Here is a 144,179-nt window from a genome sequence, read left to right as displayed (position 1 = left end):
AAGAAGAATAAAAAAATAAAAGGCTGGAGAAAGGTTCAAATTTAAAGACCCCCTAGCTCCCTTTAATATCAAGGTATAATTTTCAAACTCGAAACCTAAGTAGGGGTCTATGGTCCAAGCAAGGCTGCTGAAGATAATTTTTATAGGCCAATTAGGGGGTCACAGTGGGCCCCTTAAGGTATATTGCGAAGATGAGAGGACAGAGCATTTGAAGCGAAACTGTGGTAGGCTTCAAGCATCACCGTGGACTGGAAGGAAGGCCACCAGACAAGCAAGTTCGCTGCAGGCGGGAGGGGTCCTGGGTTCGAATCCCAGAGACGGTCAAATTTTCAAAAAATTTTCTACCTCATTTTTTTTGTTTATTTTAAATTATCTTATTTTTTAATGTGTTTTTCAATATTCTGGAGGTTCCTGCATGCAGGAAATGTTTTTTTATTGGGAAAAAACTGGAAAAATGCAGGAAAATCAGTTTATTTGCTCTTTTTTGACTTCTATTGTAACATTTTGGATATTCCTGCATGCATAGGGTGTTTTCTGTGTGTGAAGTCCAACAAAGAAAGCGTAATGGAATAATAAAAAAAAAGAATAAAAAAATAAAATGTCTCGAGAAAGGTTCAAATTTCAAGACCCCCTAGCTCCCTTTAATATCAAGGTAAAATTTTCAAACTCGAACCCTAAGTAGGGGTCTATGGTCCAAACAAGGCTGCTGAAGATAATTTTTATAGGCCTATTAGGGGGGTCACAGTGGGCCCCTAAAGGTATATTGCGAAGATGAGAGGAGAGAGCATTTGAATCGAAACTGTGGAAGGCTTCACGTATCGCCGTGGGCAGGAAGGTTGGCCACCAGACAAGCAAGTTCGCTGCAGGAAAGAGGGGTCCTGGGTTCGAATCCCAGAGACGGTCAAATTTTCTAAAAAAAATTTATTTTTTTTAGTTTATTTTAAATTATATTATTTTTTTAATGTGTTTTTCAATATTCTGGAGGTTCCTGCACGAAGGTAAAAAAATTTTTTTATTGGGAAAAAACTGGAAAAATCCAGGGAAATCAGTTTATTTGCTCTTTTTCGACTTCTATTGTAACATTTTGGATATTCTAGCATGCATGGGGTGAAGTCGAGCAAAGAATGCGTAATGGAAAAATAAAAAAAAAAGAATCAAAAAATAAAATGGCTCGAGAATGGTTCAAATTTCAAGACCCCCTAGCTCCCTATAATATCAAGGTATAATTTTCAAACTCGAACCCTAAGTAGGGGTCTATGGTCCAAACAAGACTGCTGAAGATAATTTTTATAGTTCTATTAGGGGGGTCACAGTGGGCCCCTAAAGGTATATTGCGAAGATGAGAAGAGGGAGCTTTTGTAGCGAAACTGTGGAAGGCACCACCTATCACCGTGGACAGGAAGGTAGGCCAACAGACAAGCAAGTTCGCTGCAAGAGGGAGGGGTCCTGAGTTCGTGTCCCAGAGACGGTCCAATTTTCAAAATTTTTTTTTTATTATAAATTATTTTTTTAATGTGTTTTTTCAATATTCTGGAGTTTCCTGCACGAAGGAAAAAAATTTTTTTATTGGGCAAATGGGAAAAAACAGGACAAATCCATGAAAATCAGTTTATTTGCTCTTTTTCGACTTCTATTGTAACATTTTGCATATTCTAGATTGCTAGGGGTGTTTTCTGTGTGTGAAGTCCAGCAAAGAAAGCGTAATGGAAATAAAAAATAAATAAAAAAATAAAATGGCTCGAGAAAGCTTCAAATTTCAAGACCTCCTAGCTCCCCTTAATATCAAGCTATAATTTACAATCTCGAACCCTAAGTAGGGGTCTATGGTCCAAACAAGGCTGCTGAAGATAATTTTTATAGGCCAGATAGGGTGGTCACAGTGGGCCCCTAAAGGTATATTGCGAAGATGAGAGGAGAGAGCATTTGAAGCGAAACTGTGGAAGGCTTCACGTATCGCCGTGGGCAGGAAGGTTGGCCACCAGACAAGCAAGTTCACTGCAGGAGGGAGGGGTCCTGGGTTCCCCAAAAACGGTCAAATTTTCAAAAATTTTTTTTTTTTTAGTTTATTTTAAATTATATTAATTTTTAATGTGTTTTTTAATATTCTGGAGGTTCCTGCACGAAGGAAAAAAATTTTTTTATTGGGAAAAAAACTGGAAAAATCCAGGAAAATCAGTTTTATTTGCTCTTTTTCGACTTCTATTGTAGCATTTTGGATATTCTAGCATGCATGGGGTGAAGTCCAGCAAAGAATGCGTATTGGAAAAAATAAAAAAAAGAATAAAAAATAAAATGGCTCGAGAAAGCTTCCCAAAGACGGTCAAATTTTCAAAAAAAATTTTTTTTTTTTTTTTTTTTAGTTTATTTTAAATTATATTATTTTTTTTAATGTGTTTTTTAATATTCTGGAGGTTCCTGTACGAAGGAAAAAAAATTTTTTATTGGGAAAATGGGAAAAAACTGGAAAAATCCAGGAAAATCAGTTTATTTGCTCTTTTTCGACTTTTATTGTAGCATTTTGGATATTCCAGCATGCATAGGGTGTTTTTTGTGTGTGAAGTCCAGCAAAGAAAGCGTAATGGAAGAATAAAAAAAAAAAGAATAAAAAAATAAAATGGCTCGAGAAAGGTTCAAATTTCAAGACCCCCTAGCTCCCTTAAATATCAAGGTGTAATTTTCAAACTCGAACCCTAAGTAGGGGTCTATGGTCCAAACAGTGGGCCCCTGAAGGTATATTGCGAAGATGAGAGGAGAGAGCTTTTAAGCAAAACCTGTTTGAAGGCTTCACGTATCACCGTGGACAGGAAGGAAGGCGTCCAGACAAGCAAGTTTGCTGCAGGAGGGAAGGGTCCTGGGTTCGAGTCCCAGTGACGGTCAAATTTTCAAAAAATTTTCTTCATTTTTTTTTGTTTATTTTAAATTATATAATTTTTTTATGTGTTTTTCGATCTTCTGCAGGTTTCGGCATGTAGGAAAAAAAATTTTTTATTGGGAAAAAACTGGAAAAATCCTGGAAAATCAGTTTACTTGCTCTTTTTCGACTTATATTGTAACATTTTGGATATTCCTGCATGCATAGGGTGTTTTCTGTGTGTGAAGTCCAACAAAGAAAGCGTATTGGAATAATAAAAAAAAAGAATAAAAAAATAAAATGTCTCGAGAAGGGTTCAAATTTCAAGACCCCCTAGCTCCCTTTAATATCAAGATATAATTTTCAAACTCGAACACTAAGTAGGGGTCTATGGTCCAAACAAGGCTGCTGAAGATAATTTTTAAAAGCCAATTAGGGGGGTCCCAGTGGGACCCTAAAGGTATATTGCGAAGATGAGAAGACAGAGCTTTTGAAGCGAAACTGTGGTAAGCTTCACGCATTCCCGTGGACTGGAAGGTAGGCCACCAGACAAGCAAGTTCGCTGCAGTAGGGAGGTGTCTCGGGTTGGAATACCAGGGACGGTCAAATCTTCAAAAAAAAATTTTTTTTTTAGTTTATTTTAAATTATATTATTTTTTTAATGTGTTTTTCAATATTCTGGAGGTTCCTGCACGAAGGAAAAAAAAGTTTTATTGGGAAAATGGGAAAAAACTGGAAAAATCAAGGAAAATCAGATTATTTGCTCTTTTTCGACTTCTATTGTAACATTTTGGATATTCTAGCATGCATGGGGTGTTTTCTGTGTTTGAAGTCCAGCAAAGAAAGCGTAATGGAATAATAAAAAAGAAGAACTAAAAAATAAAATGGCTCGAGAAAGGTTCAAATTTCAAGACCCCCTAGCTCCCTTTAATATCAAGCTATAATTTTCAAACTCGAACCCTAAGTAGGGGTCTATGGTCCAAACAAGGCTGCTGAAGATAATTTTTATAGTTCTATTAGGGGGGTCACAGTGGGCCCCTAAAGGTATATTGCGAAGATGAGAAGAGGGAGCTTTTGTAGCGAAACTGTGGAAGGCACCACGTATCACCGTGGACAGGAAGGTAGGCCAACAGACAAGCAAGTTCACTGCAGGAGGGAGGGGTCCTGGGTTCGAATCCCAGAAACGATCAAGTTTTCAAAAAAATTTTTTTTTTTTTTTTTTTTTTTTTAGTTTATTTTAAATTATATTATTTTTTTAATGTGTTTTTCAATATTCTGGAGGTTCCTGCACGAAGGAAAATTTTTTTTTTATTGGGAAAATGGGAAAAAACTGGAAAAATCCAGGAAAATCAGTTTACTTGCTCTTTTTCGACTTCTATTGAAACATTTTGGATATTCTAGCATGCATGGGGTGTTTTCTTTGTGTGAAGTCCAACAAAGAAAGCGTATTGGAATAATAAAAAAAAAGAATAAAAAAATAAAATGGCTCGAGAAAGGTTCAAATTTCAAGACCCCCTAGCTCCCTTTAATATCAAGCTATAATTTTCAAACTCGAACCCTAAGTAGGGGTCTATGGTCCAAACAAGGCTGCTGAAGATAATTTTTATAGTTCTATTAGGGGGGTCACAGTGGGCCCCTAAAGGTATATTGCGAAGATGAGAAGAGGGAGCTTTTGTAGCGAAACTGTGGAAGGCACCACGTATCACCGTGGACAGGAAGGTAGGCCAACAGACAAGCAAATTCACTGCAGGAGGGAGGGGTCCTGGGTTCGAATCCCAAAGACGGTCAAATTTTCAAAACATTTTTTTTTTTTTAGTTTATTTTAAATTATATTATTTTTTTAATGTGTTTTTTAATATTCTGGAGGTTCCTGTACGAAGGAAAAAAAAATTTTTATTGGGAAAAAACTGGAAAAATCCAGGAAAATCAGTTTATTTGCTCTTTTTCGACTTCTATTGTAGCAGTTTGGATATTCCAGCATGCATAGGGTGTTTTCTGTGTGTGAAGTCCAGCAAAGAAAGCGTAATGGAAGAATAAAAAAAAAAGAATAAAAAAATAAAATGGCTCGAGAAAGGTTCAAATTTCAAGACCCCCTAGCTCCCTTAAATATCAAGGTGCAATTTTCAAACTCGAACCCTAAGTAGGGGTCTATGGTCCAAACAGTGGGCCCCTGAAGGTATATTGCGAAGATGAGAGGAGAGAGCTTTTAAGCAAAACTGTGGAAGGCTTCACGTATCACCGTGGACAGGAAGGAAGGCGTCCAGACAAGCAAGTTTGCTGCAGGAGGGAAGGGTCCTGGGTTCGAATCCCAGTGACGGTCAAATTTTCAAAAAATTTTCTTCATTTTTTTTTTGTTTATTTTAAATTATATAATTTTTTTATGTGTTTTTCGATCTTCTGCAGGTTTCGGCATGTAGGAAAAAAAAATTTTTATTGGGAAAAAACTGGAAAAATCCTGGAAAATCTGTTTACTTGCTCTTTTCCGACTTCTATTGTAACATTTTGGATATTCCTGCATGCATAGGGTGTTTTCTGTGTGTGAAGTCCAACAAAGAAAGCGAAATGGAATAATAAAAAAAAAGAATAAAAAAATAAAATGTCTCGAGAAGGGTTCAAATTTTAAGACCCCTAGCTCCCTTTAATATCAAGGTATAATTTTACAACTCGAACACTAAGTAGGGGTCTATGGTCCAAACAAGGCTGCTGAAGATAATTTTTATAGGCCAATTAGGGGGGTCCCAGTGGGACCCTAAAGGTATATTGCGAAGATGAGAAGACAGAGCTTTTGAAGCGAAATTGTGGTAGGCTTCACGCATCACCGTGGACTGGAAGGTAGGGCACCAGACAAGCAAGTTCGCTGCAGGAAGGAGGTTTCCCGGGATGGAATCCCAGAGACGGTCAAATTTTCAAAAAATTTTCTTTTTTTTTTTGTCTATTTTAAAATATATAATTTTTTTTATGTGTTTTTCGATATTCTGGAGGTTCCTGCATGTAGGAAAAATAATTTTTTATTGGGAAAATGGGAAAAAACTGGAAAAATCCAGAAAAATCAGTTCATTTGCTCTTTTTCGACTTCTATTGAAACATTTTGGATATTCTAGCATGCATGGGGTGTTTTCTTTGTGTGAAGTCCAACAAAGAAAGCGTATTGGAATAATAAAAAAAAAGAATAAAAAAATAAAATGGCTCGAGAAAGGTTCAAATTTGAAGACCCCCTAGCTCCCTTTAATATCAAGCTATAATTTTCAAACTCGAACCCTAAGTAGGGGTCTATGGTCCAAACAATTCTGCTGAAGATAATTTTTATAGTTCTATTAGGGGGGTCACAGTGGGCCCCTAAATGTATATTGCGAAGATGAGAAGAGGGAGCTTTTGTAGAGAAACTGTGGAAGGCACCACGTATCACCGTGGACAGGAAGGTAGGCCAACAGACAAGCAAGTTCACTGCAGGAGGGAGGGGTCCTGGGTTCGAATCCCAAAGACGGTCAAATTTTCAAAAAAAAATTTTTTTTTTTTTAGTTTATTTTAAATTATATTATTTTTTTAATGTGTTTTTTAATATTCTGGAGGTTCCTGCACGAAGGAAAAAAAAATTTTTTATTGGGAAAAAACTGGAAAAATCCAGGAAAATCAGTTTATTTGCTCTTTTTCGACTTCTATTGTAGCATTTTGGATATTCTAGCATGCATGGGGTGAAGTCCAGCAAAGAATGCGTAATGGAAAAATAAAAAAAAGAATAAAAAAATAAAATGGCTCGAGAAAGCTCCCAAAGACGGTCAAATTTTCAAAAAAAATTTTTTTTTATTTTTTTAGTTTATTTTAAATTATATTATTTTTTAATGTGTTTTTTAATATTCTGGAGGTTCCTGTACGAAGGAAAAAAAATTTTTATTGGGAAAATGGGAAAAAACTGGAAAAATCCAGGAAAATCAGTTTATTTGCTCTTTTTCGACTTCTATTGTAGCATTTTGGATATTCCAGCATGCATAGGGTGTTTTCTGTGTGTAAAGTGCAGCAAAGAAAGCGTAATGGAAGAATAAAAAAATAAAATGGCTCGAGAAAGGTTCAAATTTCAAGACCCCCAAGCTCACTTTAATATCAAGGTATAACTTTCAAACTCGAATCCTAAGTAGGGGTCTATGGTCCAAACAAGGCTGCTGAAGATAATTTTTATAGGCCATTTAGGGGGTCACAGTGGGCCCCTAAAGGTATATTGCGAAGATGAGAGGAGAGAGCATTTGAATCGAAACTGTGGAAGGCTTCACGTATCACCGTGGACAGGAAGGTAGGCCACCAGACTAGCAAGTTCGCTGCAGGAGGGAGGGGTCCTGGGTTCGAATCCAAGAGACGGTCAAATTTTCAAAAAATTTTCTTCCTTTTTTTTAAATTTGTTTTAAATTATATTATTTTTTAATGTGTTTTTCAATATTGCGGAGGTTCCTGCACGAAGGAAAAAAAATTTTTTTCTTGGGAAAACTGGAAAAATCCAGGAAAATCAGTTTAATTGCTCTTTTTCGACTTCTATTGTAACATTTTGGATATTCTAGCATGCATGGGGTGTTTTCTGTGTGTGAAGTCCAGCAAAGAAAGCGTAATGGAATAATAAAAAAGAAGAATAAAAAAATAAAAGGCTGGAGAAAGGTTCAAATTTAAAGACCCCCTAGCTCCCTTTAATATCAAGGTATAATTTTCAAACTCGAAACCTAAGTAGGGGTCTATGGTCCAAGCAAGGCTGCTGAAGATAATTTTTATAGGCCAATTAGGGGGTCACAGTGGGCCCCTTAAGGTATATTGCGAAGATGAGAGGACAGAGCATTTGAAGCGAAACTGTGGTAGGCTTCAAGCATCACCGTGGACTGGAAGGAAGGCCACCAGACAAGCAAGTTCGCTGCAGGAGGGAGGGGTCCTGGGTTCGAATCCCAGAGACGGTCAAATTTTCAAAAAATTTTCTACCTCATTTTTTTTGTTTATTTTAAATTATCTTATTTTTTAATGTGTTTTTCAATATTCTGGAGGTTCCTGCATGCAGGAAATGTTTTTTTATTGGGAAAAAACTGGAAAAATGCAGGAAAATCAGTTTATTTGCTCTTTTTTGACTTCTATTGTAACATTTTGGATATTCCTGCATGCATAGGGTGTTTTCTGTGTGTGAAGTCCAACAAAGAAAGCGTAATGGAATAATAAAAAAAAAGAATAAAAAAATAAAATGTCTCGAGAAAGGTTCAAATTTCAAGACCCCCTAGCTCCCTTTAATATCAAGGTAAAATTTTCAAACTCGAACCCTAAGTAGGGGTCTATGGTCCAAACAAGGCTGCTGAAGATAATTTTTATAGGCCTATTAGGGGGGTCACAGTGGGCCCCTAAAGGTATATTGCGAAGATGAGAGGAGAGAGCATTTGAATCGAAACTGTGGAAGGCTTCACGTATCGCCGTGGGCAGGAAGGTTGGCCACCAGACAAGCAAGTTCGCTGCAGGAAAGAGGGGTCCTGGGTTCGAATCCCAGAGACGGTCAAATTTTCTAAAAAAAATTTATTTTTTTTAGTTTATTTTAAATTATATTATTTTTTTAATGTGTTTTTCAATATTCTGGAGGTTCCTGCACGAAGGTAAAAAAATTTTTTATTGGGAAAAAACTGGAAAAATCCAGGAAAATCAGTTTATTTGCTCTTTTTCGACTTCTATTGTAACATTTTGGATATTCTAGCATGCATGGGGTGAAGTCGAGCAAAGAATGCGTAATGGAAAAATAAAAAAAAAAGAATCAAAAAATAAAATGGCTCGAGAATGGTTCAAATTTCAAGACCCCCTAGCTCCCTATAATATCAAGGTATAATTTTCAAACTCGAACCCTAAGTAGGGGTCTATGGTCCAAACAAGACTGCTGAAGATAATTTTTATAGTTCTATTAGGGGGGTCACAGTGGGCCCCTAAAGGTATATTGCGAAGATGAGAAGAGGGAGCTTTTGTAGCGAAACTGTGGAAGGCACCATCTATCACCGTGGACAGGAAGGTAGGCCAACAGACAAGCAAGTTCGCTGCAAGAGGGAGGGGTCCTGAGTTCGTGTCCCAGAGACGGTCCAATTTTCAAATTTTTTTTTTTATTATAAATTATTTTTTTAATGTGTTTTTCAATATTCTGGAGTTTCCTGCACGAAGGAAAAAAATTTTTTTATTGGGCAAATGGGAAAAAACAGGACAAATCCATGAAAATCAGTTTATTTGCTCTTTTTCGACTTCTATTGTAACATTTTGCATATTCTAGATTGCTAGGGGTTTTTTTCTGTGTGTGAAGTCCAGCAAAGAAAGCGTAATGGAAATAAAAAATAAATAAAAAAATAAAATGGCTCGAGAAAGCTTCAAATTTCAAGACCTCCTAACTCCCCTTAATATCAAGCTATAATTTACAATCTCGAACCCTAAGTAGGGGTCTATGGTCCAAACAAGGCTGCTGAAGATAATTTTTATAGGCCAGATAGGGTGGTCACAGTGGGCCCCTAAAGGTATATTGCGAAGATGAGAGGAGAGAGCATTTGAAGCGAAACTGTGGAAGGCTTCACGTATCGCCGTGGGCAGGAAGGTTGGCCACCAGACAAGCAAGTTCACTGCAGGAGGGAGGGGTCCTGGGTTCGAATCCCAAAAACGGTCAAATTTTCAAAAATTTTTTTTTTTTTTAGTTTATTTTAAATTATATTAATTTTTTAATGTGTTTTTTAATATTCTGGAGGTTCCTGCACGAAGGAAAAAAAATTTTTTTATTGGGAAAAAACTGGAAAAATCCAGGAAAATCAGTTTATTTGCTCTTTTTCGACTTCTATTGTAGCATTTTGGATATTCTAGCATGCATGGGGTGAAGTCCAGCAAAGAATGCGTATTGGAAAAATAAAAAAAAGAATAAAAAAATAAAATGGCTCGAGAAAGCTCCCAAAGACGGTCAAATTTTCAAAAAAATTTTTTTTTTATTTTTTTAGTTTATTTTAAATTATATTATTTTTTAATGTGTTTTTTAATATTCTGGAGGTTCCTGTACGAAGGAAAAAAAATTTTTATTGGGAAAATGGGAAAAAACTGGAAAAATCCAGGAAAATCAGTTTATTTGCTCTTTTTCGACTTCTATTGTAGCATTTTGGATATTCCAGCATGCATAGGGTGTTTTCTGTGTGTAAAGTCCAGCAAAGAAAGCGTAATGGAAGAATAAAAAAATAAAATGGCTCGAGAAAGGTTCAAATTTCAAGACCCCCAAGCTCACTTTAATATCAAGGTATAACTTTCAAACTCGAATCCTAAGTAGGGGTCTATGGTCCAAACAAGGCTGCTGAAGATAATTTTTATAGGCCATTTAGGGGGTCACAGTGGGCCCCTAAAGGTATATTGCGAAGATGAGAGGAGAGAGCATTTGAATCGAAACTGTGGAAGGCTTCACGTATCACCGTGGACAGGAAGGTAGGCCACCAGACTAGCAAGTTCGCTGCAGGAGGGAGGGGTCCTGGGTTCGAATCCCAAAGACGGTCAAATTTTCAAAAAAAATTTTTTTTTTTTTAGTTTATTTTAAATTATATTATTTTTTTAATGTGTTTTTTAATATTCTGGAGGTTCCTGCACGAAGGAAAAAAAAATTTTTTATTGGGAAAAAACTGGAAAAATCCAGGAAAATCAGTTTATTTGCTCTTTTTCGACTTCTATTGTAGCATTTTGGATATTCTAGCATGCATGGGGTGAAGTCCAGCAAAGAATGCGTATTGGAAAAATAAAAAAAAGAATAAAAAAATAAAATGGCTCGAGAAAGCTCCCAAAGACGGTCAAATTTTCAAAAAAAATTTTTTTTTATTTTTTTAGTTTATTTTAAATTATATTATTTTTTAATGTGTTTTTTAATATTCTGGAGGTTCCTGTACGAAGGAAAAAAAATTTTTATTGGGAAAATGGGAAAAAACTGGAAAAATCCAGGAAAATCAGTTTATTTGCTCTTTTTCGACTTCTATTGTAGCATTTTGGATATTCCAGCATGCATAGGGTGTTTTCTGTGTGTAAAGTCCAGCAAAGAAAGCGTAATGGAAGAATAAAAAAATAAAATGGCTCGAGAAAGGTTCAAATTTCAAGACCCCCAAGCTCACTTTAATATCAAGGTATAACTTTCAAACTCGAATCCTAAGTAGGGGTCTATGGTCCAAACAAGGCTGCTGAAGATAATTTTTATAGGCCATTTAGGGGGTCACAGTGGGCCCCTAAAGGTATATTGCGAAGATGAGAGGAGAGAGCATTTGAATCGAAACTGTGGAAGGCTTCACGTATCACCGTGGACAGGAAGGTAGGCCACCAGACTAGCAAGTTCGCTGCAGGAGGGAGGGGTCCTGGGTTCGAATCCAAGAGACGGTCAAATTTTCAAAAAATTTTCTTCCTTTTTTTTAAATTTGTTTTAAATTATATTATTTTTTAATGTGTTTTTCAATACTGCGGAGGTTCCTGCACGAAGGAAAAAAAATTTTTTTCTTGGGAAAACTGGAAAAATCCAGGAAAATCAGTTTAATTGCTCTTTTTCGACTTCTATTGTAACATTTTGGATATTCTAGCATGCATGGGGTGTTTTCTGTGTGTGAAGTCCAGCAAAGAAAGCGTAATGGAATAATAAAAAAGAAGAATAAAAAAATAAAAGGCTGGAGAAAGGTTCAAATTTAAAGACCCCCTAGCTCCCTTTAATATCAAGGTATAATTTTCAAACTCGAAACCTAAGTAGGGGTCTATGGTCCAAGCAAGGCTGCTGAAGATAATTTTTATAGGCCAATTAGGGGGTCACAGTGGGCCCCTTAAGGTATATTGCGAAGATGAGAGGACAGAGCATTTGAAGCGAAACTGTGGTAGGCTTCAAGCATCACCGTGGACTGGAAGGAAGGCCACCAGACAAGCAAGTTCGCTGCAGGCGGGAGGGGTCCTGGGTTCGAATCCCAGAGACGGTCAAATTTTCAAAAAATTTTCTACCTCATTTTTTTTGTTTATTTTAAATTATCTTATTTTTTAATGTGTTTTTCAATATTCTGGAGGTTCCTGCATGCAGGAAATGTTTTTTTATTGGGAAAAAACTGGAAAAATGCAGGAAAATCAGTTTATTTGCTCTTTTTTGACTTCTATTGTAACATTTTGGATATTCCTGCATGCATAGGGTGTTTTCTGTGTGTGAAGTCCAACAAAGAAAGCGTAATGGAATAATAAAAAAAAAGAATAAAAAAATAAAATGTCTCGAGAAAGGTTCAAATTTCAAGACCCCCTAGCTCCCTTTAATATCAAGGTAAAATTTTCAAACTCGAACCCTAAGTAGGGGTCTATGGTCCAAACAAGGCTGCTGAAGATAATTTTTATAGGCCTATTAGGGGGGTCACAGTGGGCCCCTAAAGGTATATTGCGAAGATGAGAGGAGAGAGCATTTGAATCGAAACTGTGGAAGGCTTCACGTATCGCCGTGGGCAGGAAGGTTGGCCACCAGACAAGCAAGTTCGCTGCAGGAAAGAGGGGTCCTGGGTTCGAATCCCAGAGACGGTCAAATTTTCTAAAAAAAATTTATTTTTTTTAGTTTATTTTAAATTATATTATTTTTTTAATGTGTTTTTCAATATTCTGGAGGTTCCTGCACGAAGGTAAAAAAATTTTTTTATTGGGAAAAAACTGGAAAAATCCAGGGAAATCAGTTTATTTGCTCTTTTTCGACTTCTATTGTAACATTTTGGATATTCTAGCATGCATGGGGTGAAGTCGAGCAAAGAATGCGTAATGGAAAAATAAAAAAAAAAGAATCAAAAAATAAAATGGCTCGAGAATGGTTCAAATTTCAAGACCCCCTAGCTCCCTATAATATCAAGGTATAATTTTCAAACTCGAACCCTAAGTAGGGGTCTATGGTCCAAACAAGACTGCTGAAGATAATTTTTATAGTTCTATTAGGGGGGTCACAGTGGGCCCCTAAAGGTATATTGCGAAGATGAGAAGAGGGAGCTTTTGTAGCGAAACTGTGGAAGGCACCACCTATCACCGTGGACAGGAAGGTAGGCCAACAGACAAGCAAGTTCGCTGCAAGAGGGAGGGGTCCTGAGTTCGTGTCCCAGAGACGGTCCAATTTTCAAAATTTTTTTTTTATTATAAATTATTTTTTTAATGTGTTTTTTCAATATTCTGGAGTTTCCTGCACGAAGGAAAAAAATTTTTTTATTGGGCAAATGGGAAAAAACAGGACAAATCCATGAAAATCAGTTTATTTGCTCTTTTTCGACTTCTATTGTAATATTTTGCATATTCTAGATTGCTAGGGGTGTTTTCTGTGTGTGAAGTCCAGCAAAGAAAGCGTAATGGAAATAAAAAATAAATAAAAAAATAAAATGGCTCGAGAAAGCTTCAAATTTCAAGACCTCCTAGCTCCCCTTAATATCAAGCTATAATTTACAATCTCGAACCCTAAGTAGGGGTCTATGGTCCAAACAAGGCTGCTGAAGATAATTTTTATAGGCCAGATAGGGTGGTCACAGTGGGCCCCTAAAGGTATATTGCGAAGATGAGAGGAGAGAGCATTTGAAGCGAAACTGTGGAAGGCTTCACGTATCGCCGTGGGCAGGAAGGTTGGCCACCAGACAAGCAAGTTCACTGCAGGAGGGAGGGGTCCTGGGTTCGAATCCCAAAAACGGTCAAATTTTCAAAAATTTTTTTTTTTTTAGTTTATTTTAAATTATATTAATTTTTAATGTGTTTTTTAATATTCTGGAGGTTCCTGCACGAAGGAAAAAAAATTTTTTTATTGGGAAAAAACTGGAAAAATCCAGGAAAATCAGTTTATTTGCTCTTTTTCGACTTCTATTGTAGCATTTTGGATATTCTAGCATGCATGGGGTGAAGTCCAGCAAAGAATGCGTATTGGAAAAATAAAAAAAAGAATAAAAAAATAAAATGGCTCGAGAAAGCTTCCCAAAGACGGTCAAATTTTCAAAAAAAATTTTTTTTTTTTTTTTTTTAGTTTATTTTAAATTATATTATTTTTTTAATGTGTTTTTTAATATTCTGGAGGTTCCTGTACGAAGGAAAAAAAATTTTTTATTGGGAAAATGGGAAAAAACTGGAAAAATCCAGGAAAATCAGTTTATTTGCTCTTTTTCGACTTTTATTGTAGCATTTTGGATATTCCAGCATGCATAGGGTGTTTTTTGTGTGTGAAGTCCAGCAAAGAAAGCGTAATGGAAGAATAAAAAAAAAAAGAATAAAAAAATAAAATGGCTCGAGAAAGGTTCAAATTTCAAGACCCCCTAGCTCCCTTAAATATCAAGGTGTAATTTTCAAACTCGAACCCTAAGTAGGGGTCTATGGTCCAAACAGTGGGCCCCTGAAGGTATATTGCGAAGATGAGGAGAGAGCTTTTAAGCAAAACCTGTTTGAAGGCTTCACGTATCACCGTGGACAGGAAGGAAGGCGTCCAGACAAGCAAGTTTGCTGCAGGAGGGAAGGGTCCTGGGTTCGAGTCCCAGTGACGGTCAAATTTTCAAAAAATTTTCTTCATTTTTTTTTGTTTATTTTAAATTATATAATTTTTTTATGTGTTTTTCGATCTTCTGCAGGTTTCGGCATGTAGGAAAAAAAATTTTTTATTGGGAAAAAACTGGAAAAATCCTGGAAAATCAGTTTACTTGCTCTTTTTCGACTTATATTGTAACATTTTGGATATTCCTGCATGCATAGGGTGTTTTCTGTGTGTGAAGTCCAACAAAGAAAGCGTATTGGAATAATAAAAAAAAAGAATAAAAAAATAAAATGTCTCGAGAAGGGTTCAAATTTCAAGACCCCCTAGCTCCCTTTAATATCAAGATATAATTTTCAAACTCGAACACTAAGTAGGGGTCTATGGTCCAAACAAGGCTGCTGAAGATAATTTTTAAAAGCCAATTAGGGGGGTCCCAGTGGGACCCTAAAGGTATATTGCGAAGATGAGAAGACAGAGCTTTTGAAGCGAAACTGTGGTAAGCTTCACGCATTCCCGTGGACTGGAAGGTAGGCCACCAGACAAGCAAGTTCGCTGCAGTAGGGAGGTGTCTCGGGTTGGAATACCAGGGACGGTCAAATCTTCAAAAAAAAATTTTTTTTTTAGTTTATTTTAAATTATATTATTTTTTTAATGTGTTTTTCAATATTCTGGAGGTTCCTGCACGAAGGAAAAAAAAGTTTTATTGGGAAAATGGGAAAAAACTGGAAAAATCAAGGAAAATCAGATTATTTGCTCTTTTTCGACTTCTATTGTAACATTTTGGATATTCTAGCATGCATGGGGTGTTTTCTGTGTTTGAAGTCCAGCAAAGAAAGCGTAATGGAATAATAAAAAAGAAGAACTAAAAAATAAAATGGCTCGAGAAAGGTTCAAATTTCACGACCCCCTAGCTCCCTATAATATCAAGGTATAATTTTCAAACTCAGACCTTAAGAATGAGTCTATGGTTTAAACAAGGCTGCTGAAGATAATTTTTTTAGGCCAATTAAGGGGGATCACAGTGGGCCCCTAAACGTATATTGCGAAGATGAGAGGAGAGAGGCTTAGAAGCGAAACTGTGGTAAGTTTCGCGTATAACCGTGAACTAGAAGGAAAGCCACCTGACAAGCAAGTTTGCTGCCGGAGGGAGGGGTCCTGGGTTCGAATACCGGAGACGGACCAATTGTCAAAAAATTTTCTTCATTTTTTTTGTTTATTTCAAATTATATTATTTTTTAATGTGTTTTTCGATATTCTGGAGGTTCCTGCATGTTGGAAAAAAAATTTTTTAGTGGGAAAATGGGAAAAAACTGGAAAAATCCTGAAAAATTAGTTTCTTTGCTCTTTTTCGACATCTATTGTAACAATTTGGATATTCTAGCATGCATGGGGTGTTTTCTGTGTGTGAAGTCCAGCAAAGAAAGCGTAATGGAAAAAAAAAAAGAATAAAAAAATAAAACGGCTCGAGAAAGGCTCAAATTTCAAGACCCCCTAGATCCCTTTAATATAAAGGTATAATTTTCAAACTCGAACCCTAAGTTTGGGTATACGGTCCAAACAATTCTGCTGAGGATAATTTTTATAGGCCAATTAGGGGGATCACAGAGGGCCTCTAAAGGTATATTGCGAAGATGAGAGGAGAGAGGTTTTGAAGCGAAACTTGTGTAAGTTTCACGTATAACCGTAGACTGGAAGGTAGGCCACCAGACAAGCAAGTTCGCTGCAGGAGGGAGGGGTCCTGGGTTCAAATCCCAGGATCCCTCAAATCCCAGACTCTTTTTTTTCTCGTTTATTTTAAATTATATTATTTTTTTGATGTGTTTTTAGATATTCTGGAGGTTTCTGCTTGTAGGAAAAAAAAATTTTTATTGGGAGGAAACTGGAAAAATCCAGGGCAGCATGAGGAAAACAACTCAACTCAACTCAGCAGCAAGAGGTAAGCAACTCAACTAAGCTTGGCAGCAGGAGAAAAACATCTCAACTCAGCAAAAGGAGAAAAACTACTCAACTCAACTCAGCAACAGAAGAAAACAACTCAACTCAACTTTGGAACAGGATGAAAGCAACTCAACTGAGCAACAGGAGAGAATCTTCCCAACTCAACTCAGCAGCAGGAGGTTAACAACGAAACTCAACTTAGAAGCAGGAGGCAAACAATTCAACTGAACTTGGCAGCAGGTGAGAAACAACTCAACTCAACTTAGAAGCAGGAAGCAAACAACTCAACTCAACTTGGCAGCTGGATGAAAACAACTCAACTCAACTCGGCAACAGGAGGCAAACAACTCAACTAAACTTGGCAGCAGGAGAGACACAACTCAACTCAACACAACTCAGCAGCTGGAGGCAAACAACTCCACTCGACTTGATAGCAGGAGAAAGGAACTCAACTCAGCAACAGGAGTCAAACAACTCAACTCAGCAGCAGGCTAAAACAACTCAACTCAGCAACAGGAGGCAAACAATTCAACTCAGCAGCAGGAGAGAAACAACTCAACTCAACTCAGCAGGAGGAGGAAAACAACTCAACTAAACTTTGCAGCGGGAGAGAAAAAACTCAACTCATCTTAGAAGCTGGAAGCAAACAACTCAACTCATCTTGGCAGCATGATGAAAACAACTCAACTCAACTCAGCAACAGGAGGCAAACAACTCAACTTAACTTGACAGCAGGAGAAAAACAACTCAACTCAGCAAAAGGAAAAAACAACTCAACTCATTTCAGAAACAGAAGGAAAAAAACTCAACTCAACTTTGCAACAGGACGAAAGCAACTCAACTGAGCAACAGGAGAGAATCATCTCAACTCAACTCAGCAGCAGGAGGCAAACAACTTAACTCATATTGGAAGTAGGAGAGAGAGAACACAACTCAGCACAGCAAATGGAGGCAAACAACTCAACTCGGCAGCAGTAGAGAAACAACTCAACTCAACTTAGAAGCTGGAAGTAAACAACACAACTCAACAGCAACAGGAGGCAAACAACTCAACTCAGCAGCAGGGGAAAAACAACTCAACTCAGCTAAAGGAGACAATAAACTCAACTCAAATTGGCAGCGGTATGAAAAGAACTCATCTCAGCAACAGGAGGCAAACAACTCAACTCAGCTGCAGATGAGAAACAACTCAACTCAGCAACTGGAGGCAAAAAACTCAACTAAACTTGGCAGCAGAGGAGAGACAACTCAACTCATCTCAGCAACAGGAGGCACACAACTCAACTCAGCAGCAGGTGAAAAATAACTCAACTCAACTCCGCAACAGGAGGCAAATAATTCAACTTAACTCAGCATCAAGAGGGAAACAACTCAACTTAACTTTACAGAAGGAGAGAGACAACTTAACTCAACTCAGTAACAGGAGGCAAACAACTCAACTCAACTTGACAGCAGGAGAAAATCAGCTCAACTCAGCAAAAGGAGAAAAAAACTCTACTCAACTCAGAAACAAGAGGAACTTTTCAGCAGGACTTTTCAGCAGGATGAAAACAACGCAACTGAGCAACAGGAGGCAAACAACTCAACTCAACTTGGCAGCAGGAGAAAAACAACTCAACTCAACTTGGGACAATTATACAATCAACCCGACTCAACTAGGGAGCAGGAGAGAAACAACTCAACTTATCAGCAGGATGAAAACAACTCATCTCAGCAACAGGAGGCAAACATCTCAACTCAGCAGCAGGAGTTAAGCAATTCAACTCAACTAGGCATCAGGAGAAAAACAACTCAATTCAACTTGGGACAATTATAGAAACAACTCGACTCAACAAGGGAGCAGGAGAGAAACAACTAAACTCAACTTGGCAGCAGGATAAAAACAACTGAACTCAGCAACAGGATTCATACAACTCAACGCAGCCGCAGGAGAAAAACAACTCAACTCAGCAACAGATGGCAAACAACTTATCTCAACTTTGCAGCAGGATGAAAACAACTTATCTCAGCAATAGGAGTTAAACAACTCAACTCATATTGGCAGCGGGAGAGGAACAACTCAACTTAACTTAGAAGCAGGAGGCAAACAAATCAACTAATATTGGCAGCAGGAGAGAAACAACTCGACTCAACTTTGAAGCAGGAGGCAAACAACTCAACTGAGCTTGGGAGTATGATGAAAACAACTCAACTCAACTCAGCAACATGAGGCAAACAACTAAACTCAGCAGTAGGAGTGAAACAACTCATCTCAATTCTGCAAAAGGAGGCAAACAACTCAACTAAACTTGGCAGCAGGATGAAAACAACTCAACTCAACTCAGCAACAGGAGGCATACAACTCAACTAAACTGCAGCAGGAGAGAGACAACTTAATTCAGCAACAGGAGGCAAACAACTCAACTCAACTTGGCAGCAGGAAAAAAACAACTCACCTCAGAAACAAGAGAAAAACAACTTAACTCAGCAACAGGAGGAAAACAACTAATCTCAACTTTGCAGCAGGAGGAAAGCAACTCAACTCAGCCGCTGGGGAGAATCATCTCAACTAAACTTAGCAGCAGAAGGCAAATAACTCAACTCAGCAGCAGGAAAGGAACAACTCAACTCAACTTAGCAACAGGAGGCAAACAACTCAACTAAACTTGGCAGCAGGATGAAAACAACTCATCCTTTTTCCCAATAAAAAAATTCCTACATGCAGGAACCTCCAGAGTGGCGAAAAACACATAAAAAAATTAATATAATTTAAAATAAATGAAAAAAAGAAAATTTTTTGAAAATTTGACCGTTCCTGGGATTTGAACCCAGGACTCATCCCTCCTGCAGCGAACTTGCTTGTCTGGTGGCCTACCTTCCAGTCCACGGTGATACGTGAAGCCTACCACAGTTTCGCTTCTAAAGCTCTCCCCTCTCATCTCCGCAATATACCTTCAGGGGTCCACTGTGACCACCCTAATTAGCCTATAAAAATTATCTTCAACAGCCTTGCTTGGACCATAGACCCCTACTTAGGGTCCGAGTTTGAAAATTATATCTTTATATTAGAAGGAGCTAGTGGGTCTTGAAATTTGAGCCTTTCTCGAGCCATTTTATTTTTTTATTCTTTTTTTTATTATTCCATTACGCTTTCTTTGCAGGACTTCAAACTCAGAAAACACCCCAAGCATGCTAGAATATCCGAAATGTAGCAAAAGAAGACGAAAAAGAGCAAATAAACTGATTTTTCCAGTTTTTTCCCATTTTCCCAATAAAAAATTTTTTTACTATATGCAGGAACCTCCAGAATATCGAAAAACACATACAAAAATAATATAATTTTAAAAAAAAAAGAGAACTTTTTCAAAATTTGACCGTCCCTTTGATTCGAACCAAGAACCCATCCCACCTGCTGCGAACTTGCTTGTCTGGTGGCCTACCTTCCAGTCCACGGTGATACGTGAAGCGTACCACAGTTTCGCTTCTAAAGCTCTCTCCTCTCATCTTCGCAATATAACTTAAGGGGTCCACTGTGAGACCCCTAATTGGCCTATAAAAATTATCTTTAGCAGATTTGCTTGGACCATAGAACCCTACTTAGGGTCCGAGTTTGAAAATTATACCTTGATATTAAAGGGAGCTAGGGGGTCTTGAAATTTGAACCTTTCTCGAGCTATTTTATATTTTTATTATTATTTTTTTAATTCTTCCATTACGCTTTCTTTGCTGGACTTCACACGCAGAAAACACCCCATGCATGCTAGAATATCAAAAATGTTAAAAAAGAAGTCGAAAAAGAGCAAATAAACTGATTTTCCTGGATTTTTCCATTTTTTTCCCATTTTCCCAATGAAAGTTTTTTTTTCCTACATGCAGGAACCACCAGAATATCGAAAAACACATAAAAAATAATGTAATTTAAAATAAACAAAAAGAATGGAAAATTTTTAGAAAATTTGACCGTTTCTGGGATTCGAACCCAGTCCCCATCCCTACTGCAGTGAACTTTCTTGTCTGGGTGCCTAGCAACTGATGGCAAACAACCCAACTCAACTTGGCAGCAGGAGGCAAACAACTCAACTCATCAGCAGTTGAGTAACAACTCAACTCAACAGCAGGAGAGAAACAACTCACCTCAACAGCAGGAGAGAAACAACTCAACTCAACAGCAGGAGAGGAACAACTCAAGTCAATTCAGCAACGGGAGGCAAGCAGTTACACTTAACTTTTCTGGAGCGATGAAACAACTCAACTCAGCAGCAGGAGAGAAACAACTCTTCTCAACTCAGCAACAAAAGGCAAACAACTCCACTCAACTTTGCAGCATAATGAAAACAACTCATCTCAGTAACAGGAGGCAAACAACTCAACTCATATTGGCAGCAGGAGAGGAACAACTGAACTTAACTTAGAAGCAGAAGGCAAACAAATCAATTAATACTGGCAGCAGGAGAGAAACAACTCGGCTCAACTTAGAAGCAGGAGGCAAAAAACTCAACTGGACTTGGGAGCATTATGAAAACAACTCAACTCAGCAACATGAGGCAAACAACTGAACTCAGCAGTAGGAGAGAAACAACTCATCTCAATTCAGCAAAAGGAGGCAAACAACTCAACTAAACTTGGCAGCAAGAGAGAGACAGCTCAACTCATCTCAGCAGCTGGAGGCAAGCAACTCAACTCAAACTGGCAGCAGGAAAAAAACAACTCACTTTATAAACAAGAGAAAAACAACTCAACTCAGCAACAGGAGGCATACATCTCAACTAAACTGCAGCAGGAGAGAGACAACTTAACTCAATTCAGCAACAGGAGGCAAACAACTCAACTCAACTTGGCTGCAGGAAAAAAACAACTCACCTTATAAACAAGAGAAAAACAACTCAACTCAGCAACAGGAGGAAAACAACTCATCTAAACCTTGCAGCAGGATGAACTTAACTCAACTCAGCAGCAGGAGAGAATCATCTCAACTTAACTCAGCAGCAGAAGGCAAACAACTCAACTCAGCAGCAGGAAAGAAACAACTCCACTCAACTTAGCAACAGGAGGCAAACAACTCAACCAAACTTGGCAGCAGGATGAAAACAACTCATCCTTTTTCCCAAAATAAAAAATTCCTACATGCAGGAACCTCCAGAGTGGCGAAAAGCACATAAAAAAATTAATATAATTTAAAATAAATGAAGAAAAGAAAATTTTTTGAAAATTTGACCGTCCCTGGGATTTGAACAGAGGACCCATCCCTCCTGCAGCGAACTTGCTTGTCTGGTGGCCTACCTTCCAGTCCACGGTGATACGTGAAGCGTACCACAGTTTCGCTTCTAAAGCTCTCTCCTCTCATCTTCGCAATATAACTTAAGGGGTCCACTGTGAGACCCCTAATTGGCCTATAAAAAATATCTTTAGCAGATTTGCTTGGACCATAGAACCCTACTTAGGGTCCGAGTTTGAAAATTATACCTTGATATTAAAGGGAGCTAGGGGGTCTTGAAATTTGAACCTTTCTCGAGCTATTTTATATTTTTATTATTTTTTTTTAATTCTTCCATTACGCTTTCTTTGCTGGACTTCACACGCAGAAAACACCCCATGCAAGCTAGAATATCAAAAATGTTAAAAAAAGAAGTCGAAAACGAGCAAATAAACTGTATTTCCTGGATTTTTCCAGTTTTTTCCCATTTTCCCAATGAAAGTTTTTTTTTCCTACATGCAGGAACCACCAGAATATCGAAAAACACATAAAAAATAATGTAATTTAAAATAAACAAAAAGAATGGAAAATTTTTAGAAAATTTGACCGTTTCTGGGATTCGAACCCAGTCCCGCAGGAGGCAAACAACTCAACTCAGCAGCAGTTGAGTAACAACTCAACTCAACAGCAGGAGAGAAACAACTCACCTCAACAGCAGGAGAGAAACAACTCAACTCAACAGCAGGAGAGGAACAACTCAAGTCAATTCAGCAACGGGAGGCAAGCAGTTACACTTAACTTTTCTGGAGCGGTGAAACAACTCAACTCAGCAGGAGAGAAACAACTCTTCTCAACTCAGCAACAAAAGGCAAACAACTACACTCAACTTTGCAGCATAATGAAAACAACTCATCTCAGTAACAGGAGGCAAACAACTCAACTCATATTGGCAGCAGGAGAGGAACAACTGAACTTAACTTAGAAGCAGAAGGCAAACAAATCAACTAATACTGGCAGCAGGAGAGAAACAACTCGGCTCAACTTAGAAGCAGGAGGCAAAAAACTCAACTGGACTTGGGAGCATTATGAAAACAACTCAACTCAGCAACATGAGGCAAACAACTAAACTCAGCAGTAGGAGAGAAACAACTCATCTCAATTCAGCAAAAGGAGGCAAACAACTCAACTAAACTTGGCAGCAAGAGAGAGACAGCTCAACTCATCTCAGCAGCTGGAGGCAAGCAACTCAACTCAAACTAGCAGCAGGAAAAAAACAACTCACCTTATAAACAAGAGAAAAACAACTCAACTCAGCAACAGGAGGCATACATCTCAACTAAACTGCAGCAGGAGAGAGACAACTTAACTCAATTCAGCAACAGGAGGCAAACAACTCAACTCAACTTGGCTGCAGGAAAAAAACAACTCACCTTATAAACAAGAGAAAAACAACTCAACTCAGCAACAGGAGGAAAACAACTCATCTAAACCTTGCAGCAGGATGAACTTAACTCAACTCAGCAGCAGGAGAGAATCATCTCAACTTAACTCAGCAGCAGAAGGCAAACAACTCAACTCAGCAGCAGGAAAGAAACAACTCCACTCAACTTAGCAACAGGAGGCAAACAACTCAACCAAACTTGGCAGCAGGATGAAAACAACTCATCCTTTTTCCCAAAATAAAAAATTCCTACATGCAGGAACCTCCAGAGTGGCGAAAAGCACATAAAAAAATTTATATAATTTAAAATAAATGAAGAAAAGAAAATTTTTTGAAAATTTGACCGTCCCTGGGATTTGAACAGAGGACCCATCCCTCCTGCAGCGAACTTGCTTGTCTGGTGGCCTACCTTCCAGTCCACGGTGATACGTGAAGCCTACCACAGTTTCGCTTCTGAAGCTCTCTCCTCTCATCTTCGCAATATAACTTAAGGGGTCCGCTGTGACCACCCTAATTAACCTATAAAATTTATCTTCAGCAGCCTTGCTTGGACCATAGTCCCCTACTTAAGGTCCGAGTTTGAAAATTATACCTTGATATTAAAGGGAGCTAGGGGGTCTTGAAATTTGAACCTTTCTCGAGCCATTTTATATTTTTATTATTTTTTTTTAATTCTTCCATTACGCTTTCTTTGCTGGACTTCACACGCAGAAAACACCCCATGCATGCTAGAATATCAAAAATGTTAAAAAAGAAGTCGAAAACGAGCAAATAAACTGTATTTCCTGGATTTTTCCAGTTTTTTCCCATTTTCCCAATGAAAGTTTTTTTTCCTACATGCAGGAACCACCAGAATATCGAAAAACACATAAAAAAATAATGTAATTTAAAATAAACAAAAAGAATGGAAAATTTTTAGAAAATTTGACCGTTTCTGGGATTCGAACCCAGTCCCCATCCCTACTGCAGTGAACTTGCTTGTCTGGGTGCCTAGCAACTGATGGCAAACAACCCAACTCAACTTGGCAGCAGGAGGCAAACAACTCAACTCAGCAGCAGTTGAGTAACAACTCAACTCAACAGCAGGAGAGAAACAACTCACCTCAATAGCAGGAGAGAAACAACTCAACTCAACAGCAGGAGAGGAACAACTCAAGTCAATTCAGCAACGGGAGGCAAGCAGTTACACTTAACTTTTCTGGAGCGGTGAAACAACTCAACTCAGCAGCAGGAGAGAAACAACTCTTCTCAACTCAGCAACAAAAGGCAAACAACTCCACTCAACTTTGCAGCATAATGAAAACAACTCATCTCAGTAACAGGAGGCAAACAACTCAACTCATATTGGCAGCAGGAGAGGAACAACTGAACTTAACTTAGAAGCAGAAGGCAAACAAATCAATTAATACTGGCAGCAGGAGAGAAACAACTCGGCTCAACTTAGAAGCAGGAGGCAAAAAACTCAACTGGACTTGGGAGCATTATGAAAACAACTCAACTCAGCAACATGAGGCAAACAACTAAACTCAGCAGTAGGAGAGAAACAACTCATCTCAATTCAGCAAAAGGAGGCAAACAACTCAACTAAACTTGGCAGCAAGAGAGAGACAGCTCAACTCATCTCTGCAGCTGGAGGCAAGCAACTCAACTCAAACTGGCAGCAGGAAAAAAACAACTCACTTTATAAACAAGAGAAAAACAACTCAACTCAGCAACAGGAGGCATACATCTCAACTAAACTGCAGCAGGAGAGAGACAACTTAACTCAATTCAGCAACAGGAGGCAAACAACTCAACTCAACTTGGCTGCAGGAAAAAAACAACTCACCTTATAAACAAGAGAAAAACAACTCAACTCAGCAACAGGAGGAAAACAACTCATCTAAACCTTGCAGCAGGATGAACTTAACTCAACTCAGCAGCAGGAGAGAATCATCTCAACTTAACTCAGCAGCAGAAGGCAAACAACTCAACTCAGCAGCAGGAAAGAAACAACTCCACTCAACTTAGCAACAGGAGGCAAACAACTCAACCAAACTTGGCAGCAGGATGAAAACAACTCATCCTTTTTCCCAAAATAAAAAATTCCTACATGCAGGAACCTCCAGAGTGGCGAAAAGCACATAAAAAAATTTATATAATTTAAAATAAATGAAGAAAAGAAAATTTTTTGAAAATTTGACCGTCCCTGGGATTTGAACAGAGGACCCATCCCTCCTGCAGCGAACTTGCTTGTCTGGTGGCCTACCTTCCAGTCCACGGTGATACGTGAAGCCTACCACAGTTTCGCTTCTGAAGCTCTCTCCTCTCATCTTCGCAATATAACTTAAGGGGTCCGCTGTGACCACCCTAATTAACCTATAAAATTTATCTTCAGCAGCCTTGCTTGGACCATAGTCCCCTACTTAGGGTCCGAGTTTGAAAATTATACCTTGATATTAAAGGGAGCTAGGGGGTCTTGAAATTTGAACCTTTCTCGAGCCATTTTATATTTTTATTATTTTTTTTTAATTCTTCCATTACGCTTTCTTTGCTGGACTTCACACGCAGAAAACACCCCATGCATGCTAGAATATCAAAAATGTTAAAAAAGAAGTCGAAAACGAGCAAATAAACTGTATTTCCTGGATTTTTCCAGTTTTTTCCCATTTTCCCAATGAAAGTTTTTTTCCTACATGCAGGAACCACCAGAATATCGAAAAACACATAAAAAAATAATGTAATTTAAAATAAACAAAAAGAATGGAAAATTTTTAGAAAATTTGACCGTTTCTGGGATTCGAACCCAGTCCCCATCCCTACTGCAGTGAACTTGCTTGTCTGGGTGCCTAGCAACTGATGGCAAACAACCCAACTCAACTTGGCAGCAGGAGGCAAACAACTCAACTCAGCAGCAGTTGAGTAACAACTCAACTTAACAGCAGGAGAGAAACAACTCACCTCAACAGCAGGAGAGAAACAACTCAACTCAACAGCAGGAGAGGAACAACTCAAGTCAATTCAGCAACGGGAGGCAAGCAGTTACACTTAACTTTTCTGGAGCGGTGAAACAACTCAACTCAGCAGCAGGAGAGAAACAACTCTTCTCAACTCAGCAACAAAAGGCAAACAACTCCACTCAACTTTGCAGCATAATGAAAACAACTCATCTCAGTAACAGGAGGCAAACAACTCAACTCATATTGGCAGCAGGAGAGGAACAACTGAACTTAACTTAGAAGCAGAAGGCAAACAAATCAACTAATACTGGCAGCAGGAGAGAAACAACTCGGCTCAACTTAGAAGCAGGAGGCAAAAAACTCAACTGGACTTGGGAGCATTATGAAAACAACTCAACTCAGCAACATGAGGCAAACAACTAAACTCAGCAGTAGGAGAGAAACAACTCATCTCAATTCAGCAAAAGGAGGCAAACAACTCAACTAAACTTGGCAGCAAGAGAGAGACAGCTCAACTCATCTCAGCAGCTGGAGGCAAGCAACTCAACTCAAACTGGCAGCAGGAAAAAAACAACTCACCTTATAAACAAGAGAAAAACAACTCAACTCAGCAACAGGAGGCATACATCTCAACTAAACTGCAGCAGGAGAGAGACAACTTAACTCAATTCAGCAACAGGAGGCAAACAACTCAACTCAACTTGGCTGCAGGAAAAAAACAACTCACCTTATAAACAAGAGAAAAACAACTCAACTCAGCAACAGGAGGAAAACAACTCATCTAAACCTTGCAGCAGGATGAACTTAACTCAACTCAGCAGCAGGAGAGAATCATCTCAACTTAACTCAGCAGCAGAAGGCAAACAACTCAACTCAGCAGCAGGAAAGAAACAACTCCACTCAACTTAGCAACAGGAGGCAAACAACTCAACCAAACTTGGCAGCAGGATGAAAACAACTCATCCTTTTTCCCAAAATAAAAAATTCCTACATGCAGGAACCTCCAGAGTGGCGAAAAGCTCATAAAAAAATTAATATAATTTAAAATAAATGAAGAAAAGAAAATTTTTTGAAAATTTGACCGTCCCTGGGATTTGAACAGAGGACCCATCCCTCCTGCAGCGAACTTGCTTGTCTGGTGGCCTACCTTCCAGTCCACGGTGATACGTGAAGCCTACCACAGTTTCGCTTCTGAAGCTCTCTCCTCTCATCTTCGCAATATAACTTAAGGGGTCCGCTGTGACCACCCTAATTAACCTATAAAATTTATCTTCAGCAGCCTTGCTTGGACCATAGTCCCCTACTTAGGGTCCGAGTTTGAAAATTATACCTTGATATTAAAGGGAGCTAGGGGGTCTTGAAATTTGAACCTTTCTCGAGCCATTTTATATTTTTATTATTTTTTTTTAATTCTTCCATTACGCTTTCTTTGCTGGACTTCACACGCAGAAAACACCCCATGCATGCTAGAATATCAAAAATGTTAAAAAAGAAGTCGAAAACGAGCAAATAAACTGTATTTCCTGGATTTTTCCAGTTTTTTCCCATTTTCCCAATGAAAGTTTTTTTTCCTACATGCAGGAACCACCAGAATATCGAAAAACACATAAAAAAATAATGTAATTTAAAATAAACAAAAAGAATGGAAAATTTTTAGAAAATTTGACCGTTTCTGGGATTCGAACCCAGTCCCCATCCCTACTGCAGTGAACTTGCTTGTCTGGGTGCCTAGCAACTGATGGCAAACAACCCAACTCAACTTGGCAGCAGGAGGCAAACAACTCAACTCAGCAGCAGTTGAGTAACAACTCAACTTAACAGCAGGAGAGAAACAACTCACCTCAACAGCAGGAGAGAAACAACTCAACTCAACAGCAGGAGAGGAACAACTCAAGGCAATTCAGCAACGGGAGGCAAGCAGTTACACTTAACTTTTCTGGAGCGGTGAAACAACTCAACTCAGCAGCAGGAGAGAAACAACTCTTCTCAACTTAGCAACAAAAGGCAAACAACTCCACTCAACTTTGCAGCATAATGAAAACAACTCATCTCAGTAACAGGAGGCAAACAACTCAACTCATATTGGCAGCAGGAGAGGAACAACTGAACTTAACTTAGAAGCAGAAGGCAAACAAATCAACTAATACTGGCAGCAGGAGAGAAACAACTCGGCTCAACTTAGAAGCAGGAGGCAAAAAACTCAACTGGACTTGGGAGCATTATGAAAACAACTCAACTCAGCAACATGAGGCAAACAACTAAACTAAGCAGTAGGAGAGAAACAACTCATCTCAATTCAGCAAAAGGAGGCAAACAACTCAACTAAACTTGGCAGCAAGAGAGAGACAGCTCAACTCATCTCAGCAGCTGGAGGCAAGCAACTCAACTCAAACTGGCAGCAGGAAAATAACAACTCACCTTATAAACAAGAGAAAAACAACTCAACTCAGCAACAGGAGGCATACATCTCAACTAAACTGCAGCAGGAGAGAGACAACTTAACTCAATTCAGCAACAGGAGGCAAACAACTCAACTCAACTTGGCTGCAGGAAAAAAACAACTCACCTTATAAACAAGAGAAAAACAACTGAACTCAGCAACAGGAGGAAAACAACTCATCTAAACCTTGCAGCAGGATGAACTTAACTCAACTCAGCAGCAGGAGAGAATCATCTCAACTTAACTCAGCAGCAGAAGGCAAACAACTCAACTCAGCAGCAGGAAAGAAACAACTCCACTCAACTTAGCAACAGGAGGCAAACAACTCAACCAAACTTGGCAGCAGGATGAAAACAACTCATCCTTTTTCCCAAAATAAAAAATTCCTACATGCAGGAACCTCCAGAGTGGCGAAAAGCACATAAAAAAATTAATATAATTTAAAATAAATGAAGAAAAGAAAATTTTTTGAAAATTTGACCGTCCCTGGGATTTGAACAGAGGACCCATCCCTCCTGCAGCGAACTTGCTTGTCTGGTGGCCTACCTTCCAGTCCACGGTGATACGTGAAGCCTACCACAGTTTCGCTTCTGAAGCTCTCTCCTCTCATCTTCGCAATATAACTTAAGGGGTCCGCTGTGACCACCCTAATTAACCTATAAAATTTATCTTCAGCAGCCTTGCTTGGACCATAGTCCCCTACTTAAGGTCCGAGTTTGAAAATTATACCTTGATATTAAAGGGAGCTAGGGGGTCTTGAAATTTGAACCTTTCTCGAGCCATTTTATATTTTTATTATTTTTTTTTAATTCTTCCATTACGCTTTCTTTGCTGGACTTCACACGCAGAAAACACCCCATGCATGCTAGAATATCAAAAATGTTAAAAAAGAAGTCGAAAACGAGCAAATAAACTGTATTTCCTGGATTTTTCCAGTTTTTTCCCATTTTCCCAATGAAAGTTTTTTTTCCTACATGCAGGAACCACCAGAATATCGAAAAACACATAAAAAAATAATGTAATTTAAAATAAACAAAAAGAATGGAAAATTTTTAGAAAATTTGACCGTTTCTGGGATTCGAACCCAGTCCCCATCCCTACTGCAGTGAACTTGCTTGTCTGGGTGCCTAGCAACTGATGGCAAACAACCCAACTCAACTTGGCAGCAGGAGGCAAACAACTCAACTCAGCAGCAGTTGAGTAACAACTCAACTCAACAGCAGGAGAGAAACAACTCACCTCAACAGCAGGAGAGAAACAACTAAACTCAACAGCAGGAGAGGAACAACTCAAGTCAATTCAGCAACGGGAGGCAAGCAGTTACACTTAACTTTTCTGGAGCGGTGAAACAACTCAACTCAGCAGCAGGAGAGAAACAACTCTTCTCAACTCAGCAACAAAAGGCAAACAACTCCACTCAACTTTGCAGCATAATGAAAACAACTCATCTCAGTAACAGGAGGCAAACAACTCAACTCATATTGGCAGCAGGAGAGGAACAACTGAACTTAACTTAGAAGCAGAAGGCAAACAAATCAACTAATACTGGCAGCAGGAGAGAAACAACTCGGCTCAACTTAGAAGCAGGAGGCAAAAAACTCAACTGGACTTGGGAGCATTATGAAAACAACTCAACTCAGCAACATGAGGCAAACAACTAAACTCAGCAGTAGGAGAGAAACAACTCATCTCAATTCAGCAAAAGGAGGCAAACAACTCAACTAAACTTGGCAGCAAGAGAGAGACAGCTCAACTCATCTCAGCAGCTGGAGGCAAGCAACTCAACTCAAACTGGCAGCAGGAAAAAAACAACTCACCTTATAAACAAGAGAAAAACAACTCAACTCAGCAACAGGAGGCATACATCTCAACTAAACTGCAGCAGGAGAGAGACAACTTAACTCAATTCAGCAACAGGAGGCAAACAACTCAACTCAACTTGGCTGCAGGAAAAAAACAACTCACCTTATAAACAAGAGAAAAACAACTCAACTCAGCAACAGGAGGAAAACAACTCATCTAAACCTTGCAGCAGGATGAACTTAACTCAACTCAGCAGCAGGAGAGAATCATCTCAACTTAACTCAGCAGCAGAAGGCAAACAACTCAACTCAGCAGCAGGAAAGAAACAACTCCACTCAACTTAGCAACAGGAGGCAAACAACTCAACCAAACTTGGCAGCAGGATGAAAACAACTCATCCTTTTTCCCAAAATAAAAAATTCCTACATGCAGGAACCTCCAGAGTGGCGAAAAGCACATAAAAAAATTAATATAATTTAAAATAAATGAAGAAAAGAAAATTTTTTGAAAATTTGACCGTCCCTGGGATTTGAACAGAGGACCCATCCCTCCTGCAGCGAACTTGCTTGTCTGGTGGCCTACCTTCCAGTCCACGGTGATACGTGAAGCCTACCACAGTTTCGCTTCTGAAGCTCTCTCCTCTCATCTTCGCAATATAACTTAAGGGGTCCGCTGTGACCACCCTAATTAACCTATAAAATTTATCTTCAGCAGCCTTGCTTGGACCATAGTCCCCTACTTAGGGTCCGAGTTTGAAAATTATACCTTGATATTAAAGGGAGCTAGGGGGTCTTGAAATTTGAACCTTTCTCGAGCCATTTTATATTTTTATTATTTTTTTTTAATTCTTCCATTACGCTTTCTTTGCTGGACTTCACACGCAGAAAACACCCCATGCATGCTAGAATATCAAAAATGTTAAAAAAGAAGTCGAAAACGAGCAAATAAACTGTATTTCCTGGATTTTTCCAGTTTTTTCCCATTTTCCCAATGAAAGTTTTTTTTCCTACATGCAGGAACCACCAGAATATCGAAAAACACATAAAAAATAATGTAATTTAAAATAAACAAAAAGAATGGAAAATTTTTAGAAAATTTGACCGTTTCTGGGATTCGAACCCAGTCCCCATCCCTACTGCAGTGAACTTGCTTGTCTGGGTGCCTAGCAACTGATGGCAAACAACCCAACTCAACTTGGCAGCAGGAGGCAAACAACTCAACTCAACAGCAGGATAGAAACAACTCATCTCAACAGCAGGAGAGAAACAACTCAACTCAACAGCAGGAGAGAAACAACTCAAGTCAATTCAGCAACGGGAGGCAAGCAGCTCAACTTAACTTTTCAGGAGCGGTGAAACAACTCAACTCAGCAGCAGGAGAGAAACAACTCTTCTCAACTCAGCAACAAAAGGCAAACAACTCCACTCAACTTTGCAGCATAATGAAAACAACTCATCTCAGCAACAGGAGGCAAACAACTCAACTCATATTGGCAGCAGGAGAGAAACAACTCGGCTCAACTTAGAAGCAGGAGGCAAACAACTCAACTCAACTTGGCTGCAGGAAAAAACAACTCACCTTATAAACAAGAGAAAAACAACTCAACTCAGCAACAGGAGGAAAACAAGTCATCTAAACCTTGCAGCAGGATGAACTTAACTCAACTCAGCAGCAGGAGAGAATCATCTCAACTTAACTCAGCAGCAGAAGGCAAACAACTCAACTCAACTTAGCAACAGGAGGCAAACAACTCAACCAAACTTGGCAATAGGATGAAAACAACTCATCCTTTTTCCCAAAATAAAAAATTCCTACATGCAGGAACCTCCAGAGTGGCGAAAAGCACATAAAAAAATTAATATAATTTAAAATAAATGAAGAAATGAAAATTTTTTGAAAATTTGACCGTCCCTGGGATTTGAACCCAGGACCCATCCCTCCTGCAGCGAACTTGCTTGTCTGGTGGCCTACCTTCCAGTCCACGGTGATACGTGAAGCCTACCACAGTTTCGCTTCTGAAGCTCTCTCCTCTCATCTCCGCAATATACCTTCAGGGGTCCACTGTGACCACCCTAATTAACCTATAAAATTTATCTTCAGCAGCGTTGCTTGGACCATAGACCCCTACTTAGGGTCCGAGTTTGAAAATTATATCTTGATATTAGAAGGAGTTAGGGGGTCTTGAAATTTGAGCCTTTCTCGAGCCATTTTATTTTTTTATTCTATTTTTTATTATTCCATTACGCTTTCTTTGCTGGACTTCACACTCAGAAAACACCCCAAGCATGCTAGAATATCCGTTATGTTACAAAAGAAGTCGAAAAAGAGCAAATAAACTGATTTTTCCAGTTTTTTCCCATTTTCCCAATAAAATTTTTTTTTCTACATGCAGGAACCTCCAGAATATCGAAAAACACATAAAAAATAATATAATTTTAAAAAAGGAGAACTTTTTGAAAATTTGACCGTCCCTGTGATTCGAACCAAGAACCCTTCCCTCCTGCAGTGAACTTGCTTGTCTGGTGGCCTAAATTCCAGTCCACGATGATACGTAAAGCCTACCACAGTTTCACTTCTAAAGCTCTCTCCTCTCATCTCCGCAATATACCTTCAGGGGTCCACTATGACCACTTTTTTTAGCCTATAAAAATTATCTTCAGCAGTCTTGCTTGGACCATAGTCCCCTACTTAAGGTCCGAGTTTGAAAATTATATCTTGATATTAGAGGGAGTTAGGGGGTCTTGAAATTTGAGCTTTTCTCGAGCCATTTTATTTTTTTATTATTTTTTTTATTGTTCCATTACGCTTTCTTTGCTGGACTTCACACTCAGAAAACACCCCAAGCATGCTAGAATATCCGAAATGTAACAAAAGAAGTCGAAAAAGAGCAAATAAACTGATTTTTCCAGTTTTTTCCCATTTTCCCAATAAAAATTTTTTTTACTACATGCAGGAACCTCCAGAATATCGAAAAACACGTAAAAAATAATATAATTTTAAAAAAAGAGAACTTTTTCAAAATGTGACCGTCCCTGTGATTCGAACCAAGAACCCATCCCTCCTGCTGCGAACTTGCTTGTCTGGTGGCCTACCTTCCAGTCCACGGTGATACGTGAAGCGTACCACAGTTTCGCTTCTAAAGCTCTCTCCTCTCATCTTCGCAATATAACTTAAGGGGTCCACTGTGACACCCCTAATTGGCCCATAAAAATGATCTTCAGCAGATTTGCTTGGACCATAGAACCCTACTTAGGGTCCGAGTTTGAAAATTATACCTTGATATTAAAGGGAGCTAGGGGGTCTTGAAATTTGAACCTTTCTCGAGCCATTTTATATTTTTATTATTTTTTTTAATTCTTCCATTACGCTTTCTTTGCTGGTCTTCACACGCAGAAAACACCCCATGCATGTTAGAATATCCAAAATGTTAAAAAAGAAGTCGAAAAAGAGCAAATAAACTGATTTTCCTGGATTTTTCCAGTTTTTTCCCATTTTCCCAATGAAAGTTTTTTTTCCTACGTGCTAGGAACCACCAGAATATCGAAAAACACATAAAAAAATAATGTAATTTAAAATAAACAAAAAGAATGGAAAATTTTTAGAAAATTTCACCGTTTCTGGGATTCCAACCCAGTCCCCATCCCTACTGCAGCGAACTTGCTTGTCTGGCTGCCTAGCAACTGATGGCAAACAACAAAACTCAACTTGGCAGCAGGAGGCAAACATCTCAAATAAACAGCAGGAGAGAAACAACTCAACTCAAAAGCAGGAGAGAAACAACTCAACTCAACAGCAGGAGAGAAACAACTCAAGTCAATTCAGCAACGGGAGGCTAGCAGCTCAACTTAACTTTTCAGGAGCGGTGAAACAACTCAATTCGGCAGCAGGAGAGAAACAACTCATCTCAACTCAGCAACAAATTTCAAACAACTTCACTCAACTTTGCAGCATAATGAAAACAACTCATCTCAGAAACAGGAGGCAAACAACTCAACTCATATTGGCAGCAGGAGAGGAACAACTGAACTTAACCAAGAAGCAGAAGGCTAACAAATCAACTAATATTGGCAGCAGCAGAGAAACAGCTCGGCTCAACTTAGAAGCAGGAGGCAAAAAACTCAACTGAACTTGGGAGCATTTTGAAAACAACTCAACTCAGCAACATGAGGCAAACAACTAATCACAGCAGTAGGAGTGAAACAACTCATCTCAATTCAGCAAAAGGAGGCAAACAACTCAACTCAACTTGGCAGCAGGAGAGAAACAACTCAACTCAACTTAGTAGCTGGAAGCAAACAACTCAACTCAATTTGGCAGCAGGATGAAAACAACTCAACTCAACTCAGCAACAGGAGGCATACATCTCAAATAAACTGCTGCAGGAGAGAGACAACTTAACTCAATTCAGAAACAGGAGGCAAACAACTCAACTCAACTTGGCTGCAGGAAAAAAACAACTCACCTCATAAAAAGAGAAAAACAACTCAACTCAGCAACAGGAGGAAAACAACTCATCTCAACCTTGCAGCAGGATGAAAGCAATTCAACTCAGCAGCAGGAGAGAATCATCTCAACTCAACTCAGCAGCAGAAGGCAAACAACTCAACTCAGCAGCAGGAAAGAAACAACTTCACTCAACTTAGCAACAGGAGGCAAACAACTCAACCAAACTTGGCAGCAGGATGAAAACAACTCATCCTTTTACCAAATAAAAAAAATTCCTACATGCAGGAACCTCCAGAGTGGCGAAAAGCACATAAAAAAATTAATATAATTTGAAATAAATGAAGAAAAGAAAATTTTTTGAAAATTTGTCCGTCCCTGGGATATGAACCCAGGACCCATCCCTCCTGCAGCGAACTTGCTTGTCTGGTGGCCTACCCTCCAGTCCACGATGATACGGGAAGCCTACCACAGTTTCGCTTCTAAAGCTCTCTCCTCTCATCTCCGCAATATACCTTCAGGGGTCCACTGTGACCACACTAATTAACCTATAAAAATTATCTTCAGCAGCGTTGCTTTGACCATAGTCCCTTACTTAGGGTCCGAGTTTGAAAATTATATCTTGATATTGGAGGGGGCTAGGGGGGCTTGAAATTTGAGCCTTTCTCGAACCATTTTATTTTTTTATTCTTCTTTTTTTATTCCATTACGCTTTCTTTGCTGAACTTCACACTCAGAAAGCACCCCAAGCATGCTAGAATATCCGAAATGTTACAAAAGAAGTCGAAAAAGAGCAAAAAAACTGATTTTTCCAGTTTTTTCCCATTTTCCCAATAAAATTTTTTTTTTACTACATGCAGGAACCACCTGAATATCGAAAAACACATAAAAAATAATGTAATTTAAAATAAACAAAAAGAAAGGAAATTTTTTAGAAAATTTGACCGTTTCAGGGATTCGAACCCAGTCCTCATCCCTCCTGCAGCGAACTTGCTTGTCTGGCTGCTTAGCAACTGATGGCAAACAACCCAACTCAACTTGGCAGCAGGAGGTAAACAACTCAACTCAACAGCAGGAGAGAAGCAACTCAACTCAATTCAGCAACGGGAGGCAAGCAGCTCAACTCAACTCAGCAACAAAAGGCAAACAACTCAACTCAACTTTGCAGCATAATGAAAACAACTCATCTCAGCAACAGGAGGCAAACAACTCAACTTATATTGGCAGCAGGAGAGGAACAACTGAACTTAACTTAGAAGCAGAAGGAAAACAAATCAACTAATATTGGCAGCAGGAGAGAAACAACTCTGCTCAACTTAGAAGCTGGAGGCAAAAAAACTCAATTGAACTCGGGAGCATTATGAAAACATCTCAACTCAGCAAAATGAGACAAACAACTAAACTCAGCAGTAGGAGAGAAACATCTCATCTCAATTCAGCAAAAGGAGGCAAACAACTCAACTAAACTTGGCAGCAAGAGAGAGACAGCTCAACTCATCTCAGAAGCAGGAGGCAAGCAACTCAACTCAACTTGGCAGCAGGAAAAAACAACTCACCTCAGAAACAAGAGAAAAACAACTCAACTCAGCCGCAGGAGAGAAACAACTCAACTCAACTTAGCAACAGGAGGCAAACAACTTAACTAAACTTGGCAGCAGGATGAAAACAACTCATTCTTTTTCCCAATAAAAAAATTCCTGCATGCAGGAACCTCCTGAGTGTCGAAAAACACATAAAAAATTAATATAATTTTAAATAAATAAAAAAAGAAAATTTTTTGAAAATTTGACCGTCCCTGGGATTCGAACCCAGGACCCATCCCTCCTGCAGCGAACTTCCTTGTCTAGTGGCCTACCTTCCAGTCCACGGTGATACGTGAAGTCTACCACTGCTACGCTTCTAAAGCTCTCTCCTCTCATGTTCGCAGTATACCTTAAGGGGTCCACTGTGACATCCCTAATTGGCCTATAAAAATTATCTTCAGCAGCCTTGCTTGGACCATAGATCCCTACCTAGGGTCCGAGTTTGAAATTTATTCCTTGATATTAAAGGGAGCTAGGGGGTCTTGAAATTTGAACCTTTCTCGAGCCATTTTATTTTTTTTATTATTTTTTTTTAATTCTTCCATTGCGCTTTCTTTGCTGGACTTCACACACAGAAAACACCCCATGCCTGCTAGAATATCCAAAATGTTAAAAAAGAAGTTGAAAAAGAGCAAATAAACTGATTTTCCTGGATTTTTCCAGTTTTTTCCCATTTTCCCAATAAAAGTTTTTTTCCTACATGCTGGAACCACCAGAATATCGAAAAACACATAAAAAAATAATATAATTTAAAATAAACAAAAAGAATGGAAAAATTTTTGAAAATTTGACCGTTTCTGGGATTCGAACCCAGTCCCCATCCCTCCTGCAGCGAACTTGCTTGTCTGGCTGCCTAGTAACTGATGGCAAACAACCCAACTCAACTTGGCAGCAGGAGGCAAGCAACTCAACTCAACAGCAGGAGAGAAACAACTCAACTCAATTCAGCAACGGGAGGCAAGCAGCTCAACTTAACTTTTCAGGAGCGGTGAAACAACTCAATTCAGCAGCAGAAGAGAAACAACTCAACTCAGTAGCAAAAGGCAAACAACTCAACTCAACTTTGCAGCATATTGAAAACAACTCATCTCAGCAACAGGAGGCAAACAACTCAACTCATATTGGCGGCAGGAGAGTAACAACTGAACTTAACTTAGAAGCAGTAGGCAAACAAATCAACTAATATTGGCAGCAGGAGAGAAACAACTCTGCTCAACTTAGAAGCAGGAGGCAAAAAACTCAACTGAACGTGGGAGCATTATGAAAACATCTCAACTCAGCAAAATGAGGCAAACAACTAATCTCAGCAGTAGGAGAGAAACAACTCATCTCAATTCAGCAAAAGGAGGCAAACAACTCAACAAAACTTGGCAGCAAGAGAGCGACAACTCAACTCATCTCAGCAGCAGGAGGCAAGCAACTGAACTCAAATTGGCAGCAGGATGAAAACAACTAATCTCAGCAACAGGAGGCAAACAATTCAACTCAGCAGCAGGAGGAAACCAACTCAACTCAACTCAGCAACTGGAGGCAAACATCTCAACTCGACTTGGAAGCAGGAGAGAAACAACTCAACTCAACTCAGCAACAGGAGGCAAAGAACTCATCTCAATTTGGCAGCAGGAGGCAAAGTACTCAACTCAATTTGGCAGCAGGAGGCAAAAACTCAACTCTGCAACAGGAGAAAAACAGCTCAACTCAGCAACAGGAGGAAAACAACTCAACTCAGCAGCAAGAGATAAACAACTCAACTAAACATGGCAGCAGGATGAAAACAGCTCATCCTTTTTCCCAATAAAAAAAAATTCCTACTTGCAGGAGCCTCCAGAATATCGAAAAACACAGCAGGAGACACACAGCATAAACACACAGCAGGAGAGAAACAACTGAACTCAACTCAGAAGCATGAGGCAAACAACTCAACTGAACTTGGCAGCAGGAGAGAAGCCACTCAACTCAAGTTAGAAGCTGGAAGCTAACAACTCAACTCAACTTGGCAGCAGGATGAAAGCAACTCAGCTCTACTCAGCAACATGAGGCAAACAACTCAACTCGGCAGCAGGAGAGAAACAACTTAACTCAACATAGAAGCAGGATTCAAACAACTCAACTGAACTTGGCAGCAGGAGAGAAACAACTCAACTCAACTTTGAAGCTGGAAGCAAACACCTCAACTCAGCCTGGCAGCAGGAGAGAAACAACTCAACTCAACTTAGAAGCTGGAGGTAAACAATTCAACTCAACTTTGCAGCAGGATGAAAACAACTCAACTCATCTCAGCAACACGAGGCAAACAGCTTAACTAAACTGCAGCAGAAGAGAAACAACTCATCTCAATTCAGCAACAGGAGGCGAGCAACTCATCTCAACTTGGCAGCAGGAGAAAAACAACTCGGCTCAGAAACAAGAGAAAAACAACTCAACTCAACTCAGCAACAGGAGGAAAACATCTCAACTCATCTTTGCTGCAGGATGAAAGCAACTCAAATAAACTTGGCAGCAGGAGAGAGATAATTCAACTCGACTCAGCAGCAGGAGCCAAAAAACTCAACTCAATTTGGCAGTAGGATTAAAACAACTCAACTCAACTCAGCAGCAGGAGGCAAACTATTCAACTCCTCTTAGAAGCTGGAAACAAAGAACTCAACTCAACTTGGCAGCATGATGAAAACTACTCAACGCAGCAACAAGAGGTAAATAACTCAACTAAACTTGGCAGAAGGAGAAAGACAACTCAACTCAACTCACCAACAGGAGGCAAACAACTCAACTCAACCTGACAGCAGGAGGAAAACAACTCAACTCAGCAAAAGGAAAAAAACTACTCAACTCAACACAGAAACAGGAGGAAAACAACTCAACCCCTAAAGGTATATTGCGAAGGTATTTTCGATATTCTGGAGGTTCCTGCATGTAGGAAAAAAACATTTTTTATTGGGAAAAAACTGGAAAAATCCAGGAAAATCAGTTTATTTGCTCTTTTTCGACTTCTATTGTGACATTTTGGATATTCTAGCATGCATGGGGTGTTTTCTGTGTGTGAAGTCCAGCAAAGAAAGCGTAATGGAGTAATAAATAAAAAACAAATAAATAAAATGGCTTGAGAAAGGTTCAAATTTCAAGACCCCCTAGCTCCCTTTAATATCAAGGTATAATTTTCAAACTCGAACCCTGAGTAGGGGTCTATGGTCCAAACAAGGCTGCTGAAGATAATTTTTATAGGCCAATTAGCGGGGTCACAGTGGACCCCTAAAGGTATATTGCGAAGCTGAGAGGAGAGAGCTTTTGAACCGAAACTGTGGTATGCTTCACGTATCACCGTGGACTGGAAGGTAGGCCACCAGACAAGCAAGTTCGCTGCCGGAAGGAGGGGTACTGGGTTCGAATCCCAGGGACGGTCAAATTTTCGAAAATTTTCTTTTTTTCTTTTAATTTAATTTATATTATTTATTTTATGTGTTTTTCGATATTCTGGAGGTTCCTGCATGTACGGGGAAAAATTTTATTGGGAAAAAACTGGAAAAATCCAGGAAAATCAGTTTTTTGTTATTATATTAACAGTTATTATAATCAGTTTATCATAGACACTCAACATTAATAAAATTTCGTTACTTTAATGCTCTCTTTTTGTTTTATAAGAAATAATAATTCAAAATTTTAAATCTTAATACTTAACGAAATAAAAAAAAAATCCTTTAAGAATACATACTTTAAAAATTATTCTGAAAGCATCATTTGCATTATCTAAGAAACTGTTTGATAGAAAAGTTACGCCTCCTTTTCTGTGAGAAGTTTGTCGTGATTGGTTAAGAAGCGGCAAGGAGAAAATCAACAGTTTCCCTTTCAGTTGCGTTTATTCTATCTTTGTCTCTTCACCAAATCTAAGGTAAGCATTTTATGAAAGAATTTTGGTCCTCTAAATTTTGAAAAATGTTACCTAATATATATATGCGTTATTCATCAGTGATATTTCTGCCCTTTGTCTTTTTTTAGATAAATTTTTTTACATAGATTTTTGCAAAAATCTATTAAATCCTTTTAAATAGATTATTTAAAGGCATTAAATTTATTACATCATTAATATTATGACCAAAGATCAAATGTTGATGACTTAAAAATTCTTACAAAATGCAAAAGAAAAAATCCTCAGAAAAACAATAAATATAGTTATAAATAAAAAATACTAACCGAATATTTTTCGAAAATTTGATTATATAATCTTTCATGAAACAAAATTTTAAATCGTAAATTTTATTTATAGATTTATTTTCTTTTGCATAAATTTTTACAAAAAACTATTAAATCTTTTCAAATAGATTATTTAAAGGCATTAAATTTATTACATCATTAATATTATGACCAAAGATCAGATGTTGATAAGCTAATAATTCTTAAAAAGTGCAAAAGATAAAAGCCTCTAAAAACAAATAAATATAACCATAAATAAAAAATAATAACCAAAAATTTTTCGAAAATGTGACTATATAATCTTTTATAAAACAAAATTTTAAATCGTAAATTTTATTTAAAGATTTATTTTCTTTTACATAAATTTTTACAAAAGACTATTAAATCTTTTCAAATAGATTATTTAGAAGCATTAAATTTATTACATCATTAATATTATGACCAAAGATCAGATGTTGATAAGCTAATAATTCTTAAAAAGTGCAAAAGATAAAAGCCTCTAAAAACAAATAAATATTAACTATAAATAAAAAATAATAACTAAAAAATTTTCGAAAACATAATTATATAATCTCTTATAAATTTTATTTATTAAATTTTTTACATAAATTTTTACAAAAAACTATTAAATCCTTTCAAATAGATTATTTAAAAGCATTAAATTTATCACATCATTAATATTATGACTAAAGATCGGATGTTAATGAATTAAAAATTCTTAAAAAATGCAAAAGGAAAAAGCCTCCAAAAACCGATAAATATTACCTTAAATGAAAAATAATAACAAAAATTTTTTCGAAAACATAATTATATGATCTTTTATAAAACAAAATTATAAATCGTAACTCTTATTTATAAATTTAACACAAAAAGGTAATAAATAAAATAATTGTGTAATTTTAGAGTAAAATAAAATATAAATAAATAGGAAATTATTGACTTTAATTTTAACTTTCTTCATTCATATGAAAATTGCATTTTTGGTATCCATCAAATTGGAAGATTTTCTTTTGTAGAAAAGCAAGGAGCTAATTCCCCTGTTTAGAATCAATACTCGTTGCTGAAGGATATTTATTATAAAAATACTCAACGCAAAAGTGACGCTAATTCATAAAGAAAAGAATTTATACCACAAGCAAAAGGTTCTTAATATTAAAACTATTATTCAAAATTCATAAAAGAAATCTAAAAAGAGAAAAATGACTTAAAAGTTTTCATTCAAAATACCAATTTAACACTTAGGTCTGGCAATAATAAAGTGTTAATATAGTTATTTTATTTGAAAATAAATATATAGTGGTGGTCACAAATGTATTAAATGATTGATATTCGTCTTCTTAATGTTACCACTTTGTGTTCTTTGAAGTAATAATATCTCTCATAATACTGGAAGGCACTGGAAAAAACCGGTAAAAACTGAATAAAATGGAGAAAACTAAAAATCAAAAATGCAATTATTTAGTGATCAGTATTGAAAAAATAGTTTACATTTAAACAAATAAAATTCAATATTACAAAAAGTTTAAAATATTTTGCATTTTTTAAAGGACTAATTTCTTATCATTTATTTTGGTTTCACTCAGAATTTATTATAAAAATGTATTTTTAGTACGGTAGACAATCTATTATCTACATATATTCTCACTCTATTGCCAACACTATAGTTATTATTCATTTTTTTTTTATCGGAAGCAATAATTTAAGTCAATTAAAAAAATAATTATACGTAAAGAAATTATTTAGATTCATTTTGTTAGGTTGTCTAAAGTTATAAATTAATTAGTGTTGAATAAGTTTTATATTCAAAATTGTATAATTCAGTATAAATATTTAAAAAAAACAAAAGATTCTGCATCTTCAATTGAATTACTCTATTTCAAAAGATTTTCACTGCAAAATCTTATCTATCTGCTCTAGCATGAAAACTCGTTAGCATATTGAGAACATAGTTTAAAAATCATCTAAGATTTATATGACATTTATTAATTCAATTTCAAAACATCATCTCAGGCATAGTTTTTTGGGGTACAAATAATATAAAACAAAATAAATTACCCAAAATATAAAACATTTTTCTCAAAATAAATTAGCATTCATGTTTAATTTAAAATGATAGATTTTTTAATTTTCAAAAACCCATACATATTTTATCAATAGAGAAACAAAATTATAAAAGTTCGGGTAAATATAATTAACTAAAATAGAGATATTGTCTTGTTTCATAAAAACTGACAGAAATGTAAATTATTGTTTTAATGAATATAGATTTTAAATTATTTGTGCTTATTTAAATTTATGAGAAATAAGGTTTACAATTATTCTGGGACGTGTTTTTTTTAACTTTTGATACAAATGTTTGCCACTTTTAAAAACATTATTGAGATTGATTGTACGAAAAAAAATGTCTGTAATCACATATGAATTTCAATTTAAAGATAAAGCCCATTAAAAGTAGTAATATAATGTAGAATATTAGTTGGATATTATTTAAAAATTGTGCGCAATTTCGTTGAATACTTGAACATTTATCAAATACAAAAAAGGATGTAAGTCTAATGTAAGGTTTCTTTTTCAAATCTTTTGTAATTAAAGTATGGAACATAATTAGTCTGAAAACTGTGTTGGCTTATAGCTCTTGAATTACAAATAAATTAAATAGCTTCGCTTTCAAAAGCTATCAATATTTAAAATGCATCGATCTCCCCACTTCTCTTTCTATAGTATTTATGTTTTCATGAGTAATTTTTTAATCAATCTCCCTATGTACTGTTCTTAAAATAAGAAACAAAAGCATTTAACAACTTTTGAATTTTTGGTCACTTTTTTGTTTTGTAAACTACAAAATATTTATTTTGTAATTATTTTTGAAGGGATCTAAAATAAGATCTTTAACTGGTATCTATAACAATAGTGGGACACATTTTATTGAATTAAGAATAATTTTATTTAGATGAAATTGTTCATTCGATTAATTATATGAATAGTTATTCAGGGTGATCCGTTTTTTTTTATTTTGTGAAATGTACATAGAAATAGAAATATATAACTTAATTATTTAATTACTAAAGACATAATATTATTATAATATTATGTATAAACATAATATTATTTAATTTTTTTTGTTGGTAAAAGCCATATAAAATTGATATTTCAATGGTGCTGGCAAGTTCATTGTTTTAATATTTTAATTAGGTCTTGTCAATTGTTCTTAACACAGGAATCTTCTGGAATTTTTTATGATGGTTTTATATTCTTCTCAATTCTTATGTCACAAACTATTATTTATATTAATACTTCTACTGGCTGACGACTCATTAGCAAATCATTGGGAGAGACCAGGATGCTTTAAAGTTGGTATGTATAATCTCTAATAATATTAGATAGGATCAATCATAATTTAAAATAATAACGATAAGTTAATCTTAGGTTAATATTCAACAATAGTTTATAACGTTTTTCGAACTTGAAACGTATTTAACAGGCATAAGTCATTTGCTTTTGGAACACTATTAACAGGAAGTTTTTAATATGGAAGTGCTTATTTTTGGCCATGGATTACTATACGATTCTCAATCCTTATGATGTACTCTACCGTGTTTAAATTTTTAATAAATCAACACAATTATGATGGTAATCATCTGGTAATTCCTTCATAGATCATCATTATTTTTTATGGAAATCCGCATAAGTTACCATCACTCCAATGTAAAGACTCGGACTACTTTACTACCTCGATTATTTGTAATTGTTGAACTAAATAAGTAAAACCGAAAATAAGCACTTCCATATTAAAAACTTCCCGTTAACCCTTTCGCACCGACTGTCACAAATACGTGCCAGCATAAAACAGTATCAATCAGGCTTAAAAGATAAAACTGGTAACCAAAGTATAGTTCTTTAGCAGTTTAATTGGGGACGGGGTTATAATTGTTTGATTTATTTAATTCACCATTACTTAGTTCAAAATAAAATTATTTAGTTATACTTTGAAGTAACATCGATTATATATATCATTAAAGTAACAATAATAGCAACAATAACAGTAAAAGCAAAGTAAGTCTGTCAAATTAGCAACGACTACATTTAAGTTACCGTTTTTTATTTACTTACATCCTGATTCTGATTTTGTACGAATGCTTTTCTGAATCACCCGTCCCCAAGGGGTAAATAGTGTTCCGAAAGCAAATGACTTATAAGTGTCTGCTAAATGCTTTTTGAGTTCGAAAAACTTTATGAACTCTTGTTGAATATTATCCTAAGGTTAACTTATCGTTATTATTTTAAATTATGCTTAAACGGAGTAATTTGTGACTATGAGTTCAGTTTATAATACTTTGCTCAAACATTTGCAATTCATAGAATTTAAAAAGTTTTTCCCTTCCATGAATACAAAAGTTTGAACAGCACTTTGAAATTTATCTTAAGGGTTTTTAGGGGAAAGGTAGTATTAGGGTAGTATTAGAATCGAAAAACAACCTTAAAATCTTCAATTATTTTTGCAAATTTAAGCTGTATACTTGCAGGTCATTCTCGAACTATTAGTATTCCTGGATGCATAGAATTCGATGTTGCTACGAATGCTTGTCGAGGTTTTTGTGTATCTTATTCTGTGCCTTCTTCCGAAGATCATTTACTCTTTAAACCATATCAAGCTATCACATCATATGGGCAATGCTGTAGTATTATGGAAACAGAAGATGTAAGTATTTTAAAAATTAATTTAAAATCTGACGTAAAATATCCTCCGTGGTAGAATTCCATTGCCGTCGTGCTAACCGTAGGAGGTTTTCGTGGTTTTCCCCTCCACGAAACACAAATGTGAGTTAGTTTAATCAAAGTAATCTCTACAAAGGCTAGTGTGTCCCAGTGATTGATTCAGAAGTTTCCTCCTCTTCAGGGTTAGGTTCAAAATTACAAGGATTCGGAGTTGAACATTAATCGTAAACTTTGAATTGTATCTGTTGTTAAACGCCAGTTATAAAAATGAAATTAAAAAAAAAAACTTGGAACTCATACTCAATATATTGGGTAGCAATTTAACGATTAATCTCATTCTAACGTACATATCTCTATCCTGCCGACCGGCCTGTGTAGGGGGCACGGACTGTCCTTGCATCAGGAAGGTCCTGGGTGTGAATCCCGGGCTGAGCATGGATGTTTCTTTCTCTCTCTGTGTGAACTATGTCCTTTCTCCTTTGTGTGTGAATGAGACCCGCCCTATAAACGGGTTGTGTTTGTGTGAATGGCGTGGCAGAATTCGAATTCCTGGCCATAGATGGGGCCACTGAAAAACTGGAACAGTCGAACCCTCACTGCCTGAACAGGCATACGACAAAAAAAAAATCTCTATCCTAGTACATCATCCCACCTCTTATCGAGAAACTCAGAGTAAGACGGAAAAAAAATCCAAGGTAGTCAAACCACTTCATTTATAGCTGGTTTTTGGAGACTAAATCTATTTTTAAAGATGAAGTATTTACTTCTTCTCTGAACTGAACTGTATAAAACATCTGGGCACCAGAGGCAGCTTGTGGCCATTTTCCCAATCATCTTTGGCTTGAACTTTGTGGTGTTTCGATGAGGTGGTGGAAAACAAATGAAGTACGGAGTATTCATGTGGATAGATGATCATTGAGTTCTGTCTGACTGTAGTTATATGCAGTAGGGTGATAAGAGTGTAATGTATAAATATGAGGTATAACTTGAGCTAAGCTGGTATGGGGAAAATGAGGTTGTGTATATGCTACTGATGTCGGGAATATGATGCACCACAACAATAGTATGCTACTATTGGTCTAATGTTCTTGTCTTGAGTTAAATTTTCAAATAGGAATATAGGAACTGGTCTGGGGAAAATGAGGTTGTGTATATGCTATTGATGTCGGGAATATGATGCATCACTACAATAGTATGCTGCTATTGGTCTCATGTTCTTGTATATTTTCAAATAGGAATATTTAATCGAAATTCTTTGAAGAGCAAGAGGTGGCTTTTTCGTAGAATTTGTTATTTAATTGAGCTATATGTTTGTCGATTGCATCTATTTTGATGTCATGGTGTATTGTATCATTTCTTATAAATCATCTGGCTTTTGTTATCCTTCTTAATATTTTATTCTGGCGGAATATTAGATTATTTTGCTGAGTTTGTGTTATAGTTGTCAAGACTGGTGAAGCATAAGTAAGGATGGGGTGGATCATGGATAAATAGAACAATCTTTGAGTTTAAGTGCATGTTGCTTGTGCTTTACTGGTAATGCTTTTGATGTGATCGTTCCAGGTGAATTTGCTATTAACACGTTGAATGCCACGCTAATCTTACATGGCTTGCCCGACTGGCCACACGGTAAATAACTACAAACTAAATTTGCAAATATAGACAGATTTTGCTAGTTTATAAAAGGTTGAGCATGACATATCTGTCTTTCTTTCTTTTTTCTTTCTTCTTTCTTTATTTATAGAAAATTGGGCATCTGGGCCGTGCAGAAGGCCCATATCCCATACATCATGAAATAGAATAAAAAGTGACATATTTCGTTCGTTCGTTCGTTGTTGTAGAACTGGGCATCTGAGGCCTAAATGGCCTTTTTCCCATTCATCTTGAAATATCCCATGACGGGAACATACATAGGAAAGATGTGATGTAGGCTCGGAATAGAACCTGAAATGAGGGGTGACATATTTGAAAAAAGTGGTGAATTATATATGCCTAAGAATTGTTTAAAAATAGTGGTAGATAAAAATCTACTAAATTGAATTTATTAAACCAAGAATCATAATAATTAAGTAAATCTTTAATAAAGTTTCTGCAATTCCATAAAAGAGTGTGAATTTTATAGTTCTATATCATATTATACACTGTCAGCCAGCTGTTTTTCGCGGCCTATGTGAAAGGTCAGTGTCAGCAAGCGGTGGCAGACGCAGCCTAAATGTAATTTCAGTGTCAGCCACCGGTGGTTGACGCTGCCTAAATGGAAAATCCAGTGTCAGCCACCGATGGCTGACGCAGCGCTCAACGTGTTAAGGATGACTCCAAGGTATTTGGCTTTACTCATACTCATATGTGTTGGTTATCTTAGCATCAGCCCCGCTAGGGGTATTTGGCTTTACTTACTTACTTTATTTATAAAAAATTGGGCACCTGGGCCGCGCAGCGGCCCCTATCCCATACATCTAGAAATTTACATAAGTTTAAAGTGATAACATTTTGAATTTAGCAGTCGATGTGGTTGCTAATACAAAATTACAAGCACTTTGCTTGGGTAAATAAACATTTGAATATCGAAACTAAATTTACACATATAAATATAAGCATATAAATATAAACATAATTTGAAATATATATACATAGGTTGACATAGATAAACATAGTAGATATAACATTTGACTATAGAATCTAAATTGACACATATTGACATATATAAATATAAACATAATTTGAAATATATATACATAGGTTGACATAAATTAATATAGTAAATATAACATTTGAATATCGAATCTAAATTGACATCTGTTGACATATATAAATATAAGCGAAATATTGTTCATTAAATACAATAGAATTTGCAAAAGAATTTAACGTGCATAAGTTAATAAATATATATGCATAAATTGGCTATATTATCAGAAAATAAAATTTGATGTAATTTAATGTAACATAAGTAAAAGTCTACTGTGAAAAGTTCAGTGAATTTAACTTGAGAGTCTTGAAAATAAGAATAGAACTTACTCACTGGGTTTGAGATGTTTCCCCGATGATCTCCCTTAGAAGACGGTGCACTTCTTCATTTTTGAGCAATTCCTGTAATTCTTTGATTAATGACACTAATCGGTGAGCAAGTTTAGGCGTCGAATTTGATGTTGCTCTAGGGCTCCTTCTGCTGGGGCGGGTCTCGCACCCAGTATAGTTGGCTGTGTGGTTTTTGTAGCAATTACAACATTTTGGAGGTGTTGTTCTGTCTTTGTTGCATTCATGAGACCTGTGGTTTTCAGCGCATTTTACACACCTTGCAGGTGCATTGCAGTGGCTTTGCGTATGTCCATAATTTTGACAGTTGTAACATTGTGTAGGTCTTCGACCTCCTCGAAATCGTTCGATTTTGATCGGGATCTGCTGTATGTTGTTGACTTTGAATACTCTATGGTGATTCACCGATGATGTTAGAATTATGAGAAAAAGTGGAAGGAGCCGATAGGCCTCTCCCATTCTCTTCTTAAACTGCACTATTTTAAAGGTTTCAATATTGTTTTTCTGTAATTCTGTATTGATGGCATCTTTATCAAAGTCCACAGGCAGGCCCCGGACCAAAACCTTAATGAATCTGGCTTGCGGTGTTATTTCTGGTTTGCTGGGCGGATCCTGTACTTTGTCGGTAACCTCCTTAGGTTTTGTTGTCGGCAAGATAGTGACGTCATCTGTTGAGTTATGTTGGCTAGAAGAAGGACAGCTGTTTATAGACATGAGTGTAGAATTATCTTCAATTGTTTTGACTGCATTTTGCTTCTTCTTCTTCTTTTTTCTTTTCTTTGCTGGTGGTTCTGTATTATTGTTAATATTGATGTCCGTGTCAGTTTCTGTATTCGGTGTTGTATTCAAGTTTTCATCTTTATTTTCCATGGTTTTGTCTGCAGTGCTTGGATTAGTTTCAGTCATTATTGATTCGACTTTAATGGAGTTTTCATTCATCACCTTGTTTTCTTCTGCTTGAAATTTTTTCCGCTTCCATCTGACGTGATAAGCTGCATTTGTCAGTTTTAGGAAGTATGAGTATTCATAGTCTCCAGGGTAACTTGATCTTATCTGAATGAGCAGTTTGCTAAGTAATTTATCTAAGCGAATCAGCTCCTCTGTATCAAACTGAGAGTAAAACTCTACAAGATCATCAATATGTTCAAGTTTAACTGATGGAAAATATCTTTTTGAAATCCCACAGGTAGCAATGATTTTTTCTAATGACGTGGACTCTACGCAATGCGACGGTGAATTACGACCAGAGAATGAGACCTTTCCACCACGAGCTGTTTTATGATACGGCATGATTTGAAAAAACAAAATGGCGGGATCAAAATCCAGACATCAAAATGGTCAGTTATCAGTATTGTCTCTCTCGTCTCAGAAACCTGACGAGATCAAAATCAGCATCACTCACCTTGAAACTTTCAGGATAATCAGCATCAATTCTTCATGACCGACATCGCAAGGAAGAAGAAGACATCAGTAGAGCAAGACCAGCATCAGTTGTCGGCATCCAATCATCTATTCTTGACCTCGATCGACCGCATCGCTGACCACATCTCAACGTGACCAATTTTCGATGACCGACACCAAATATTCGGTATTTGGCTTTATCAACAATCGGTATTGTTTCATTGAATGGAATTAACTTGTTTTGTGGTAGTAGTTTTTTTTCTTCTTTTTATTTCGGACGTTTAGAAGTAGTGATTTTTCGCCGGTTACTCGAAATTTCCACGCCAGGCACCTTTTTTCCTATGTCTTGTACTTTTTCCTGTAGTTTACTGAGGGCTATGTTTGGATTTTACTATTATCCCGGTATATTTACTTGTTTTCGGAGGAAAAGCAGTTTTTTGCATATGGAATAATTGTTAAAAATCTTGGTAGTCATGGAATATATATTCTTCCCCAATACCAGGTAAAACAAGATGCCTCTCTAACAAGTTTTTGGTCTTCTCCGTCTTAATATATATAGACTTTCAGTTCAGCCTTGGAAACACAAAAGATGTCAGAATAAAATTCTCCAAAAATTAACATGGGCAAGAGGGTTTTTCCGCTGCAAGAACATGATAGCTGCCAATTCTTCCGGATTTTCCGGAAAATTTTATTTTTATATACTTTTTAAATTCATTCTGGAATTTAGAAATTTAATTTATAATTATGAATATAAAGTCAATAATCTTACTAGGGTAGGTTTAATTTTTGACAAAATATATAAATAACAGAGCTGCCAACTTTTACGGTCGCTGAGAAATAATTTTCTTAGTGGTAGCAACGTTAGAATTTTGGCGTATTGAATTTTGAAGTTTAAAAAAACAAATTAAACTACCACGACGAATCAGTAATTTAGAAAATATTTGTTGGCCAATAATGATTAACACGTTGAATGCCACGCTAATTTTACATGGCTTGCCCGACTGGCCTCACGGTAAATAACTATAAACTAAATATTAGACAGATTTTGCTAGTTTTTTAAAAGATTTAACATGACAATATGAAAAAAGTGGTGAATTATATAAGCCTACGAATTGTTTAGAAATAGTGGTGGATAAAAATCTACTAAATTGAATTTATTAAACCAAGAATCACAATTAATAAGCTACCACTTGAAAATATTTATTCGCTGTGTGGAGCAATTAGCATCTCTGTGTATACAAATAAAACTATTTTTGAGTGTCTACATTTCATTAATTTCTTCAAACCATTTAAGTAACGATAATAATATAAAAAAAAACTAAAAATTTACTCGAATTATGTGTTTCTAATAATCTTGGCTTCGTCGATTACCGGTGACCCCCATGGCATTCACCATGTTAATAGTTTTGTTATTCAAAATTTCTTCCGAACTTATTTGTTTTACTTCCTTCTCGTAAAATCGTTTTCAACGACCGTATAATTTGGCAGATGGGAAATAATTTTATCAACTACCGGTTTTTTAATTCTCATATTACTTGAAAAAAAATCATTCTTAAAAAAGGAGCAAAAGTTGACTGGTACGTAAAGGGCTAATATCTTGTTCTCTTTAAGGTTTGAATTTCCCTTTAGCTAAGTTTTGGGATGATTTAAATATGCAAGACTACCAAGATTTTTTTTAGTAGTTATGACAGAGCCGTGATGGCTCAGAGGTATAGGTAGTTTTTATAGTTAGTCCGATCAGACCATTATGAAGGTAAACCAGTTTACGAAAGAAACATTTAACAGAAAATCTATTAAAAATTAGAAAGTAGAGTAGCAAATATATGTCTAAAAATTTGTTTAATTTATGAATATGATTAGTTGGTTTGTCTTACTTACTTGTCAGCCACTACAGATTCAATTCCAAACATATATGATAAATTTTTCTCAAGTACTTTTAAAATAGAATTTGCTTCATGCCCACAACTGGTTTACTTTTTAAATAGTTTGCGCAGACTGCTTAAAAACAACAGTGTGGAGGCTTTCTGATGTAGGAGGTGATGGATAGAGCGTTCACCTTTCAATGAGGTGAACTGGGTTTGAATCCCAGCAATGGCTGGTCGATACGAATTCCACACATTGCTATAACTGACCACAATGGTGACGTAAAATATCCAGTGGTACATGGATCATGGGTTAGAGTCTCCTTGCCGGTTTCATGGTTTTCTTCTCCATGTAATGCAAATGCGGATTAGTTCCATCAAAATGTCCTCCTCGACGGCAATTTTCTCCCTATACTTGATCTAGGAGTTTCCTTGTTCTCTGGATTAGGTTCAAAACTACAAGGCTACGGAGTTGAACATTAGTAGTCGTGAATCCAAAAATTGGATCAACTGTTCTATGACTGTTATAAAATCTAAAATAGTTGTAGCAGACATATAGGATTGTTGTCTTCCTCAAGAGAAAGTAAATAGCGATTAGCAGTTTCTGATTTAGGATACACTTTAGCACATTTTACTCCTACTAAAATATGCTGTAAATGAAATGGTTCAGCTGACGATTTTTTTCTCTTTTCTATCTAATTCTTAGGCCTGAGCCGTAATCTTAACACTAGGGGTTTACGGGACGCGTCATTTTGACGCATTTCGAGTCTTGTAAGGAAAATTATAAAACCCGTTTGAATTTTTCTTTTATCTCTTGTAATGACTTTTACCCATTGGTCGAGGTAAATATATATTGAAGTCTATTTTCTTCAAAAGCGTTGAAACGTAGAAATTCTCTATGTGGTATACCCATCTCTACGGATATGCGTCAATTTGACGTGATCATAATTTAGACAAATTTTTGAGTAAACATGCAAACATTGCATCAATAATAAGTAGGAATGTACCGACAATACTTCGATCCGTTATCCGATATCGTTATCTCAAATGAAACAAGCAATAAACAACTGTTGCCGATAAGTAATAATAGAAAAAACAAACGCAGAATGTCAGCTGATGTCAGAGTGTTAGATTTTGAAGGCTTCAGTTGCTTAGTTCGAGTATTGAAAATAAAATACTAGAATATTTCATAAATATAGATCTCTTATTTTAATTTTCTTCTGTTAGTATATAATTATATCGCTTTCTAAGTGCAGAGATGCCAACTGCTTCGGACACGCCAAAATAATTTAGAAAACGGTAAATAACTACTACATAAATTTTGCAATACAAAGTGGTGAATTACATAAGCCTACAAATTATTTAGAAATAGCGGTGGATAAAAATCTACTAAATTGAATTTATTAAACCAAGAATTACAATTAATAAACTATCACTTTAAAATATATATTTGCTGTCCGGAGCAAGTTTGCATCACTGTAAGTGCTGTTATATGTATTCGTCAGATTGACGCGTGTTCGTAGAGATAGGTATATAAGAAAAGTCCGTAAACCTACTGTTAACATCGTTCTTCATTTTTCTACTAACTCCCAAACCGAAAATACTATGTTTTAATCTTGCGTCTCCGAAGTGACACATTTACTGATACACCAAAAGTGCACAATATTACACAAGTGGTTTACCCAGGGGCCTATATATATCAAAGAGGAAAAGAGCGAAAACTGGTGTGAAAAACATTTCATTCTAGCATTTTTTTTCCCGAGAAAAATAACATTTTTGTAATTACCAAGATTTTTTTATAATCATAGCATTTATATAAAACTACTCATTTTACTTTAATTGTGGGAAGAATTAAAATACTTCCACAACTTCAACCAAAAATGTTCAACATACCAATACCAATAGTTAAAAAAGCAAATTATCTTGGCCTTATAATCAATAGCAAACTCATCAAAAGCACAATAGATAAAGCAAATGCAGCAATAATAGCCATACAACCATTAATATATAATCAGAATATGTCACTTAAACTAAAGAAGCTACTATATACAGCAATGATCCGCCCAATACTTACCTATGCCTCACCTGCCTGGACAACGATACCTCAACATCTACTGAAGAAATTAAACCAATGCCAAAACAAGATCCTTAGAAAAATAACCTGTGCAAGATGGTTCATCCGGAATACCAATATACATGCAGATCTCAAAATACCAACTCTATCACAGCATATATACAAGCTAAACGCAGATTTTTTCGATAAAGCCATAGAATGTAAAGCAGCAAATTTTAATGAAATCTTTAAATTTGAAAATTATATCAAAGATAAAAACTACAGACCAATAGCTGCACATTTCACCTCCGACGCCTCATATCATAACTATCAAAACAAATAATTTCATCAACCTTTCTGAAAATAACGTTTACTCATGCTGATACAATTCTGAACAACTCCAAAATGAAACAAACACAGTTCAGAGCAAGCTGCTCAATTTATTTTTGATTCCTTTTTAGTTATTCAAGCAAAGAGCTTGAAACATTCATAAAAGCAACTCCATTGCCTGCTTACCTCATTGCTCAACCAAAACTGTTCAAAAATTCCAGATGAATAGGATAGGGGCCGCTTCGCGGCCCAGGTGCCCAATAAGATCAAAACACTAGGACTAGACATTAATTGTGGGCTCACCATCAAGCCTGCTACATCTTTCATCATGCCTTTCTTTATTTTATTGCATTTCAGGTTCTTTTCCGAACCACCAATACAACTTTCTTATGTATGTCCCTTTGGGATATTTCATGATGAATGGGATAAGGACCATTTAGGCCTCAGATGCCCAGTTCTAAAACAACGAACGAACGAATCTTTAATTGTGGGTAATGTTAAATAGTATGAAAAAGAAAGAATATTTTTTCCCCTCTAGAACATTAATTATAATTAAAATGGTTTTGCTACCAGTTTTTCTTTTCCGTCTCGATTTCGCCTCTGGGATTACCCTGTGTGCATAAATGCCAACAGCTCCGGAAACGCCAAAATAATAATAAAAAAAATACGGTAAATAAGTACAAAGTAAATTTTGCAAATATTTGACTCTTTTTGCTTGCGTTTTAAAAGGTATAACATGACATAAGTACCATAAAGAATCACAATTAATAAACTACCACTTGAAAATATGTATTTGCTGTCCGGAGCAAGTTGGCATCTCTGTATTTGCATGAAAATTTCACCATAGCCACCACACAGTCTGCTGAACACAAAAAGTTCTCATTACAACTACTCATAAAATCACGATGGATGGGATAGGGACCGCAGCCCAATTACCCAGCTAAGTTAAATAAAGAATGTTCCTTTTAGACCACTTACATACCTGCCAACTCTTCCTGATTTTCCGGAAGATTTTATTTTCATATTTAAAGTGGTAGCAATACTCAGGTTATTCCAATTAACTTTTTGGATTAAAATGATAATTATAAATGAGTTTGACCACCACAACATATAAATAATTATAATAAATATATCAAATCATAATAATCCTTGCGGAAGCGAATTTCAACGGGATCGAAATATAACTATATTTTTGAGTCAGATTGTTTTCCATTTATTGTTTTACAACCACTCTGAAAATCCATTCTCGGAAAGAGTGAAAGTTGGCAGGTATGCACTTACCGACAGGGCTGAAAGCCCATATATATCAAGACGGAAAAGTGTAAAAACTGGTAACAAATAAATTTCATTTTTTAGATTTTTTTCAGGAATAATAAAAATCCATAACTACCAATTGTTTTTAACGAATACAATTTTTATACTGAATTGCTCCCTTGCCGAGAAAAAATACATACAACTTCACTGATATTTAGGACCTCCTAAAATACGACAAAACAGATTCGATGAATCGGTTAGTGGAGCTTCGCGCCAAACGCCGACATAACCCCAGCATCCAGGCGAGAAAAAATACATACTACAACTTCATTGATATTTAGGACCTCCTAGAATACGACAAAACAGATTCGATAAATCGGTTAGTGGAGCTTCGCGCCAAACGCCGAGATAACCCCAGCATCCAGCCGAGAAAAATTACATACTACAACTTCATTGATATTTAGGACCTCCTAGAATACGACAAAACAGATCCGATGAATCGGTTAGTGGAGCTTTGCGCCAAACGCCGAGATAACCCCAGCATCCAGCCGAGAAAAAATACATACTACAACTTCATTGATATTTAGGACCTCCTAGAATACGACAAAACAGATCCGATGAATCGGTTAGTGGAGCTTCGCGCCAAACGCCGAGATAACCCCAGCATCCAGCCGAGAAAAAATACATACTACAACTTCATTGATATTTAGGACCTCCTAGAATACGACAAAACAGATTCGATAAATCGGTTAGTGGAGCTTCGCGCCAAACGCCGAGATAACCCCAGCATCCAGCCGAGAAAAAATACATACTACAACTTCATTGATATTTAGGACCTCCTAGAATACGACAAAACAGATCCGATGAATCGGTTAGTAGAGCTTTGCGCCAAACGCCGAGATAACCCCAATATCCAGCATCCAGCCGAGAAAAAATTTATTACAGTGAATTGTTTATTGTTCAGAATAGATTTACTCCTCCCGAATATTATCTAATATTGAAATGATTCTCCTACCAGTATTTTCTATTTTCCGTCTTGCTTTCAGGCCTGCTTAACGATAAAGTGGTATATTAAAATATGAAATATATTCTAGCACTATCCTAAATATATTACCACTATTAAAATTTTTCAAGGGAACCCTGTGAAATAAAATGCTGTAAATCTTTCTTAATTTTGATATATTTTTGAATTTTGTAAGTCAGTATTTTTAGTCGCCCGTGGCATTCGTGTAACAAAATACACCCACACCTTCCAAAAGGTTACGTTAAACTCTTAGACACAAAATATATAAAAATTGAATGATGTTCAAAAAATTCTAGTAATTCTTTTATAATTAATTTATCCATATTTTTCTTTTAGGTAAAAGTAAAAGTTATGTGTATAGATGGCCCTAAGGCATTAACCTTCAAATCAGCTGTCACATGTGATTGTGATCATTGTAAGAAACCCTTTAAAGAAGTTGTCAACATGGTTTAAAAATAGATACAATTTCTATAATATGATATGAAATGATGTTTAAAAAAATAAATAAAATATTTTGAGTGTGTCACGTTTCTTTTTATATCGAATTATTGCTTTCATACTTTTTTCGGATTCAATTCTTATGAATGATCGATAAAATTTATCAGGGCTGTTTGTTTCCCGGAAAAGAAAAATATACTGGTGGAATATCATTTCATTTGTATCTTGATTTGGGAAAGAAAAAATATCATTGATTGAAAACTATGACTGCAATCAAGAGTTATAGATAACATTTATAGCAAATAATAATTGTTATAGCGAAAAATAACAGTTATGAATGTTAACTGTTATTTTTTGTTCTTGGAAACATTCCTGTTGTGTAATAGAAAAATAAAAGTAAGAGACAAAAAATTCAAAATCGTCATTTTTATGTAAAAGCTATTTTTGTATGATAAGAGACATATTGCAAAAAAAAAAGAAATAAATAAAATTTAAAAAGTTATTTATTATTATTATTTTATTATATTTATTATTATTATATTATATTATACTTATTATTATTATATTATTATTATTAAAAGTTAGTTAGTTACATAAAAATTTAATCAATTTTCTGGAATTTTATTTTTGAGTTACAAAAATTAGGGAGGCAAAATAGCTTCGAGTCACTTTTCTCGAAATCTATCGTAAGACACAGTGCGAAAAAAATAGGACCACCCCGAATAACTTTTGATCTAATAGTTGGATCTTCACGTTCTAGGACTAATCTTCAGATCTACCGAAAAATTCTGTCTGAAAAATTATACAAGGATGCAAAAATTATTTTATATATATAAAAAAAGTGGTAGGTTGTTCTCCTTAAATGTATAAATTAGATGCACCGAAAATTTAGAATTTTTGATGAGGAGTATTTGTAATCTGGAATACATTGTCCTAATAGTTTATTCAAAAGATTGGTCCAAAGTTTTGGCTCCATAATTTTGATTTTTTTTTTGTGCATATTTCGCTATATTTCGGAACATTTTAAAAAAATCGAAAAACTTTTTCAAAGCAGAAGACGAATTAATTTTTCGAAAAAAGAATTAAAAAATTGGTCATCATAGGGTGGCTGTGTAAAAAATTTGTGTAACCTTCCACCTGACCAAATTATCGGAACCTTGCAGGGTTGGGCTACCCCACATATTTTGGTAGCAAAAAATGCTAATCCATCACCAAGGAAAAAAAACATCCTTGTTTATTCAGAGAAACTAAGTTTATTGTTCGATTCTGTGTAACTTTTTTAATACTTAGCATATTTGACGTCATTCTTTTAAACCAATATTTTTCGTGAAAAACTGATCCTTTGAACTAGTCATGGAGGGTGATATTTTTTGTTGCTAGCTGGACTCTTCAAGAAAAGATTTCTCATAAATTGAAAATGCTTCCAAAAAATCAATAAACAATGTTGTCAGACAATGCTACATGATACGTTCTTCAATTTCCATTGCAATGATGTTTCGCGTGGGAGAGACCGAATAATGATTTATTTATCCAACAAACTTTTGCCCGTATTAATTTCTTTTCATATAGTTTCTAAACAGTTGGAATCAAAAGTTTGAAATGAAGATATTGTCTTTCTACAATTTGTCTTTAAGACAAATTGTAACATTTCTAAGAATGCTTCCTTTAGTTTTGATAATAATAGAAAAGCTAAAAATAGAAATTTATATTTTAGATGCATATCACATGTTGAGTTAATAATATCGAACACCTGACACAATAATATAATCTATTGTACATTTCTTATCCTATTTCGATTATAGTTTTACTTGTTAGGTAAAAAATACTGTTGACTTTTTGTGAATTGATTTTGTGCTATTTGGTAACATGAAAAAGAGGTAGGTAACTCATATTCTTTTGGAAATTCGGTACTCTCACAAACGGGCAATACCATTTATACAGTGAGTTCTATATATATTTGACTAAGTTTTAATCACTCATGAAAATATTTTTAAAGAATAAAATATATTTTAAAAATGTCAATAAAATCAAGGTAAAAGTATGTAAATACGAAGGAAATGTTGTAATATAAATAATTATTTTGGTTACCATAATGCAATATATATGATCCCGAAATATTTCTAACTTTCTAGTAAATATACATAAATAAATATCAATTGATTTTGTGAATTGATTTTGTGCTATTTGGTAACATGAAAAAGAGGTAGGTAACTCATATTCTTTTGGAAATTCGGTACTCTCACAAACGGGCAATTCCATTTATACAGTGAGTTCTATATATATTTGACTAAGTTTTAATCACTCATGAAAATATTTTTAAGGAATAAAATATATTTTAAAAATATCAATAAAATCAAGGTAAAAGTATGTAAATACGAAGGAAATGTTGTAATATAAATAATTATTTTGGTTACCATAATGAAATATATGATCCCGAAATATTTCTAACTTTCTAGTAAATATACATAAATAAATATCAAATTGATCTTATTATTCTTTTTAAATGAAATTCAACTTTGTCAAATGTAGATCCCATGCCTCCTACAAAAATTTATTTTTTGCTTTACATTTACTGTTTTCGTATGAGTTCTCGATTTCTCAGAAAACCTTAACAGTGGTAATAAAAAAGGGAAATGTCTATCACTTCACACCTGACAAACTTCAGCGCGCTTCAAAAAAGTTTCTTCCTAGTGGTAGTGAAATAATTATTGAAGTGATATTGCTTGCAATTACTTAATTTATGTACCTTAGAATTCAAAAGTATTTCGACTACTATTAAATTATAAAAAAATAGTATATATTCACTAAAATTTATTTTTTGCATAAAATTCTCCTTAGATAAATGAATTTTATGATTTTGTGTAAAGTTTTTTCAATTCGCTTAAAAAGGTTTTGAGATATGGCAAAATATGCACAAAATAAAATTAACACTAAGGGGTCCAAACTTTGGATCGTTCTCCTGATCAAACTATGGGGACCATAATTCCCAGATTGTGGATACCCCTTTTATTTTGGGGGACAAAAATCCGAATCCGTCGAAACAAAGGTATCTTTATTCATAGAAAGTACGTTTTTGTATCTGATTTCGTAACTTAAAATATCATCTGCACTTATTAATTAGTATATTTGAATCCTCCCCCCTCGAACAATTAGGATTGAGTCCTAGAATTTAAGGACCTGATCATTAGATCAGAACTTATTCAGAGTGGTCCTTTTTTTGGCGCAGCGTGCATAAATATCGTTCGGGTATTTGTTTAAGTTAGCAGCCAATTTGATTATCCGACTTTCTTCAAAACATTTCAAAACGTTGCAGAAAATAAAAAATAAAAAAAAATTTGTAGGATAATAGCAGACACCTTGGAAGGTTCACCGCGAGGAAGTAACAGCACAGCTTTAACTTAGTATGATTGTGACTATCACTACTTGCAAATAATAGAAGCAATGTAAAAGCAAAAAATTTAAAAGAAAATTGTTGTAAACTTCGGCAAATGAAAAAAGTTAATATTTTCTACAACTAGAGATATTCCTCCTGGAAAAAAGTAAAAGTTGGCAAATCTGTAATTGTAAGTTGAGTTGTGTTGATGAAGAGAATAACCTTCTCTGTTCCCTTAAAAGTTGAAATTTCGTTGAGGTTACAGGGTAACGAATATATTTGAGAAAAGAAAAAATTTGGTAAAAAACTGATTCAATGCTGCATTTGCAAAACCTATAATTCCAACAAAGTGGAACTTTATCTGATCTTTTGAATTATCTTTGCGTGACACTAGGCAACAAAAAAAACTTTCCAACTTTACTTCTCCAGAAGAAGTATTTTCCAAATGGTAGTGAAAGACTGGTAGTAATGGAATGAACTGGTAGTAATACTTTTTGAAGCGCTATCGTAAACAATTACTTTATTCACTTTTTTATCATCACTTAATACACAATACGATAATCAGCTGGTCTTTCGTATGTATGTTCAGATTATTCAAATGTAATGGTAGTTGAAATTACATTAAGTCAAATTTGTTATAACAGAAATCTAGCATGAATGCTAAAATATTGCTACTGCATTAAATATAAAAATAAAATCTTCCGGAAAATCCGGAAGCGTTGGCACGGGCGCACTAAAGCCACTTTGAGGGACTAGACGCATTCTGAATTTTAATATGGCTAACACTTTAATCATCACCGTTAACTTATCACTTTTTGTAGCTTAACATATTCCTTCTACTTCTTTTGATTTTTGAGCTAGGCACCTGGGCTGCTCAGCGACCCCTATCCCATCCATCATGTTTATTTTAATAATTGTGGTAGAATTTCAAGGTCAGCAGTCTATGTGGTGGCTGTTACTGACTGGAAAGTGTTACTGACAAACAGGGGTGAAAGCGAGACGGAAAAGAGGAAAGGCTGGTAGTAAAACCATTTCAGTTATAGCTAGTTTTGGGGAGGAGTTTACTTATTCTTTTTTTAAATTTTTCAACAATATCTACTTTGTCTTGGACTAGAAGCAGTTTATTATATATGCCAGAATTATAAAAGAAATCTTGATAGTTACAGATATTTCATTTTTTTTGAAAAAAATGTTGGAATGAAATGTTTTACGTACCAGGTTTTTCTCTATTCCGTCTTGCTATATAAGGGCTTTCACCCATGCTGACAAAGTTAGCGCTAAAGTATGAAGTTAGTAAATTTATCGCGGTTGATATTATACCTATTACTAGCACCGAAACAAATATCTATGAAGTTTGAGCTGCTATCAAGAGAATTAAATCAAGAGAGTAGCAAAATGTGATAACATAATAAATTTATTAAAAGTAGTGAACTTTTATATTTTCTTATATTTAAAGTAGTACAACACTTTACTCTCAACAACGATTATGATATCCCTAATTATCAACATGAATGAAGTTATTAATTCTTATTCTTATTCTTATTATTATTAATTATTATTATTATTAATAATAATTAATATTATTATTAATTATTATTATTATTATTATTATTATTAATTATTATTTTTATTATTATTATTATTATTAATTATTAATATTATTAAATATTAATATTATTAAATATTTCCTGCAGTTAATAAGAGACTTAAATGGAAAAAGGCACTAGAATGTAATGAATAATTTATGAAGAAAGTTGTGAACTTTTATGGTTTTTAATATTTAAAATAACACAATAATTTACCCTCAACAGCGAGTATGATATTCCTAATTATCAACATCCGTTTTTACATTTAACCAAATAAGTTATGATTAGATATAGCTACTGCATTAATCAACATAGTATGAGAAAATAAAAAAGTGACACAAAGAGAAAATATTTATTCAGTAATAAACATTCTACACAACTATTAGACACATTTTAGTGAAAAACTAAGTGAATTTACAGCTAGAAATACAGGGGTTGGGCGAAAATTTGGAAACAGTTCTTTAATAACTTTTACGCAAATAATTATTCCTTTAGCAGAAATTGTTTTTCAAGATGGCTAAGATCGTATGCACAATTTGAAAGATTGTGCTTAAAGCTTTTAGAAATGGTGTCTTTTTTCCCGCTCAAAATTTGCATCGAACAAAATAAGAGTAGGAAGCTAAAAGTTTATTTCCTTTTAAAGACCATTGAAATATTAAAAGCATTCTCAGATAAATATCGCAATCGTAGAAAAGAATTACTGGAAGCAAAGTAAGATAGTAATTAACTTCTTCTCTTCATTTTGGTCGTTCCAAATTTTGCATGGGTAAAAATGACCTGATTTCTAAAAGCTTCAAGCATGCTTTTTTTTAATTTGTCCCAACAGTTTTACCATGTAATATCTTCCAAAAAATTTGCTTTGAAAAAAAAAAAACATTATTTACATTCCCAGAACGCATGCAATCTTTACAGCAACTTTCTGTCGGAATTTTTTTTTGTTGTCCAGAAATGTTTGTACTAAAAACTTGTTTTTTAGAACTTTTACTTTTAGAACTTTTAGGACTTTTTAGAACTTTTACTAAGAACTTTTATTTTTTCAAATAAAGTAAAAATATTGCAGTTTCAAACCTTTCATCCTAAAAAGATTAAAAATTATTTTTAAAGCTTTTTTAAGAAGTACTGTCACTTAGGTAAAATGGTCACTTAGGTTCATAATGACGTTTGAGCTGACGTCACACTAGTGATAGGATCAAATTGCATTGTCCATTAAAATTTCATGACAAGCTGGATGTTAGCTGAACATACAAGACTTTGCGAAAAGAAACCTTATAATTACCTAGATTTACGATTATTTTATCCTTGAGACTAGCTTTATTAACACGTTGAGCTCCGCTTCAGCCATCGGTGGCTGACACTGAAATTACATTTAGGTCGCGTCAACCACCGGTGGCTGACACTGAAATTACATTTAGGCTGCGTCAACCCCAAGTGGCTGACACTGACCTTTCATATAGGCTGCGAAAAACAGCTGGCTGACAGCGTATAACATGATATAGAACTATAAAATTTACACTCTTTTATGGAATTGCAGAAAATTTATTCAAAATTTACTTAATTAATGTGATTCTTGGTTTAATAAATTCAATTTACTAGGTTTTTATCCACCACTATTTCTAAACAATTCCTAGGCTTATATAATTCACCACTTTCTTCTGATATGTCATGCTTCAAGCAAAGAGCTTGAAACATTCATAAAAGCAACTCCATTGCCTGCTCACCTCATTGCTCAACCAAAACTGTTATAAAATTCCAGATGAATGGGATAGGGGCCGCTTCGCGGCCCAGGTGCCCAATAAAATCAAAACACTAGGACTAGGATATGTCATGCAGGTCGGAACGTGACGCAGACAGAATTTTCTGGCAGACCTAATACGGTTCGAGTCGAGATGATGTCGAGGGGGCTCTGATGCTGATGAGATCTGATGAGAGGGAAAAAGGTCTATAACAGATGCTGGTCATGCTCTACTGATGTCCTCTTCTCCCTTGCGATGCCGGTCATGCTGATTTGATGCAGATTATCCTGAGCGTTACAAGGTGAGTGTTACTGATCTTGATCTTGTCAGGTTCCTGAGTCGGGAGAGACAATACTGATAACTGATCATTTTGATGACAACTGATTTGAACCCGCCATTTTGTTTTTTCAAGTCATGCCGTATCATAGAACAGCTCGTGAGGGAAAGGTCTCACTCTCTGGTTGTAATTCACCGTCGCATTGCAAAGAATCCTTGCATTAGAAGAAATCCTTGCTACTTGTGGGTTTTTAAAAAATATATTTTCCATTAGTTGAACGTCAACATATTGACGATCTTGTAGAGTTTTACACTCAGTTTGATACAGAGGAACTGATTCGTTTCGATAAATTACTTAGCAAATTGCTCATTCAAATAAGATCAAGTAAGTGGAGACTAGAATACTCATACTTCCTAAAACTGACAAATGCAGCTCATCACGTCAGGTGGAAGAGGAAAAACTTTCAAGCAGAAGAAAACAAGGAGATGAATAAAAAATCCATTCAAGTCGAATCAATAATGACTGAAACTAATCAAAAAACTGAAGACATAGCAATGGAAAATAAAGGTGAAAACCTGAATACAACACCGAATACAGAAACTGACACGAACATCAAAATTAACAATAGTACAGAACCACCAGAAAAAAAACGAAGAAAAAGAAAAATGCAGTCAAAATAATTGAGGATAATTCTACACTCATGTCTACAAACGGCTGTCCTTCTTCTAGCCAACATAACTCAACAGATGACGCCACTCTCTTGCCGGCAACAAAACCAGAGGAGGATACCGACAAAGTACGAGATCCGCCCAGCAAACCTGAAATAACATCGCAAGCCAGATTTATTAAGGGTTTGGTCTGGGGCCTGCCTGTGGACTTTGATACAGATGCCATCAATGCAGAATTACAGAAAAACAATATTGAAACCTTTAAAATAGTGCAGTTAAAGAAGAGAATGGGAGAGGCCTATCGGCTCCTATCACTTTTTCTCATAATCCTAACATCAACGGCGAATCACCATAGAGTATTCGAAGTCAACAACATACAGCAGATGCCGATCAAAGTCGAACGATATCGAGGAGGTCGAGGACCTATACAATGTTACAACTGCCAAAATTATGGACATACGCAAAGCCACTGCAATGCACCTGCAAGGTGTGTAAAATACGCTGAAAACCACAGGTCTCATGAATGCAACAAAGACAGAACAACACCTCCAAAATGCTGTAATTGTTACAAAAACCACACAGCCAACTTTACTGGGTGCAAGACCCGCCCCAGCAGAAGGAGCCCTCGAGCAACATCAAATTCGACGCCTAAACTTGCTCACCGATTAGTGTTATTAATCAAAGAATAACAGGAATTGCTCAAAAATGAAGAAGTGCTCCGCCTTCTGCGGGGGATCATCGGGGAAACATCTCAATCCCAGTGAGTTCTATTTTTATTTTCGAGACTCTCAAGTTAAATTCACTGAACTTTTCACAGCAGACTTCTACTTAAGTCAAACTAAATTACATTCCAATTTATTTTCTGATAATATAGCCAATTTATGCATATATATTTATCAACCTATGCACGTTAAATTATTTTGCAAATTCTATTGTATTTAATGAGCAATATTTCTCTGATAAAATATATTTACTGCATTTTCTCCAAATATGTTATTTTATCATGTATCAAGGTATGATTTATCTATATCTATCAATAATGTCTATCATTTTTCAAAAATCACTATTGTACATATCAAATCATGTTTTATCTTTATTTTTAATTTAAGTCTACAATCAATATTTCTAATGTTATGTAAAAACGTCAATTTGTCATATTGAATTTTTTCATTTTTTTATTACTTCACAAGCAAACGGCTTGATTTTTTTATGGCTACTACAATGTTTGCCAAATCTATGTATTTTACCTTACTGTATGTAATTTAATGATGAATGGGATAGGGGCCACTTCGCGGCCCAGGTGCCCAGTTTATTTTAAGAAAGAAAGAAGATATGTCATGCTAAACCTTTTAAAAACTAGCAAAATCTGTCTAATATTTCCAAATTTAGTTTGAAGTTATTTACCGTTGTGGCCTGACGGGCAAGACATGTAAAATTAGCGTGGCGTTCAACGTGTTAAAGGATTTTGTCACTCTTGAAAGCCCTAAATCAACCTCGATTTAAGGTTTTTATATAGACGGTTGTTTTTCGGATTAGGCTAATGTGCATAGAATAGAACAGATCTCATTTTAAAATTAGAAAGCTCACACGTAAATCGCATAACAAACCTTTTTAGTTTTACAATAAAAGTTTTTTGCTGAGTGAAAATTAACCTTATTTTACTATCTGGGATTGTATTAGAATAGATTGTTTCCACGATTTTATTCAACCCCTGTAAGCTCTGTAACTGAAAAAAAAAGTATTTGTAAGTAAGGTTTGTCAAAGGGATGGATACTGACTACAGGGGTTTTGATATCCTTAAATGTTAGAATATCATATAGAATTTCGTTTCTTATTACATGTTTAATACATGTGTATGTATTCTTCTTATTATAGTATACATAAGTAGATTTAAAGTAAAGGAAAAATAAAGATTTTTTTTTTGAAAATTCAGAAAACTATTTAAAAAATTTAACAATATTAACATATATCCATGCGACTTGTATAATAATACATTGAGTCTAATTTTCCATTCTAATAAACATTTTACTTAAATTTTAACACTTTTGAAACAATAAATATTTTTTTGGTTGCTACTCATTTACAATCAGATTGTCTGTGTGTTAAGGTAATCAATTTTATCTTTAAAATTCAGAATTCAGTAATTAAAAAAAGATTGTTAAAGGAAGAGCAATAGAGATAAATTAATTTTTGGGACTATTTTTCGACATATTAACAATTAACCCTTTCGCGCCGACTGTCACAAATACGTGACAGTATGAAACCGTATCAATCAGGGTAAAAAGATAAAACTGGTAATCAAAATATTTCTTTAGCAGTTCATTTGTGGGAGGAGTTATAATTGTTTGATTTTTTTAATTCACCATTACTTTGTTCAAAATAAAACTATTTAGTTACACTTTGAATTAACATTGATTATATATCTGATTAAACTAACAATAATTAAAGTAAAAGCAAAGTAAGTCTGTTAAATTAGCAACGACTGCATTTAAGTTACCGTTTTTTATTTAATTACAACTTGATTCTGATTTTGTACGAATGCTTTTCTGAATCACCCGTCCCCAAGGGGTTAATGGTCATTCTAATGATACCAAGTTGAAATATTTAGTCAAATTTGTGCAGATGAAGGAGTTTTAAAAAAGCGACTGAACTCAATGATTTTTCGGACTTATTTTTGACATATTAACTAACTAATAACCATATTCCCGTAATACCAAGTAAAACACTAAATTCCAAATTTTATGGCTTAGTTATGTATATCATGTATGTCAAAATTGTAATGCAAAATTATAAGAACTTATGATACATTTTTGCAAATGAAGGTTTGATAGAATTGCAATACTAAATCAATAAAATCGATAAGTTTTATTGTTTTTGTTTCACCAGAGATATGTATAGAAACACGTGATGCTGTTAAACATTAAAATTTGTGACTGTTTCAGTTATTTTTGTTAGTTCGATATAATTGGATAATTTTAAACTGAAAAAGAAAATTTTAAAGTTTACATTCAGACTAAATGTCTGATTTAACTTAAAAGTTAGTTATAATAAGGGCTTTCTTTTTTGTTTAAGGGTGAAGTGAAAATATGTTTGGACATATGATCAGATTGAGTAACTGGAATTTCTTTGCACCAAGTTGTTGATGAGCCACAAAGCAAACAAGAACAAGATACTGCATCATAGTATACATATTCCGCTGCGCTTGCATCAGTTCCAGACTCGCAATTTTGTAGAATGACAGATCGAGCTATTCTTTCATCATGGACGCAAACTGGATGCATTGGACGTTTAAATGGAAAAATCCAATCACCAATCTGAAATATATAGATTTTTTTTGTATTACAAATACAGATTGATCAAATGAATTAATACAACATCAGAGAGTTCTAATATAGTCGTGTGGGTTGGTAATGAGTTTTGATCTTTTTTTTTTGTTGATTTTTGAAGTTATTAAAAGAAATTTTTTTTAATTTCATTTTATTTCGTTTAAAATTCTTCTAACTTATTTTCTGATTTTCTGATGTATATAATGCCTTCTGTAGTTTGTAAGATTAATAAAAGTTATTTTATATATATTAAAAAAATAAAAGTCAGTAAGCTCTTTGTTTCGATATTACACTTAATCGAAACAATGGAACAATGGAAATTCCTACATCCATAAGTATCCATCCTACATCCATCACATGGTGAAAAAAGGCATTTGAACTTAAAAATTAATTTTATCTATAAGCTAAATTAGTTTTTTTACTTTAATCAGTTTCAATTCTAAAATTTTGTTAAACTTTCCTTGAAGTAAATGGCCCATTGAAAGGTTAAAATAATTGCAAAATAAATTCTAAAGTATTTCGCAGATTAGCACACGAATTTCAATACTGAAAATGCTCCCATTTTTCAAAATGTTACATAATATCGTAAAAAAATGCTTCCATAATAATAATAAAAAAGTCGTTATATGCTTAGATTTAAACTAAGTGAACCTTAATTTCCACTTATAAATTAAAACGAAGAATATGCACATAATTTCTGAAATATATTTTATTTAAAATCCATCGTTGAACAGCCGACCCAATTATTTGAGTTTACGGCTACTAATGTTCAACTCCGTAGCCTTGTAATTTTGAACCTTGTCCGTCTACCACTGAGAATATTTTATGTCAGCACTGTGGTTGGCGCAAGCCGGATGCGGAGTTCGTATCTACCAGAGACCGCTGAACTTTGAACCCGGTTCACCTGATTGGAAGGCGAACGCTCCTTCCATCGCGGCTCTTTGAAGTATATCTTATTTTATAACCGTCGTTGAGCAGCCGACTCAATTCTGGGAATAAGACTACTAATGTTCAACTCCGAATCCTTGTAATTTCGATCCAAATCCAGAAGACAAGGGAACTCATGGATCAGTACCCCCAGAGGTATGATTTGTTTTGGGAACATGGAGGACTTTGGGACTCGACAGATTTAACGTTCATCAGTCACTATTTTTAACACGGGGAGTCTTCGGCCACCAGGGATCAAACCCATGACCTCTTGTACATGGGCCCAGTGCCCTACCAACCAGACTACCCCGGCCCATTTAAAATATATTAAAGTTTATAAACATTTTATGGAGAATACAAATGAGTTGCTTAACCAAGATAAAAATGAATAAAGAAATCGTGTGTTAACGCCAGTGATTATCTTCTTAATAAAAATACCGTCTGAAAGGATAACTAGGCAACAACGAGTTAGTTGAAATCTGGAAAGATATCTTTATGTCCGTAATAAATATCTAATAAAGCTATATTATTTTTCTATTGCATTGATATTAAAAACTGATAGATAAAAGAAATACTAGTATATCAATGTGTATATTAAGTCATTCTTTATTACGTAAGCTACCACTTAATCTTTGAAAAATAATAACCGAATTATTATAGATCCGAATTCAAAGTTGTATATTAATTATCTATCACTGTGACTACACAATATATAATTTAGTGCTCTTCATTTAATATGAAGTTAGCAACCGTGTTAAGTTTAATTTCTGTCTTTAAAATCGTGTTCTTTCAAGGCGAAAAAAAGTTGCAATAATCAAATTTTGTTTTATAATTCGTACTATTTAAATTAACTTCTATGAAAAAGAATTATCTCGGGAATGGAATGTAATAAGAATTGAAAGGCAAAATCACTTCATCCATTTAAATTCAGATAACCAGAAAAGAATGTGGTAAATAAATTTTCCCTAAGTTTTTTTTTTTTTTTTTTTTTTAAAAAAAAGAAATTTTGCAACTAGTTTTTACTTATCTTATTAGTTCGGGATCTTAACAAAACAGTTCACTGCTACTCACTACAAGTAGTTAAGAGAACACTATACGCAGGAGAACCTCTTCATGGCAAATTCCCTTTTATTTACATAAGTAGGAAAGAGTCGGGTAGCCCCGTCCGCTTAAGGAGTATTGCATATATTTCTGCATAATATTGAGTAATAATCAATATTCTTGTATGTTTCTATTTTTTCATCATCTAATTAAATAATGCAAAAAGAATAAATCAAAAAAAGAATAGTTTAACTTAAAAAAATAGAAATTTAAAAAAAAAACATGTTTTTCAGCTCTTTTCAAAATGTGTCGGGTAGCCCCGCCCAGTTACAAAAATTATGTTTTTTGACTGTTTTTTCAGGTGTAAATGAAAATGACTTACGTATTGACAATAGATAAACCTCGTTTATAATTTTTATCACAAAATTATTTTATTTATGACATATTTATATACTTTTAGTGAATTCTATCATTTAATAACAATCATTTCATAACACCAATATTTGTTGTTAAAAATGCATATAACATTCAAATTTGAAGCAATAAAATAATAATCTTTGCAACCGTACATTTATCGACGAAATAAAATTGGGCGGTGATACCCGACATTCATGTGAGCGGGGCTACCCGAAATCCAATTTTTTTGTAAATTTGTAATTACTCGAACAATTTTTCACGTATAAACTTCTTTCTTTGTGCAAATTAAAATTAAGACTACATACTTTAATGCTGTATGTATAGAAAAAATTATTTTTTTAGTATTAAAATGAAGTTTAATTGAAACATTCAAGCAATTTTTCTTAATTTCATGACTACTATATTCAACATATTTTCAAAACTACTGCTTACCATGTTAACAGCTGCATAAATGCTTGAAACTTTGAAAATAATCTTTTTTTAATATAACAATTAATGTCCGATGACCCATTGACTTGAAAAAATATTCTATACATATGAAATTGACAGTGGGCGGGGGTATCCACTGGGCGGGGCTACCCGACTCTCCCCTAATTTATAATTTACGGCATAACAAAAGCAAGTTCAGGTAAACCTGGAGTAAACCATGATATTTTAAATACTGAAAAAAAATGTTTTCAAAATATCCAAATGCAAACAAATTATGGCAGGATTACGCAATGGAGAAGTTATTCTGTCATAATTTGTTTACATTTTAATATTTTGAAATTTTTCTTTCAACATTTGCACTTTACCATATACTCTAGATTTATCAGAGTTGACTTGTCTAAACCTAAAATTTAAAAATACCAAGAGATTTGAAGCAGAATTTACCATAATTTTTTTTCTCCTTCAGCGATATAGTTTTTTCTCAAGTGTTTGATCCCGTATAGATATCAAAACTATCTTATCGATTTCTGAGCCATGAAACTCAAATATCTTTCCAATTTCTGCAGTAATTGCCCGTCGACGAAGACAGTGCGTCGTTTTGATTTCGTCACGAAAACAAATTGACGTGCGTCGTTTTGAATTTGTTACTTAAGCAAATTGACGTGCGTCATTTTGATTTTGTAACGAAAGCAAATTGACTTCCGTCGTTTTGATTTTATACCGAAAGCAAATTGACTTGTGTCGTTTTGATTTCGTAACGATAGTAAGCTGGCGTGAGTCGTTCCTACGTAAGTAGTTAAATACGTTATTATTTAAAATAACTTACTTCCCCTGAATCACATCGACCCCAACATGAAGCAGCAGTTACTAGATCCCAGCAGGCTTGGCCATTTTCATCTCTTTGTAAAGCCTTGTATGTGTACTCTCGTCGATAGCATTGCATGGCAGTTTCAGGATTTGATGAATATGCTTTTTCTCCAAATATCCACAGAGATATTATCAAAAATCCAATAAATTGACTTGCCAACATTGGAGAGTAATCAAGTTCCTATGGAAGTGAAATGTATTTATTTATCAATAGGAGTCTTGAGATACTTATTCTTTTACTCATACAAAGAATCGTAACCTTGAGGTTACGAAATTCTCCCATTCTCTACACTTTTCCCCATTCCGTTATCATGGCTGGATTTTTTTTTTCAAATAGCAGTATGTTTTAGCCCGTGGACTTGAGCTAGAATTTTCGACATTGCAATAATAATATGATAGATTCTGAGCAAAGAAAGTTCTGAGTATTATTAATACCCAGAACTATATACATCGTATTTTCATATATATATATATATATATATATATATATATATATGCATTGGTATTTTCATTTGCTCGACGCTGCAGAACTTGCAATAAGTCCTGATATTTTCTTTTTAACGTTAATGTTTTGCAAACGGGATGTAATCTTGCACACAACGGGTAAATAATTTTTTTTTGTTGTTCTTTATTAAAACTTTATAACCCGTTAAAATTCTACATCGATTCGACACATTTTTCAGTACTGTCATTAAATGTTTTTAACGTAACTTTTTCCGGCAGCCAAATATGAGGCATTATTTTGCCAGTTGAAAGGCATTATTTATTGTCGAAAAACTACCGTTTAAATCCATTTAAATGCAACTGAAAATGTCTGTAACATAACATAATGAACACAAATTTTTTACAAAACTTTTTGTTTTTTTATTTCATCAAAACATTTGGCTTGTCAACTTCAAATTGTAATTCAATCCTGATAGTTCTTCTAGTTACTGGTAATGGAAGTTTGGTAACTATTTCTTCTCTTGAGATTTGAATTTCTTAGAAATATATAGATATTTTTTTGGAAAAAAGGAAGATTCAAGAATGAAAAATCAATGTCTATCTTTCTTTCTTAAAAATTGAACATCATAATCAACTTTCACTCAAACAACATAATGTACAACACTGTTTCTATTTATTTTTATTTAAAACTGAATAGTTTAAGCGTTGTTAAGAAGTTTCAAACCTAATTCTCTCTTTCATATTCTTTTGAAACAACAAGTATCCCTTTTGCTGCGAATTTTTGTGATAAAAATATGTTTTAGATAGCTAATTTCAGCTGCATTGACAAGCACAAAACCAATTTTAAGTTGAATAAATTTCAGTAGCCAGTTTTAACTCGATGACAAAAGACAACAGGTGAATTGCATGACTCAACGATATTTCCCTCAATGGAGTAATATAAACAAGTTACAAAAGAAAAGACGGGATCGATTGCTGGTGTTCCTGCATAGTTTTATGTATGCCAAAAATAAGTATGTGTTTAAAACTTTGTTTTCTTCTTTAATGAATCTATATTGTGAAATATATTATTTTTAAAAACTTGATACAAACATCTCCTATAAATTTTCTTAACCATTATCCCTTAGCTGGGTAGTAAATTTTAATTTAAAAAAATTCCGTCTAGAGAAACCAAGAGAATTTTAATCATCACATGAATAGTTATAAAGAACTGATTTGCTTTATCATTCATTTTAAAGATGAAAAGTGATTGATTAATAATCGCTTTGCGTATCTTACAGAAACTATTGAAATTTTAGAGTTAAAAATGATCATCAAAAATAAGTAGAACAGTTTTAATCTCTCCCAGTAAACCTTTATAAAATTCATTAATATAAAGGTTTCATCCTAAATTTTTTACTTGAGAATAACATTACTATTTGCAAAGATATATCATTGAACAAAATAATTTTAATTTAGAAAAGAAATAACATCCAATATAATATATTTGTAATCAATTCATATGTGTTTCAGTCCTAATGTTGGTTAATTGAAATTATACAAAACAAAACTTATCATCAAAATAGATATAAAGCAATTTCTCCTTTAGGCAATATTTGTTTTTGGATTCACGTATGGAAGAATTAAGATTTTAAGTCTTTCCCTTAACTAAGGGTGAGAACTGTATTATTCCCTCTCGACCTATTTAATGGACCAATTTTAATTACTAGTGTTTTCATTTTTACATGGGACTTGAGAGACTTTGTTTCTAAATTTTCCCTATAATATATATATACCTTCCAACATTTGAGGTTTCAGCAAAATTATTAACATTAACAAACATCCACTACCACTTAATCCTTTTACAAACCTATTTTCTTTTAATTATGAATACTTCCAAACATTCATAGATCACAATTAACGAGATGTATCTATGAATGATCTAACATCATGCGTGAAAAAATTACAACTTAAGCTTGTATTCTGTATATTAATCTTAATTCTTTTGTTAGATATTACTTGCATGAAATATTTAAATATGTTTATGAAACTAAGAGTAGGCAAGTGAAAGCTACTTAAAACAAGTTTGCTTACATTCACTAGTTTCTTATCCAAAGAAAAATGAAAAAAAAAAATTTCTTGTGTGTTTAAAAGCACACAAAGAAGACTATACTAAAATCCCATTTATTTTAAAGAATTTAATTGAACAAAGGAGTTTTGTTGTCCTCCAAACTGGATTAAGAGGGTTAGTTGCATTTTTATTTATAGCTTTAAAAGTTGCCTACTTTTGATTTAAAAAGAATCTTTCTCCCGGTAAAAGCTTATAATGGACTACAAAGAATTCGAAAACTCAAATGACTAATTCTCAGAAATGAGTGAAATCTAAAAGCAGCAGTTTTCCACTTAAATTTTTTGAATAGTAACTTTTGGAATTCATTATTTTAATTCTTTGTGCTAAAATAGGATTAACTTCTGGAATTATTGAGCAAAAATAAATAAATTTCTTTAAAATAAATAATTTTGAGCTAATTTGAAGTCTGAAAAGTTGTTTGAAGTTGTTTAAAATGACATTTATATAACTAAATTTGTGCTCCCATGTTCACCAATTTAAAAGATGGTAAACTAAGAAAGTGTTTTTTAAGTTTTAATGTTATATTTAATGCCTTTAGTGCAATTTTAGACCAGTTAAGCAATCATACTACTTTCAACTTTCTTAGAAACCGATTTTTTTTTCAATAACTGAAAATTCAAAGCTTGTTAATCTCATTTCTCAAAATTGAGATTTTTAGAGGTATTATTCACCCCCTTCATTTTGTTTTTTATGATAATATGGATCATTGAATTCTTTGTAATGTTAACTGCGAAAGTTTAGAAAGTTTTAGAACTTAGTTTTAGAAGTATTCATGAGGAAGTTTTACTTTTTTTATAATTTTTTTATGAGGTTGCTCTTCGAAGGAAAATGAGTATTTTCGAAAACGGGTACACATCAAACTGTATGTTTAAGAAAATGGACAGAGTTTTAAATGCGTGTTTAAAAAGATGAACAAAGCTCAAAATGTGTGTTTAAAAAAATGTGCATAACTTGAAATGCGTGTTTAAGAAAATGGACATAACTTGAAATGGATGTTTTAAGAAAATGGGCAAAGCTTAAAATGTGTGTTTAAGAATAAGGAAATAATTTTAAATGCGTTTTTGAGGATATGGACCCAGTTCAAATCATGCGTTTAAGATGAAGCGTGAAATGCGTGTTTAAGAAAATTGACAAAGCTTAATATGTTTGCTTAAGGACATAGGATATAATTTGAAATGCGTATTTAAAAAAATGAACGGAGGTCAAAATGAGTATTTTAATAATTCTGAATAATAAATTCTGAGTGGACACAGCTCAAATTTATTTTTAGAAGATAGATATAGCTTTAAATGCGTTTTTTAGGAAATGGACACAGCTGAAATGGCTTAATTTAGCTCGAAACTCTCATTTTCGAGGTTAAACTTGTTAAAATCTTAAGTTCCCCGAATTTTGTCACCAAAACAAATCTAATGGCGAACCAAAATAGTTTTATTGTTCATAAATTTACAATACGATCAATTAAATAGGAACTCTTTTAAATAAAAAACTACTTTTATATAAAATTAAGGAATAACAGCAATTAAATATATATTATACTGGGCCCATAGTGTTAGCAGAAACGTACTTGATCAAAATAAACATAGATTTCTTACGACAGAGGCCAGGATAGCCTGGTCAGTAAGGCGCTGGGCTCATGACTAATGCACGGCCGAAGTAAAGTGACTAATGCACGTTAAATCTGTCGAGTCGCAAAAATCCTCCACGTTCCCTTAACAAATCAATATCTCTGGGGGTACTGGATTGGAGATCGATAGTGCTCTGATTCAGATTAAAATTACGATCTATGCATGAAATGTATGAATGTATGAATGGGTCGCGACGTATGGTGTGGCAGAAGTCGAATGCTTGGCCATAGATGGCGCCACTGAGAAACAAGAAACGCACAATCTGCTCGCTTTCACCAAGCAGGCTTTCCCGTGTGTGGCAAGTGGCATTAGAACCAACCAACCAACGACAACTTTGGATTCTAGCACCTTAAAATTTGTGAGGTAGTCGTAATAGATGGCTTAGTTTCTGTTATATGAATTAAATTATTTGGAAGCATTTGATCGGTTCTAGTAAAAACTAAGATTTTTGCATCGAAACAAAACGTAAATTTAAATAGTTAAAAAATTTGTATTCTTCGAAATTCAGTTTTTTAATAATTATTTAATAACTTTGTTTTAAATATAATAAATAGTATTAAAAATTTTTATGTCGAATGAAATTATCGTTCAATGCAAAAGTCTTATAATTCTGTGCAAAGAAATAGTTCCATACATATGATAAAAATGCTATCTTTGAAATTCAAATTTTCAATAATTATTTAATAACTTTGTTTAAAATATAATAAATAGTATTAAAAAATTATATGTCGAATGAAATTATCGTTCAATGCAAAAGTCTTATAATTCTGTGCAAAGAAATAGTTCCATACATATGATAAAAATGCTATCTTTGAAATTCAAATTTTCAATAATTATTTAATAACTTTGTTTAAAATATAATAAATAGTATTAAAAAATTATATGTCGAATGAAATTATCGTTCAATGCAAAAGTCTTATAATTCTGTGCAAAGAAATAGTTCCATACATATGATAAAAATGCTATCTTTGAAATTCAAATTTTCAATAATTATTTAATAACTTTGTTTAAAATATAATAAATAGTATTAAAAAATTATATGTCGAATGAAATTATCGTTCAATGCAAAAGTCTTATAATTCTGTGCAAAGAAATAGTTCCATACATATGATAAAAATGCTATCTTTGAAATTCAAATTTTCAATAATTATTTAATAACTTTGTTTAAAATATAATAAATAGTATTAAAAAATTATGTGTCGAAAGAAATTATCGTTCAATGCAGAAGTCTTATAATTCTGTGCAAAGAAATAGTTCCATACATATAATAAAAATGCTATCTTTGAAATTCAATTTTTCAATAATTATTTAATGACTTTGTCTTAAATATAATAAATATTATTAAAACTTTATATTTTGAATGAAATTATCGTTCAATGCAAAAGTCTTGTAATTCTGTGCAAAGAATTTTTTCCCCTGAAGTAGTTCCATACACATGATAAAAATACTAATAGTTAAAATACAAAAAGGAGTCAAAATTATTGGGCTCATATTTTCCAGATAGTAAATACCTCTTCCCTTATTTTTAAGGTTTAGAATCAGAATTTTTCTAAAAAGAGGTATATATGTTTATCTAGATCAATTATGATTTATGTCTTAACTTTCGTAACTTAGAATATCATGTGCACTTAGTGCTTAGTATATTAACGTGATCCATTTAAATAAAAAAAATGCATTTTGTCATACTGTGATCATCAACTCAAATATTGTAAGGATATTCTAATTTTCATTTTGTGCATTGTGCCAAGTGATGTATGAAAAGACAATAATCAATAGATCAAACATAATAGTCATAACAGCAGTTTAAAAGAGAATCATTTATAATGTCAATTTGCTCCAGTAGCTATGCCTTTTATCATAAATGCTATTTTAAGATACATTCATTTCGCAAATACGCAATTTAAGCTGTCTTTATTTTCTTAAATACACATTTTAGGTCATGTCCATTTTTTTAACAAGCATTTTTAGCTGTGTCCATTTTATTTTTGAACTGTGACCATTTTCTTAAACACGCATCTTAGGTTATATACATTTTCTTTCAACACACATTTTAAGCTGTATCAATTTTCTGAAACACGCATTTTCAGATTAGTTCATTTTCTGAACCAAGTATTTTGAATTGTGTTCATTTTCTTAAACTCACATTTTCTTAAATACGCATTTTCAGCTATGCCCATTTTCTTGAAGATTCATTTCTAGCTAAGACAATTTTCTTAAACGTGTTTTTCAGCTATGTTCAAAGTAAAAGAGCCCATCGATGAACTGTTTTTATAGCTATTATGAGCTTGTAAAAGTAAGAATATTTATTAGGTTTAATCCCTCTTTAAATGGCACAACTTTTATATGAAAAAAAATTACATTTTGAATGCGTAAAGCGTATATTTGTTCTAAGACTTAGTTTTTATTTTATTTTATAACCGTAGTTGAACAGCTGGCCCAATTTTATGGGTTTACGGCTGCTAATGTTCAACTCCGTGGCCTTGTAATTTTGAACCCAATCCAGAAGGCTAGGGAACTCCTGGATCGAGTATTAGGAGAAATTTGCCTTCGCGGAGGACTTCTTGATGGAACTAACTCGCATTTGAGTTACATGAAGAGGAAGATCACGAGAACCTTCCTCGATTAGCCTAACGGCAAGGGGACTCTAACACATCATCCGTCTACCACTGAGGATATTTCACGTCAGCACTGCGGTCGGTGCAAGCCGGATGCGGAATTCGTATCGACTGAGATTCGAACCCGGTTCGCCTCATTGGAAGGCGAACGCTCTATCCCCTGAGGAATCGCGGCTCAAAGCATGCTATTTAGAAATTTACTTCAGAGCTTCATCTTCTCCCAACCATGACCAAGCACCCATTTTTAGGGCTCTATAATTTAACCTTATAACTTAGGCTAGTAAATAATTCAGAAATTGAAAGTTATTAATTAATTTTAATCTTAGAGGTGAAACTCACCAAATGGTCGATATTTAAAAAAAAAAACGTTCGCTAGTTTTTGAATATTAAAACTGTTAGTCTAATTTTAGTTAAAATAAATCTTTTCTATAGTAAATAAAGTTTGAAATTAAAGCGTTGATTCGCAATCCAGCTGTACCTTATTTATTCTTCTTGGCAAAAGAGCCTTGAGGAAGAACTTTAAAATTCAAAATACAAAAATAAAAATATCTATTATATCGGAGCAGAATTATATAATTTGATAATATAACGAAAATCAGATAAACATTTTATGAGATCTCGATTGTTCAAGATTCAAATGTAAATTTATTGTTTCCAGGAAAATGAGATTGTTGATTGCAAATATTTTTGCCACCTGCGATACTTCTATGTATGAGTTTCTGTTACTGGCGTTAAAAATCTAGAATTTTGGAAAATCAATTTAGTTCATTATGTTACAAACTACAAGTTTTCTAAAATTTCTTCCTTAGGAAAACCATTCTCGCGCTTATCTGAAATGCTAGAAAACTTTTGAAGGTCTTTCTTTGTTTTATAAGAAATATAAAAATAGAAATATATCCGCATTTTGGTGGTACATAAAAATACTTTTTAATAACATTGAAGAATAAGTTTTTGTAGTATTTTTATTTATACAAGTACTTAGTCTTACATAATTCCGATGTTATAATTTCAAATCTTTAAACAGTTTTGTTTAAAAAACTGCAGATGTTATTTAAAACAGCATTTAAAGTTTAATTTGTTTTTTGTCTAAATACACAACAAAGGTATAAATTTATAAAAATATACTTGTCTGCTCTTTTGAAAAAAAAACATATGATTTTAACTTGTCGCATCATAAACTGAAATGAATTATCCTCTTCTTCTGAATACATCCCCGCCACAGAAAAATATTAATATGAATTTCAACAGGGCTTAACAAAACTGCAGCTGATTGAAAGGAAATTTTAGAAAAATATTAAATAGAATTTACAGGTTTAGGTTAATCTTCTTAAGTGAACTTAATTATTTTTACTATACAACTAATAACAAACATGCCTTTTTACAACAATTTACTTCTGTTTCTGTGGAATTTTCAGCATAATGCGAAGCGATATCAAGCTTTCAGCTTCTCTGACTGATTGCAAACGAAGAATATAGATCATTTGATGGTTTATAAACTTTCAGCAAGATTGACGATAAATATTTACGGATAGAGTATATGCCTCTGAACTTGGTGTAAGCTTCGTCAATAATTGATTTTAAGATTTAACAACACACTTTAACCCGTTCACTTCGGGGTGACCCACCGGTGGGTCACGCTAGATCATGGGTTGCCAAACTTTTTGATCATCGACCCCTATATAATTTTTCGAAATCTCCATCGACCCCCATAAATGTAGTTTTCTGTTAATAAACTGTTCTGTCATAAAATTCTATTAGATACTGTGTTTGTGCATTTATTTTATGATTTTAAACATTTATTAAAGTAATAGTACATTGTGTAACAGTAGTTTTATGAAAAATATATTAATGTTGAAATTTAAATACCTTAATATTTATTAAATAATAAGTAATTATAAATAAGTAGAAATAATAAGTACTATTACTTTAATAAACAACTACAGATTAACTTTAATAAACAACTTTAATAAGTAACTACAGATTTATTGCTTCTTAATCAATGAGATGGGTGTGCTTGGTGTTTTTTTGCAAGGTTCGCTATATTGGGTTCAAAATTAGTCAATTTTATGGCATATATGCATATGACTTATAAACCAGAAGTGCAGAGTTCGTGGCACTGCGTGCTGATACGTAATTACTTGCTTCACCCCAATAAATGTACGTTTATTAATTTATGTTATATAAAGAAACTGATATTGTCGCAACTTAAGTCAGTTATAAAAAAATTCACAAATTTTACATACTTAATTAGGTATGTGTGATTTGCGTATTAAGAACTGTTTTTTCATAGACCCCCAATCGGCCCTTCCGATTCGGATAGACCCCCATTCGACCCTCTGGCTCAGATCGACACCCGCCTTTGTTAAATAGACCCCTGGGGGTCTATATAGACCACTTTGGTGACCTTTGCACTAGATTGTCTCATCTTGGCAGCTCACCGGAGTAAAAACTGGTAACAATAAATTTCATTTTTTAATTTTTTTCCGGGAATAATAAAAATCCATAACTACCAATTGTTTTTAGCGGATGCAATTTTTATATTGAATTGCTTCTTCGCCGTGATAAATTTCCTTACAGTGAATTGTTGAGAATAGATTAACTCCTCCCGAATATTATCTAATATTGAAATAGTTCTTCTACCAGTATTTTCACTTTTCCCGGCGTGAACGTGTTAAAGTACGTACAAACTCTCGATTCATTATTAACTTGAAATAAATTGTTCATTCACAATTTTTAGATTTATCAGCTCCTCATTCAGATAGGTATTAGACCGAAGTTTTCACTGTGTACTTCGGTCAAACAGTGTATCGTAAAGTAGAACAACATGAAAAGAAAATTACTATATATTAAGAAAACCAAGCAACAGACAAAAAGTGAATTATAGAATTCTACTTAGATATTACTCATTACTGAATCAAATTAAATTATTTTTACAGTTTTAGTCTAGATTTCTCATTAATTAATAAATATTTGCTAGTTCAGACACAATTATTGCCAGTAACACTTCTTTGACTTTTTATTGTAATCTTTTAAATTACGAAAATCCAAAATTTAAGGGATATAATATTTATGAAAATTCAGAAAAATAAATAATTTAGAATTTTCATAAATATTGATTTTTTATTAAATCATATAGGACAAAATCTTAATCTAATAAAATCCCTGATTCTCCTCCTTCATTAAAGATCCCATAATAAATTCTTTCTCCATGAAAATGGAAAACACTAGATCTATTTGTTATTCATCACATCGATAAAAAAAAGTTTTAAATTCTGCTGAAGGGATTTTTTAAATATTTTTTAAGTTATTTTTAAATTACAGAAATTATTTATGAGCTAAAGAAATTTATAGATTTTTCTTCCCATTTTAAACATAGCAATGCGGAGATTCAGTAGCTTTTGACGGCTACAAGGAGATAAAAACTACTTCATTCTACGAAAATTAGATCTAACAAATTTGTTTGAACTAGGCAATAATTCGAAAGCCTCACCTTTAAATGACTGTAACAAAATGGCCTTTTACACAAAATTTTGAATTATTTATACGCAGTGGTGGGTAATTCATTTTTTAGACCAAAATTCATACAATAAAACAAAAAGTTTGCATACCTGCAAAATACAAAACCTCTTATTCAACTGTAAACTAAGACTTAAACTTTAAAAACTCCTTTATATTTCAATTATCGGTCCAATTATAACATTTACATCACTTGTGTGGTATACCTATAACAAAACTGGTAAAAAAAGGAAATATTTTGTATCAAGACTTAAAATTCGATAAAACTTTAATCAGTTGGGAACAAACTAGATTCAGAAGTATTAAAAGTAGCGATATAATTTTTTAAACCACTTGTGGTACTCAGATTATTAACTACTTCTTATTTGCTTGCTTTTTTTGAAGAACTCTTGAAACAGAAACGAAAATGCCTTAAAAATTCTCTTCATTTGTTGAATAAATTAAGAATATTGTGGGGAAATCAGGATAATACAGTTATAATATATTATAATATAATATAATATAATATAATATAATATAATATAATATAATATAATATAATATAATATAATATAATATAATATAATATAATATAATATAATATAATATAATATAATATAATATAATATAATATAATATAATATAATATAATATAATATAATATAATATAATATAATATATAATGTTATAATTAGAATATAGATAGGAATTTTGTTTCGCTTTCATAACTTTTAATTCTTGGTTCTGTAGTTTTTCTTTATTTTTAAGACAAATACGGACTAAACTTACTCTAATTGCTAAATTCGTGATTTTTATCATAGTTTATTGTTCTATGTTTTGTATCATTGATTGAATTATCTGTAAAGAAGTGATTTCTTTTTCTCATGAATATGTTACTTTTTTTTCAATTTGACATTTTATGCCTATTTTGTTTTATAAAATTATTATTAATAACTTCTGACTTTAAAATTTTTTAGATTGTTTCCAATTGTACCCTAATTGTTTATTTTCTTAAGAATTTTTTTTTTCGGGTGGTGATTGGAAATTATTTTTTATCCCTTGATCTGTTCCCCTGACAAAGTTTGGATGAAAGCATTATCAGCAAGTATATCTAGCAAGTATATCAGCAAGTATATCTATAGGATAACAATATTTCCAGTAATATCTAGCTTCATAACTTCCCATAAACTTTTCAATATCTAATTTGTTTTATTTCAAATATTGTAAGCACTTCTAGAATATATGCAGAGGGTATTATTTATAAAACCTTTGTTGAGAATATTTTTTTCTGTCAATAATTTGTTTGTCACATGAAAATCAGTCATTTTCTTGGCCACTTCTTTTAGTAATTTATAGCCAAAATAGATAGCGCCAGCAATCAATATCTTAGGTTAAGAGATTGATTAGAATACCATCCTATCAGAATATGTCTTATTTCAGGAATAAAGAACCAACTTTCTGGTTCAAAATCTATTGTAAAAAATTTTACTAGGGGAATAGGTTTTTATGTTGTCATTTTCCTGTCTTCTTGAAATCATTATTAACATAAACAACATAGATTCACCTGAGTTATTTTAAGAAATCCTGTTGTTTCCTGCGGACAGTAAACGTCTTAGGCCGAAATTATAAATTAAAGTTAAATGCTGTAAAATGGCAAATTTTCATTATCTTGGCTGTCATTTTCCTGGCTTATAAATGCCAGTTACCAGAAAATTTTTTTAAACAGCATAATGTAAAGAGGGAAGGAAAATATTATCGTAGTATGCTTGTATGTAATCAAAGTTATTTATTAGTTTAAAGATTGATTATTACACAAAATTTTATTCTGTACAAATCAACAACAAAAACATTTTTGATTTTTTCTACAGTGGGTAAAAGAATAAAGTTAAACAATTTATGGTTCATCTAACTCAAAGGCTTTATGTTTTTTTTTTCAAAACACAGATGGTTAAAATATAAAGGAGAGGCTAAGAACATCACTGTGCAATTAATTTCTGTCACAGTCTTTAAACTCTACTTGGGTGTTTAAATTAAAGAATGCAATAAAGTTGTGAAATAAAATTATTTGAAATATTTTAAATTTTAATAATATAATAAAAAAATTTGCGATGTAAATTACTAAAAAATTAATTATGTATATTATTAAAAACATAATATTACTAGGTTATTTTAAAGCGTGGGGCCGAAGAACAACCAAGCAAAAATAATCTAAGGAAAAAAAAACGAGAAGCCGAGAAGAAACGATACGTTAAAATTGTTCACAATAATTATTTTTTAAATGTATATACATAAAAAGCTAAAATTAACTTTTCAACTTTGTCTTTTTGTGTTTCTTAAGTTGCGTTACTTACTATTTGCTTAAAATGACTGTTTTCTTAACTTCTAAGATAATATGATATTTTGCTGTCTATCAAAATTTGGGGAATTTCTATTTTATTTTTTTTCTTGAGCAAATATCAATAAACTACACTGCTGTCTGTAAGATATTAATATTAATAAGATATAAATATAACTCAATCAGAAAAAAGACTTTAAATTTGAAGAATATATATATATATATATATATATATTTTAAATATATATTATATATATATAAACTAAACTCAGCGGCGCGACAGCCTATATTGGGCCAAGGCCTACTGTGACCATCTCAGTTTTCTTGACCTTTGGGCTCTGGGGTGCGGGGAGCAGATGTTCCGGTTAGGTGGTCAGCCGAACGCGAAACCCCCAGTGTTTAGTTCCCAAGCATGCTTGGTACTCATTTATCAACCCACTGAAGGGATGAAAGGCTGAGTCAACCTTGCCCGGCCCGAGGATCGAACCAGAGACCTGTGGCACGACAGCGCGAAGCACTACCGCTCAGCCACCGGGAGTCATATATATATAAATGACGCCCGGTGGCTGAGCGGTATATATATATATATATATATATATATATATATATATATATATATATATATATATATATATATATATATATATATATATATATATATATATATATATATATATATATATATATATATATATATATATATATATATATACCCTTGTGTTTACGTTTGCAAAAAATGCGGAGTATATTTCTAATTTAAATTATAATTCAATTTTCAGTTCAACTCTGAGATAAAACTTAACTTGCACAGGCTTTTAGCCATGGAATTTCTCGAATCGGATTTGCACTTAGTAAAAATATAAATTTAGTTAGCAAGGAAAATTTTAGTACATTTATATAAATAATAATTAGTTATAGTACTTAATTACAACAATTAGTTATATGATAAATAACATACAATTAACTAATTGGTTTTATATAAAACTTAATTACATTTGTTGGGTATCCATTGTTTTTGATCAAATTTTGTCAGAGTTTGTCTATTTCTTTTTGTATAAATAAACATTACAACATATTCTCTTAATTCTATTCTGATATATATATATATATATATATATATATATATATATATATATATATATATATATATCAGAATAGAATTAAGAGAATATGTTGTAATGTTTATTTATACAAAAAGAAATAGACAAACTCTGTCAAAATTCCTTTTTTTATTCATTTATTGTGCTATATATATCTATATCTATATCTATATCTATATATATATATATATATATACATATATATATATATATATATATATATATATATATAGATAGATAGATAGATATAGATATATATAGCACAATAAATGAATAAAAAAAGGACAAAAAGAAAAAAGCTTCTTTTTGTTTTGAGTGCTCCTCACACTGCCATATTTTGCTTTGGCTACATTGATACAATATTAGAAAGCACTCCTTTTTGCTGATATAATCGTCTGAGCTGATGAGGAGATTATATATTTTTTCCCCAGATTTTTATTAAATATTTTTTTGAATAGTTTTCTTCTTCTCTTTTTTTACTATTCTGCTATTTTTTCCATGTTTTCACTACATTTTGAACTGTAAGTTTAGATCTTTTGAAAGTTTGAGGGACCGACGATAAATTACAAACAGAAAATAGTGTGTCAAAAATGTAGCAATAAATTTTTAGCTTGTAAGATTTATTTTGGTTATTTTATGAAATAATTGCCCAAATTTTCTTACGCTTAGCTTAAATATTTATGGAGCACTTGTATAAAAAAACTTTTTTTCTTAATTTTTTTTTTGCTCTAACTATTCAATAAATTTTTGGAGCAAATTAAAATAAAACTACAAAATCATTGATTTAAAATTTGAAAACAATTTCGCCCGAAACTGTGCAATATCTAAGTAATTGAGTATGTGCCGAAAAATTTAACTTTTTTTTTCATACTTTCGTGCTTTTTAAAATAAGCCCAAAATGATAAGGGGTTTTCTAAAAATTTCATTATGTATTATTGAACAAGATTAATTAAAAGTGACACTGGCATCATTGGGAATCATCTCCCCTAAAAGTATTTTCTCCTTGGCATGTCTTCTTTCCTCATACAAACATATTTCGGTGTATCAACATTTATTGCATGGTATTATCATTTTTTACTGAACAAATTTTCTTAGCTTTTCAACCAACTTTCTAAGCTTTCTAGGATATTTTCTTCTTGTGGCAACTAAGTTGTGTTTAAATACATCACCTTTGATTTAGTAAATTTAATTTTAAGTTATTTTCCGCACTACTATGTTGATATTTCAAATGTTCATAGAAAACGTTGCTTTGTTGCATGTATAGCTTAGCAAGTTTCTACAAAAATTAAAACACTGTTAGAAAAAGATTGATGAAATAAAAAGCCTTAATTAATATCCACCGAACTAAATTATTTGTAAATTAAATATCTGCAGTACAACTGACCAAATGATTTCTCGAAGAAAATTAAAGTCTGTAAAATTTATGATAAACTCATAAAGCAGTTATCAAAATTTTTTTTAAAATTTTTACAGACTGTGTCCAACCTGCGTGATGAGACCTTTAAAAAAATATCAAAATTACCAAAAATTTTATGAGAATAAGTTTATCTTTGTCTTCCACTATATAAAATACTTCACAAACAAATGCGTAGTAGTTGGAACCCCTGCTGATCCGGTCTATCTACTCATCTCTTTAACACGTTCACGCCGGGATGACCCACCGGTGGGTCACGCTAGATTGTCTCATCGGGCGGCGCACCGGAGTGAAAACTGGTAACAAATAAATTTCATTTCTTAGTTTTTTTCCGGGAATAATAAAAATCCATAGCTACCAATTGTTTTTAACGGATGCAATTTTTATATTGAATTGCTTCTTCGGCGTGATAAATTTCACCTTGGTCTGGTCATTAACAGTAAATTTAATTGGAAAGATCACATCAAAACAGTTATCAACAAAGCACAAGCAGCCTGCCACAGATTACAAATCCTTCTTCAGAACCCCAAAATGGAGCTTAGACTTAAACAAATACTCTACATCTCAATGATCCGTCCCATCCTGACTTATGCATCTCCAGCTTGGTGCAACATCACTCCTTAAAAAACTCAAAACATGCCAGAACAAAATCCTCAGGAAAGTAACAAAAGCAAGATGGTTTATCAGAAATAAAAACATACATCGCGACCTCAACATAGATTCTTTAGATCATCACATTGCAAAGCTAAATTTCAGATTTTTTGAAAAAACCTTTAATTGTGACACCGCAGGATTCAACGAAATTTTTACTTTTGAAAACTTAAGAGAAGACATAAACCTCAGACCGATGGCAGCTCATTTTTGTAGTGACGTAATTTTATCTAAAATTCAAAATATTTAATTTCCTTTTACTTCAATTGCATTCCAATAACCAGAAAGAGCCACCCCAAAGATCAAAATTCAAGACGAATGGGAAATAGGCCGCTAACGGCCCCAGGCGCCCAGATAAATGCTGCTGCTGATGATGATGATGCGTGATAAATTTCCTCACAGTGAAATGTTATTGTTGAGAATAGATTAACTCCTCACGAATATTATCTAATATTGAAATAGTTCCTCTACCAGTATTTTCTCCTTTCCGTCCCGCTTTCAGGCGCAACACCCGGCGTGAACGTGTTAAATATGAACTTATGCGTTTTCAGGGCTATCAACTTTCTACGTTTTTTGTAAAACTTCATTCTAGGGGTAGCTAAGTTAATATTTTAATTTATTACTTTTTATTCAATTTAGCTTATTTTCCACACAACTACAGATAAATGTTTTAAAAATTCATATGCAACGCCACTGTGTTGCAGCTCTTTCGTTGTGAGACTTTTAAAATGTTGGCAAAAATTACTAAGGCAAAGTTGGCAAAATTACTAAGGCAAATGTTGGCAAGGTTGGCTTTAGTTTTAAAACTTCTACCACTCTATAAAATAGTTTACAAAAAGTGTAGTAGTTGGCAGGCGTGCACTTGTAGTATTTAACACCTTAATCTTTTGTTTTTCTTAACACTAGATAGACTGAAACTTAGTATTATATACCTATATTGCCCAAAGGCAGTCAAAATGACTGCATTGTGAAAGAATAACTAATGTGTCAAGAAATTTGATTAATTTATTTTTAATATTTTTTACATTATTTACAGTTATATAACAAGTTATTAGTAATTATTAACAATAAAAAATTTACTACACTTGGAAAGAAAATATTAATTTATGCATTATTTTTCGTAAATTTTTTGCAAATGAAAAAGCAGTTAAAAAGCAGTCAAAATTACTTCCTTTAGGCAAACTAGATTCAAAAACAGTATTTATTGTTTATATAACAGGAAAGGGGTACTAATTATTACTTTGACCATATTTAGCATTTTTTTTCATTAAAACTTAAACTTTTATCTTCATTTTGAATACTTTTTTTAACTTTCCTAATACTTTTTAAAAAGAGTTAATAACTTTATTTGTTAATTTTTATTTTTTATACTTTTTAAAAAAAATGTTTTTCTAAACATGACCTCCATGTCATGAGGCTAGGTTAAAAACAAGTTGTAAAATTTATAATTTCATATATTGTTACTCATAAGAAAGTAAGTAAAATCAAAATGGAACTAATTTTTTTCGAAAAATATCGTTCTAAGTACCCAATCATAAAAATTATTTTAACAATTAATGTTAAAAGCTTAATAAATGCATATATTTTGACTTCTCTAATTTTACGAATTTTTTCTTGAATTTTGAACCGGTTAACTCCCAGCGTCATATATATAGGACAATTCCTTTTTTCAAAAACATTCATTGTGGTGGGAAACTTTTTTCAGCATTTTCATTTATCTGGGTGAATTAAAAGATTCTCAGATACCACAATGATTTAGTTATTTCTGATTAGATCTAGAACTATAAGGAGCAAGTACTTTTTGATCTATCAAAGATTTTTTGAATGCCCTAACAGTAGAAAAAACTTCGAAAATATATTATACCACTTTTTCCATAAAACCACTTTTTGTATAATTTCAATAAATAAATTCGGGACAAAACGGGTTAAAGGGATAGCAAAGGCAGAGATGTCAACTTGCTCCACTTTGTAAAAAAATACTTTTTAGTGGTAACAAAATTTAAGTTATTTTTAGTTAAGCAATTATTAATTCTCCACCACTACATATCAAAAATTGAAAGTATGACAGATGCAACTTTATTGTAATTATCCGTTTTGACATGTTTAAAGAGGGGGCGTAATTATTCTATAATTATAGAGAATAATTATAAACCTATAATTATTCTCTATAGGTTTCAGAGACGCCATCTACTCCGGACGCGCTATAATAATTTAATAAACGGTAAACAACTGCAACAAATGTTTGCAAATATTTACATAATTTTGCTTACTTTTATAACGGTGTTGCATGACTGAACTGTCTCTTTCTTTCTTTATTTAACTAAAACTGGGTGCCTGGGCCGCGCAGCAGCCCCTAACCCATTCATCATGAAGTATTTACAAGTTGAATTAAAAAACATTTTGAATTATGCAGCATTTAGGTAGCAGACTGAACTGTGCCAAAGTGGCGAATTATATAAACCTTTGAATTATTTAGAAATAGCGGTGGATAAGAACCTAATAAATTGGAATTTATTAAATTAAGAATCACACATTAATAACTGTCCGAAGCAAGTTGATATCTCTGAAGTTTTACTATTTAATTCGCTACCGATTTATTACCGAGCAGTTGGCATCCCTGAAAATGTTCCTCCTTTTGCATTAAATGGTAGTCAAAAAAAAAATTTAAAAAAAAAATGTATAAAATTTATTGCTATTTTAAATCTAAAAATGAAATACTGGGGACAACCCATAGTTGTTGGCAGCTATGCCATGTATTTCTTTTTTGGAAAAATAAAGTTGATTTATAATGAATGGTACGATACATAAAATATATAAAACCTAATAATATTATGATGATGTTTTTTAGTGCGGACAAACTTTAACAAACGTTGCTAATTTATTTGTTATAACTCTGTAATTTAAATATTACAAGAATCTACAAATTCCACCCCAGGAAAAATATAAATATTTTAACTGAGTTCATGTAGTCTTAGGAAAACTTAAATAATGGTAACGAAAATAATACGAAATTCTATCATTTTATAAATTTGTGACCTCCACTATATGTAATTTTGTAAAGAAAATATGTGTGTGTAAGAACTATGACTTAAAACACTTATAAACGTTAAAATGTCATCTTAAAGAAATTTCTGTGAGCAATAAAATAAATTTACTATTTCTGAAAGGAGGTGGACTCTGTTGATATTGACATGTCCAAATTAGTCCTTTGGAGCAGTTAGTTCATTTAAATTCATTAGTTGTTAATTAAGAAACGGCATAGGACCATAAAAACATAAAATAAAATTTCATTAATATTATTAAATTTAATAGTCTTATAAAATGTGACTATTAAAATAAGTAATAGGCACATTCAATCGCAATATAATATTGTTAAATAAGACGTAAAAAATAATTTGGAGTTGTAATTAGAGTAATAATCAAGAAGTTACACTTCTCCACAACATTTTTTTTAAAATTTTCTAATTAAAAATAAATAATTCAGTTTCGTAACTTCACATGAAAGTTCAACACAATTTTTCTAGTCAGCCCAAATTTACAGAGAATTTTTGAAATATAAATAACAGGAGTATTCCATTTGTCTACACACCCTTAAGTTTTATTTAAGATTAGCATATAACGTTGTTATGATGGATAATTTAATCCTGATTCGTCAGCTTTACTCAAAGTAACATGCAGTGTTTATATAGCATATATGTTTGAAATATATACAATTTTAATTTCTAAGTTTCACTTAAAAGTAACAAATAGAGTTTATATAAATTAGTATAGTTTAATAATTTTCTTTTAGTTTTACTTAAAAATATCTTCCACAGTTTATAAAATATATATTTAAATCATTCAATCCCCTACCCTTTAATTATATGTAATATATATATATATATATATATATATATATATATATATATATATATATATATATATATATATATATATATATATATAATTAAGTTTATAATATGTATTTACATAGTATATGTGCTATGTATTTACAAAGTATATGTAATATGCATTTACATAGCATAAGTAATATGCATTTACATAGTATATGCAATATGTATTTGTAATATTTTCTAGTATGGTATTGTATTTCTATAATTTAATCCCTTATATATTAGTATATTAAATTATAATAGTATATAAATTAGTATATATAATTATATTAGTATATAAATTAGCATATAGTGTTTATTTAATTTATATTTGCATGACAAAATTATATGTTTAAAAATAACTAAATAAATCATAAAACTGTATCATGAATATAACAGTATTATTTAAAAAGAAATAAAGTGCAGATAATATCTTACCTGATATATTTTGTAAAATAAATTTGAGTCGATGCCGAAACTGTAAGTATGAAAACTAGATTAAAATCATTCTATAAGATAAACTAAAGAAGACTTCCTTTATCGAATCTCTAAAGAAGTGTGCGCTTTGTAAAGCAATGTTAGTGGCTGTTTTGTCACTGACGCAATCAATACGCAATCGTTTTTCATTGGAGCATTTTTAAATTAAATATAATATTGTTATAACTCCTCTCGAATGAATGACGAAAATTAAATATGAATTTGTGGTTCTCACGATACTTTAATAGCGATTATTTTTAAAGATTAATTTCTTATAAGAAAAATTAGTCCTTATTTTCAGACATACAGTCGAACAGTTTTTTTACGTGAATTTCTTTCAACGTCAAATAATTTTCGACTCCCCTTCAAATTGTATATAAACATAGTGTTTCGCCTTCCCTTAAAATTATATTACTAATATAACGTTTTGACTCCCCTTCAAATTGTATACTATAGACATTGTATACTACAGGATGATATCCTACAGGGATTGCATACTACAGCGGAGCAGTGGGCAAACTGCAATACTTTTTGCAAAAGTTTCAATAAAACTTTAAAATAAGGATAATTATGCCTACTCTTTAAAAGTGTCGAAACGAGATAACTGTAAAAAAATTGCATACTTTGTATTTTCCATATGCAGTGGTTTTCTATTTTCCATATGCAAAAAAGTTTTTTTCCACACCATTTCATCCAAATTTGTTTTCACTAGTTCATAATTAAATTAAAATTGAAAAAAATCATTTCTAATAAAGTGACCCCTTTATTTCAATCTTTTCTTAAAGGTTTAGAGATAATACAGAAAATTACTAAAATGTGGAAAACATGTAAAAAGATGTGAAGAATTTTTTTAAGAAAAAGAAAAAAAAGTTCTTAAAAAGAATTCAAATTTTTTAAAAAAAAAACAACAGAAAAACAGAATAAGGAAAATATTTAATCTCATCATCAGCTCACACAATTACATCCGCAAAAAGTGCTTTCTAATATCGTATTAATATAGCTAAAGCAAAATATAAAAATACAATCGTGTGAGGAGCACCAAAAACTGCAACGAAAATCGAACGTAAAACTCAAAAAAATGTAAAATAAAGCAAAAAATGCAAAATAAAATGATCAAGCAAAAAATAGAAAATGAAAAATCAAGAAAGCGCAGAATAAAACACAAAATGTAATATATAAAATGAGTAGCGAATTCAAATGTATTTACACTTACCAGCATTTTTCAAAAAATGCAAAATAAAATGCTCAAAATTTGTGTTTAAGAAATTAAGAAAATTTACACATTCAATAGACGTTTTCAAATGAAAATTGTTTTTTTAGTTTCTCACAGAATACGCATAATAAATAAATACGTAAAGAGATGTCGTCCATTTGCCTAAATTACTTTGCAATAGTGTTTGGGGAAGTATTCCCAATTTTAAAAATATGATCCGATTTGTTCAGTTTAGAAATAGCCTGAAAAAAAAAATTTTTTTTTTTTTTGTCTTATTTCTTAAACTTTTCAAAAATTCTTGCACTCACTTATAAAACTTATTTTCTCGAAGTTAAAAAATAATATTAATAATTATTTATTAAGTTTCTTTAATTGATTTAATGAAAGTTGAAGTGTAAGGCTGAAAACTTTTCCACCATTTTAAACTAGGTAATTTTAATTCACAAAAATCTAAATTTGAAAGAATCGGTTGAATCGTAGAATCAAAATCAATAGAATCCAAAATACAAAGTTGAATACCCAATTTTTGATATTTTTATTTTACTATTATTGTTATTATTACTTTGTAATTCAAAAACTATTTAACTAATTTCAGTCGCGCTTCGTATGTTTTTATTTAAAATTAGAAAGCTTGAAATGGTGTAAAAATTAGCATGTCTTTCAATTTAAATTTTTCTCGATTCATTCGATTTTTTTCGATTCGATTATTGTTGGGTTATTGCGAGTATTTCTTTGAAATTTATAATCGCTTTTGAAATTCAATTATTCTTTTCATTATTGCACAAGTAAAGTAAATACATACAACACAAAATGCAATGTGTCAAAACAGAGAGAATTAAGACAAAACATTAAAGCGAAATGATTTTTTATTTCAATCGTATGACAAATATGGAATCAAAGAATACACGATGAATGTTGAATTCTCTGCAAAAGCTATGAATCATATGTAAAAAACTATGAAAATATGAATAAATTTTAAGAATTATTTACAATTCGAAAAACAATTTTTATCAAATATTTAAAATCATTGGATCAAAACCCGTAATGCGTTCTCCTAAATTATTGAGCATTATTAAAAAATTGAAAATGATACATGCATATTGTTAAATGCCTTTTTCAGTTCTTTTTGAACGACCATATAAATTTTATCAGAAATTACAGAAGGTATATTCAAGAAAGTGAATTTTTTTTCTTTTGAAATATTTAAATATTGTAATAGTCAGTAAAAAGCTTTAAATTTCTTTCTTTTTTTGTTGCTTCAAATAGATAATAATACATTACATATAAAGGGCTGAAGCTCATAGATGGGACAATATTTTTGCAATAATATAAATTTAATTCGCTTTATTAATTAAAAAATTATTAAAAAAATCAGTTCTTAGCATTGTTTCCTTCTAAGTACCTTATAATATTGCTGAGTGTTTTCTAACTGACATGAATCAACTAAATATATAGAAACAGCCTATTGTCTGAAGACAACTTTTTTTGAACAATTAAAATTCGGGTCCTTACATTATATTGTGCCAAACTCTTAATATAGTTTGATAAAAAAAACTTTTTAGCTTTTTTTTATAATTACCAACTATAAATTACGAAATTTTTACTTTCTCATGCTCAGTAAACTATAAATTATTTTTTTCATACTCGGTAAATTTTTGAATTGAGGACTTTTCTTATCATGCTTGTTTAACTATAAAAGTTGGGATACTTTGTAAACAATTAAATTAGGACTATTTTTTATCATACTCAATAAACTATAAAATTTAGGCCTTTCTAATTTTCTATACTCCGTAAACTATTTAGTTTTCATTGAGGACTTTTCTATCATACATGGTAAACTATAAGTGTGGGCTTTTTTATTATGCTCAGTAACCTATAATTAGGGATACTTTTATCATGCTCGGTAAACTATAGAATTAAGAGTTTTTGATTTTATGAAGTTCGGTAAACTATAAAATTGAAGACTTTCTTATCGTACTCGGTGAACTATGAAATTAAGCGTTTCTTATTTAATCATACAATAACAATATAGCAATAAAGGGCAACAACAATTATAAAGGACGTTTTTATTTATCATAATCGGTAAACTATAAAATAAGGACAATTTATTTTATCATGCCTGGTAAATCATAAAATTGAGAAATATTTTTCTGTCATGCTCGGTAAACTGTACAACGTTGGATTTCTATTTTATACTATTTTGTAAATTGCAAAATTTAGGTCGCTTCTTAAATATAACTGTTAAGTTGAAAAAAAAAAGAATATTCATATCATATACATATAAATTATAATGAATTTTCTCTAATATGTTTGGAAATTTAGGTAGCATAGCAAATTAGGTTACGACTTTTGATCCCACAAAGGAAGAATTTAATTTGAAATAGAAACACCACTTTGAGCCATTTTCGTGACAGTTTGGTCAATGTTTTCAACTTTAGTCACAAGGTATGTTAAAAAATTTTCAATTTGGTTTAGTTTACTATCTGCATCAGCCCAAGATTTTGCTAATTGTTGCTCAGATGCGCATCTCTTAATTGTAGACCATTGTAGAACAAATTCATCAATGTCCAACTGTGATGCAGTTTCTTCATCATCTTCGTTGGTTTTTTCATCTTGATTGGAAAAATTTTGAACCTTAAATTTGGGTGTCAAAAACTCTTTTGATTTCAAGATCCTACCGGATTTAGAGCTACGTTTTGGAGTTTTTCCATTTTGTAGCTGGTGCATTTTCTTCACCAAATCTCTTAAATAGGTTATTCTGAAAAATACAAAATAACAAAAACTTTTATAATAGTTAGAGTTTTATTTCTTATTTATGACACTGGGGAACAAATTTTTAGTTCATTTATACAAGTACTTGATCTTACCTAATTCGAGCGTAGGGATTTCAAACCTAAAATTATTTTTGCTCCGAAAGGTACAAATATTTTCAAAATTGCAAATTTAATTAGTTTATTTTTTGACTGACTGTTTAAGTCTATAAAGAGAGTATATGTTTAAATGGATATCTATACACTTAACAGCTGTTTTGAAAATAAAACTTGAAACAATAGCCATATGATCATAACGTATCGCATTATAAACTCAAATGTATTATCATCTTCTTCCTACTACGCCCCACGTACCAGAGAAGTAGGGATACATAGTAGTCACTCAGGTGAATTTTAGAGCATTTTGCTTTAGATTATGTTATCAAATTACTTAAAAACTGTAGCTTGTAGAAATAAACCAATTGCTAATTTGACGCGAAAGCATTTAAGATCTATTAAAAAATCTCGTGTAGCAGAAATTTTTTTTCTCCCTAATGTAGTCTATATAATGAGAAGAGAAATTAACGACACAAGTAGTAAATGCAAACTGTTCCATGATTCGTATGCCATAATGCTTATTTTCAGAACCTTCGTCAGAAATGAGGATAAATCACAATGGTATCACAAATTAATATTTAGGCACGAAGGAAATTCTTTTTTAAAAAATACATACCGAGAAAGAAGATATTCAAAACATTAAAACCTTAAGAAGAGTTTTTGTTTGTAGACTAAATATTAATTTGCAACTCTCAATGTCTACTACTTTTTCCTCATTTGTGACAAGGCTTCTAAAAACATATATTAATCGCTTTATCAGAAAACACAAGTCGTGATGGCACTGCGGGTATAGCACTGAGCTGCGATTGAGTATGGCCAATACCTCCTAGAAAAGAGAAGGCCTCAGCATGGATTACCATAAATGAAAATTTGATCCTTTAGTAGTCCGAACGCAATGACATCTTTCGTATTTACCGCCACTGCGCACCTTAGTAGGCCGAACTTAGTGACATTTTTCGTAATTTTCATTCACTGCACAATTTATGTTCGTATCGTCGTACTACTAAATTGATCCGTGCTCAGGCCTTCTTTCTTCTAGGAGGTGTTGGCTGGACTGGGGATTGCTCTCTGATGGAAACTTTAAACTCACCCAGCTTCAGTTCGATGGGTGCTAGATTGCTTGTGAAATCGAAGCGGGTGGTGTATATTGTTGACCAGATTGCCGTTTGTTGCGTAATTTCAGACACTTAAATTTCACGAATGTTTGGCTCACAACATGCTAGGCTGTTACCATTGTTTTCCAAAAACAAAAACAGTTTCAAAATGTTTCCCATACTCTATACCATTATAAAATATAGAAAAACAATTTCCCCCTTTTACTCCCTGGTGTACGGAAACTTGCGCGTTTTGGAAGCGTTTATGAAATAATTTTCTTCAAATTTTTAAATTTTTTTTTAACGTCAGTTACTGAACTTATCGTTCTTCGAAATGGAGGTGTTGCTCATTTTGCGTTGCCTGGTGAGCATCTTGTGACCATCGTGATGGAGGCGAGCAACATTACTCACGCCACACTATCACAGATACCTGCTCACAGGGTGAGCCACATTCACATATCACACACAACAGAGGACAAAACACAGAGAGAAACATCCGTGCCCTGAGCAGGATTCAAACCTGCAGCCATTGGCTTCGCAGTCAGGTACACAAACCGCTCGGCTACCTAAACGGTGCTCTCATTTTTAAAAATTGCAAGAATGAAATATTTCTGCCTATAGTTACGAGCTAAGCTACCTTTAGTTCATTTAAAATCAACAGCTGTAGAAAATACTTCAACAGCAAAAATTGTAAACAGAACTTCTTTTCCTTTTGATACACCTCTTACACATCCATAACTTTTTGGAAAAAGTTTATGTTCTACACTTCAAATTACTGATAATAACAGGATTTAAAGTCAAAAACTTCGAATGTTTTCAAAGTGTTTCTTGATGAGTTTTCCCCATAAGGTCTTTAATTAACTAACGTCTCATTCCTTCGCAGGTTTACTGCTCTCCTGGTGTTTGAACCCCAGTTTCACGGGTTCGACATCATACTTCATCCTCTTAGGCCTATACCTTTCCATCCAACTAATACGGATTTTCCGTAAGACATTTTCTCTAGCGGCATCAAATGTAGTGTTTACTAATATTTTAATGAATTAAATTTAAAAGAAAAATGTTCACTACTCTTTATAATTAATTTAAGCAGATGTGATGATGGTTAGTAGGAAAAATGTTGTGCTCTGATAAAAGTCTCATTAAAATTCTATTTATTTTAAGGATATTTTTAAAAGGCGTTGTCGTAATACGAAATGATGCTTTGTCCGAATAATATGCTATTTTGATAACTGGTGTGAGTTTGAAAGTGTTACTCACGACTGTTAGGTCAAATTTAGCTAATCTAAAGTCAGCGCTCTCTACGTTTGTTTTGAAAATGGAGCAACACGTCAATATGGAGAAAAGCCACAGTTTTGTGTAAATGAGAAGCGTTTGTGGTCAAATTATTTAATATCTATAAACGTACTTCAATGCAGGTTACTTAGTTTTATGCAAATTTTTATAGACCTAAGAATACGGCAGTGATTTTGATAATTTTCCTCTAGGTTGAAAAATTTGCATAAAACTAAGAATACGGCAGTGATTTTGATAATTTTCCTCCAGGTTGAAAAATTTGCATAAAACTAAGAATACGGCAGTGATTTTCATAATTTTCCTCTAGGTTGAAAAATTTGCATAAACTAAGAATACGGCAGTGATTTTGATAACTTTCCTCTAGGTTGAAAAATTTTCATAAAACTAAGAATACGGCAGTGATTTTGATAATTTTCCTCTAGGTTGAAAAATTTGCATAAAACTAAGAATACGGCAGTGATTTTGATAATTTTCCTCTAGGTTGAAAAATTTGCATAAAACTAAGAATACGGCAGTGATTTTGATAATTTTCTTCTAGGTTGAAAAATTTGCATAAAACTGAGAATGCGGCAGTGATTTTGATAATTTTCCTCTAGGTTGAAAAATTTGCATAAAACTAAGAATACGGCAGTGATTTTGATAATTTTCCACTAGGTTGAAAAATTTCGCCAAATTGGCGATGTTTAAAAAAGTTTAATAACTTTTAAAATATTAAAGTTACTTGTCTGTTCTAAAGCCCAGATTCTTTGCGACTAGATTATATAGTTTAAAATCATCACATTGCTTCAAGTATAAGGCGCTGAAACTATGGCTTTATTATTTTCCTTGGCGACAGAGCATGTCATGATTTCAAATCCAAATTTATGTACTTATATCATAATGTATTGTAGTTTATAGAGCTATCGTTTTTCCTCAAAACAAATTCTAATAATCAAACTTTTGTGTTACCAGTTTTTTTTTCGAAAAAAAAAAAAACTCGTGGTTAATGAGTTAACAAACAGGTAAATCACTTACCCCCCGGACTAACAATTTGCTACAATAATGTTGTTGTTACTTGTCCCCCTGGTGTAGGAAAACCTATGTCTAAAATTCAAAAGACCCCATCGCCTTAGAACATCGAAAATCTTCTGCTCAACCATCGCCTCCTTCATTAAAAAGCCTCCGCACGTTTTTTTATAAGTAGTCTGCGCTGGCTAATTTAAAAGTGAACCAGTTGTGCGTATGAACCCAAATTCTATTTTAAAAGTACTTGAGAGAAATTTATCATAGATATTTGAGAATTGAATCTGTAGTGGCTGATAAGTAAATAAGACAAACCAATCATTTTCATAAATTAAACAAATTTTTAGACATATTTTTGCAACCACTTTCTTATTTTTACTGGATTTTCTATTAAATGGCTCTTTCGTAAACTGGTTTACCTTCATAGTGGTCAGATCGGACTACTTATAAGAAATCTTCGTGGAGGCTTTCAGTTATAGGAGGCGTTGGCTCAACCAACAGTTGATTTCAGGAGGCTCCAAAAACAATTAAGAAGGTGAGCAGGAAAAAAAATCTTTTCTTCAATTTGAAATTTCATGCATTTCAAGTGACAACTTCAGAATTTCGCCTAGGCCAATTGTAGAGTCCTGGGGCCACAGCATGACAGAGGCAAGCCCGGACACTTTGCAGTGTATCAGTTGCAACAATAATAAAACTGCCTTTATGAAAAAAGCGACAATATATTCTTAATTACACCCCCTTAAGATAATCTATAATTTATTTACCTACCAGTTTGTCTTAAATATATTACATACACAAATTTTCAGAATTATTTTCTCCAATACCCTCTTGTAGGTATTGACATTCTTCATTCGGGTATCAGAATTACAGTGTGCTGACCACTCCTTCTGAAGCACCATTCTAGATGGGCTAACCTTGCCATGACAGTAAGAAGGACAGATAGCACAGAGAGAAAAGAATGAAACAGCATACCTTTGACTGGCAGTCGTACCTGGCACCTTCCTCAGCTCCCTAACCACCATACTTGGTAGTCGGGGAATTCTCAAAATAAAACATAAATTTTAGTTTAGTAGTAAATACTTTAGTAGCTATGGATATGCTGCTTATCCAAGATTAATGTATATAATGAAAAAATATAGTTGCCAGTATTTATTATTTTGAAAAAGGGACGCGCTCTGAAAATTCAACATTGGTGTTTAAACGTTTAAGATAGCGTAAATCTGTAGTGAATCCTCTGCAATAAAACTAGTGAATCCTTTTTAATTAAATTATTAAATCAGTTTTTTTAAATAATCTTTAATCATTAATTTAAATAAATTAATAAATTCTATTTAATTAAATTATTGAATCCGTTTTGAATCCACTTTAACTGAATTAATCAATCCTTTTTGAATCCTAGAATGATGAAGACATGATGAAACTTCTAGAATTTACCTTTGATCAATTTTTGCAGCTTCCAAGGCAACCTCATCAGGATTTCCGATTTTTTTGAGATATTTTGCACGAGCCTCTTTTTCAAATAATCTCAAGTTTCCAACATATACTCGTCTTAAGCGTCTTTGCATTTGACCTAAAATATAAAATATTATAATTATTACCTATCAGAAAAGTGAATACATACAGTTATATTTAAACCAACACAAAATTAATTTAGACGCAACGTAGTTCCCAACATTAACATTTTTCCGACGAGAATTAATTAGCAATTGAGTTAGCAAATGCGGAAAGAAATTGCTCCAATTTCGATGAAACTTAAATTGTACCAAAATGAATTACTAGACTTCAATATATTTCTAATTATTTGCATGTAAAAAGAAGTATAAACCAAAATTTGTGTAAACAAGAATCAAATATTATAATACAAGTTTTGTAACTACTTTAAATACAAAAATAATAGGCTTACTTTTTTATGAAAAACAACTGTACTTTTAAATGAACACCACACTTTTTATTACGCGATTTTCTCACTCTCCACATTTTTTCTCTCCGTTTCCATGGTTTCGGCAAATCTTGATTTTTAACCACGCAAGTAGATTCAAACTTCTTATTAAAACGTACTCCCGTGGGGAAAAAGTAAGATTCACCGAACCCATGGAAATGGAGATGATAAAAATGAGTGAATGCGAAAGCGCATATCCCTGAGATTTCTATTGTATTTGTAAAGACTTATAAATAGAATTGAGAGCTACAAATAGAATTAATAGGGTTCGAAACACTTACATTTTTCATTCATGACATGAAGGCAGCAACAACACTTTAAATATATTTTTCTATATATCTTTAAACATATGTAATATGTTCCACAGAGTAAATCTTCAATTATCAGAAAAGGTGGTGGGAGTGTTGATCTTCGGGAAAATTGAAGTCCGGATACATAAACTTCAAATAAATATATTTCTCTTGAATTTGTATTCACTTCATCAAACACATGTCTAAAAAATCAATTTTATCGTGAGTGAGTACAATAAGAAATGAAAATGTTACATTAAATTATTTATTGTGTACTTACGTAAATACAGCGATTAACATATTAACCAGCAAGATATTGCCAATGAGCATATATGCAGCGAGCATAATAGGAACTATCCAAGCATGAGGACTTTGGTGACAAGTTGAGGGGTCTTCATCACAGGTAGGAAATCGGCCTATACAATAGAAAAATGGCTTTAACCGTTACTGCTAATGAATTTTATTAAATATTCAAAGAACAATTTAATGCAACCCCTGTCTAAAAGATCTAAATACAACATTTTGTCTGACTTTATAAAAAAATTGAAGCTACGTCAAAACAAAGCGAATATTTTCACTCATTAGCTACCACAATGAGTTAAAAAAACGCAATTGAATGACTTTAGGTCGACATAAAAATAACATGCTGCACTGGACAAGAATCAAACAATAATTTCAACGATTAAAATGGCTAAATTACAACTAAGATTAAAATAAGTAATTTACCAATAAGACTATACCAATAAGATTATAATCAAGCGGTGACCTCAAATATGCTAATTAATAAGTGCAGGCGACATTTTTAGTTACGGAATCACACAAAAAAAACACACTTTTTCTGAATAAGCATACCTTTTATGGACGGATTCGAATTTCTCAGCCCCAAAATATAAGGGATATCCATTATTTGGTAATATGTTTGGTCAGAAGAGCTGTTCCAAGTTTGGTCCCCTTACTGTTAATTTTAATTTTTACCGTATTTCAAAAACTGTTAATTTTAATTTTTGCCGCATTTCAAAAACAGAATAGAATTTTTTTTTTGCATACAATGATAAAATTCGTTTATCTAAAGACGCAAAACATACAAAATATAACTTTTAGTAAATATTTATTATTGTTTACCCTTTTATTTAACAGAGGTTGAAAAAATTTTGAATGGTGAGGTACAAAATTTTCTGCATCATTTTAAAGAATACAATTTTACAAGGCAAATTATAAAGTTTGAGCAAAATTGATTGAATAGCTCCTGAGAAATCGAATTTTAAATAACTGAAATTTTTAAAATTCAATTTCCCATGAACTATTCTACCAATTCACGAACTTTTCAACCATATAAAACTACATTCTTTAAAATGATTTCCCAGTTCATAAATAAATCAAAAGTTATTCAGTGTGGTCCGTTTTTTCCCGCTAACTGTATTATTAGTTTCTTTTATTACACCCTCTTGCACAACACCAAGAATGTTAAAATTTACCCTTTTTTTTATCTCTCACCTTTTCTGACATATGAACGCTAGTTTAGCAACGATCACTGTATATATTATCCATTCGCGATCACTACATACTATATATAAAGAACGTGAACTAGAGTATAGAAATAGTATTTTATGCATATTCAAATGTAAAGTATACCTGCCGAGTCTTCATCTAAATCTAATTCTCCAAATAGATGCCAATAAGGAAGTGAAAAAATCTCTGTAATAACATTCCAAAATGGTTGACGTTCGCGGTGTAAAAGTGCTACACGGCCAATTCCATAGCACAAAATACAAACAGCAACAATAAGAAAAAATACGATCAGGTCGCCAATCTGAAAGTAAAACAAAATACATCTTTCAATACTGCTGATAGCTTGCACTGATTTTTTTCATACTTTGAATATCGCTAATAGTTTGTTCACAATTTATTGTTGTTTTCTACCCATCTATGCATCTTCTACTAATAAAAACTCGTCATTTCAAAGTGCACGTATGTTTTTAGTTCTGTAGTAAGGAAAATTATATTTTTGATTTAAAATATCTGTTGATTATTATTAAATATTTTTATAATTTGGAGTTTCTCTCCGCTTCAGCTCTATTAAGTTCGAATTCATCGTAATATTCTCTCCGTACTGTGAATATGTTTGATTAAAAAACTAAATTTATTTATGGAATCACTGCATATATGCAATCTAAATTAATTATTCTTCAATATATTTTATCCTAAAAATAACTCTACTAAATCTTGTGTGTATCATATTTTACTATAATTATAAATTTAAGTGTTACTAAATACTTAAAATAGTGGCAGAAACTTTTCGCTAAGAGTGTAAGAGAACACTCTTGGAGTTTTCACAACACCAGGAATTATCCTTGGTTCTTAGTGTAGTGAACACCAAGGACCAAAAGTTATCATTACACCACTTTGGTGTAAAATATTTGCCCCCCTTTTTAGTGTGAAGATACTTAAAATTTTTTCACAGTGTATTAGTATTCATACTATTTTAAATATAAAAATAATTCTACGAACTCTTGTTTATATCAAATTTTACTATAATTGTACATTTTAGTGTTAGTAAACACTTAAAATGGTGACAGTTACTTTTTGCTAATAGTGTAGGAGAACACTCTTTGAGTTTTCACTTCACCAGGAATTATCCTTGATTCTTAGTGTAGTAAGTTACCAAGAACCAAGAGTTATCACTACACCACTTTGGTGTAAAATATTTTTCCCCCTTTGTAGTGTGAAGATACTTAATTTTTTCACAGTGTAATAGTATTCATACTATTTTAAATATAAAAATAATTCTACTAACTCTTGTTTATATCAAATTTTGCTATAATTGTAAATTTTAGTGTTAGTAAACACTTAAAATGGTGGCAGCTACTTTTTGCTAATAGAGTAAGAGAACCTTCTTTGAGTTTTCACTACACCAGGAATTATCCTTGGTTCTTAGTGTAGTGAACACCAAGAACCAAGAGTTATCATTACACCACTTTGGTGTAATATATTTGCCACCATTTTTAGTGTGATGATACTTAAAATTTTTTTGCAGTGAATTCATATAATTTTATATGAATTTCCATAATATCAAATTTTCTTCATGATGTCTAATTAATATTTATTTGCATAATATTCTTAGTATTCTGAGACTTGTTTTCAACTCAACTAGTGATTATCATCATATTTTATAAAAATTAAGCCCAAAATCTCTCAGGCTTGGTACGTGGCTTATAGACAATATAAAGCATGCTTTCTTCAAGGTAAAGAAAAAATATTTTCATTTCGCATTATTTACTCTAGCATAATATACACCGAAGAGTCATTACAATATGACCACCCTGCTAATAACATGTAGGACCACCTTTAGCCCTCAAAACTGATAGCACCCGCCGTGGCATTGATTCCACAAGGTGTTGATAGGTAGTCTGAGGTATCTGGTACCAAGCGCTCACCAACTGGTCCTGCAATTCCCTCACATTGCGAGGGGGTAGCGTGGCAGCACGAATTTCGTTTTTCCAAGTAGGACCACAAATGCTCTATTGGATTAAAGTCAGGGGAATTTGGGGGCCAAGACATGACTTGAAAGTCACTGGAATGTTCCTCGAACCAATCCATGACGATTCGACCCTTATGACATGGTGCATTATCCTGCTGGTAAACACCATCCCCCGCAGGAAAAACTGTTGCCATGAATGGGTGAACCTGGTCTGCAACTATGTTCAAGTAGCTTACAGACGTCAGGGATTGTTCTATGAGGATTCTGGGTCCTAATGTGTGCCATGAAAACATTGTTCCTGGGCGAGAAACCATGAAAACCTGGGTGAGCCCATTGTTATAAATGGAGGGTGGTCATAATGTAATGGCTATTCGGTGTAAATCAAGGCTCTACTTACCATTCTCTTTAAAACTATAAGTTTTGGCCCAATGTGTGACATGGTCATGTAAAATTCATATAGTCGTATATAGCTAAGAATGCAGCTAAATGTGTAGATAAGATGAATATCGTCTAATCTTATCCAATTAGAAATGTATATAAATTGGGATAGAGCTCTTAAAGAAACACCAACAAAGAAGAAAATCACCCAAACTACGTCTAATTTATTCCAAAAATAGCCGTGTAACCATTCCATTAGCTTATTATCTTTTGGATCACTTGGTTGCTGAACAATCTAAAAATAAAAAAGTAAAAATTCAGAATTATGATTTTGCAAAAATACACTTTTAACTAAATTACTGCTGCCATTTATCAAAAATAATATGAAACTAGTAACAGACAGTATCGATTTCATTTAGAGTTTTGAATGAAGACATTGTTAACAAGTTATTTTCTGTTTTCTTGTGCGAGATAAACTATTTCGAGCCGAATACTTTTTCTATATAAAACCATGATTTAAATTAAAAGTAGTTTCAAGAAATTTAGCAAGATTTTGCTGTGAACATGCACCAAATAAATTAGATAGACTAGGAAAATCGCAATTAAAGTAATGCCTTTTAATTTTAAAAGTCGATCACTGTCAAAATATGGTTAATGGTTTTCTGTAACTAGAGCAGACAATCGCCGGTTCATTTGGTGGCTGTGTGTTAATCTTGCAAGGCTAATACGTAATCTGTTTATTAGTATTTCAATCGTTCTGGAGCAATTTACGAAGACAGTTTAGGCTATATGTTTGTCAAAAAAAATTTATTGAAAATTTTGATTACAAAAGTTTTGATTTTTACAACACCAATTTTACTCTGCAGTTTTTGATTTTTGATTTATTTTCGTTAAGTTCAACATCAGATAATCTTCCAAATCATCGACTGCTAAACGAACGATTATTTACTTAGAGTTAGTATAAAAATTATTTTATTTTTTTTTCCAACCCCTTTAGCAATTTAGCTTCAAAATCCGCTATTCATTTAATTACATTTGCAATTAATTGAGAAATTTCGTTTTGAATTATGAAAAAAGATTTATTGAAAAGTACAGGGCCAACTCATTATTAAAGAATGTTATATTTCAAAGATTTTCTTTTCTCATACTATCAAATCTTGTTATTATAGGGTAGTATAATTTGCAATACACTAAAATGGTAATTGCGAGAAAAAAAACCTGATCATTTTGAGCTTTCTTTCAAAAAGTACAAAAACTACTTAGAAAATTGCTTGTAAATTCTTTTAAATTTTTAAGATATTCAAATCAAACATTTTTCATTAGTTGCCAAATACGATGGATCACAACATTGTGAAGAAAAATTATTTTTAATTTTTTCCGCGCTTGCGCAGTATAAGGTATGAAGAAAAATTTTTTTAAATTTTTTCCGCGCTTGCGCAGTATAAAAGAACTACATTATATACTTGCTACCGTGAATGACAGAAATCGAAAGAATGTCGACTTTCACCCGTGAATGTCAGCAATCACATTATTGCTTTGGTGAATGTCTGAGATATTTGTTATCTCCCATTTGATATTAATTTATTCGTCGCTATTATTATATTTATTCTATATTTTAATATCTGTTGAGGATGGATTAGGAGAAACATCAGTGTTCGGAGTATCTGTTGAATGCATACTAGACAGTGGGACTTGACTTTCAAAACCTTTATGTAGGACATATCGGACAAATGCATACCGGGCAGAGGCACTTAACTAGACCTAGCACATATTTCAGACATTTACCAAAGCTACTATCTGATTGTCAACTTCCACTGGTGGAAGTCAATAACCACCTATTTCTGTCATTAACAGTATCATACTCATATCTTGCACAGTTAGTAACAAAGATTTTTCATACTTTAGAAGGATAATTTTGTAATGAATTTTTAATTGCTCCAAAAATTTTGTTGAATTCTATTAAATATTTTTCAAGCCATATTAAAAAAATTGTTTTTTTTTATGAAAATGTCCGTATCTTCATGAATATCTAAGCTACGTTTACGAAATTTTATACACTTATTTTAAATGACAACCAAACTGATCGATACAAGTTGCAAAGGTATTGCTTGATTGACTGGCATAGTGTATTCAAAAATATTTCTTCTCTTTCGTAATTTATTGTCGGTCCCTCTAACCACTAAAAGCTTTAAGCTGTACTGATAAGTATGAAAAATCGCAAGCAATAAAGTTACAAAATAATCCTCTAAGTATTTCTTGAGAAATTTAAAAACATGTAAAATAAACTGAAAGAGTATCTTCCATAGAGTAGCGAAAGAGTATCTTCCATAATTAGCTTTCTGCTATGAACATTTTACATATGTACTGAAATAATTTATAGATCTTCATACTTCTTTTCCAATGTCCAGAATCAAACTGAATGCCCAAACATGAAGAATAATTTCTGGCCAGTTTACAACATCTCGAAAGTCAAAAAGTATCACATATGAAAATAGGAAAAGATAGCACAAATAGGAGTACTGTCAAATAAAAGAGCATATGTTAAAAATTATTCAAATTTTAGCCATAAATAAAAAAGTTCATGAAAAATAATGCCCGTGCAATGCAACTTAAAAAGTATTTTTGTTAGACAAAATCAATTGCTTATAGTGGATGCTAAATTTGCTAATGGTAGGGTAAACCAACCAGTGAAGGAACACTACCCAGTGAAGGAACATTTCATATATATTGATTAAAAATAAGAATTTGAAAGTTTTTCTTTAGATTGATTGGTAACAATAGCTTACTGCAAACAATAGGAAGTCATCTAGCAATGTTTTGGATTACCTGGTCCAATAGAGTTCTCTGGAAAAAGTTTTGAATTTGTTATTATCTCTGCAACACATTGTTTCTTTGAAAAAATTATAAGGTGAGTGTTTGTATTTATATGTTTGAAGTGGAATTAATTGCACGCAATAGTTTTATTTTTCTCACTGTGAAAAAGAAAATTCAAAATATAGTTATTGAAGTTGCGTTTTATTTTTTTAAGCATCATAGCATAATAAAGTACTGAGATACGGGAGTGTTTATTCACTGGATCACCAAACGATGAAAAACCAGTGAAAGTGATCCTTTACTGGATTTTTTTCTAAGTTAATGAAAATAAAAGATAAACTTTAATTTTGTTGTACCTTTAGTGATGTTCCGCATCAAAAGTATGTTAAAAATACGAAAAACAACTTCTAACCAGTGAGGGAACAGGTATGTTCCTTTACTGGGCATAGATTTCCCAGTGAATGAACAGTATGTGTTAATATCTTGACACTTTAATTTTCAATTCATGATTACAAAAAAAGGTTAACATTTTTCAAGTATTTATATGTTATAATTTCTAGAATAGGCTTGTTTTTAAATATTTGTATGGCTTATGAATTCATAAGGAGCATTAAAAAATAACCAAAATTAAGTGTTCCTTTACTGGGTGTTCATTCACTGGTACGAGCTGTTCCTTCACTTGGTCTTCTTACTACTTGTTATATGAACTTCCAAAACTTTAAAACAATAGTATGTGAGCTCTCTACAATTTTTTTACATAATTTGCAAGTAGTAACAAATATGCTGACACTATCATTTAACTAAAATTACGAATTTTGAAATTAATATGATATTTTAAAAGGCAAGCGAAGCTTAAGTGTTCCCTCACTGGTTAGTTTACCCTACAAAAGAATATTAAAATTAGCAGAGAACTTGCACATCGTTATTATTTTCGTGTGACTTTACTAAAGGAAGTATTTTGCGAAACAAAAAGAGTTGCTTAAAGTAGCTACAATTTAGTTTGAAAAAATATTTTCAAAAAAAATTTAAATTAAGCCGTAAACATTGCTGCTTTTCTTATTCATTTTAGCTTAACTATGATAATTCTTATTCATAGATCAAAATTGTCTTACTGTGAAGAAAATTTATATCGTCTTTGAACTTACTATTTTAGATTCAACTCAAACTGCAGTCTTAAGACATCGCTTGATATGTGTTTTTAAATAAATTATATTTTTCACACTTCCTCGACACTGTATCTTATGAACGGGAATTTGATTTCTATAGATTCAGCATCACAATAATTTCTAAATTATCTGTCTTGTCGTCTCGTATTTAATCTCATTTACTTCAGCGAAAATAAATAAACGGAATGCCTCATTTGTCTAGATAGCAATATTTAAGTTTCTTCTATCATTTATTCTCTTTATAAAATTTCAACTCTCATTATTTTTCATTCAATTTGCACTTTAAATCTCATAAAAACTCTTCGCGTAAGATCATACAACTTTTTACCACTTACGAAGAGAGGGATACTTAACAGCTCGAAATTGTGTAAATGTCTTTTTGTATATACTGATTTTGACGATTTTTGAGCTATTATTAGAGTATTTTACTACCGTAACCAACATTTCTCTAATCTGGTACAGAAATGAACTTTTGAGTCTTATCGTTTTATTCTGAGAAATATCGTCTTTTATTAATATCTGTGAGCATTTACTGTTATTTTAGCTGTTATAAAATGGGGAATAATCAAAATTAAAATGATTCTTTTCTACAAAGAGGGAAAAAAAGAGGTTTAGGGCATTAACAAGGACATGGTGCGTTAATATAGCAACAAGCTAACAAAACTTTCATTTGTTTTTGCATCTGTCAAATTGCATTGACCAACTAGTGTTTTTGTAAGAAAATTAACGAACATTTAATTATAAAAAACAAAAAAAATTTTTAACTATTATCGCAAAAATAGGTTATTCGTATTTTTTTTTTCACTCCTTTCGTCCCTAATTAGTTGCGACATTTGGGTCGAAAATTTTGTCCCATATCAGTTGCTACATTTCATGTAAATGGAGTCATAAATAACTTTCGATGCAGTTCTGTAGTTTGAAACCAGTAAAATTATACTAGCTAGAAGTTAGTTTTAAGCGATTACTGGTGAATGGGGCGTGACAAAATGGGGCGTGACTTTAGAGTGGCGAACACTAGACTTTGAAACTAATTTAGCACCGATTTAAGGAATTCTTGGTGAGTAACTGTTGGTGATTGAAAGCATAACTCACTGAAATCTTTGAAAACGTTCAAACAAAATCATGAAACTAACAGTATCAATAATATTCAAATGTTGCAATTAATTTGAGACAGAGGAAGTAATGAATAGGAATCTTAATGTTTGGAATCTGTCTCGAGCCATTAAAACGAAAGTTAATTCATCAAAAAACTACAAAGGAATATGCTTGATTAGGATTTTTTTCCTGTAAAAGGCAGTTAAAAAGGAATATTTATGAAATTACTTACAAAAAGCACCATCATTTTAATAGCCGGGCAAGAATAAAAAAAGTAAATTTTTTCAAAAATATTTGGCTCCCTTTCTGCATCAGGATCATGTCTGTATCTGAGGTATCCTAAGCCGATGAGTAAAGGATTGAAGATAGTAAGGCTAAGCTAACAAAAGAAAAATTAATTACAAGAAATTGAAAAACAAACAATTGAAAATTTATACTTATGAATTAAGGGCTTGCAACGCCAGGGGAGAAATTCAGTTTTGCGCCCCTTAACATAACGGTCTAAAATAATTAACATACTTTACAAACACTATTTAGATATGAATAACAAATATGAATTAAGCAAGGAAGGAATTATGCATAGATAAAATATGCTTTAAAATTATTTTATAATAAAATATAATGCCAAATTAATTGCAAACAATTAAAATTTAAACTTCAAAAAATAAGCTTCCCATATAAATGTAGATTTCTGTTTCAAACAATTTTTATACATTTTTTAAGTAATTCTCTTTTTTAAATAATATATACTACTATATCTAGCATACCAGTGTACCAATTTTTATGCATTTTCTTCAAACTGTTGTGAACATGTGCGTTTTCATTCTGGAATTCCGTTTTCCTTACAAATAATTTTTTAAACAAAATTGTGCAAATCTTTAAGTAGTTATTCTGAGAGAAATAAAGGAATAAAAATCTAGTGGCACCTAAGCTTATGTCTTAATGTGCATTATTTTTTTATTCATTTGAAATTATTTTCCTCACCACTACATATAAATTATTACAAATTTCATACGCAACATTACTTTGTTCTAGCTCTATCGTGGTAAGGTTTTTAAAATATAAGCAAAATTATAAAATTTTTAAAAATTTTGGTCTTTGAATGTCTACCATTTCATTAAAAAATTCGCAAAAAGCGTTGTAGTTCGTAGGCCTGCAAATGCAAGAAATACAGCAAAAGTGTGAAAAAATTATTTTAATTCACTACTTATGATAACAATCTTTTGTAATTCACTACTTATGATAACAATCTTTTGTAATTCACTACTTATGATAACAATCTTTTGTAATTCACTACTTATGATAACAATCTTTTGTAATTCACTACTTATGATAACAATCTTTTGTAATTCACTACTTATGATAACAATCTTTTGTAATTCATTACTTATGATAACAATCTTTTGTAATTCACTGCTTATGACAAATATTAAATTACAAAAAATTTTTAAGGAGGAAACGAAAAGTTTTTGCAATTATTTTCAATTTCTTCGACATTTAATACAATCGATTTTATTTATATCGTCTGGAACGCAAGATAAGTCTTGGTCTTTTTTACATTAAATTTCAAGTGCTACTGAGTTTTAAAGGTGATTGTAATTTTTATTCTTATTTTTCCAATTTAATACTAATGAATTTCAAAATTTACAAAAGATGATTGTAACAAACTCCGAACATTTATATTTTAAAAACATTAGAATTACATGAAAAAAATAAGAATAACTTAAAGCAAAAAAAAATTTGCATTAAATTGTTCTTATGCTTTATCTCCTAAAGAAGTTCTATACATGTACGCAGGAGCATGACATCAAAATTTCAAAATTGATTTTTCGCTAAAATTTTTTTCTTTGAACTTTTATTATATGCATGCCAACTCTCTGTAAGAATGCCATTGTCGATTAAAAATGTAAAAAGTGGTTGAAACCCTTTTAATTTTTATTTATTTCCGCTGTAAATAAAATCGAAAATAATATGTTTAAATTAAAAAATTTAATACCCCTTTACATCTTCTGAAAAAACCTTCCGTCAAAAGCGGAAAAAGTTGACAAGTGTGAATGAGCTTTTAAATGTTTTCCAATTTCAATTAAATGAAAATGAGACTTACCCTGAGAACTGTATTGCTTTCAAGTTTTCCAAACCACAATTGTTCTGTAAGCTTTATGCAGGTTTCTGAAGACATAAACCCCTAAGAAATTAGAAGAACAAAATTATTTCAGAGCAATATCATATATTCGTATAATAAAATATTCAATGGATAGGGAACTGAACACTTCGAAACTATGAGTGAAGACATAATCAAGCATATGATGATCTAAAATTTAAAACAGTGAACTTAAACTAATTACAGATTAATTGAGAGAGATACAGATACCTGAAGACATAAATCCCTATGAAGTTAGAAGAAGAAAAATAGTTCAGAGAAATATGATATATTCATATAATGAAACATTCAATGTATAGTGAAATGAAAACTTCGAAATAATGAGTGAAGACTTAATCACACATATGATGATTCAAAATTTAAAACAGAGAAACTAATTATAAATTGATTAGTTCTGATCGTTTAAATGCTCTCGCTAAATTAAAAAATATGCGTTTTGTTGCACAACTTGTTGTTATTTCACAACTATTTTAATACGTTTTGAAAAATATACCAGAAAAATTGAATGATTTTAACAGTTTTGATTTTTTTGGAAAAAGTATATGAGAAATCACGAGAGCTTTGAAAGTTTATGAGTTAAGTATTACCAAACCAAATATAAAAACCAGACAAAAATAATAACCAACAATAAATAGATATTTATTCAATAAATTTGGTAAAATTATCGGTATTTGATGAATTGGGTGTCAATCTTGTAGTTTGAAATATCGCCGTCTTAATTTCTAGCTAGTTAAGGCTAACGAGTCATTAAATTAATGGAGATAAAAACGAATGAACATGCCACTTTTTTAACAAATTTAAATTCTTGATTATCAAAATATGGATGGGTTATTGTGGGTATCAAGAATATGTCATGTTAACTTTTTAAAAACGTGAAATACATTTACTATAAAAATTTATATACCACTATCATAATTTTAAGGAACCACAGGACGCCCTGGTTTAGTAAGCAATGGTCTTACCCTGTCATATCCCAAAATTGCGAGATCCAATAATGTCATATTTCCCCAATAGCCATCCCGAAAGTTCAAAATTTCAGAGGTTTTTTTCCAGTCCATTTTGTCACATTCTTCAAGAACACCTGTTGCAATCTTTTCGAATTCCTGTTCAAAGAAAAAAAACTAAATTATTGAAGTCCAATAAATAATTATAATTAATTAATGAATAATAAATTATAAATAAATATTAAATAATAATAATTAATTAATTATAGCAATAATACTGAAAATTAATAACGATAATCATAATAATTCATTATAATAATCATAATAATAATTAATTATAATCATAATAATTAATTATACAAATTGTAATAATAATGAATTATAACACTTATTATAATAATAATTAATTAAAACAATTATTCTAGTAATAATTCATTATAATAATTATAATAGTAATAAGTAATAATTATAATAATTACAATAATGATAATATACTAAATAAATAATTATTATAATAATATTAATAAATATTAAGTAATAAATTAGTAATTAAATTAATAAAATACTTTTATATTTGTTTAAGAGAAAAAATTACTTCGTTTTTACCTTTTTTTTATCTACATAAATTGATTTTTCCTCGTTTTCATATGACACATTTAACCTCCAATACAGTGCAGTGGCAACTACAGACATTTGTAATGGTTTTTGGGTTTCCGTCCAGAAAAACAATGCCATTTCCGTCCTACATTATTGAGAAACAAAACTTTGAATGGTAAAATAACTTTCAATGTCAAAAATTGTGTTGTTGTCTTATATGACTCATTTAACCGTTTATATACTAACATATACAGTATTAACATATACAGTTTATATACAGTAGTTTTTGAATTTCAATCCAAAGATTTCCGAAAAAGAAAAAAAATCCGTCCTAAATTACAGAGAAACAGTAATTAAATGACAAAAAGGAATTCAAAGCTATGGAATGATTTCATCTGGCATAATTAACTTTTTTTATCCAGACTTTTTATATTGAAGTCATTCAAAAAGTGGCTTCATGAAAAATTGGTATAATGATAATAAACTATATCTATCGAATTTATAGAGCAGCAATAATTAAGAAACAACAACTTAAAAATCAAACCAACATGGTGTGATTTCATGATATATTTTACCTCCAATGCAATGCAGTGGCGAACAAAGCATCATGATGTTATTAAACCATTTGTTGCCATTATTTTTTATTTGTTTTAATTTTATCTCTTCATTAAAAACAACTTTTCTAATTAGCTTAATTTTTTTTTATGTAACCATTTAAATTAATAAGATTTATTTTATCAAAGCTTCAAACTGACAGACTATTGATTGTTAAAACGCTGGCAATGAATTGAAAAGAATCGTAACCACCTGTAAAATATAATATGAATGAAGAATAATATTAGCTTAGCATAAAAATTAATTTCGTTATTAAATATTGAAAAAGTGTTGAATGATTTTAAAGCTACATTTGCTTTAAAATATTGATGATGGTAATAAAAGTTGACATGTTTCGAGTGCTCAAAAATAGGCAGCCATTCTCATGACCGGGGGCGAAATGGACGCCTTTAATTTTTTAAATCATGAAATATTTATTTTTTTTGCTGTTCTTTGGAACTTTTAATTATAATTTAACTGCTAAATTCATAGCGTTACAAATCTGCATGGTATGTTTAAAATCTCACATCTCTTTATGTATTAAACATTAGCAATTTTTTTAAAATTTTAATTTCGCCAAAACTATTTTATCGTATCTCAATGCTTTATCGTATCTCAATATCGTATCTAGAAGAAGAGTTAGTGAAAGGTTTGTTGCCAAAATATAATTCGTAATAGTGAATAGTGAGTAGATTAATGGTATCAATTTCTTTTTTAAAAAAGTACTTAGTACATCACATATATATTATTGCGTATCACACTTTTCGAAAAATCATAAAAATCACAGCAAATTTACATTGTTACAAATTTGGTAGCTACGCAAAAAAAAACAATGATCGACCTAATACGATTATTTATGTAAAAAGTAATTATGTTTGAAAGCGATTTTTTACATAAAAATTAATGCTTAAAATATTATATTTCTGAACACAATAGATGTGTAGAACTTAAGGAGTAATTGCTTATGGTTATGTAGAAATACATTAATATGTTATTACATATTTTTTTGAATTAAAAAAAACTCCCTTGTGATTCTATCTTTTTTTTTTTTTTTGTATTTCTCCATTATTTACGCATATTACTGACTCACTATAAACATGATTTATTTTTGAAAAAACCTGTTTAAGGTCAATATAAAAGGTTTGTTACCAAAATATAATTCGTAATAGTCAACAGTGTGTAGATTAATTTGATTATTGTTAACAATTTAAAAAAGTACTTTATGCATCACATTTATACTCTTGAATATCACACTTTTCGAAGAATCACAAATATATGCAAATTTACATTTCTATAACATTGTCAGCTTTGCAAAAGTATCTTACCTGAGAACAATGATCGACCAAATAAATAGTTCTCTAAAAGGCTGTTCAAAATGCTCTCCGGATATTCCTGTTGATTCAATACCTCTTTTACAAGTAATATCTCTTTGATAGACATCATGCCGGTGTTTTCTCATTAAAAAACCCAGAAAATTTGATATGTCTCTGAGATTAAAATACCTGTCTTTATGAGTCAAGTCTTTTAAGACAACTAGTGCAGCTTCATTTTCAGATATCTAAAAGAGAACAGATTGCAAATCAAATATATTGCCACTGAATCTTTTATTTTGCACAAAATGTATGTTTGTTTAAACGAGTGAATGAAGTCAAATTCGCAGCATAATAAATATTTCGGGGAAAAATGCAAATTCTAACTCCTGGCATTCGATTTCATTCGAATCGTTTGCAAAACTTAAAAATTAGTATTATCTTTGTTATAAAGGAGCCAAAAAATTTCCAATTTTATGTCGGTGAGTTTTTAAATCCGAACACAGCTCGAAATACGTATTTTCGAAATTGGAAACAGCAACAATTGCACCTTTTCAGTTTTCAACCGAAATTCAACGACTAGATGGAGAATTGCGTGCTTGCATTTCATTACTTAATTAAACACTGAACATAATCATTACGGGGCAGAGTGCTTGAATTCGAGGTTGGGGCAGCTATATAAATTACTGTCGTAAATTCGCATTCAGAGCGCTAAGCGATTATGTGAGTTTTAAAACTCTAAATTCCAAAAATGAAAATTTACTATCACAGTTACAAAATAATAGCATCCGTAACAACCTTGTGAAAACAACTGTTGACTTCAGTCTTTTTTCTTAAATAAAAGACTTATTTAGTAAAGCGTACAGTTGTTGTTGTCGTAGTCTTTTCAGACAAGGCATGCTAGTATTCTTCTTTTCCAGTGGCGCCATCTAGGGCCAAGAACTCGTCACAAATACCCCAGACACGTTAATAGGGCGGACCTGAGCAGTGGTGGCTTAGGAGATAGAACGTTTGCCTTCGAATGAGAAGAACCGGGTTCAAATCCCAGTGATGGTTGGTCGATGCGAATTCCGCACCCGGGTTGCACCGACCACAATGCTAACGTGAAATATCCTCAGTGGTAGATGGATCATGGGTTAGAGTACACTTGCCATCAGGCTCGCTAGCCAAGTGAGGATTTCGTGGTTTTCCTCTCCATGTAACGCAAATGCGGGTTAGTTCCCTCAAAAAGTCTCCCACAAAGGCAAAAATTTCCCAATACTTGATCCAGAAGTTCCCTTGTCTTCTGGATTAGGTTAAAGTCTATGATTGGAATAATACAAGGATACGGAGTTGATCGTTGGTTGCCGTAAACTGAGCTGTTCAACGACGGTTATATTTACAGAGGACCCAATCATACATCCATTCATTAATCCACAGATCGTAATTTAGACCTGGACCAAAGATCAATTAATCTCTTATTCAGTACCCACAGAGATATAATTTGTTATGGAAACATGGAGGACTTTGCGATTCGATAGATTTAAAGTGCACCAGTTACCATTTTCTACACGGGAGAGTCTTTTGCTTGCTGGATTCGAACTCTAGTTGTCACAGACGTGAGTCCAATGCCCTGCCATGCCAAAGTATCCCGGAGCAATAAACTGTACTAATTTAATTAAATGCACGTACCAAGTGATTTGTGCAAATAAACGGTTTATAATTACGAACTTTTTTTTTGGATTCATTACCTAATTCTTTCAAAAAAAGAACAATGCTCATAAAAGGAGTTTGTAAAACGGAATCAAATGTTGTGTCCATGTTAAATAGCTATATCCATTTTTGTAAACGGCATTTCGAGCTATGGCCATTTAAGTAAACATGCATTTTGTACTTTGTTTATTTTTATAAATACGTATTTCGAGTAGTGTCCAGATTTAAAAACTCATCCGCGATTATCTTTTACTTTAGAATTAAAGTTTCAAAGTCGTCAGGTTTAGGTATATTTATTTAGAATTAATGAAATATTATGGTAAATGCCAATTTCATAAAGACATTATTCGGTTTTAAATACTTGTCTGTTTACATGTCTAGTTAATTCGTTTCATCAAGATGGTATTATTCTAAAACTTTTCTATGAGTTTGTAACACTTGACTTGACATGTTGTTTTACGAAGTGTCTGCCCTCGAAGCGGGCATCAGACTTCTTCATCTAATTTGCCCTAGGACCACTAAGACTTTTGGAATTAGGCTTAACCCCTTCTGACCTGATAATATCATTTTGTAAAAGTGGTAACTTCATTTTGAAAAATATACGTACTTTAAAATTTCATATATGCTAAAAAATAATTTCATTACGTTCACTGTGAGTTGAAAAATTCAAAACAGATCTTATAAAATTAATTGGAAGTTAAGTTAATGAAATTTTCAGCAGTTTTGGGAAAAGTTCGTCACCACTCTTTAATTTTTCCCAAGTTGTGGATACTTTGAGTCTGAAGAGGATGAGGAGGTGATTGGGTAATTGGCGGCTTGTGGATCGACTAGAAGACTAGTGTAATCCAGGGATGCCAACTGCTCCGCTTTCTTCGGAAGTTTTAATATATTGGTAACCAATTAAATAGCAAAACTTGTAGAATAAGGATAAATACGCCTACTTTTTAAAAGAATAACCTCGAGTATAGTATACTCATACTCATATGTGTTGGTTATCTTAGCATCAGCCCCGCTAGGGGCTCCAACAGGAGTGGAAATAGGAGTGGAAAGGAGTGGAAATAAATGATAGGAGGGAAATAAATGATAAATCGCCGAAGCGCAACTGATAGGTGAAAGTTGGGGTTCAGTATCTTTTACTGAGAGAAAATTAAAATGAAGTAGTGAGATTGAACAAACAAGTTTAAGAGAGAGAAGAGGTTTTGTGGCAAACTGCCCCGCCTCCCTTCGAGGTATTACCCCCGAGCTTCTCAGGTGCACAGTAGCCACATAGCCTCAGAGAAAAGGAGAAATACATAATAAATGCGCAAAATTCGCTTGGTCTACGGGCTTAACCCTTCAATGGGCCCTTTATTTCTAGTAAAGGTAAATTAAAGTATTTTTGGAATTGAAATTGTTGAAGAACAGTAATTGATATAAAAAAAAACTCATTTAGTTTATAAAAATGCCATTTTTTTGGTGGTAAATATATTAAACATGACCTATTAGGAACTTACTGACTTTTATTTTTCTTTATTTATAAAATAAATTCCTTAAATGCTGCAAACTTCGAAAGGAATTATGTATTTTATAACTTTTATACGTTTTTTAAAAGTGACAAATGGCTACCAATTTTATTCAAACTCACTTTAACCCTTTGACGGTCAGGGAAATGAGCAGTTTTTGTTTCATTAATTCGCGCAGTATTACGAGCAAACAGTAGTCGAAAGTGGCAGCTATTTTTCACCGCTGTTGTACCGAAAATGTCACCCTTCTCTGGCGATGCCAACTGCTCCGCTTTCTGGAATTGTTATAATTTCGTTGGAGATGGACAGTTACGCCTACTTTTTAATAGAGTAACCAGTAGACTGTTGCTTTAACGTTGCATTTCATATGATACTTATAGTTTTTGATATTTAGTGGTGAAAAAATTACTTAAAAGGAAAAATACTAAACTGAAAGTAACTTGACTTTCGCTATCACTAGGAAATACTATTTTACAAAGCGGAGCAAGTTGGCTTCTCTGGATGCGGTAGATAGCTCGCCTCACGCGTTTAAAAATTTCTTAAACTATTCGTAGTACATAAATAACAGTTTTTACGTACTTTTCGTTTTTAACATAGTCAATGCAGAATAATTATGACGAACGAGGTCAGCTCGTCAGCACGCATTGGGGAAAATTTCACTACCCGAATAGTGCTCGTTACTTGATCCAGAATGATAAATCCAAGATTTCTACCATTACGGTAGAAATCTTGCTCCCGAGCGGAACTCGTTTGCGCGCTTTATGAGGCACGATTCGATTGCGAGCTGAACTCGTTCATAACCGTCAAAGAGTTAAGAAAGCTGAAGTTATTGAAAAATGGAAACCTAAATGAAAAGTGGTGAAACGTGGTGGGAAGTATACTTACCACGGCCTTCAAAAGGGTTAAAACAACATCCTCCACATTAATTCTAATAAATCAGATAACTAAAGGCTCTAATGGCTAAGAAAAAAAAGGTTAGATCTCTAAAGAAAAATTTTCGCTCATTTTTAGATTTTTTTTAAATTTTTATTCTTAAAAATTTATTCTATCTATTTAGGTCTTTGATGTCAAAAATCGCATCGAAAATGATTTTGACCACAATTACTTACAAATAAATTTAACATATATATACATGCATGATAATAATTATATCGATGATGAGTTTTATCTCTTATAAAAAGCAGAGCATATTTCTACTCGTTCACGGATATGCGAAAGTAATAATTGTTTCTTACGCATTCGTTATAAAGTGTTCTCAACAATCCAACTGTTAAATAATCTCGCATGACAATGCCACGTTTCAAAAGCAATCGAACAAAGGCAGGCTTGTTTGTGATAAGAGCTGCTGTCATGGCATCTTCAATGATGTCCAATGGCCAAGAACCACAATCAGGAAATAACTTTTTTGCCACATCAGGTCTGTTCCAATTAACGGCGAGTAACAGCTGATCTCGAAGCGAAGCACCTTTTTTATCTGAAAAATAATTATTCAATTAAACAATTAAAAATATAGCGTAAGCAGAATTCGTTATTCATCCTAGAATTCTCAAATACTAACGATGCAACAATGTAAAAAGTGCCTTTTTGAAAGAGTGAGAACACTTTAGTAACTTTTGAAGTGAAAATCGAATTTTCATGGACTAAGATGGTGTGAAGGCCTAATCCTAATTAATTTGTGACGTAAGTTATATTAATTTGTGCCATAAGTTGTGATATAATTTGTAAGTTACGATATCAGAAACTATTACGTATTTTCTTTAAACTTACATTATTTTGGACGGATTTAGATTTTTGAACAATAACACTTTGGTGCGGAATTTTTATTAAACAATTTTTTTTATTATTTTGTGCTAATTTAGGTCAAAATAAGCGAAAATATAATATTTAGCGCTTTAATAGTTTATGGTTATGAAATACTGCATGAAACACCAATGTCTTTTTCTGTGTTAAAAGTAAAAGCTTTCAAACACGGCTCACTTGAGAACAATAATTTTTTTTTAATTTGCTGTTATTTAGATCTGAAAGAAACAGTTATTTATCACTGAAATTTCTTACACTGAAAAAAAAAATGCAAAACTACTTTTTTTCTTTGGATTTTATATATTAGTATAAATATGATTCTATGTTTTCATACTTGTTAAATAATTCCCGCTTTTTATAATTGAAAAATGTCAAAATATATTTTTACTTGTAATCAGAGCGTCTGTAAAAATATACATGAAAGGAACACCAGTAACCCATCTCCGTCATAGTGTTAACGTAGCTTTGATTTAGTAGTATATTTAATTTGTAAAAAATAACTTACGTTTTATCACAGTTGAAAGAATGTGCAAATCTAAGCTCTCATTTCCATTTATCTCAAAGATATGAAACTAGAAATGAAATAAAACAACACCTTTAACAAAATATATACTTTTTTACCGTGACAAATATTGATTAATAAAATATTTAATTTTAAAAATTAGCACTTTTTGCAATTTTTTTGCAATTTTAGTCACCTGTAGCAACCCTGTTTTGGCCATCCTGTATTCCTTTTTAAATATGTATGAAATTTCTATGTTTGGAATAGAAGTCAATTTATTTTAAGAGAGTTTAGTCTTTTAGAAAGTTTGATGTCAAAATTAATTTATTATGGACGAAGTTAAAATAAAATATCATGTTTCTTCTTTTTTCGGAAAAATCGGAAAAAGGTATTTTTGTGCATTATAATAAGCATGATAAGCAGTAGCAACTAACTACTGTCTATATTTTAAAATATTTCTTGGACATATTATCATAACACTTTACATATTTAAAATTCGATCAATTTAAAAGTGTTTCTAGGATACTTTTTGTGGGCATTTCATAAAATTGTGCTTCAGATATGCTTTATCGAAAGGTGGGAACAATAACAAACAGCAGCTGATTTTGAATTTTATTGATATTTATGTTACATTTTATAAATATTTCCTAGCTGTGAAATATATTTTTCAATTTATACAAAATTAACTCTAAAATAATATTTTTCTTCAAATTTCATGCTATCAAATTACCTTAAATAATAAAATTTGCAGGAAAAACTATCAGTACTGCGGACTGATTGAACTCTCCCCAATTTTACGAGCAAGAAAATAACATTTTGTTTGAAAATATTTTACAAAAATATGAGTTCCTAAGTACCTGAGAAAAACTTTTTAAGGATGGATAACTAAGTTTAAAGTACTTACTTTAATCATTTTTCTGTTAAAATAATAGTGTGGTTTGATGCGTTACTTTTTACCATGTTTCCAAACACTAAAATTTTTCCTTGGTGAAATATAATTTATCTATTACTGCTATATTAGTTACGGATATTATCTAGTAACCGTGCTATTTATTCCTTATAATCTTATTTTTATTTGTAAACATCTAGACAGAATTGAAAAATAATAAGGTCACATTGGCGCAGTTAACATCATAAATGCCTTTTTGGTTGGAAATTTTTTTAAGGCATTTATTGAAAACTTTTGCAACAACTTATGTTAATTAATGTCAATTGTCGGAACTGAAAACTCTAAAATTTTTACTGCGTATTAAATTTAAACTTAACTGTAGTCAGAGCCTAAAATTTAGAGCTGTGTTATTTGAACGTCACAGAATGCCCCCACAAGGATCTATTTAGCAGTTGACCATAATGAACATAAACTGCGCAGTGGGTGAAAAAAAGAAAAATGTCACAGCGTATGAGCTACTAAACAGGGCTGTGGAGAGAACACGAAAAATGTCACAGCTTTCGGGATACTATACTGCGCAGTGGGGAAAATACGAAAGATGAAGCAACTTTTGAGCTACTAAACGATGCTATTTCTTATTTATGATAACCCATGCGAAAGTCTTCTCTCTTCTCGGAGGCGTTGGTCATATTTCGAGTTTTTGAAAACTGCCCTTCAACTATTCAAAAAAAAAAATCGTAAAAAAACTGTAATAATAAAGTAATAATTAGCAATAATAAAGAAAATGGAACATCATTTTATAAAAAGTGTGGAATCCAGCTCCAGTTTCGATACCTTAAAAATTAAAAAACACTTACTAAATTTTTCTTCTTGCAACATTTATAAATATCTTTAACTTTGGCATCTAATGCAGCCGCACTAATTTTAGATTTCTTTGAGTAGGAATTTAGTAAGTTTCTTATTAAATCTTTATCTTCCTCGGCAATCATTCTTTCACACCTATTTAAAAATAAAATTGTTGAACAAAACTTTAATTTAATTCTTTATAATATAACTTAATATGCAATAAATAATAAAATTATTTTATATAAATGTTATTTTAAAATTTATGCATGTTAATATAAAAATATAAAATTATTATATTGAAATGTTTTACAGCACTAAATTATTTTATTAAAACATTTTATTAAATATAATTATTTCATTAATTTATTTTTTTAAATATTTCAGTAAAGTAATTTGCTATTTATAAATATTAATTTAATAAAACATTTAATTATCGAAAAGTTTAATGAAATAAATGATAATTTAAAATGATATAAATATCATATCTAATCAATTTATTTTAATAATTTGAAATATTTTAACAAATTTAATTTATGAATGCTAATATAAAATATCATATTATTATGTTGAAATATTTTACAGCATTAAATTTTTTTATTAAAACATTTCATTCAATATAATTATTTTATTATTTGATTTTTTTAAAATAATTTAATAAAGTAATTTTTTATTCATAAATATTATTCTAATAAAACAATTAACTCTCTAAAAGTTTAATGAAATAAATGATAATTTAAAATGATATAATTATTTTAACTAGTCAAACTATTTTAGTATTACAAAATATTTCAACAAAATTGCTTTAAAATTGAACACATTTGAGTAATATAATGTTATAATTTTACTTATTTCTAAAAAAAATATTGAATAATTTAAATTTTATTACTTTAAAGTGTGTCATTTTAAAGTGTTTCATTTTCATCAAATATAATAAAGTATTTCAATTTATTTTTATTAAATATAATTAATTTATTAATTTACTTTTTTAAGCGTTTTCATAAAGTAATATTTTATTCATGAATATTATTTTAATAAAACTATCTAAAGGATTAAAGAAATAAATTATAATTTTTAAAATTATATAGTTATCATATCTAGTCCTATTTTAATAATTCACAATATTTCAACAAAACGACTTTAAAATTGAACACATTTGAGTAATATAATGTAATAGTTTTACTTATTTCGAAAAAAATAATTGATTAATTTGAATTTTATTACTTTAAAGTGCTTCAAAAACCCACTTTGAGCTCGCTATATTGCATCCAGAAATTGCGATTGCAATAATATCTGCTATATCACCAGATCCACAACACAAAAGTATTGGAATATCTTTTTGAAGACATAACAATATTTCATCAATTGTGTCTAAATCTCCTCCAAGAACAAGAAGAATGGCTGGAATAGCTAAACCTAAGGGAAATTGTAAATGCAGTTGTAAGTTTTTTTTCTCCATATATTTGTTAAAAAATTACAGTGTTATTAAATAGAAATAGGGTACAAAATAATGGAATGTGGTAATGTACAAAATAATGGAATGAACAGTGTTATTATTAATTTGAATAGGGTACAAAATACAGGGGTTGAACAAAATAATGGAAGCACTTCTGTACTAACAAAATTTTTATCTTCCTCAAAAAATACTTAGCGAATCATTTTATAAATTTAAAATTGTTTAGTATGTGATTTCTCATAATTATTGTGATGGTGGTTTGTTCTATTTTATAGTATGGGTAATATCATTGTAGTATTTAAGCATATTTTGACCACAGGAAATACACTTGCGTCTCTTACGACTGAATAATATTTTATGTGAGGGAATTAAACAAAAACATTTAAAGAAAAATTACTTTCTTACTTTGTAATTATTATTAGTAACAATATGGCTATATATTTTTTTCCCCAATGCCCACCTGAGTTAACATCCGTCAATTCAGGCATATACAGGGCGATTTTGTTGGCCTCTCTTTCAGGGACACCATATTAGGTAGGCCAACGTCGCTCCCACAGTGAGGACAGATAGTGCAGAGAAGGAAAGAACATCCATGCCTTGCCCGGGATTCGAACCCAGAACCTTTAATGCAAGGACAGTTCCCTGTTCCCTACACAGGCCGGTCGGCATAATATGGCCATATATAATTTTTAAAATAAAATAAAGATAAGATGCCCCTTTAAAGGTATGTGTTGATTCCCATTCTCCCATCAAGAATTTCGTAAAATTAATTAACGGTCGGGCTGAGGGGCGGATTTTCCCCAGTTTTAACGTCAAGAATTCAAAATTAAAAGTAAAGTGAATTGTTCCCAAACGACAGTTAGGAGCAAGGAAAGAGATCCATGGTTGGCGATTAATCGAAAGATAAAATAGCCTAAAACAAGGTCAACCCCTGTAATTAATATTAAATTTTGAAATAATTTGAAAATGGCTAATTGCCAAAAAGACCGTGAGAGTTTAAAGAACCCTGTAACTAAATTTTTTTAGTGGTAAGAGAAATAAAATATAAATAGTTATAAATAGATTTTGATGTATGATTTAGCTGATGTTGAGAATTAATTAGTTTTACATTTGTATTGAACTAAAAGGTTAGCCATTGCATTGATTGTTATTTCATGAAATGTAATAAAAATTGAATATTTGGTTTAATTAAATTAAAATTAGATTAAGAATGATTAAAAAAATTCAAATATGGAATTAAAGAAATTTTTTAAGCTAGGAAACATGCAAGGCCTGTTATGGCATCACACTTATCAAAGACGTTTAAAGTTTTTAGAGATTTGAGAGACCGACCATAAATTACAAACCAAAAACAGTGTTTTTCAACACCCTCTGCTTAAAAAAGTAGCAATAAATTTCTAAATTGTATAAATTAGTTTGGTCATTAAATGTAATAATTGAGCAAAATTTCGTAAATCTAGCTCAAATATTTATGGATATATTGGCATTTTTATAAAAAAAACTCATTTTTTGTTTCACGCTTTTCTGCTTTAAAATTAAGCAAAATTTTTGTAGCAATTTAAAATTAATTGCAAAATTATTGATTTAAAGTTTAAGAAAAATTTGTTTAAAACTGGGTAAGATATGAGTAATGTAGTTGAAGTAGTTATTTTATACAGCACATGCGCAGGAAAAATTTTAATTTGTTTCTTCTTTAATTTTATTTGAACCGTATTTGTCAACTAATAAAAAATACGATTTGAATATCTTAAAAATTTAAAACTTTTCAAGTCATTTTTTAAGTAGTTTTCGTACTTCTTGAAAGAAAACTCAAACTGATAAGGGATTTTCTCAAAATATTGCTTTGTATCATAAGGCAAAATTAAATAACAGATGATCATACCTTGCAATAAGCGTTGATACACCGAAATATGATTGTATGAGGAAGGAAAACATGAATAGATTGTTTTTATTTCATATACTATTGACGTATGAAAGTTTCAAGAGAGATACATAACTTGTTTTTGACATAGACGACGTAATATTGACTGCATTTCTTTAACCCTTTCGCACCGGACGGGACATGTGCTGTGCCAGTCCATGGGTGAAAGCCCTTATATAGCAAGACGGAAAAGAGAAAAACCTGGCACGTAAAACATTTCATTCCAGCATTTTTTTCGAAAAAAATGAAATATCTGTAACTATCAAAATTTCTTTTATAATTCTGGCATATATATAAAACTGCTTCTTTTCCAAGATAAAATAGATATTGTTGAAAAATTTAAAAAAAGAATAAGTAAGCACCTTCCCAAAACTAGCTATAACTGAAATGGTTTTACTACCAGCATTTCCTCTTTTCCGTCTCGCTTTCACCCCTGCTGATTTCTCACCGTATTGAAAGGGTTAAAGTAATTATGCATAAGACTTTAATGTAACTAGGTTTTAACGCAATTATGCATAAAGCAATTGCGCATATTTTAATAATAATTATACTATAAAGAAAATACTAATTACTTACATTACTTAATTTATAAACAAAATATTATAATTAAACTTTATCAAAATAAGTAAATTGTTTTATATTTTTAAATTCACCAGGTAATAATAACTGTATAACACTAAAGTAATTAGCACAAGACTAATTTCATGCATAATTACTTTAATGTTACTAGGCTATTATGCATAAAATAATTGTGCATAATTGCATAAAAACCACTGGAACTCAATCCTTATGTTTCGAGAGAGGACCTCAAACCAGCTAATAAATTTTGTAGATGATATTTTAGGTGAGGAAATCAAAAACAAAACGTACTTTCTCTGAATAATCAAAAATTTTAGCAACTTTGTTCCCGCGCTCTCGTGAAGTTGCTTTGAAAATGTTGGCAAAATTACCATAAATTCGGAAAGTTTTAATTTGCCTCTCAGTCTACAAAATATTTTTCAAGAAGTATAGTAGTAAGCAATCTTCTCTTTTAAGATTTTTTAGTTTACTACCACGTAATCATCTTGCTGTAGCTTTAAAGAAGCTCTGCCCTTTTACCTCAGATTCAAAATAAATATTTTAATTAAGAATATATGGTGGTAAACAAAAATATCTCTTTTTCTGTGAAATAAATCTTAAAGTCCTGACGCCTTTTTTTATTTGAAAAAAGAAACCGTGAATCAACAAAAACAGCGCTAGGGTTTAATGTGTTAAAAAATAAATTATAAAATGGATTCTCGATTTAGCTTTGTAATTAAATGTCAAATTTCGAGTATTTAAAAAGAAAATAATCTCTTAAGTTCTTTTAACTTCATCTAAAAGATATAGATGGCACTGGACAAGTCACATTACCTTCCTCTTCTTTGGTCGATGAAATCTTATGCATGAGTTCGACACGAAAAACTTCAGTTCCTTTGCATATTCTTTTTGTACCATCATCAACTAATAAAAAATGTGTATGTCCCGGATTTAAATAAGCTCGACCACTTTCTAATTTTTGATGTGGCTTTACTTTGTATCTTGAATAATGCATTTCCTAAAATAAATAAAGAACTAGTTATATATTAAAAAACAAATACAATTTAAGAGTTTTACAATATCAGCGGGTTTTAATTAGCTATATGAGCCATTCTCCAGAAAGTATGATACTTGAGTCACTTGCTTTTAATCAAATTATTTTTTTAAGAAATATTTTTTTCCTGTCATATAATTATTTATTAAAGCTATCCAACTAATCATTTTAATCGAATTAAATTTAATATATAATTAATATTATGACTTCAGCTCAGTTATGCGTAAAATGACACCTCTCAAACACGATCTAGTAAAAGTCAAAGAGTAGAAGACACATTTTCTTAAGCCTATATTCCAAAATGCTTAACATTAGCTTTATTTTTTTGTCATGCTAAATTTTAAATGAAATGTTTCGATTTTCACTTTAATTTAACAAAAACACCGTAATCTGGATGCTGGATGCTGGATATGTAGGGTACCTCGGTATTTGGTGCGTAGCGCCACCAACCGATTCATCTTATTCTTATACTGGTTTGTTCTGTGCTCATAAGTCATGAAGAAATAAGCTTATACTGGTAACATACCTGCCAACTTTTACGCATTTGGCGTAAAATTTTATTTCTATTTTTAAAGTGGTAGTAAAGTGTATGCTATCTATATATTCCTTGCAAATTGAAAAATAAATTTTTAATCTTTTTGTTTACCACTATTTTTAAAAAAATTAAGAATATATAATAATATGTAATACGGATGCGATAATTCTTATTTCCACTCAGATGAATTAGTTAGAGCCCCTAGCGGAGCTGACGCTAAGATAACCAACACATATGAGTATGAGTATGCGATAATTCGTAAAAGCTTTTTCATTATACAGCTTATGTCTCTGCCTAATACTGTAATTTAAATTTTATTAAACTACCACCGGGGAAAATCATCCTCGAAAAGATTAAAAGTTGGCAGGTATGTGGTAAAAAGAATTTTTAAAAAAAAGTCAGTGATATTATCATTTGTAATATTTTGATATGATACAATCTGACATGAGGAATGCGGTTACTGGGCTATATTTAATGTTGTCGTCTATTAAGCTGATGTCTAGCAAATGATTGAAATTCGAGGCCGTACAGTTTCTAGCGTCGCTATAGAATTTACAGTTGAGTTTGGCAATGAAGCAGTTAATTTCTTCTATGTCTAGATCCTTCATTAGCAGTCTGTTGCTGATAGCTCTTGGGGCACTAGTCATGTATCTTGAAACTTTTCCTTCTGTGTAACACCGCAATCAGTTTTAGATCTAAATATTATTACTTCTAACCATTACCTGGTAGTTAAAATATCTCGTTTCATCTACAAATAGACGAAAAATTTCCTAAATCTCTAACCATTATTTTAATTGAGGCTGGGATAGCCTACTTGGTAGGGCGCTGGAATCCAAGTAACAAATTATTTGTCAAGGTGTTGTTTTTTGATATGGTGACTAATTTGCAGAGCCCGCTAATATAATTGTCAAATCAGTGCATTACAATAATTAAATGCATCTTTTTGAAAATAAATTAAAGATAATTTAAATAAGTTCGATTATTAGTTAAAATGCTTATGTTTATCTCGTCCGTAATAGGAAGCACCCTTAGTACCAATATACCACTAAACTTTCTAAAATGATTTTTCTGATTACTTCAAATTCGGAGAAAGTTTGCTTAAAGAGGTAGAGTACTAAAAGCTAAAATTTGCAGAAAAATAGTGAGTTTTGCCAACGTTTACAAAAGCTCACCACGAGATAGTTGGATTGAAATCGAGTTTTATACGAATTTTTGAATTATTTATATTTAGCCATAGCCTAAATAGATTTGAATCGAAATTTCTAAACCTAGAATCATGCATTGAAACATGACGTTAACTACCACAAGAAAAAAGAATTCTGCCAAGTGGTGCAAGTTGACATCCATGTATTAGAACAAAATTTTAAGACCAGCATGCAATTTGTTAACAGAATTTAAATCGACGAATGTGCTTAAGATATTATTTTATCTCAAAGATTATAAATAAATTTTAAAAAAATAGATCATACTTTTGCTTCAGTGTTAATAAGCAAATCACTATTTTCCACGCATCCCCATTTCGTGACACCGATGCATCGAATACCATGAATCATTCGATCTTTAGTTGAGAGTAAATATTGTCTTTTTCTTACAGCGTCCCCAACTACTTTCACTAATCCATAATTCAGTCCTCCTGTCAACAACCATGCATTACCAGTCCATAAGGCCTACAATAAAAAGCATAATATTTATATAATTGATAACCTCCAGGTTTACCAGAATCAAGGGGAAACCGAAACAATTGGTGGTAAAGCTTCGAAAAGGATATTTTAAAACTCGCCAAAGCTTACATTTCAAATTTACGCTATTCAGAACAAAACTCGTTTTCAGAAATAAGGTTTATAAATAAAGTTGGAAAAGTTGAGAGATAAGTTTGCGATTATCCTATTAGAAATCTCAATAATGGCACCTTAATAGTGATGGAGGTGCTATGCCCAGGAAAAAAAATTCACAACGCAGTAGTTATTCGCAGTAGTAATTTCGACATAATCAAAAATGTTTGAATTAATCTTTCACTTGAGCATTAAAAATATTCAAATAGCGTTTTTACACTCTTTTATATAACTACTTTAAATTTAAATTTTTTTGTTTGGCATATATTGCGATTAAAAAAAACGTTTTTCAAAATGGTATGACATGATAGCTGTGCTAGCAATTTAAATGTTGTAAAACGTGTATTTATTCCAAAAAACAGTAATTTCGATATCTTTGCCTTTCTTCATTCGATTTTACGTTTTCATAAAATTCTTCTGTTTCGTCATCTTCTTTTTCTGGTACATAACCAGAAGCTGAAACTTCTTCTAATATTTCAGATTCTTTCCAATCAACGCATACTCAAACATTGTCCACAGTAATATCCTCATAAATATAATTATTTTTGGATTTAATAAATTAGAAAATTCCTTCATATTTTATGAACAGATACGAAAGCTTATCAAAAATATCTTAACACTTCTATACTGGCCCATTACCCATGTAAACAATGTTTCTTTTACAACAAATATTTTAGAAGATTCTACATGACATAACAGTTGGCTCAATTTGAAAGATCATGCTAGAAGCTTTTAGAAATAATATTATTTTTACCCAGGCAAAGTTCGGATTGTCTATAATGAAGAGGAAATAAATAACTTCTTTTTAGATTCAATACCTTGTCTTGTTTCAGGGCTAAAGAGAATAGAAGGGCTGGTTCACTCCTTTGAAGTATCTCTCGCCGCGCCGATTCTCCGACGTCACTCTAGTGACGTCACTTTGGCGCAAAGCTCGCACTTTTACTTCAAGAACGGAGCGTTTGACCTTACTAGCTCTAACTAATATTGGATCATTTCTTTTTGCGAGATATTCTAAGACATTTGTTATTTTCTATAATAACTTTCCTCAGTTTTTGCAGTGAATTTACAAGAATTTAAAACTATTATCGAAATGCCAGTTTGCGCGATTGCAACTTGCAAAAATTCTGATATAAAAACAAAAGGAAAAAGTATAATTTTTCACGTGTTCCCTAAAGTAAATGAACAACTATGTAAAGAATGGATTCCGAAATGACACAGTTAATATAAAACAGCAATACGTTTATTCTGTCGTAAAGAACTTTTATAAAAATTCATTATCTAAATAGAAACCGCCTCGTTACTTCGTAAAGAAAGGCAGGTGAAAAGAATTAAAAAATAGATAAAGTCAAAGAAAATTGAAATGTAAGTAAAAAGTATAAATAAAATATATAGTATATAGTTGAAATTCTCCTAATTTCATAACATATTTTTTAATGTAGTTATTCTAAATATTTATAATTTTTTAAAAAAATTATATTCTCTTCAATTTAAATATATATAAATTATATCATCGTAAATTTAAATGTCTATAAACAATTGTAAAATTTCTAATGTCATTATGAACTGAAATTATTATTTTGTTTCAGTAATTAGCGTTTAAGGTTGATGTTTCCTAATGATTAAGTATGAACAAATTGCTATTTACGACATGTTTTAAAATCAGGGATTCTAAATTTAACTTAACTTATCTTTATAAAAGAATATGTTGATTAAAAAAGTGTCGATATATGCCTTCATTTTTCTTAATAGTTAAAGTTAAAACTGAACTTTTTAAAATAAAGTATTTATCGTGTCATTTTCACCAACTAGCAAAACATTTTTATAAGTTTAAAATGGTATTTTTTTAATTTAATAACCAAGAAAGTTTTTTTTGAACTATGTTTATGAACGGAAATAATGTGTTAATTACGTAAGGTTTGAAAGCTAATAACCAGAAAAAGTCTAACTTATTTTTACAAAGAGAAAGATGCAAAGTTATCATATCTTTGCTTGCGATCTCCGAGATCTGTGGACACAGTGACGTCATGAGGAGGGAAATCGTAGCTTCAGCTCTAAGAGTGGAGTGAACTAGCCCTTGTATTCTCTTTAGCCCTGGTCTTGTTTACCCCTATCCCATTCATCGTGTAGTATTCGTCATTTTGTTTGGTTTCGTTGAGGTCAGCAGGCAATGTGGTTGCTGTCAGGGGGATTCAAAGACTTTGCTTGAATAAATAATAATAATGAAAAAGAAACGGAGCAGCTTATGTGTGACTTGAGTTTTGGATGCTGGTTAATGGTCAACGTGGAGAAACGCTTGATGAAACTTTCAATATTGTAGTTGTTGAAGATGATGTTATTGGTGGATCTGTGATAAGAAATTTTTTAAAACTTTAATTTATTATGATGATTGTAATATTAAATTTTTTGGCCTTATCGAAGAAATCTGCATTTAATTTAGGAATATATTGTGATAGAATCGGAATTTTGAGGTCTTTTTGAGTATTTGCATTTCTGATGAACCATCTGGAACAGGTTATTTTTCTTAGTATTTTGTTTCGGCATTGGTTGAGCTTTTGCATGAAGTATTCCGGTATGGTTGTCCAGGCAGGTAAGGCATATGTGAGAAATGGTCTGATCATCGATGCATAGAGCAGATTTCTTTGTTTTAATGACATATTCTGGTTGTAGATGAGTGGTTGTATTATTATTGTTGCTGTATTTGCTTTATCTATTATATTTTTGATATATACGGTCTATGCTATTTATTATATTAGTTTGCCATTTATTATGAGGCCGAGGTAGTTTGCTTTTTTACTACGTGTACTTGAATATTGAACATTTTTCGTTTTTAAATTCAATACCAGCAATTTTGAAATCATTCTATTGAATTGCAATATTTATATAAGAATGCTTTTTTAATTATAATGGTATTGAAAAAAAGACATCAGCTTTTAACTTCTTGCGATTATTTTGATCGATGCAGATTAAAAAAATGGACATTTTCTTAAAATTCAAGCATTATCTCCCAAATTGTGCCAACAGTTTTGTCATATAAAATATTTTGAAACATTTTTTCTGAGAGAAAAATTGTGTACATAGAAATAGTATAGAAGTATTTCTGCTATTTTAATCAAACCCTAAAAAGAATTATCTTCATGAACTCAACTTGCACATGAAAGGATTAAATTGCACTTCACCCTAATTGTCAGAAAATGTCTGTGAACTATTTTTAAATTAATTTTCATCCATTAAAAATTTCTCATCTCCTGACGCTTATAAGACTGCAATGAAAACAATGTGTAAAAGGATTCAACTATTCTGTTACGTTAATATTTATTTAAACTTATTTTTGACTACAGAAAACCTCAAGCTATGCGTGAATCAATCAGAAAGAAACAAAACTATATCAGTAAATTTGATGAGATTTAATATACTTATAATGAGATTTATTTTCCTAATCCCAAGAAAAAAAATAGTAATTAAAAACATCTAGTTCTTGAGCCTTCTGGTTAGTCAAGTAGTAATCTAATAATTATTAGTTAGTTATGTGATAAGGCTTCAACCAAACCAATTTCTATATTTCTAAAAATTAAGAAAAGAAAATTGGTTGTACATTACAAAAAGATACAGTTTTAAAAAGTAGCACAAATAAAATGTACATTTATAATTAACATGGATAAATTTTTTTTCCATCTAACCTTTCCCGGCACTCCCTAAAAAGGAGCTATTTGGAATAAAACTGATATTTGGAAGGTTTTAGTTCAAGGAAATAATATTTAAACCCTGCCATCAATCGTAAGAATTCGTTGAAGGAGGGGTTTTTTTCAAAAAATTTTACCAATTTTTGCCTTGAAGCCAGAACGAATGGTTGCAAAAACACAAATCTTGTCTCATTTTATGGATAATTCTTTTAACTTTATCTTTTGTAATTAAGACTTTGTAATGAAATTTGCATTTTAATTGTTATTAAAAAATTCAATGAACGATTTTCTTGCTTTATATATTGATTAATCCAGCGTCCGCAGTTAATCCGTGTGAGGGAACAATATTCGTTAACACTCTTTTTGTTAACCTCTTCTATTAACCTCTTTTTGCTTTAACTCTCTGACCAAAGTGTACTACCAATACCTCCTAAAAGAAAGAAGACTTCACCACTGATCAATTTAGTAGACCGACGTAACGAACATAAACTACGCAGTGGATGAAAAATAAGACACTGAGATCGGGTTACTAAGCTATGCAGTGGTTGTAAATACAAAAAAGATGCCATTACCATATCTGCCAACTTTCACGCATTTGGCGTAAAATTTTATTTTTATATTTAAAGTTGTAGTAGATATATATTTTCTTTACTTTTATTAACTTAATTTTTAAATGATTTTGATCACCACTATTCTTAAAAGAATTAAGCATATATACTAATATGTGTTACTATCATGGTCATCATCTTAAGCTTTTGCAAATACGACGTATTTTGTTGCTTAAAATTGAAATTTTAATTCCATTTCAATACCACTGGGAAAAATCATAATGGAAGGGATTAAAAGTTGGCAGGTATGCATTACGCTTTGACTACTAAAGAATCAAATTTCTTGCTTGTGGTAACCCGTGCGGAGGCCTTCCCTAGGACGTATTGGTCCTACTCGAACTATTGCAAAGAGGGGTCAACGTCATAGGTGTCCTAGGGGTGAGTATTCCCTGGAATCCCATGCTCACAGTGGGCCTAATCTCCTCTCTACTTCTAATTCCGATTTTCTTATTGAAAGTGATATTAAACGTGATATAGAAGGGGAGACTTATTGAACGTACAATGGACGCGTAGTAAACATATTATTGATGGCATAATTTGCCTACTGCAGCCCCATTTCTTCACTAACCCCCCTCTTCTCTATTTCTTAACTAGGTTTTCATCTTATTGAAAGGGATTTTTTTTCACCTTTAATAGCATAGTTTTTACATCAATTAAAAATTTATAGATTATATTTAATTATTATATTTATTTTTTAACATAATTAGCAATATTTTTTGAAAAAGAAATGAATTTTTTTTTTATCTTGAATAACTATTTTTAATTTTTGTGTTGAAGTTTCGGTTAAATTGACCAAACAGGATTTGATTCAGTGTATGGATTAGCTTTAAATTTATTGGATTTAATTAAATATGATTAAACCTTATACATTTTTACCATGCAATTGCAATAGTATGATAAATGTAATATTTTCAGAAAATAGTTCAACAGTTCAGTTAACAAAACCTTCGAAAAATCTAACAGTTGAAGATAGACTTTAGGTCATAAGGGATCGTAAGGTTGTTATCGTAAGGTTGTAAGGGTTGTAAGGGATCGTAAGGATCGTAAGGTTGTAAGGGATCGTTAAATTGATTGGATTCAATTAAATATGATTAAACCTTATACATTTTTAACATGCAATTGCAATAGTATGATAAATGTAATATTTTCAGAAAATAGTTCAACAGTTCAGTTAACAAAACCTTCAAAAAATCTAACAGTTGAAGATAGACTTTAAGTCATAAGGGATCGTAAGGTTGTCTGTTGTCCATTTATACCTGAAACTTGTATAAACAGCTTAAAATTAAGGCAGTTTAACTCGTGAGATATAAAAATTTCAAATAATTATGTACTTCACAAAATGAACGAACGAAGTATTTACTTTTACTAAAGTATCACCAAATGATTCTTTCCATTCTTGATCGTCAACAAAAGATGCTGTATTTCCAATAACTGATACAATAAATTGAGGAGGCTTTGGTTCATTCATTTTCCAATAATCTTGCATTAAAGTCACCAAAGATTCCAAACAATTATCATCTGACAACCTGATGTACTACAGAAAGAAAAATAATTCAGAAATGCATAAAAATGTGTAACTCTTAACACGTTGAATGCCACGATAATTTTATATGGCTTGCTCGCCTGGCCAAATGGTAAATTACCACAAACTAAATTTGCAAATATTAGACAGATTTTGCTAGTTGTTGAAAAGGTTTAGCATGACATATTTGAAAAAAGAGTTGAATTATATAAGCCTACGAATTATTGGTGGATAAAAATCTACTAAATTGAATTCATTAAACTAAGAATCACAATTAATAAACTACCGCTTGAAAATATTTATTCGCTGTCCGGAGCAAGTTGGCATCTCTGTGTATATAAATAAAACTATTTTTGTGTGTTCTATATTGCATTAATTTCTTCAAACCATTTTAGTAACGATAATAATTTTTTAAAAAAATAAATATTTACTCGAATTAAGTACTTCTAATAATCTTGTCTTCGCCGGATTCCTCCATGGCATTCAACGTGTTAATAATAAGAAAGTCAGCACCTCTAGTTATATAAACTGTTTTCATGTCTAAATCCTATTATAAAAGCAACAGAAGTGAAAACAAACACTATACAATAATACTGGGGAAAAATTCTATTTTGATTTCCATTGAGTTATATTTTTGTACGGATATTAAATTGGTTAACATAGCTGATTTTAAAGCTGCATTCAGTTTTCCTATGTAAGTAACACAGTTAAGCAATTTACTAAGCAGGAATTTTAAGACTCTCGTAAGTAAATACTAAGTGACCCCATTTCTCTGGTACGTAGGGAGTGGTTGAAAAAAGGTGATAATGCATTTCTTAATAATAATAGGTGATAATGCATGAAATACTTTAATTTGAATATTTAGATTGGTAGTAAATGTTATGATTACATATTCTGTTTTTTTGCATACAAGCAATTTAAATACATATAAAAAAAACTATTAATTATGCTGCGAAGTTTTTAAGTGCAGGCAAAATGAAACAAACTAAGTTTAACTTAAAATGTTCTTCGGCTACCGCGTTAAATATTCGTGGAAGCTAATACTTCTGGGTTGACAGCTATGTAAATTGTTTGTAAGTTTTTACCAAATTGGAGACTTTATGCTGTAAGTGCTGTAACCTTACATATAATAATTATTGATTCTTTTTATGCTATCAGAAATTTATAAGCAACAAAAAATATCCAATTCTTTTATTAACTTTTCTTAATTAGCTTTTTTTGTGATTTTCTTGTTAACTTTTTTTCGAAATAGATAAAAGAAAAGGAAAGGAAAGAAATTCGCATTAAGAAAAAGCGCTCTTGTTAACTTTTTTTGTGCTGAAGCAAAAATATAATAAGTCTACTTTCTAAGTGTTTTTATTCTATCAGAAATTAATAAGCAAATTTAAAAAAAATCTATTTCATGTTTTTGTAAGCACATATCGTGCTCACAGAAATTGATAATTTAGCGAATAAAAATTGAAAGAATGGAGTCATAGTAATCGATATAATAGTAAATGAAAGAATTCTTAAAGAAAGTATTTGAATTGATAATCCACAGAAAGATGAAAGATAAAGAAAAGATGAAAAATTGCATAAAAAAGAAGGAAGTAAAATTCACAGTTTACTGCTTTCTAGCTAAGAAACCAGACATTTTCTCGTCAATTTTCAAAATTAGTTACAAAGTTTGTCGAGAATGGCGCTGCACACTGTCGAAAATTTTAAAAAAATCAATGTTTTTTTGCTGCATGAGAGATCAATCAAGTTAAAAAGTTTAGTATACCTGAATTTAGTTTAGTTTTCAGAGTTTCGCTAATTGTGATAATTTTTAAAACATAATTTCACAGCTTTTCTTACCAGACCTCTATCTCCTTATTTTATTATATTTATTTTTATCACCGACATGGAACAGAATCCCAACTGTGAGTTTACAACTATCGATGTTCAACTCTGTTGCCTTGTTATTTTGAACCTACCCCAGAAGACAACGAAACTTCCGGATGAAGCATTGGGACAAACTAAGCTTCGTAGAACACTTTTTGAGGGAGCCCAGCGTCAAGGGGATTCTAACCCATGATCCGTCCAACATTGAGGACATTTTACGCCAGAACTATTGTCTGTGTGATCCAGGAGACCAAGATTCAAAACTAAGGTCACCACATTGGAAGACGAGCGCTCTGAAATATTGAAACTTGCTCAGAATAAATCTAGTTTCCTAAGCAAAACGCAGCAACTTATTATTACTTTTCTTGAAACTATTGGTATAAACTTACTTTAGCAGGTTTTAGAAGACCAAGTCCATCCATTTGAAATTCTATTTTTCCATAAGCATTGGTTGGATAACTTTTAATTCTTGGACCCTCATTAGTTGTTAAAGTTTTTCTTTTATCAAAACTTCCAGGCAACACACTTTCAAAAACAGCATTTGATTTGTGTTCTTTAAAAGTACCACCACATATACAGTTCCTGCATAATAAATAATATTATTTAATTTATTTATATCATTCGAAAAGAACATTTTTTATATTAAATATATAAATATAAAATAATAACACGTTTTCTTTATTCTGGAAAAAATATAAAGTATTCACAGTATAAGAGTGTAGTGACATTTTCAGGGTTATTTATAAATCAGGAAAATTAACATAAATTGGCAATCTGTGTAAGTTTAGTCTAAATAATTGTCTTCCCTTTCACTTTCATTTTAACATGACCAATCTAGGGTAAACTAACCAGTGAAGGAACACTTAAGCCTCGCTTGCCTTTTAAAAAATCGCATTAATTTCAAAATTCGTAATTTTAGTTAAATGAAAGTGTCAACATATTTGCTACTAATAGCAAATTATGTAAAAAAAGTGTAGAGAACTTACATAATATTGTTTTAAAGTTTTGGAGGTTTAAATAACAAGTAGTAAGAAGACCAAGTGAAGGAACAGCTCTTACCAGTGAATGAATACCCAGTAAAGGAACACTTAATTTTGGTTATTTTTTAATGCTCTTTATGAATTTATAAGCCATACAAATATTTAAAAACAAACCTATGCTTGAAATTATAACATATAAGTACTTGGAAAATGTTAACTTTTTTTTGTAATCATGAATTGAAAATTAAAGTGTCAACATATTAACACATACTGTTCATTCACTGGGAAATCTATGCCCAGTAAAGGAACATGCCTGTTCCCTCACTGATTAGAAGATGTTTTTCGTATTTTTTACATACTTTTGATGCGAAACATCACTAAAGGTACAAGAAAATTAAAGTTTATCTTTTATTTTCATTAACTTAGAAAAAAACCCAGCAAAGGAACACTTGTTCCTTCACTGGTTTTTCATCGTTTGGTGATCCAGTGAATAAACACCCCCTTATCTCAGTACTTTATTATGCTATGATGCTTAAAAAAAATAAAACGTAACTTCAATAACTATATTTTGAATTTTCTTTTTCACAGTGAGAAAAATAAAACTATTACATGCAATTAATTCCACTTCAAAGATATCAATACAAACACTCATCTTATAATTTTTTCAAAGAAACAAGGTGTTGCAGAGATAATAACAAATTCAAAAATTTTTCCAGAGAAGTCTATTGGACCAGGTAATCCAAAACATTGCTAGATGACTTCCTATTGTTTGACGGTAAGCTATTGTTACCAATCAATCTAAAGAAAAACTTTCAAATTCTTATTTTTAATCAATATATATGAAATGTTCCTTCACTGGGTAGTGTTCCTTCACTGGTTGGTTTACCCTATATTAGTTTTGCATGATTTTGATTTCAAATTAAATAAAATAAGGGGAAAAACCATTAGCTCATCCTTCTTATAAATCTGTACATTAAATGATTCAGATAATACTTATTTTTCTCAGCCTTTCAGAAAATGTAATTTTCATCAAATGTTTCATAATATTGTTCGAAACTTTAATTTCACTTTTATTTTTGAAATCCGGATTAATTATGTCCATGTATATTTCCCTTTGATTGCAAATATTTATTAGTCGATATAAAGTTGTAAGATAATTTCGATTTTTCGAAGGTGCTGACCACTTATCACTTTTATATTAATCATTTTTATATCACTTATCAATTTTATATCAACACACACTTATAGAAACCCTGGATAATAGAGGGATTAGTTTTTAGTATTGATTTCGCGATGACAAGATAATGCTGCTAATAATATATTTTTTCCCAATGGCAACCTGATTTGACGTTACGTCAATTCATGCGTTTTAGGGCGTATTTGTTTGCCACTCTTTCAGGGGCACCATATTAGGCGGGCCAACTTTGCAACGCACTAGAGCTGCACAATGGGCTATTGGCGACGGTCTGGGAAACATCCCTGAGGATGATCTGAAGACAAGCCATCATAATTTTGATCCTCTTCAGGGGGAATGGCACCCTCACTTCGGTAGCCCAATGACCTGCACGCGAAGTCGAGCACTTTACGGTAGAACAGTTTAACGAGGACCAATACCTCGCACTCTCGGTCCCTATGTAGATTAATCCAAGTGGTCACCCACCCGCACACTGACCGCAACCAGTGATGCTTGACTTCGGTGATCTGCTGGGAACCATGTCTTAACGATCAGTCTACTGCGGGACTGATGATAAACATGTTTAGAACTTTCCCCCTCCCTCATCTCCATTTTAATTACAGTGTTTTCCGTCAAGGGGAAAAGGTCTCATAACCTCTTTGAAAGGGGGAGTCATTATGCATTCTCAAGGTGGTGACTCTTAGGGTAAAAAAGATGAAACTGGAAGCCAAACTAGTTATTTAGTAGTTTTTTGTCTTAGTAATAGTAGTTTGAGAGATATGAATGATATTTATAAGTACAAAAAGTAAACTTGAAGCATATAATAAAAATATATTAATTTCCTTACGGTTGTTGAGGAGCTGGTTCGAATATCGTGCACTCTTTTCTCGTGAAATTTTCGGTGAGGAATTGGAAAAGGTAAGGATGTATCTATAAATTAAGAAGATACATAAATTATGAATTAATTAATATGCATTAGATATATAATATGCATTAAGCTAATTCAAATATACATATAAAGAACTGAGTGGATTATCCAGGTAAGTGACATTTTAAAGAGCGACTATAATCAGAGTTGGAAGAGAAAAATTGGTATCCGAACTATTTTATTATATCCGAACTATTTTATGGTATCCGAACTATTTATTAGAAAACGGGGTTAATAATTCTTTGCCTCGTCTTAAAAAGTGGCACAATACTTCAAATACATTTGTGACCACAATTATATGCTATTTTTCAAAATATATACCTTTTCAAAATATTCTACCTTTCCTACCTTGTAACCCTTTAATGGGCCCTTTATTTCTAGTAAAGGTAAATTAAAGTATTTTTGGAATTGAAATTTTTTTAAGAACAGTAACTGATATATAAAAAAAACTCATTTAGTTTATAAAAATGCAATTTTTTTGGTGGTAAATATATTTAACATGACCTATTAGGAACTTACTGACTTTTATTTTTCTTTATTTATAAAATAAATTCCTTAAATGCTACAAACTTCAAAAGGAATTATGTATTTTATAACTTTTATACGTTTTTTAAAAGTGACAGATGGTTACCAATTTTATTCAAACTCACTTCAAGAAAGCTGAAGTTATTGAAAAGTGGAAACCTAAGTTAAAAGTGGTAAAACGTGGTGGTAAGTATACTTACCACGGCCTTCAAAAGGGTTAAATGTTAAGGTAGGATCTTAAGAAAGGAAATTTCTATTTGCTTTGATGTAAATTTACTACCACTTTTAAATTTTTATGGCTTATGTGAATCCTGCCATTAATCCTCAGACACAAAAAATGCCCTATACATAAAATTAAAAAAACACTTTTATAAATATAGTGGAAGTACATATTTGTTTGAGCCATATAGCTATTTCATTCTGTTATCTAGCAATTTAGATTTTAAAACACACTGTGCTTCAACTTCTTAACCAAGTAGAAATGGTTTTATAATTAATACATAATTTTAGATAGAATTATCTTATTTTTTCAAAATAAATTCTAGTAATAAAACTGCGACCAATTTCACTCCTTTTATCAAAAAAGAAGCCATCGCTTTAAAGGGAAGCGAAGCACAAATTGGTTAAACTCATAACAGAATCTTATTTAGAATTTGTTCAATAAATATATAGATAAGTATTGCAATGATACCTCTGTCATGGATGAATATCGATTCCATCTCCATAATCGTTCTGCATCCGGTGTTGCTGATCTTCCGCATTCTGAGTCACTTCCTCCATTTAAACATAGGCAATCACTAAAATCACAGAATTTTAAATTATTTTTCTCTTAACATTCTCCATCAAAACATAGGCAATCACTAAAATCATATAGTTTTAAATTATTTTTAAACATTCTCCATCAAAACATAGGCAATCACTAAAATCAAAAAATTTAAACTATTTTCCCATAACATTCTCCGTCAAAACATAGGCAATCACTAAAATCACATAATTTTAAACTTTATTTTCTTAATATTCTCCATTAAAACATAGGCAATCACTAAAATCATATGATTTTAAATCACTATTTTTCTCTCATCATTCTTCATGAAAACATAGGCTTTCACTAGAATCATATAATTTTGATCTATTTTACTCTTAACATACTCCATCAAAACATCGGCAATCACTAAAATCACAGAAATCTTGATTATATTTCTCTTAAATATTTTTTTTATTATTAAACTATTAACTATTTTGATTTTTTAACATATAAGTAATTTATTGCAATTACAGGCCTACCAACTACTACGCTTTCTGTAAAATATTTTATAGATTGGTAGACATTTAAAACCCAAAGATTTCAAATTTTTGGCAATTCTGCCAGCACTTTAAAAGCGTCACCCCGAAAGATCTGGAACAAAGTGGCGTTACCTATAGTCTTTTAAATCATTTATATGTAGAGGTGTGGAAAATAACATTATATAGCATGGAAAATAACATAAACATAAACTTAGCTACCACTCGAATACAAAAGCGTAGAAAGTTGGAGGTCTTGGGAAAGTGCCAAGAAATAGACAATAATTAAAATTTATATTAAATAGACACATTACCACATATTGAAGGTACTACTTCAGTTTTTATGAACAGGGAGGCACATCTCCGTTTATCATGTTTCACCTAAAGTTATGAAATATATGAGTACAAATGACGTAATAATATACATTTCAAATATTGTGGTGTTCACTGTTAAAAAATTTGGTGTATAGTTGCCCCTTTTTTTAGTGCCGAGATAAAAAAAAGAATGCAAAACTGTTATGTGAAATTGACAAAATAATAAATGTTTAAAAGAATGAGACTATATTACTAAAAATGTTCTTGTTTTTTAAACCAAATATGTTGACAATGAAACCATAAATTGATTCTAATGCACATGAAAATAAGTGTTATCAGTAAACAATACACAAAAAATTAATAAATAATTAAATAAAACAATAAAGAATGGTCGGAAGTATCGCTCTACAAGTAATGAAACTACTGTAGTCGCTACTTTTTTTGTAGTTTGTTGTTGTTGTTGTTAATTTACGTCGCACTAGAGCTGCACAATGGGCTATTGGCGACTGTCTGGGAAACATCCCGGAGGATGATCCGAAGACATGCCATCACAATTTTGATCCTCTGCGGAGGGGATGGCACCCCCGCTTCGGTAGCCCGACGACCTGCGCGCGAAGTCGAGCACTTTACGGTAGCACAGTTTAACGAGGACCAATACCACACACCCTCGGTCCCTACGCAGACTGATCCAAGTGGTCACCCACCCGCACACTGACCGCAGCCAGTGATGCTTGACTTCGGTGATCTGCTGGGAACCGTGTCTTATCGATCAGTCCACTGCAGGACTTTTTGTAGTTTGTAGTGCAGTGTGTGACGCCCGGTGGATGAGTGGTAGCGCTTCGCGCTGTCGGGTCCCTGGTTCGATCCTCCGGTCCGACAAGGTTGACTCAGCCTTTCATCCCCTCAGTGGGTCGATAAATGAGTAAAATCTAAATCCGTCGAAAAAAATTTATGCCTGAAGAAAGTACGCAATACTTTCTGATATCGTAACTTACAAATCATATTATAACTTACGGCACAAATTATTAATACGGATTAGGCCTTCAAACCATTAAGATAGAATCTTAGTCCGTGAAAATCCGATTTGAAAGCGAAAAAACCATCGGTGTTTCATGCTGTATTTCATTGCCAAAAATTATTTAAGTGCTAAATATAATATTTTCACTTATTTTGACCTAAATTCTTCGCGCTCCCGTGCAACAGGTCCTGGGTTCGATCCTCGTACCGGGCAAGGTTGACTCAGCCTTTCATCCCTTCAGTGGGTTGATAAATGACTACCAAGCATGCTGACATGCTTGGGAACT

The 144,179-nt window shown here is 32.4% G+C and overlaps 3 protein-coding genes across 3 annotated transcripts; 1 reads left to right on the top strand and 2 right to left on the bottom strand.

Annotated features, from left to right (window-relative positions):
* The first annotated feature begins 39,957 nt into the window (after window positions 1-39,957).
* LOC107439088 (thyrostimulin alpha-2 subunit-like) lies at window positions 39,958-56,477 on the top strand. Its single transcript, XM_016051564.4, has 4 exons — window positions 39,958-39,985; window positions 43,505-43,641; window positions 44,811-44,986; window positions 56,297-56,477. Exons 2-4 carry the CDS (start codon window positions 43,524-43,526, stop codon window positions 56,411-56,413), a joined length of 411 nt encoding a protein of 136 aa, XP_015907050.2. The 5' UTR covers window positions 39,958-39,985; window positions 43,505-43,523; the 3' UTR covers window positions 56,414-56,477.
* Window positions 56,478-61,692: 5,215 nt separating this feature from the next.
* LOC147801098 (thyrostimulin beta-5 subunit-like) lies at window positions 61,693-91,265 on the bottom strand. Its single transcript, XM_087155882.1, has 3 exons — window positions 91,142-91,265; window positions 71,002-71,223; window positions 61,693-67,349 (listed from the first exon to the last, which is right to left on the bottom strand). Exons 2-3 carry the CDS (start codon window positions 71,203-71,205, stop codon window positions 67,074-67,076), a joined length of 480 nt encoding a protein of 159 aa, XP_087012008.1. The 5' UTR covers window positions 71,206-71,223; window positions 91,142-91,265; the 3' UTR covers window positions 61,693-67,073.
* Window positions 91,266-93,282: 2,017 nt separating this feature from the next.
* LOC107439090 (transient receptor potential cation channel subfamily M member 1) lies at window positions 93,283-142,943 on the bottom strand. The gene is made up of 23 exons (XM_087155941.1): window positions 142,875-142,943; window positions 141,971-142,076; window positions 140,674-140,756; window positions 138,062-138,254; window positions 135,648-135,821; window positions 129,637-129,834; window positions 127,413-127,596; window positions 123,891-124,059; window positions 122,658-122,799; window positions 120,915-120,981; window positions 119,845-120,083; window positions 115,431-115,663; window positions 113,521-113,656; window positions 112,933-113,073; window positions 111,914-111,994; window positions 110,042-110,188; window positions 107,125-107,253; window positions 104,754-105,029; window positions 102,511-102,688; window positions 101,159-101,294; window positions 100,870-101,081; window positions 100,084-100,219; window positions 93,283-95,151 (listed from the first exon to the last, which is right to left on the bottom strand). Exons 1-23 carry the CDS (start codon window positions 142,877-142,879, stop codon window positions 94,764-94,766), a joined length of 3,753 nt encoding a protein of 1,250 aa, XP_087012067.1. The 5' UTR covers window positions 142,880-142,943; the 3' UTR covers window positions 93,283-94,763.
* Between the last annotated feature and the right edge of the window lie 1,236 nt (window positions 142,944-144,179).

Source organism: Parasteatoda tepidariorum, chromosome 12 (assembly GCF_982258835.1).
Source record: "Parasteatoda tepidariorum strain Cologne lab strain chromosome 12, Ptep-v5.0, whole genome shotgun sequence".
Taxonomy (NCBI): Eukaryota; Metazoa; Arthropoda; class Arachnida; order Araneae; family Theridiidae; genus Parasteatoda; species Parasteatoda tepidariorum.
Note: the sequence above shows the minus strand (reverse complement) of the source record. Positions and strands in the feature narration are given on the sequence as shown.

Excerpts from the sequence above, each read along its gene's own strand:
- LOC107439090 (XM_087155941.1), bottom strand. Across the intron at positions 113,074-113,520 it reads TTTATGTAGATAAAAAAAAG|GAATTCGAAAAGATTGCAAC; the intron begins GTAAAAACGAAG and ends TTCTTTGAACAG. Across the intron at positions 95,152-100,083 it reads GCTGCAAAAATTGATCAAAG|AATAACCTATTTAAGAGATT; the intron begins GTAAATTCTAGA and ends TGTATTTTTCAG.
- LOC107439088 (XM_016051564.4), top strand. The coding sequence starts at position 43,524 with ATGATGGTTTTATATTCTTCTCAATTCTTATGTCACAAACTATTATTT. Across the intron at positions 43,642-44,810 it reads ACCAGGATGCTTTAAAGTTG|GTCATTCTCGAACTATTAGT; the intron begins GTATGTATAATC and ends GTATACTTGCAG. Across the intron at positions 44,987-56,296 it reads GTATTATGGAAACAGAAGAT|GTAAAAGTAAAAGTTATGTG; the intron begins GTAAGTATTTTA and ends TTTTTCTTTTAG.
- LOC147801098 (XM_087155882.1), bottom strand. The coding sequence starts at position 71,205 with ATGTTGGCAAGTCAATTTATTGGATTTTTGATAATATCTCTGTGGATA. Across the intron at positions 67,350-71,001 it reads GTCGATGTGATTCAGGGGAA|ATTGGTGATTGGATTTTTCC; the intron begins GTAAGTTATTTT and ends TATATATTTCAG.